The 144,179-nt window shown below is 41.1% G+C and overlaps 1 protein-coding gene across 1 annotated transcript; it reads left to right on the forward strand.

The window, feature by feature from the left end:
- The first annotated feature begins 47,581 nt into the window (after positions 1-47,581).
- LOC124619622 (mediator of RNA polymerase II transcription subunit 22) lies at positions 47,582-48,587 on the forward strand. The gene is made up of 3 exons (XM_047146130.1): positions 47,582-47,821; positions 47,907-48,007; positions 48,093-48,587. The coding sequence occupies exons 1-3, from the start codon at positions 47,719-47,721 to the stop codon at positions 48,309-48,311; spliced, it is 423 nt and encodes a 140-aa protein (XP_047002086.1). The 5' UTR covers positions 47,582-47,718; the 3' UTR covers positions 48,312-48,587.
- Positions 48,588-144,179: the final 95,592 nt, after the last annotated feature.

The raw sequence follows: 144,179 nt of genomic DNA on the forward strand, positions 1-144,179 counted from the left end.
AAAGAACTTGCGAGTAAATGCCCACCTCGGGACCGCTCTGTCGTGACGTGCCTATATGCAAACAATTCTCAAATTCGTAACGACAAGTTACAAGTTTCCCAGCGCAAAATTGGCAGTCGTGCCTGGAAGGTAGTTCGCGACATTCTGGTGCCAGCATTGCCAGCCAGAATATAAAAGGTGTCTGTCTTCTTTAGCTTGTCTTGTTGTCATATGTTGAACAAGGTGCTTTTATATATGTCACATGTATTTTTTTAATAATGCTGTACGCAGTTATTATTCTTTGCTCAGTCGGTTTTCTATTGTTTCTTGTTCAAGTGTATTGTAAGTGAGCAAGTTGCATTAAAATGTACTCCTTTAAACATGACATAATAGTTACTTATTTGTAAACCAAGAATTTATCAAGAGGTATGAACCCAGATACATGCAAGTAGAAAATTTGATACGTAACTAATCGTCAGCAATTATAAAGGAGTACACAAATAGGTCAGTGTGGCACTGCGTATCAGCAAATAGTCGGAAGTAGTGTCAGCTGGCAAATTACTTTCAGTGAATGAAAGTTGCGGAATTACTTTGTTGAAAGTTAGTCAAAGTATAGTCAGAAAAGTCACTTACGTCTTTAAGTTCACAGAAAGTAAGGTTGTCTGTTACCAACGGCTTCTATTAAGTCACAATTAGAACTTTCATCAGAGTATCATTACGGAAATGTTAAATACCTCTCTTGGCGGTTTAAACTAAACTTAACATTAAAGTCGAAAACGTATTCAGCAGCAACTGGACAGGGAGTTAAGCCGGCAGGAGGAGAAACATATTGACCTTCGAGGAAAGTTCACTGGAAAACATATTGGAACGACTGTAAAACTGAAACATGTAGAAAATTCAAGTCATCTTTTTGGCTTACTTACAAAGCCATATACTCGTAAAGTGTGTGAAGAATTAAGAAGAAAAATAATTAAGGAGGAGTGTTGACAGTCAATTATGTTTCTTTGTCTTGCTGCCATATGTACGAGGTGCATTCAAGTTCTAAGGCCTCCGATTTTTTTTCTCCGGACTGGAAAGAGATAGAAACATGCGTATTGTTTTAAAATGAGGCCGCGTTCATTGCCAATATGTCCCAGAGATGGCAGCACCGTACGGCAGATGGAATTTTACCGCCAGTGGCGAGAATGAGAACTATTTTAAATACTTAAAATGGCGACGTTTTCCTTACTTGAACAGGGTGCAATCATTTGTTTTCTGAATTTGCGTGGTGTGAAACCAATTGAAATTCATCGACAGTTGAAGGAGACATGTGGTGATGGAGTTATGGATGTGTCGAAAGTGCGTTCGTGGGTGCGACAGTTTAATGAAGGCAGAACATCATGTGACAACAAACCGAAAGAACCTCGGGCTCGCACAAGCCGGTCTGATGACATGATCGAGAAAGTGGAGAGAATTGTTTTGGGGGATCGCCAAATGACTGTTGAACAGATCGCCTCCAGAGTTGGCATTTCTGTGGGTTCTGTGCACACAATCCTGCATGACGACCTGAAAATGCGAAAAGTGTCATCCAGTGCCACGAATGCTGATGGATGACCACATGGCTGCCCGTGTGGCATGTTGCCAAGCAATGTTGACACGCTATGACAGCATGAATGGGACTTTCTTTTCGTCAGTTGTGACAATGGATGAGACGTGGATGCCATTTTTCGATCCAGATACAAAGCGCCAGTCAGCTCAATGGAAGCACACAGATTCACCGCCACCAAAAGAATTGCGGGTAACCGCCAGTGCTGAAAAAATGATGGTGTCCATGTTCTGGGACAGCGAGGGCGTAATCCTTACCCATTGCGTTCCAAAGGGCACTACGGTAACAGGTGCATCCTACGAAAATGTTTTCAAGAACAAATTCCTTCCTGCACTGCAACAAAAACGTCCGGGAAGGGCTGCGTGTGTGCTGTTTCACCAAGACAACGCACCCGCACATCGAGCTAAAGTTACGCAACAGTTTCTTCGCGATAACAACTTTGAAGTGATTCCTCATGCTCCCTACTCACCTGACCTGGATCCTAGTGACTTTTGGCTTTTTCCAACAATGAAAGACACTCTCCGTGGCCGCACATTCACCAGCTGTGGTGCTATTGCCTCAGCGATTTTCCAGTGGTCAAAACAGACTCCTAAAGAAGCCTTCGCCGCTGCCATGGAATCATGGCGTCAGCGTTGTGAAAAATGTGTACGTCTGCAGGGCGATTACGTCGAGAAGTAACGCCAATTTCATCGATTTCGGGTGAGTAGTTGATTAGAAAAAAAATCGGAGGCCTTAGAACTTGAATGCACCTCGTAGAGCGAGGTGCTTTTGTATATATTTCATGTATTTTTTTAATAATGCTGTATGTAGTAATTACTATTCGCTCAGTCAGTTGTCTGTTGTTTGTTGTTTGTGCATATTGTGAGTGAATAAGTTACATTAAAGAATACTCCTTTACGTAGTTACTTTTCTTTAAAACAGGAATTTATCAACAAACCAGCCGCTTTTTGTGATAAGATACAAAGGAGAGACCTCCACCCGCTAGCGACTGGGTATGGGCACTGGGGAGGTGTTTTGGCTTCTTCACTCTTGCCCGAGTAATTTAACTACAAAGCATAAATTTATTTACTAGTATGGTGCGACAACTTCTGGACGAGACAGCATACAGACCAGTAGAACGCGACCCCACAGACAAGGTGGATAAGAAGACCATGGCTCTTCTAAAGGAAACCGGGCCTCCAGAAAAGATCATTAAGCAGCTAAGTGCTAAAACACCAGTAGCACCCGCACTTTATGGCCTGCTAAGGTGCACAAGAAAGGGGTTGCTCTACTTCCAATAGTCAGCAACAATGGCGCAGCTACCTACCTCACTGCTCAGCAGCTTAAGAAGATGCTCTCGCCATATATGGGGAAGTGTGCCCATCACATTCGCAGAGTATTTCCTACAACGCCTCAGGCAGTTACAGATCACGGACATTATGGTCAGTTTCGACGCGGTCTCCCTGTTCACCCGCGTACCACTGAATGATTCACAAGAGCTGATTAAAGAAAAGTTCGACGATGCTCTCCTGGACATATTCGGGCACATATTGACATCGACGTACTTCCTACACGAGGGTCAAATCTATTAGCAAACGGAAGGGGTAGAAATGGGCAGCACTCTCTCGGCGGTGGTGGCCAATCTCTTTATGGAAAGATTTGAAGAGGAGGTCCTTACATCGGCCCTAGACCAACCAAAATGCTTTTTTAGGTATGTGGATGTAGCCTTTGTCATATGGCCCCACGGGAAGGAAAAGCTCGATGTTTTCTTGGACGACCTAAACTTACGCCACTCTTAACACTAAATTCATCATTGAACTGGAGATGGATGTACTACTCCCTTTCCTAGATATACTAGTTAAGAGGAAGGCAGATGGTACCTTCAGTCACAGTCCTAGATGTACTAGTTAACAGGAAGGCAAATGGTGCCTTCAGTCACAGTGTGTACCGAGAACACACTCTCACCGACTTGTACCTGCAAGCCAGCAGTTGCTACCACCCAGCGCAGAAAAATGGTGTACTCCGAACTCTGGTTCACTGGGCATGAACTCTGTCAGAGCCTACAATCTGTGTTCTACAAAAACGGATACTCTTCACGAGATGTTAAAAGGGCATTGTGCCCCGTTTCCCCGCCAGAGGTTCCTGAAATTGTACAAGATGAAATGCAGAAGGTTGCATATTTCCCATATGTCGGGCCGATACCTACCAAAATCGGCGTAATTCTCCTCAAACATAACATTAAGTGTTCCATCCACCAACCAAGATTAAGGCTCTGCTATGGAGTGTGAAGGATGACCTGCGTCTACAGAAACTGGGCGTTTACCACGTACCAAGTGAATGTGGTACGTCATACATCGGCCAGACGACCAGGACTGTTGACATCAGGTGCAAAGAGCACCAAAGGTACACAAGACTGAGACAGGCAACCAAGTTAGCTATCTCCGAGCATTTTTTAGAACCTCTATGGCATAATGATGCCAACATTTTAACACAAACATCGAGATATTGGGATTGCATCATCAAGAATCTATGGAGATTAAGGTCGTGGAGAACCCCATTAACTGAAATGCTTTTTTAAGTTTCCACCTGAGCTCGGCTTGGAACCCGGCATTAGATCTTCTGAAGACGCAACGGAAGCAACATCAAGACCCCAAGGGACACAAGTATGAACATGGAGTTAGAGATAACAGCCCAGTACAAATAACAAAGAACGTACGTGAAATGGTACCTCAGACGAGAGACGCAATACATGAGGACGTTCTTCCGAGCCGGCCGGAGTGGCCGAGCGGTTCTAGGCGCTACAGTCTGGAACCGCGCGACCGCACCGGTCGCAGGTTCGAATCCTGCCTCGGGCATGGATGTGTGTGATGTCCTTAGGTTAGTTAGGTTTAAGTAATTCTAAGTTCTAGGGGACTGATGACTTGAGTCCCATAGTGCTCAGAGCCATTTGAACCATTTTTTTTAACGTTCTTCCGAGTCTCGAGCGGTAGTTTGAACACCATCGGCCTGAAAATAACACTGCAGCCGCTCCTGGCGGACGAGAACTTCGGTCGGAACGCCTACCACGGCACACCACGATAACAGAACGTCCTACATCACAGGAGGACTTAAATAACGATAATGGAAGATAAAATTTCTAGCACGGCTTGGACTTCATTCATAACTCAATGCAGCAAGACTGACAACGGATAATAACCACAAAGTACGCGCAGAGCATTCGGAACAGACGCTACTAGAAGAAAACGCTACAGTCGCTGCTATTGGTCGGCCTATACCACGGACAGAGTGCCTGACGGGACGCGGACCGCAGACGGAGCGCCTAGCACAACACAGGCCTGAATACCGGACTCATTCCACACTGGAATCATTATCAACAGCGCCTGAAAAAGAATGCGAGTCACGCAGCAAAAATATGTGCAAGGAAGACGCAAACAACCGTCAGAAACCCGATTATTCCACATGACAACGCCTCACCAGAAAAGCCTGAAGAATTACAGTGTTGGAATTACTTAAAAGAAACCCATAATTGACTGTGATCTTTCTTCTTTCTGGTTAAAGATACTTCTCTGCTGCGTTTTTTTTTTTCAGTCCAGAGACTGGTTTGAAGCAGCTCTCCATGCTACTCTATCCTGTGCAAGCTTCCTCATCTCCAGATAACTACTGCGAGCTACATCCTTCTGAATCTGCTTAGCGTATTCATCTCTTGGTATCCTTCTACGATTTTACCCTCCACGCTGCCCTCCAGTACTAAATTGGTGATCCGCTGATACCTCAAAACATGTCCTACCAACCGCTCCCTTCTTCTAGTCAAGTTGTGCCACAAACTCCTCTTCTCCCCAGTTCTATTCAGTACCTCCTCACTAGTTACGTGACCTACCCATCTGCTCTTAAGCATTCTTCTGTAGCACTACATTTCAAAAGCGTCTATTCTCTTCTTGTCTAAACTATTTATCGTCCATGATTCACTTCCATACATGGCTACACTCAATACAAATACTTTCAAAAAAGACTTCCTGACACTTAAACCTATACTCGTTGTTAACAAGTTTCACTTCTTCAGAAACGCTTTCCTTGCCATTGCCAGTCTACATTTTATATCCTCTCTACTTCGACCGTTATCCGTTATTTTGCTCCCTAAATAGCAAAACTTATCTACTACTTTAAGCATCTCATTTGTAATCTAATTCCCTCAACGTCACCTGGTTTAATTCGACTACATTCGATTTGCTTTTGTTGATGTTCATCTTACACCCTCCTTTCAAGACACTGGCCATTCCGTTCAAATGTTCTTCCAGGTCCATTGCTGTCTCTGGCAGAAATGCTATGTCATCGGCAAACCTCAAAGTTTTTATTTCTTCTCCATGGATTTCTTCTCCATGGAATTCCTACTCCAAATTTTTCTTTTGTTTCCTTCACTGTTTGCTCAATATATAAATTCAATAACATTGGGGATAGGCTACAACACTCTCTCACTCCCTTCCCAACCACTGCTTCCCTCTCATGCCCCCTGACTCATAAATGCCGTCTATAGCCTTTCGCTCCCTGTATTTTGCCCCTGCCACCTACTGAATTTGAAAGAGAGCGTTCCAGGCAGCATTTTCAAAAGCTTTCTCTACGTCTATAAATGCTATAAACATAGGTTTGCCTTTCCTTAACCAATCTTCTATGAAAAGTCGAAAGGTCAGTACTGACTCGCTTGTGCCTACGTTTTTCCGGAATCCAAACTGATCTCCGAGGTCCGCTTCTACCGTTTTTCTGTTCTTCTGTAAGAAATTAGTGTTACTATCTTGCAACCATGACTTATTAAACAGATTGTTCGGTAATTTTCACACCTGTCAACACATGCTTTCTTTGGAACAGGAATTATCATATTCTTCTTGAAGTCTGAGGGTATTTCGGCTGGATCATACATCTTGCTCACCAGGTGGAAGAGTTTTGTCACGGTTGGCTTTCCCAAGGCTATCAGTAGTTCTAATGGAATGTTGTCTACTCCCGGGGCCTTGTTTCGACTTCGGTCCTCTGTCAAATTCTTAACGCAGTATCGTATCTCCCATTTCATCTTTATCTACGTCCTCTTCCATTTCCATAATATTGCCCTCAAGTACATCGCCCTTGAATAGGCCCTCTATATACTCCTTCCACATTTCTGCTTTCCCTTCTTTGCTTAGAACTGGTTTTCGATATGCGCTCTTGATATTCATACAAGTGGTTCTCTTTCCTCCAAAGGTCACTTTAATTTTCCTGTAGGCACTACCTATCTTACCCCTAGTCATATATGCCTCTACGTCCTTACATTTGTCATCTAGCCATCCCTGCTTAGCCATTTTGCACTACCTGTCGATCTCATTTTCGAGATGTTTGCATTCCTTTCTGCCTGCTTCATTTACTGCGTTTTTATATTGTTTCCTTTCATCAATTAAATTCAATATCTCTTCTGTTCCCCAAGGATTTCTACTAGCACTCGTCTTTGTACCTACTTGATCCTCCACTGCCTTCACTATTTCATCTCTCAAAGCTACCCATTCTTCTTCTACTGTATTTCTTTATCCCACTCTTGTCTATCTTTCCCTAATGCTCTCTTTGAAATTCTCTACAACCTCTGGTTCTTTCATTGTATCCAGATCCCATCTCCTTAAATTACTACCTTTTTGCAGTTTCTTCAGTTTTAATCTACATCTCATAACTAATAGAATATGGTCAAAGCCCACATCTGCCCTGGAAATGTCTTACAAATTAAAATCTGGTTCCATTATATAATCTATCTGAAGCCTTCCAGTGCCTCCAGTTCTCTTCCACGTAGACAACCTTCTTTCATAATTCTTAAAGCAAGTGATAGCTATGATTAAGTTATACTCTGTGCAAAATTCTACCATGCGGCTTCCTCTTTCATTCCTAATCCGAATTCCATATTCACCTATTACTTTTCCTTCTCTTCCTTTTCCTACTATGGAACTTCAGTCCTCCATGACTATTAAATTTTCGTCTCCCTTCATTATCTGAATAATTTCTTTTATCTCATCATACATTTCTTCAATCTGTTGTTGATCTGCGGAGCTAGTTGGCATATAAAGTTGTACTACGGTGGTAGGCGTGAGCTTCGTGTCTATCTTGGCTACAATAATGCGTTCACTATGCTGTTCATAATAGCTAACCCGCTCTTCTATTCTTTTATTCATTATTAAACCTACTCCTGCATTACCCCTATATAGTTTTAAATTTATAACCCTGCACTCACCTGACCAGAAGTCTCGTTCCTCCTGCCACCCAGCTTCGCTAATTCGCACTACATTTAACTTTAACCTATCCGTTTCCCTGTTTAAATTTTCTGGCCTGCCTAACAGATTAAAGGATCTGTCATTCCACGCTCCGATCCGAAGAACGCCAGTTGGTTTCACCTGATAACGACGTCCTGCTGAGTAGTTCCCCCACCTCTACCCCCCGACCACTCCCCCCTCCCGGAGATCCGAATGGGGGACTATTTTACGTCCGGAACACTTTACCCAAGAGGAAGCCTTCATCATTTAATCATACAGTAAAGCTGCATGCTTTCAGGAAAAATTATGACTGTAGTTCCCCCTTGCTTTCAGCCGTTCGCAGTATCAGCACAGAAATGCCGTTTTGGTTAGTGTTGCAAGGTCAGGTCAGTCAGTCATCCAGATGTTTCCCCTGCAATTACTGAATAAGCTGTTGCCCCTCTTCAGGAAACATACGCTTATCTGGCCTCTCAACAGATACCCCTCCATTGTGGTTGTACCTATCTGTATCGCTGAGACACGCAAGCGTCCCCACAAACAGCAAGGTCCATGGGTCAAGGCGTGGAGGACGGAGGGGGGAGGGGAGGGGGGGAGAGGGGGTGTCGCGTATTGCATGGAAAGGGGGTATGCAAGAACGAAACGCAATAGCCGTCACGCAATGGCACACGTGCACACACACACACACACACACACACACACACATATCTTCGGGATATAGTTACGGTCTCTACAGACTGTCAACACTTCCGAGAAACATCAGAACGATTCACATTAAGCCATCAGGTCACATCAGTTTGCGACTGTTCTGTTTCTATTCTTCCTACGGCTCTACTGCGTAGAGTCCACCCGTTTGTTGGGTGCCCTGACGTCATCGCTGGCGTGGCTGCAGTTGACCGGAATACGTCTTTCGTGCAGAACACGGGCATCTGTTGTCAATTTGTATGATTATATCGTGAATTAGACACAGGAAGGGGAAATAGCGGTTTATTGCTTTAGTTTTGGATACCAGCTTGTATCATATATCAGGATACTTCATGGGTAAAGCACATACCTCATAACTCAACTGTATCATTCCACAGACGGCAAAACGACGAGAGGAAGAAACGAATGATGCGTTTGCAGCACCAACTAACTGCCGTGTCACAGAGCGGCATCCATAGGCAACTATTGTTTGTACTTTGGTGCCTTACATAGGGCACAGCACTTGGCAGCACTGCTACAGAATATGAGTACCTAACCGCAGTTTTAGCATGAAACAATATTTTCACGGAAGATTTGATCCTGCAGGGAATATGCTCTATCTGTGCTACGCTACGGTCGTAGCTACGCTGACGAGCCAAAATATCACGACCACCTATGTAATAGCGTGTTGATCTACCTTTGGAACGCTTTACCGCAGCGATTCTGAGTGGCGTGGATTCGAAACGTGCTCAGTAGATTTCCGTCCGGAGGTGGCATCCGATGTCTACCGACAGGTCATCTAATCCCCGTAAATTATGGGACGGTCGTTTGAGGACACGAGTCGGACGCCCGCAACCTTGCTAGATATATTCCATCGGCCTCGGTATTTTTTTTTTTTTTTTTTTTTTTTTAAGCGGCCTTCCATGATTTTCTCTCCTGCGCCAACCTCTTCATTTCAGAGTAGAGCATGTACCCTACGTCCTCGATTACTAGTTCGGTGTATTCCAGTCTCTGTCTTCCTCTACAGTTTGTTTTCCCTCTGCAGCTCCTTCTGGTATTGTGGAAGTTATTCCTTGATATTATAACTCATGCCCTATCATGCTGCACCTTCTTCTTGTCAGTATATTTCGTACGTTCCTCGCTTCGCCGATTCTGCGGAGAACCTCCTTATTGCCTACCTCATTGGTGCACCTAATTTTCAACATTGTTCTGTAGCACCACGTCTGAAATGCTTCGATTCTCGTATATTCCGGTTTTCCCACTGTACGAGTCCGCAGCTCGTGGTGTACTGGTTAGCGTTGCTGCCTCTGGATCGCTGAATCCCGGGCTCGATTCCCGGCCTGGGACTGGGTGTTTATGCCGTCCTCATCATTTCACCCTCATTCGTAAAAGTGGCGTGACTGGACTGAGTAAAGACTGAGAGTTTGTATAGGTGCTGATAACCGCACAGTTGAGCACCCCACAAAGCAAAAAAAATGGTTCAAGTCGCTCTGAGCACTATGGGCCTTAACAGCTGAGGTCATCAGTCCCCTATAACTTAGAACTACTTAAACCTAACTAACCTAAGGACATCATACACATCCATGCCCGAGGCAGGATTAGAACCTGAGACCGTAGCGGTCGTGAGGTTCCAGACTGAAGCGCCTAGAACCGTTCGGCCACTCCGGCCGGCCACAAGCCAAACATCATCGTCATCATCCCAATGACCGTGTTCCACTACCACTCAATGTTATGCTCCATACGCACATTCTCAAAAATTTCTTCGTCAAATTAAAGGTCTGTGTTTGGTACTAGTAACTTTCTCTTGACCATAGACTTTAAACCAGGTGAATTTTGTGGCTGAGACATAAACGCGAGTTCACTATGATGTTCCTCAAACCACGGTAGCACAAATCTAGCCTTATGATCCGGACACTTATCTTGCTTCAAAAGGCCATCGCTGTTAGGAGAAACATCAAAGACATCAAGCACGAAAGTATGCAGGTAGTGCACAATCAGTGGTGGCTCGTGAGTTTACATTCTGAGTGTTCACAAATTTTTAGATTCAGATAAAACTGCTATATAACCAGTTATGCTTATCAATAAGATTATACAACTACAGCCATTGCAAATAATAATAACAATGATAACAATAATAATAATATGCCTAACATATCTGACAAAAGAAAGAATTGTTTTGGTGTAATTTTGTTGTTTTGTACGTAATTAAGAACAGTTTAGGGCAATAATGAAATAATATGTAGGCTTTTGCAGCTTTCCATTTCGCATTATTGTGTAAGTGAGAGTTTTCATGCTTTCCCATTTTTTGGGGCATATGTACAAGATCCCTAACAGATGTATTAGTTCACGAATTTACTTACGGGCTGAATCAGATATTCTTACGCTGCATCCAAGCAACGACTTGTGCTAACTGTACACTTCTTTGTTAAATGTTCATTTCGTGACTCTATCAGAGGATCTGTTCTCGGAGGCCCTAGTTCCTTAGCCACCTGTTAATTTACTTTTGTGCTCCCAGAACGAGATTCTCACTCTGCAGCAGAGTGTGCACTGATTTGAAATTTTCTGACAGATTAAAGCTGTGTGCAGGACGGAGACTCGAATTCGGGACCTTTGCCTTTCGCGGGCCAGTGCTCTACCGAACGAGTTACACAACCACGACACACGACCCGTCCTCACGCTTTACTTTTCTCTTAGCATTTAGAACAGATTCAACTTTGTTCATATTTACACTTCACGGGGAAGCCGATTCCCACACAGTGAACAACCAACTCCTAACACGAAGTGCCGTTTGTGGAAATGATTGAACTCAAGTAATAATGTCTACCAACATGGTCATTGAATAGAATAAAAATGAGGCACTGAGATCCATAAGGACCCAAAACGCCCCGCCATCGATCCCATATTTAAGTGAATATCAGAGAAACCAGTGATAACAACTTTTCGTGAATTTTCATGTATATAGTGTGGGCCTACAGCACAGATATACCTGACTCACCATACGATCAGCAGATTTCAGAAGCTACAATCTCACAATTGACAGTGACGTGGTTTAAGCCCAAATGATTCTCAGCGCCCCAAATGGTTTACTGTATGATAAAATTGATAACTTAATATATTATAACTCATTCAGAAACCCACAAAACAGGTTTACTGTCAGTATAAATTTAACATATACTGACGTCCGATCTAATTTTACTGCATAGAGTGAGTGAATTAGCATATCTGAGGAGTGTGCTATCATCTAGCAGGAATTACGCCTAGCGAACGAGGATAAAACTCTGCTGCACTATGCTACCATGTGGTGGTAGTGGCATAAACTTCTGGTTGAGTGGCAAGGGCTAGCTGCGTATATCGTGAACTTTACACTTGGTTGATCAAATTACGTCACACAGGTTGTGCGTGCGCAGAAGCTCCTTAAAACGTGCACAACTGAAGGTGTGTTCGCGGCCCTGATGCCAAGTTACAAGTACTCTGAAGGAGCAGTAGCGTGGTGTATTTAAGTGCCATATCTATCATATTGCAGCATCTATGTTACGTCTAACGGCCTTCAAAGAAAAATAACCAACAGATACGCAAGGGGTCGAAAATTAGGATGTTCACGTGCTCTTGTACTCTTACACAGTAGCCGCCACCGTGCAGAATAATGTTCACTTAGTCCAAGCTGTCACGGTGCGCCCTCGATTACTGCCACAGGCCCAATGGAAGCCAGATGAATGCGTTTCTCCCTCCCCTCCTACCCCCCCCCCCCCCCCCCTTCCTCCTCATAGCATAACAGTTCACCACCGGCCTGCGTCCGTGGTGCAGTGAACGTTTCGAGCAGCCGTTCGTCTCGATGGCGGTGTATTCAGACTCAAACATCGACCTGGTACAGCGAGAAACGTAGATCTTCCAACCAGGCGACACGTTCCCAATGATCCACCTTTATGATCCCTTGTCCAATGCAATCGTAACTATGATCTTGGCTCAACACGTGTGCACGTAGGGGTCGTCCTTTGCAGACTGCAGAGCCCCTCTTGTTCAACAGCGTGTGCTGAACGGTGTACTCCGAAACACTTGCGCCAGCAGTAGCACTGCACTCTGCCTCAGATCTGACACAGATCGCCACCTTGCCCGCTTAACGGAGAGGACAACCTGCGACCTCCACGTTCCGTGAAGAGGCGTGGAGGTCCAACACCTTGACACGTACTCAAGGTTTCACCATCCTTTTACCACTAGATGCTCATGAGAGTAGTGCTTGAGCAGCCGATCAACTTCGCCGTTACGCAGGTGCTCGTCCCCAGGCGCTGGCTGTAACAGTCTGCCCTTTGTGAAAGTCGTTTGTATAAGTAGATTTCCCCATCTGTGGTTCGTGTAATCCCTAGAATGATCCGTCTCACTTATGTACACTGGCTGACAACTGCTAAGGAACAGAGCCATTGTTAGACAGGAATAATCGCAGGCAGTGATGGACGACATGAAACATAGAAATTAGGCAATAGATGTAGAGTTGTATATTGATAAGAAAAAATGGTACAGATTTCACCACATGCGGAAACAGGATAACAGACATAAATAAAGTTCCTTTTTTTACACATGTCAGACACGCAACAGAAAGGTCGGTATCGGACTCTCATAAGTGAATATGCCCTCGTCAGGCGCTAACGCACATATTTTACCTGTTATTGATGTTGGCTACCAAACTATTGAGGAGTCTTTGAGGGATATTGTCCCACTCCTCTCTCAACGTGGTTCGCACTTATTGTACGGTTCACTGATGGGGGTTCGTTGAGGAACACGTCTGCCACGAGCATCCAGGCATGCTCTATCTCTATAAGGTTTAGGTCCGAAGAGTACGCAGGCCATTCCACACGTTCGATACCGTCACTTTCCATTGTGTCCGATACCTCTGCGGTCCTCTGTGATCTGGAATGTCGTCCACAAACAGAAAGTCTGACCTACCGCACCCCTAAAAAAACAAACATGATCCAGATTAATCTCTGTGCAGTGTCGTTGTGCTGTAACGGTACCTCGCACAAAGCTATGTAGCGCTATTCTGCCATTGTGCATAAAGCCTGCCAACTGGTCGCCTAGGCCACACTGGTGACGTTCGTGAATATTATGTGGCGTGTAACTTGTTTCCCTCTCTCTCCGCCCTAACTGGCGATCGGAATCACTTGCCACAGTGAAGCGGAATTCGTCGGAGATCATTACTCTGAACCACTTTCGCTGACCCCAACCAACATGATCACTACACCAATGAACTCTTTCTCGACGGTGAAGCGGTTGAAATGGGATGCATTTAACAGGGTTTCCGAGCATGCTAACCAGCCTAATTAAATCACCTTGAGATGTTTGTGGCAGAGACACATGTACCAGTAGCGGTTGCAAGATCTGCAGTGATTTGTCTAGGAGTTAGATGTCTGTTCCCTTCCGCCATTAGGGCTAGATATCGATCTTCTTGCGGTGTGGTTATCCGTCTAAGACCACCGATATGTTTTCGCAGAGCATTTCCACCCTCGGCGGCCTTTCTTAACCGCAAGATGACACTTTTGGACACACATGTTATTTTGGCCACAGCAGCGACACTTTGATCGGCTTCGAGCCATCCAACTGCTCGTCCAAGACGGTAAGCACTTCAGTGATGTCTTGCACACATATTGCCGTACCACACGGAATGTCGCACTAAGCGGTTCCACAACAACCTTCGCCAAGCACCGTACTGTATGAACTGACAAATGCATACAGAGCGTCCGTGAACAGGCTTCGCTGCAGTTAACACGTTCTGTCCTACACAGTCCCTTTTACTATCATTGGTCTGGTGTTCCGTAGCAATTGGCGGTTGTTCCGTAGCAATTGCCTCTTGTTCTTCAGCAAGTGTCAGTTGTTCCTTAGCGGTTGTCAAGCATATGCCTTCAGGAAACGCTACCAGACAACATTCAGTTTCGCAGTGGGCAGTGGTCATAAAGTTCTGGTTATCAGTGTACACGTATCTCAGTACGATTCACATTAGCAGCGTACCGTCTTTTCTGCATACTACACTTTCGATACCAAGTCCAGCAGTACCGAAAGTGAGGTATGCGGAAACCTTGTACATCCACTCTTAGCTCTAGCATGATAGAGGTCCAGCAGCAGCGATGCAAGATCAGAGCCGCTTGCCGGTTTCGAGGAAAAGTGTACTTGGTAGTTACAAGTGAAGTGCATCTGCTCAAGGATGCCAGCATGGGCTGTAATTATCGTATGGCAGAGAAACTCGGTAGATACGTTAATGTGTTAAAGTAGAACTGATTTATAGTGGAAAAAGGTTAGTTCCAGTCTGGCCACCAGGTGCAAATCTGGCGCTGGACACAGTTTTTATGGTGGTATCGCTTCTGTGTCATTTGACAATCTAAAACGGTTAACGACATAATCAACATTATGTCTTCTTAATTTTTTGGCCTTTTCTGCCCATGTCCGTTCCTAATCCATAGTATATGGAAACATTTCTATATGTCTTTATTGCATTCACAGCGCAAGATTTGCACCTAGTGGGCAAGGGCAATGTCGGAACTCAATTTTTTCCTGCATAAATTGGTTCTGCATTAACGCATTAGCATATGTATCAAGTGTTGCTACCATGCGGTAATTACAGCACACACTGGACCTCTTTGAGCAGTTGCAGTTTAATTACAATCATCCAGTATAAAGGGCCCCACACGCGGTCAGTAATATCGTCAAACTATCAATATAGTTACCGTCTGGGAGCGCGTATTAACATATTGTCAGTATTAGAAATACTGACGAGCAGTATTGGTGGCCCACAAACTATTCTCTCGGTATTGCCAATACATACTGAACGTGTGAGGTCAAGTATTGACAGTTTGACAACATTCTACACTCAGATGTTGCCAGAGGTTCAAGTACCAGTCAGGTGGTTTAATGTGCCCTGTTCATGATTTCAATTCGCTCTTATGCTTATCATTGTTCATATTCAATTTTTCAAATAGTCTTCTAACACAAAACAATTTTAATAGACCTATATGAGGGTAATCTTCATATTTACCACTTTCTGATGATCAAAGGAAGATTCTCTATGACATTGCTTTCATTATTTATTTGAAAATATAAACACATAAAAAAAATTGAGTCACCCCGGGTCCCATAACGCCTGAAGATAGACGTTGACTATCGATATTGTACCACAGACTCAGTCCCTTTGACTGTTCAGAGATGTCACTAAACCCTCCCAAAGATGTAAAAAACCATGCACGAGCAGCGCCTATCAGACGGAGGGGTCCGACAGCCGATCAGTTCCAGTCATTCCACCAGGAAGAAGGTACACGGCTCATGTCGCCCGTAGTTCAGACATGCCTAGATGGTCAATACCACGATTCGATCGCGTTCACATTGTTACTTTGTACCAGGAAGGGCTCTCAACAAGGGAAGTGCCCAGGCGTCTCGCAGTGAACCAAAGCAATGTTGTTCGGACACAAAGGAGATAAAGAGAAACATGAACTGTCGATGACATGCCTCGCTCAGGCCGCCCAAGGGCTACTACTGCAGTGGATGATCGCTACATACGCATTATGGCTCGGAGGAACCCTGACAGCAACTACACCATGTTGAATAACGCTTTTCGTGAAGCCACAGGACGTTGTATTACGACTCAAACTGTGCGCAATAGGTTGCATGATGTGCAACTTCACTCCCGACGTCCATGACGAGGTCCATCTTTGCAACTACGACACTTTGCAGCGCGGTACAGATGGGCCCAACAACATACCGAATGGACCGTTCAGGATTGGCATCTCGTTCTCTTCACCGGTGAGTGTCGCATATGCCTTCAACCAGACAATCGTTGGAGACGTGTTTGAAAGCAACCCGGTCAGGCTGAACGCCTTAGACACACTGTCCAGCGAGTGCAGCAAGGTGGAGGTTTCTTGCTGTTTTGGGGTGGCATTATGTGGGGCCGATGCACGCAGCTGGTGATCATGGAAGGCGCCACTAGAGTGGCCAGTATGTTCTCCAGAGATGAACCCTATCGAACATCCCTGGGATAGATTGAAAAGGGCTGTTTATGGACGACGTGATCCACCAACCACTCTGAGCTATCTACACCGAATCGCCGTAGTGGAGTGGGACAATCTGGACCAACAGTGCCTTCATGACCTTATGGACGTATACCACGATGAATACAGGCATGCATCAATGAAAGAAGACCTGCTACTGGATGTTAGAGGTACCGGTGTGTACGGAAATCTGGACCACCAACTGTGAAGGTCTCGCTATGTGGTGGTACTACATTCCATGTATGGTTTTCATGAGCAATGATGTTTATGTTGATGTCTATTCCAATTTTCTGTACAGGTTCCGGAACTCTCTGAACCGAGGTGATGCAAAAGTTTTTTTGATGTATGTGTGTATATGGGACAGTATTTTTGTCGAAAACCACCGTTGTGGAATTGCGCGCCAATGAGTGCTGCTGCTTCATGATAACGCCCCTCTCCATATCCCAAATGTCGTGAAGCAAAAGTTCGCCAATTAAAGTGTGAGACACTCTACCATCCGCCCTACAGTCTTGATCTCTCCGCATTTAATCATCATGCCTTCGGTCCCTTAAAAAAAATTACATAGCACTGTGGAAAAACGCTTCCACTTCCAAAAATACGCGGAATATCTGCAACGACTTGTAAGAGGTCCACGAAATGCACGTCAGCTTCGCCACATTATTACAAAACGTAAAATATTTTGCGTTAATTGCCTGAACATATCCCTGCCAGGCACATATAACTTCTTCCCAAATTTACATAGAATTTTACTAATTGTGTTTCTCGATATCACGGAACTAAACTTCAAGCGTTAGAATGACCTGCCTGTTATCAGAAATCTCAGAGTTACTCCTAATCTCTTGTCGGTTACGATTGCTTCTCTCATTATCATATTTTGTCTTTATTTTATCTAGTACCAATATTAATAACTTGTTGTATGATGTAGGGCTCGTAGGAAAATAATTAATGAAATCTTTCGCGTCCGCAGTTCTGATTTCAGTCAATAAATTAACATGTGACCAGTCGCTCCTTTTTTTTTCAGTCATTCTCGGACCCATTTCCTCTTTTTCGCTGTTTTGTTCCTTGCAAGCTATAGTTAATACAATTGCAGTACACGTTTTCTTTTGAGTGTTCGACATCTTAAGCTTGTAAAATTGCATTGTCGACTGCCAATTTTTGTCAATATTGCTAACGGTGTGTGGCTGCTTTAGTATACTGAAGATTTGACAATTCAATATTATCAATAATCACTGAACGTGTGCATGCCTCTTAAGCTGGGCAGAACTTGTTACATGGCACTCTTGTTTCGTTCTTTGCGCCCAGGTAAAGAGTACGGTGTGCACTTTTGCTATTGTCTCTACAGATGGAATGAATACTCGAATCAGTGCCTCGATTCAGGTTCAGGAGTAGAATACAGCTATGCTAAACATTTGGGCTGGACTTGTTAGTAAGGTATCACGCACGTAATGTATCAGAGCAGACTATCCAAAAAATTCTAACATTGCTTTAATAAGCGGCAGGAAATGCACTGGAGCCTCTTAGATTCCTGCACTAAACGCAAAAAATTTTAATAACTATACTTATTAGTGTTGTTAATAAAGAATTTACTTTACCAGACTGTTGATAAAGATTGTGGCCATTGTGCTGGCAAGGCAGTTGCCTTTGGCTACGCCAACATTTTGATGGTGAATTTTCTTGTTGAAGTAGAAGACATTGTATAAAAGCGACAAATCCGTCAGTAAATTCTGTTGGTTCTGCCTGGGTTAATTTCTGATACTTCATGAGATTGGCTTAAATGACATGCATTCCTTAATGGGAATGCTGATACACAGATCAGTGTTGCACCATCACGGATTTTAATATTTTTCAGGAACCCCAACAGCTGTGCACTGTTTATAATGTTAAGGGCACAAATTAAGATACTTAAATGCGTTGAGTCTGTGAGGCCGTTAGTTGATGGTGGACACGCACCAAATGCTAAATTAAATAGGTACGGACAAATGACATTTACACCAATGAGTGCAGTATTTGTACTACGGCACAGAAGTATTGCGGTTGTAAAATTTGCAGTTATTGAGTGTACTTGACTTAGTACGCGTGTCGGCCAGTAATAATGCGGTCCGTTATGGCTGAACAGTAATTCTCTGGTTTATGGCACCAGACACTGGACGTTATAGAGGTTATACCTGTCATTGTGGTCCATAACCCGATGTCCAACTGGTTTCCAGAGCCGTCAAACAGCCGTTGTGGCTATGTATATTGAAAAGAACGTCAATACGGGAGCTACACAAAAAACCGCACACAAATATTCCGGGTAGCGATATTTTGCCTTTTAAATATTTGCTTTTTCTAACGTTAGAGATAGATGTTAAACATGAAATCGGTGAACAATTTTCGGAATATTATTTTTATTGTAGATGGATCTATTTACAGAACAGCTTAGTTCTTTTTCTGGCAGGATGGAAGATTAAGGTTTAACACACGTCATTACGGTCATTAAAGAGGTACGTTTCTCTGGAAACTTAGCTATATTAGTGAGGTATATATGACTGACTATTTTAGATGAGTCAGGAGAATAGGCTTTTAATTTTTTGTCTTAAATGTTCTACCTCTGCGGGTATGCTCTGATAAACACTCAAGAAACACCGATTCTGAATGGTCAACTCTATCCTTGACATCATGCCTGAAGGACGTACGTTGAATTTCTCACGACTGGTGTAACAGGAATCCATGCTGGTTTCCATCAAGGAAGGCGTTTTGTTCCAGGAATACTATAATGTCATATTCTCACATATATTCAAAGCTTTTATTTTTTAGATGAATGAGTAATTTTTTTGTTGAGGCAGTGACTATTAAAATTCCTTGCTAGATATACTGTCCTGTACAATTTGGTTATTTTTTTAACTGTAAATGATTTTTTTTCATTGGTAGGTTTCCCAGTATTCCCTTTGACTACCCCCATTCCTCCTGAAATTTCATTGTCACAACATACAAATCATCGTCTTTAATCAATTTTATCGTTAGTGCTTTCAATAACAATTTCATATTTATTCATACAATTGCCATCTGCGTATTCATGTAACTGTTAAGCAGTTTTCAACTTACATGCCCACCGTCAGAGAATAACCATCTCCTTCAAAGGCGATAACAAGCTAATTAACAGTTTCGGTTTTTTTTCTTTATTGTTATTGTAATCACCTTATACAAGGCGGGCTGTCAGCAGCATATTACGCTGCTCTTCAGCCGTGAGTGGTACAATAATATGACATACAGTTGGCACAGATAATACAATAAAAACGGCGGGAAAAAAACAGTAGATACAAAAAACAAGAAACATGAAGCCCTTCGAGCTGGACGAGAAAAAACACTAACACTTGTTGACACGGCGCACATAACATGGATGACTGCGACGGCACATGTGAACAGTGGTGGCGTGACGGCGAAAGAACACTAAACACAAAACGAAGCCACACACACAAGACACTGATGGCGATGATCTCCGGCGCGTGAATGTCCACTGAGCGTGTACGAGTCTGGGGACCTGCCAAGAGAGGAGGAGGGGGGGTGGGAGAGGGAGAGGGGAGAACAGAGATATCACGGGCAGGGGAGAGAGGGGAAAGGGAGGAAGGGGCAGGGGAAGCCCGGGGGAAGAGGGGTGGAGGAAGTGGGATGGGGGGAAAAAGAGAGAGAAGGGAGGGAGGGTGCCTAAAGGAAAAGACACAGGAAGTGGGGGGGGGGAGGATCAAAGTTGATAGGAGGGGTAGATGGAGGGGAGGAGGACATAATCAGGGAGGGGGAGCTGGCGGAAGCCACCTTGGGAGAGGGTAAGGAGGGTGGAGAGATGGAGACCGCGTGGGACATGGGAGTATAGACACGGCAGCGGACGGGGGTGGGAGAGGATGGGCGAGACAAGCGAATGAGGAGGATCGAGTTTATGGGATGTGTACACGATCCATATCCTTTCAAGGAAACGGAGGAGGTGGGGAAATGGAATGAGATCGTACCATGTACGGCCAGAAAGGAGCTTGAGGAGACGGAGCCGGGAGCGTGCCTTGGCTTGGATTGTCCAGAGATGGGGGGTCCAGGAGAGGCGACGGTCGAGGGTGACGCCAAGGTACTTAAGGGTGGGGGTGAGGGCGATAGGACGCCCATAGATGGTGAGGTAGAAATCAAGGAGACGGAAGAAAGGGTTGGTTTTGCCTACAATGATCGCCTAGGTTTTGGAAGGATTGACCTTGAGCAACCACTGGTTGCACCAAGCGGTGAACCGGTCAAGATGGGATCGGAGAAGGTGTTGGGAGCGCTGCAGGGTGGGGGCGAGGGCAAGGAAGGCGGTGTCATCGGCAAACTGGAGAAGGTGGACGGGGGGTGACGGCGGCGGCATGTCCGCCGTATACAAAAGATACAGAAGGGGGGAGAGGACGGAGCCTTGGGGCACACCGGCAGAGGGGAAAAAAGGTGTAGGAATCCGTGATATGGATGATGACGTAGGAAGGACGGTGGGAGAGAAAGGAGCCGATCAGATGGATGTAGTTAATGGGAAGGGCAAAGGTTTGGAGCTTGAAGAGGAGACCAGAATGCCATATGCGGTCATAAGCACGTTTGAGGTCCAGGGAGAGGAAGATGGCAGAGCGATGGGAATTAAGCTGTTCGGAAAGGAGATGAGTGAGGTGAAGGAGAAGGTCGTCGGAAGAGAAGGACGGCCGAAAGCCACACTGGGTAACGGGAAGGAGGTGGTGCTGGCGGAGATGCTGGTGGATGCGTCGGGATTCCAGGACCTTGCTGAAGATCGAGGTAAGGCTGATGGGACGGCAGGAGGAGACGGCGGACGGCGGTTTACCAGGTTTAAGGAACATCAGGATATGGGAGGTTTTCCACAGGTCAGGGTAGTAACCGGTGGACAGGAATACATTGTAGAGCCTGGCCAGGGTGGAGAGGAAAGAGACAGGAGTTTCACGAAGGTGGTGGTAGGTGACACGATCGTGACCAGGAGCGGTGTTGCGTTTTGTGCGGAGTGTAGCAATGAGATCCTGTGTAGTGATAGGGGCATTGAGTTCTGTGTGTGCAATGTTGACAGTTTCGGAACAGAAAGGAAGGTATATTACGGTTTATGTCCATTCGATGACGAGATTCTTAGAGACAACAGGACAAGATCGGATTAGGAAAGAATGGGAAAAGAAATCGGCCATAACCTTTGCAGAGAAACCATTCCGGCATTGTTAATGTGGTGTCACCGCCAGACACCACACTTGCTAGGTGGTAGCCTTTAAATCGGCCGCGGTCCGTTAGTATACGTCGAACCCGCGTGTCGCCACTGTCAGTGATAGCAGACCGAGCGCCACCACACGGCAGGTCTAGAGAGACTTCCTAGCACTCGCCCCAGTTGTACAGCCGACTTTGCTAGTGACGCCGCACTGACAAATACGCTCTCAATTGCCGAGACGATAGTTAGCATAGCCTTCAGCTAAGTCAATTGCTACGACCTAGCAAGGCGCCATTTATCCTATGCTATGTATCTAATGAAGCATGTACAGTAACAAGACCAATGTTCACCAATTGTGGATTAAAGTTAAGTATTCCAGCAGCTACGTACTTTTCTTTATAGCATTCATTACGTATCCTGTTTCAGACCTCACGCCAGCCTGCGTGAGTTAAACGCGTGCCTTTCGGCTACCCGTCACTGTGGACTGGCTGTCTTGTCAGTCCACAACAGTTAGGGTTTCCAACGAAGGAGTCCCTGATTCCAAAATTAAATATTTCGAAAACTAAGATCGATAGACAAGCGCAACGAAAGATATCTTTGTTGTGAAAGCTGTAAGAATGTATACAGAAGTTAAATAGAAGTTTCAAAATCGTTCGAAAAGCTGCTAGGGGATGGCGCTGTACTCGCAATACATGGTGCCTACAAATAACGCGCCGCAGCTATGAGCGATCATTTCCACCGCTGAAATATGAAACGTTAGCTTATCAAAGGAAGATGTTGAAATCATATATTCCACTGAACAACGTGTTTTCCTGGTACTGCAGGACCACAGGTTAGTACACAGTCCTATGGCAATAAGCGCAGTTCTCAAACATGATTTAATGTTCCGAAAGAACCCGATGTGAAAAACATTCGCAAGCTCTTCGCCAAATTCTAACGTACAGGCAGCGTGGCTGATGATCTAGCAGGGAATGTTGGCTGGTTCAAATGGCTCTGAGCGCTATGGGACTTAACGTCTGAGGTCAGCAGTCCCATAGAACTTAGAACTACTTAAACCTAACCAACCTAAGGACATCAAACACATCCATGCCCGAGGCAGGATTCGAACCTGCGACCGTAGCGGTCGCGCGGTTCCAGACTGTAGCACCTAGAACCGCTCGGCCACTCTGGCCGGCGGAATGTTGGCCCCACGCAGACTTCAGGAATAGAGTCATTGAGTTTAATTAACGCAAATTTACGGACGCAGGGGTGGATTGGCCTGCATTTTCGCCAAGCCTGGTTCCTTGAGATTACTTTTTGTCGGGCACATTGAAAGACGCTGCCTACGGAATCATCTCACCACGCTGGAAGTGCTTGAACAATATATCTGTGTGGTATGTGAATCCATTTGCGTTGAGACACTACAGGAAGTTATGTCAAATTTCATTGTTCGTTTGCGCCCCTCTGTACTGTGAGTGGTGAACATTTCGCAAAGATTGTGTATGTGACTGCAAAGACTGCTTGCAGAGGACAAGCTTAATTGTGCACGGTTACACTGTAGTCTACAGTGCCACCTGTTAGTAGTTTTTCGCATTATTTTGAAACTTTTGTACAACGTCTGTATAAAATTCTTGCAGCTTTCAAAATAAACGTCCCTTTTGTTGCACCCGTCTGTCGATGTTAGTTTTCGAGATATTTAATTTTGAAATCAGGGCTTCCCCACTGGACATCCTGTGTCTAAAGCGGTTTAGGGGCAAGGCCTTAACCAGCACCAACTCAGAACAAGAGATTATAAACTACAGGCATACTCAATAGCTCCCAGAGTAAAATTTACCTTCGACAGCACAATGTCTAACAAGTTGCGACTACCCACTGAATACACTACTGGCCATTAAAACTGATACACCAAGAAGAAATGCAGATGATAAACGGGGGTATTCATTGGACAAATATATTATACTAGAATTGACATGTGATTACATTTTCACGCAATTAGGGTGCATAGATCCTGAGAAATCAGTACCCAGAAAAACCATCTCTGGCCGTAATAACAGCCTTGATACGCCTGGGCATTGAGACAAACAGAGCTTAGATGGCGTGTACAGGTACAGCTGCCCATGCAGCTTCAACACGATACCACAGTTCATCAAGAGTAGTGACAGGAGTAGTGTGACGAGATAGTTACTCGGCCACCATTGACCAGACGTTTTCAATTGGCGAGAGATCTGGAGAATGTGCTGGCCAGTGCAGCTGTCGAACATTTTCTATATCCAGAAAGGCCCGTACAGCACCGGCAATATGCGGTCGTGCATTATCCTGCTGAAATGTAGGGTTTCGCATGGATCGAATGAAGGGTAGAGCCACGAGTCGTAACACATCTGAAATGTAACGTCCACTGTTCAGAGTGCCGTCAGTGCGAACAAGAGGTGACCGAGATGTGTAACCAATGGCACCCCATACCATCACGCCGGGTGATACGCCAGTATGGCGATGACGAATGCACGCTTCTAATGTGCGTTCACCACGATGTCACCAAACACGGATACGACCTACATGATGCTGTAAACAGAAACAGGATTCATCCGAAAAAATAACGTTTTGCCATTCGTGCACCCAGGTTCGTCGTTGAGTACACCATCAAGGCGCTCCTGTCTGTGATGCAGCGTCAAGGGTAACCGCAGCCATGGTCTCCGAGCTGATAGCCTATGCTGCTGCGAACGTCGTCGAACTGTTCGTGCATATGGTTGTTTTGCAAACGTCCCCATCTGCTGACTTAGGGATCGAGACGTAGCTGCACGATCCGTTACAGCCATGCGGATAACATGCCTGTCATCTCGACTGCTAGTGATACGAGGCCGTTGGGATCCAGCACGGCGTTCCGTATTACCCTCCTGAACCCACCGATTCCATATTCTGCTAACAGTCATTGGATCTCGACCAACGCGAGCAGCTATGTCGCTATACGATAAACAGCAATCGTGATATGCTACAATCCGACCTTTATCAAAGTCGGAAACGTGATGGTACGCATTTCTCCTCCTTACACGAGGCATCACAACAACGTTTCACCAGGCAACGCCGGTCAACTGCTATTTGTGTATGAGAAATCGGTTGGAAACTTTCCTCATGTCAGCACGTTGTAGGTGTCGCCACCGGCGCCAACCTTGTGTGAATGCTCTGAAAAGCTAATCATTTGCATATCACAGTATCTTCTTCCTGTCGGTTAAATTTCGCGTCTGTAGCACTTCATCTTCATGACGTAGCAATTTTAATGGCCAGTAGTGTAACCGTAATGAGAGAGGTGGGAAGAAGAGACAAGGAGAGGTACACAGCTGAGACAAATAAGAATATTAATTAAAATCCTGTTACAACTAAATCGACATTAGTAAGTTACCTACTTATTGATTGGCGACTCCATGGAGTGTTCTGTGCACCACGACCAGATAATGAGTTTATGTGATCGCTCTAAGCTTGTTAATACCAGTGCCTAACAATTTTAATTGTATCTTACAGCACTGAGGATGGTAACTAAGTGACCTAAAATCGATTTTGCGGATAATAAAATAAACAAAAAATACGACCAATGCTGTTTCTCCTTCCATTTATATTCAAGTTACCTACTGTTGCAAGTTACAAGTGAATGCCGGCCGGGGTGGCCGAGCGGTTCCTGGCGCTACAGTCTGGAACCGCGCGACCGCTACGATCGCAGGTTCGAATCCTGCCTCGGGCATGGATGTGTGTTATGTCCTTAGGTTGTTTAGGTTTAAGTAGTTCTAAGTTCTAGGGGACTGATGACCTCAGAAGTTGAGTCCCATAGCGCTCAGAGCCATTTTAGAAGTGAATGTCAAAACAAGCAAATATATTGCTTAAAAATAGTTGTGTTTATGTGTCGTACTTACATCAAGAAGTTTTGATTATCCAAAAATACATTAATATTGTCACGTCATAAGCACAATAACGTCAAAACCAAAAAACCTGGGTCGTCAATGGACAGCACAGCACTGTAAGCGCGTTTATTGCCGGCACCAACGTACAGACAGAACTGTTTCCTGAACGGAGAGTTTATACCATGTCTGCGTAACTGCAACAACCTACATCCAGATGAACCTGCTTATTGTGCACAAGCTTTGGACTTCCAGTGCCATTTTTAAGTGTCGCGCTTCACTCCATTACCGAACTGAATATTCTGTAATAGGTCTGGATGTGTCCTATCATCGAATCCCTTCTTTTAGTCAAGTTCTACCATAAATTTATTTTCTCCTCAATTTTACCAATCGAACCCTCAGTATTTTTTAATGACACAAAAATAAGAAAGCTCTGTTCTCGTCAGTGTTATTTATCACCCATATATAAGCTTAAACTTCAGACAGATACACTTCAGAAAAGGTATTACTAGAGCTTAAATATATATTTGATATTAACATCCGTCTCCGTAGCTGAGTGGCACCATAGATGGCTGCCAAGGCGGGGATCCGGGTTCGATTTTCGGTACTGCCAAGGATTTCTCCTTGGCGGGAGGGCTGGTATGGAGTGATCTCAGCTTCGTGATGCTAACTGAGGAGCTACTGGATTGAGCAGTAGCGCTTCCAAGGTCTGGAAAGTCTGCAAAACTGCGGGGAGAGCGGTGTGCTGTCCACGGCCCCTCCACAACGCATCCACACGATGGTGCAGGGCCAAGGAAGACCTTCACAGCCTCCTGAGAAGCTCGTTGTGCGGGGTGTTCAGAAACAGTGAAATGTTTGTAAGGATATTGCACTGTAGGTCGTCCTGAGACATAATTCTTTAAAAAAAATTCGTCAGTTTGCGCTGTTCCCAATTTAATTAGCAGTGATGTTAGCCAATCACGTCGTCCCGCGCGCAGATTCCAGCAACCCGCTTCTCTACATCTCGAACCGCTATAAATGTAGGTCTTCTTTCTTCAGTTGACTTTCGAAGATGAGTCATAGCTTCAAATGGTTCAAATGGCTGTGAGCATTATGGGACCTAACTTCTGAGGTCATCAGTCCCCTAGAACTTAGAACTACTTAAACCTAACTAACCTAAGGACATCGGTCGCGTGGTTCCAGACTGTAGCGCCTAGAACCTCTCCGCCATCCAGGCCGGCTCATAGCTTCAACTACAAAGCAAATTGTTTTGTTTGCCGATGATACAAACATTGCAATAAATAGCAAATCAAGTGTAGTCTTAGAAAGATCAGCCAATAAAATATTTGTGGACATTAATCACTGGTTCCTAGCCAATTCTTTGTCACTAAACTTTGAAAAAACACACTACATGCAGTTCAGAACTTGTAAGGGGTGTCCCAAGAGTATATGTCTAACATATGATGACAAGAAGATAGAAGAAGTGGACAGTGTTAAATTCTTGGGATTACAGCTTGATAATAAATTCAATTGGGAGGAGCACACCACAGAACTGCTGAAGCGTCTTAACAAATCTCTGTTTGCAATGCGAATTTTGTCAGACGTAGGGGATATAAAAATGAAAAAGCTGGCATACTATGCTTACTTTCATTCCATAATGTCATATGGGATTATTTTTTGGGGTAATTCATCAAGCCAAGCTAAAGTTTTCCGGGCACAAAAACGTGCAGTAAGAATTATATGTGGTGTGAACTCAAGAACATCCTGCAGAAGCCTGTTTAGGGAACTAGGGATACTAACTACAGCTTCCCAGTATATTTATTCCTTAATGAAATTTGTCATTAAAAATATATCACTTTTTCAAACCAACAGCTCAATTCATGGAATCAATACTAGAAATAAGAATAATCTTCACAAGAATTTAAAGTCACTTAGTCTTGTACAAAAAGGTGTGCATTATTCAGGAACACACATTTTCAATAACTTGCCAGCAGCCATAAAAAGCTTAACAACCAATGAAATTCAGTTTAAGAGAAGCCTAAAGGATTTATTGGTGGCCAACTCCTTCTACTCCATTGATGAATTTCTTAGTAAAACCAACTGATTTGTATATAAGTACAACATAACTTCTGCACAATTTCAGCGCAGTAATGTGTTCACTGAAAATTTGTGTGTGTGTGTGTGTGTGTGTGTGTGTGGTTGTGTGTGTGTGTGTGTGTGTGTGTGTGTAAGTATAATCTAACTTCTGCACCATTTCAGTGCAGTAATGTGTTCATTGTAAATAAGTATTACAGTAGTTGTATTACATGTTTATTACCTTATAAATAAATAAAAAACGTTTTTTATTTTAAATTCAGTGCATTAGTATTTGTAAAATGACTCTTAGTGTTCATTAAAAATGACGATCATTCCACTTGGGACCTGTGGAATGGTACATTAGCTTATTTGTTTTAGTTGTAAATATTTGTCATGTATTGTTGTTTTTCTGACATGTTCCACATCCAGGAGGACCTCCTCACTACGGATCAATTGGAATGAAAGTAAATCTAATCTAATCTAATCTAATCTTAACTTATATGCTTGAATACGGTTATGTGGAAAATCCTAGACAGTGATGGAATCTACGAGAATGGGAAAGGTTTTAATATTATCATTGATTTCTTTGAGAAAATATATGCTTATAATATCACGAAAGGTATTTCAGGGCAGTCCGTATGTACCACTTGCTTCATCCTTTGCGTCTTGTTTGGTTTCTAATTATCAAAGAACGAAAAAGTGTTTCTATCTCATTGGAGCTAGCTGTTTCCTTATTCAAACAATTTTCAGTTAAAAATTTGTTTTTCTCTTTTTCTGGAAGAATATTCCAGGGACAAATATCAAATGCTCACGCGACCTTTGCAGTATACACGGAATACAGAGAAGGTAATAAAATACATACGGGACTGATGATGAGGTCCCATACTCCGAGGAGCGTAGGGGACGATGTGGAAGACCCGCACCGCTGTACTAGGCAAGGTCCTAGTGGAGGTGGTTTGCCATTGTCTACCTCCGACCGTAATGGGGATGAATGATGATGATGAAGACGACACAACAACATCCAGTCATCTCGAGGCAGGAAAAATCAGTGACCCCGCCGGGAATCGAACACGGGACCCCGTGCGCGGGAAGCGAGAACGCTACCCCCCTGTTTTTTTGCGTTTTGTTCGTTTTTGCTCGTTGTGTTTTGTCATAGCGGACGTCGTGTGTGATCCATTGAAGTTCGTTGTGGGTTCGATTTCCGGCGGGGTCAGGGATTTTCTCTGCCTCGTGATGACTGGGTGTTGTGTGATGTGCTTAGGTTAATTAGGTTTAAGTAGTTCTAAGTTCTAGGGGACTGATGACCATAGATGTTAAGTCCCATAGTGCTCAGAGCCATTTGAACCATTTTTTTGAAGTTCTTTGTTGATCCCCTCAGTCAGTTTTTTTTTATTATGGAGAGCAGCCAGCTCTCCGACCGAACACGGTCGTTTTTGATTGTTGTATCTGCTCGGGGCGGACGTCGCAAGACATCGTTTTCAGTTTTCTTTTTTGTTTTTTTTTTTGCATTTTGTTCATTGTTGATCGTTGTGTTCGGTCGTTGCGGACGTCGCAAGACACCCTATTCAAGTTCGGTGGTTGATCCTTCCACTCAGTTTTTTATTACAGAGGCCAATTGGTTCTCTGGCCGAACACGCTGAGCTACCGTGCCGGCTACACTGAGCTACAATGCCGGCGTCCTAGACCACGAGCTGCGGACTATCAAATATTTTCCGTCTGAAAACGTTACTACAGCCGATGCGTGTATAAAACCATCGACGTATCGGTAAGGGTTTGGTGAGGCATTTGTGTCTTTCCGACGTGAGTGCAATAAATGCAGAAACTTGAACTATGGCGACGTTATTACCAAACGCGACCAAACAGGACCAAAGTTCTGCTATGCTTTCCTTGGCTGCCAAAAGGCAAAACCAACAGACATCCATCGGAGAATGTGTATGGGACAGCGTGTCTGTCAGAAACCACCGTTGTGGAATGGGACACAGGATCCCATGCCGCTTCATGACAACGCACATCTCCGTATCGCATATCTCGTAATGCAATAGTTCCCCCAATTCAGATGGGAGTCGCCGGCCGCTGTGGCCAAGCGATTCTAGGCGCTTCAGTCCGGAACCGGGCTGCTGCTATTGTCGCAGGTTGCAATCGTGCCTCGGACATGGATGTGTGTGATGTCCTCAGGTTAGTTAGGTTTAAGTAGTTCTAAGTCTAGGAGACTGATGACCTCAGATGTTAAGTCCCACAGTGCTTAGAGCCATTTGAACCATAAGATGGGAGTCGCTCGACTACCCACCCTACAGTCCTGACCTCTGCCCATGCGATTATAACGCCTTTGGTCTCTAAAACTGCCTTGAAGGACCGACAACTGAGGATGTGCAGCAGACGGTTAAGAGCTCCTTTAGGCAGCATGACGTGGTCTTTTACCAAATGGGAACCTTCAACCTGATGCGTCGGGGGGCTGATGCACATGGCGATACTACCAGATTGTGATGCCGATTCAGGACTGTAGGGCCTTCGAGCGGATACTTTTTGATCGCGGTTTATAGGTTAAGAAAATACAAAAGCAAAAAACTCCACTACTGTAATCTGAGTCAACACGACGAGAGAAGTGAACTTCCTGGTCTAGCAGAAGACGCCACTGTCAAAACACTAGGCTGTTAATAGACAAACAAGACATTGCTTTTAACACGAATAAAGATAGAAACTGGGGGTACATTTTAATTTACACATGAAAACTAAAAGTTTACGTTGGTTCCAGTTATAAGTTGACGGTTTATACAGGGTGGTCCATCGATCGTGACCGGGCCAAATATCTCATGAAATAAGCGTCAAACGAAAAAACTACAAATGCGAAACTTGTCTAGCTTGAAGGGGGAAACCAGATGGCGCTACGGTTGGGCCGCTAGATGGCGCTGCCATAGGTTAAAAGGATATCAACTGCGTTTTTTTTTAATAGGAACCCCATTTTTTATTACATATTCGTGTAGTACGTAAAGAAATATTAACGTTTTAGTTGGGCCACTTTTTTCGCTTTGTGATAGATGGCACTGTAATAGTCACAAACATATGGCTCACAGTTTTAGACGAACAGTTCGTAGCAGGTAGGTTATTTAAAATAAAATACAGAAGGTAGGTGCGTTTGAACATTTTATTTCGGTTGTTCCAATGTGATACATGTACGTTTGTGAACTTATTATTTCTGAGAACGCATGCTGTTACAGGGTGATTACCTGGCTCTAAATGTCTCTGAGCACTATGCGACTTAACAGCTGTGGTCATCAGTCCCCTAGAACTTAGAACTACTTAAACCTAACTAACCTAAGGACATCACACACTTCCATGCCCGAGGCAGGATTCGAACCTGCGACCGTAGCAGTCGCGCCGTGATTACCTGTAAATACCACATTAATGCAATAAATGCTCAAAATGATGTCCGTTAGCCTCAATGCATTTGGCAATAGGTGTAACGACATTCCTCTCAACAGCGAGTATTTCGCCTTCCGTAATGTTCTCACATGTATTGACAATGCGCTGACGCATGTTGTCAGGCGTTGTCGGTGGATCACGATAGCAAATATCCTTCAAATTTTCCCACAGAAAGAAATCCGGGAACGTCAGATCCGGTGAACGTGCGGGCCATAGTATGGTGCTTCGACAACCAATCCACCTGTCATGAATTATGCTATTCAATATCAACCGCACGCGAGCTATGTGCCGGACATCCATCATGTTCGAAGTACCTCGCCATTCTGTCATGCAGTGAAACATCTTGTAGTAACATCGGTAGAACATTACGTAGGAAATCAGCATACATTGCACCATTTAGATTGCCATCGATAAAATGGGGGCCAATTATCCTTCCTCCCATACTGCCGCGCCATACATTAACCCGCCAAGGTCGCTGATGTTCCACTTGTCGCAGCCATCGTGGATTTTCCGTTGCCCTATAGTGCATATTATGCCGGTTTACTTTACCGCTATTTTTAATGAAGCTAAATAGAACGCGTGCAAAAAATCTGTCATGGTCCCGTAATTTCTCTTGTGCGCAGTGGCAGAACTGTACACGACATTCAAAGTCGTCACCATGCAATTCCTGGTGCATAGAAATATGGTACGGGTGCGATCGATGCTGATGTAGCATTCTCAACATCGAAGTTTTTGAGATTCCCGATTCTCGCGCAATTTGTCTGCTACTTATGTGGGGATTAGCCGTGATAGCAGCTAAAACACGTAAGTGAGCATCATGATTTGTTGCAGGTCGTGGCTGACGTTTCACATGTAGCTGAACACTTCCTGTTCCCTTAAATAACGTAACTATCCGGCGAACGGTCCGGACACTTGGATGATGTCGTCCAGGATATCGAGCAGCATACAAAGCACACGCCCGTTTGGCGTTTTGATCACAGTAGCCATACATCAACACGATATCGACCTTTTCGGCAATTGGTAAACGGTCCATTTTAACACGGGTAATGTATCACAAAGCAAATACCGTCCGCACTGGTGGAGTGTTACGTAATACCATGTACTTATACGTTTGTGACTATTACAGCGCCGTCTATCACAAAGCGAGGAAAATGGTCCAATTGAAACATTCATATTTCTTTACGTACTACATGAATATGTAGTAAAAAATGGGGGTTCCCATTTAAAAAACGCGGTTGATATCCGTTTGACCTATGACAGCGCCATCTAGTGGGCCAACCATAGCGCCATCTGGTTTCCCCCTTCAAGCTAGACGAGTTTCGTTCTTTGTAGTTTTTTCGTTTGATGCTTATTTCGTGAGATATTTGGCCCGGTCACTATCAATGGACCACCCTATAAATTTGCCTGAGTGGTCTTCCTGGCTCGGTCACTCTCTCGTTATCTAATGTGTGAGGAACGTTCAGTAACTAGTGTATCACATTTTCTTCTGAAAAACATGTTGGTTTTATTCAGGATTAAAATACACCGTATTATTCCCCACTCTTTTGGCTACAAAACCCTATTTTTCAACATAGTCTTTCTTCAATGCGACGGCCATGCGCCATCTTCCTGGGAGAGCCTGTATACCCACGTTGTATAACTCTACTTGTCGACGTCGGATCCAACGTCTAGCTGCGTTAATAACCTCCCCATCATCGACGTACGGCTTCCCACAGTGTGCACCCATCACTGGGCCAAACAGATGTAAGTCGGAAGGTGCAAGATTCGGGCTGCAGGGTGGATGAGGCAGTGACAAACCCAGAGGGCACTCGCCTTTGTGTACCCCAATTGGTGGGCCAGCATGTCAGCACTCGCAACAGAGACATCCAGTTGAGCAGCGGGATCTTTGACAGAATACGTCAGTCACCTCGAATGAGAGTATCTGCAAGTTCCAACTTTGCAGGCCAGCACACTGGAGATCAGACAGGCTTAAGTAAGCATGTCACAATGATGACAGACGCATTGCCCAACGACTCACCATGCTTTTATTCACTGCCAGTTGTCTCTAGAAATTCTGCAGGCGCCTACGGATATCTGTGATGCTCTGGTTTTCCGCTAAAAGAAACTCAGTGACGGTTCTGTGCGTGGAACTCAGCCCCGTCACAGACGCCATTTTGATGGCTGCGTGCAGTGCTGCCAACTGCCGGAACTTCTTTGAAGCTACAGGCCCTGAAGAAGGAATATTCCACGATCTATCATCATTCACAGAACCTGTAAGTAAAATTTTAAATTATTACCACGTCATAGAAAAGCCAACAGCCAAAATTGTTTGTAACTTTACATACGTTGTCCCAAAATGTAAACCAAATAGTACAAACTAAAATATGCACATGTTCCAGGTCACTGAAGGTGCTCTGCAGTTCTAACTAGACGGTCTGAAAGCAAAAATCATCAATATATCGTAATCTAACATCCCACTTAACACTTTCGTAGTGTATTTCTTTGTTTCTTTTCGGAAAAACGTACTTCCAGAGCAGTGCAATATACAATACTAACACCTTATCCTCTAGCTCGCCATTTCACACATCATAGAGGGACGCTGACTCAGTTTTTCACATTAGCAAGTGGAGAGCTTCCATACACAATAATGGTCCTGCATCACATGACAGTGTGTGTGGTGTTATGAAACAATGTGTGCAAAGTGTGTGTAGTGTTATGAAGCAATCTGTGCGTTGTTTCTGTAGTGTCTGCAGTCACTGGGTATGAGAAATTAATGAACAATGTAACATTAGCCTTTCATATTATTAAATTATCTGTAAAACAATACTATATGCCAGGGATAGAAAGGATGAGGCAGTACTGTTTTAAACACAATCGCCTTGTATTCGGAAGGGGGAGGCTCCAAACGTCATCCAACCATCCTGATTTAGATTTTCTGTTGTTTCTCTAAACTACTTCAGGTATATGTCAAGATGGTTCCCGCTGTAAGGCAACGGAAATAGGGGGTGATTGTAGGTTCAGGGGCAGCAAAATCATCATTCCTGGAAGTCGCTGACGTCAGCATCAGCATTCCTGAAATCGCTGACATCCATATCCAGTGCTCGGGCACATGTACTTGTTATATTTTAGTGACATCATTTCTGGAATTCTGATATCATTGTATCCAAACAATTACATCAAGACCACGACATCAACGTTTCACTGTCCTGTGAAGGCCACCCCCACACTTCACCCCTCACGCTCCCGGCGCTCCCTGCTCCACCCCCCCCCCCCCTCCCCATGGCTCCCACATCACCGGGCATCCTGCACCTTCCACGGCCCTACCCCATTCCTGTCATGATCCCATGCCCCCCGTGTATGGTCTGCAGTTCTGTTTGAAATGCTGATTCAGATAACAGTACAGATATGAAGTGATCCACCATCAAATGGAACTTTCAAGCAGACCATCAAACACATAGCTTCCAGCAGTGTTCTACAGCTCTGCCCTGACTGATAACTTACTACGAAAAAAGAAAATGTGTATAATTACACCACTTCTTTACGCTGGTCAACAGCAATCACTCAGTAGTTACAGAGCCTGGTGCAAAATCCCATAAACTGGCAACAATTTAGACAACCTGGCAAAAAAGTTAAGATCTTGCAACTACAGACCTGCATTTTACGAACTAATAGCATATCAAAAAATTTTATTCAGTAGAAAAGACAAACTATAACCTTTGGCACAAAGTGGTGTATATAAAATTACTTGCACACAGTGTGTAAAATTGGATATCGCCAGTCAGGCAGAACTTGACAGTTAGGCTACGTGAACTTGAGAGAAACTGAACATTCGGAAAGAAAGATTCAACCTTCCCTGAACATCTTTTAGCAGAAAACCATTCACATGATGTATAACGTCAAACATCGCAAAAAGATGACCCTACTGGAAACATGAGAAATCAACTAACACATGACACAGAACGCCAACCTAGCATTAAATGAGCAGACTGAATTTTCCTTTTCCACTATGTTAAATTAAGTTTTCGTTACAACCACTAGATTCCAACTGCAAATTCATCTTATTTCTCATCTGATGTTATATGTACCTCCACTTAAAAATATTGTTGCCTCCTTTCTGTAGTTAATGTAATCATTGCTATATGACAAAAATGTAATGTTTTTCTTTGTAAATATTCTGTCATTCGATCTTCTGTACGAATAATAACTGTGTAAGTCGCACATCATGTTTATCTGTGTTTGCGACATTCAGTTGTCACCTGAAGATGGCGTAAAATGAGGAAAGCTGCTCTCTGACCCAATAAATATGATTTTGCAGAACATTAGGAAATATTTCTCTTTTTTGATGTTAAAGCCTAGATGTAGAAGACTGTGGCTGCCAGAGTTTCCGCACTACACAATAGATGGTAAAATTGTATTCTTCCAAGCATGCTACAAAGAGGTTAGTTGTTATGTTTCTGTGCTTCTTAGTTTTTTCCGCCATTCCGGCATTGTGAATTTCTTCTCACATCTTTCGACACCAGAGCATTTGTGAATCAGATTATTTTCTAAGTCTTGTTCAAAATTATACAAAGAGACACCAAGACGCAGATGTTCACTTTTGCTATACACTGGGGTGACAAAAATCATTTGACAGCGATATACATATCTACAAATGGAGGTAGTATGGCGTACAAAAAGTATAAAAGGGCAGTGCATTGGCAGAACTCGTTTGTATTCAGGTGATTCATGTGGAAAGGTTTCCACCATGGCTACACGAGGGAATTAACAGATTTTGAATGGTTAATGGTAGTTGGAGTTAGATGCATGGGACATTCCATTTCGGAATTTGTTAGGGAACACAAAATTCCGAGATCCATAGCGTCAAGAGTGCGCTGAGAATACCAAATTCCAGGCATTACCTCTCACCACGGACAAAGCAGTGGCCGATGGCCTTCACTTAACGACCAACGGCATTTGTGTAGAGTTGTCAGAGCTAACAGACAAGCAACACACCATGAAATAACCCCAGAAATCACTGTGGAATGTAAGAAGAATATACTTACACGTTAGGGTAGCGAGACGAAATTTGGCGCTAATGGGCTACAGCAGCAGGCTACCGACGCAAGTGCCTTTGTTACGAATAACAGCATGACGTTCCTGTGGAGCCTCTCTTGGGCTAGTGATCATATCGGGTGGATCCTAGACAACTGGAAAACTGTGGCCTGGTCAGATGAGTCCTGATTTTAACTGGTAAGAGCTGATGGTACGGTTCGAGTGTGGCGCAGACCCAGCGAAGCCACGGACAAAAGTTGTCAACAAGGCACTGTGCAAGTTGGTGGTAGCTCCGTAATAGTGTGGGCTGTTTTTACATGGAATGGACTGGGTCCTCTGGTCAAGCTTAACCGATCAGTGACTGAGAACGGTTATGTTAAGGTACCTGGAAACCATTTGTAGCCATTCACGGACTTCATGTTCCCAAACAAGGATGCGCCATGTCACCGGGCAACAACTGTTCACGACTGGTTTGAAGAACATTCTGCACAATTCGAGCAAATGATTCGCGCCACCCAGATCGTCCAACATGAAACCTATTGAAGATTTATGGGACATAATCGAGATGTCAATTCATGCACAAAAACTTGCACCGGCAACGCTTTCGCAGTTACGAACGGCTCAATATTTCTACGGGAGACTCTCAACGACTTATTGAGTCTACGTCACGTCGAGTTGCTGCACTATGCTGGGCAAAAGGAGGTCCGACACGATATTAGGAGGCTTCCCGTGACTTTTATCACCTCAAAGTAATTTTTATGGTTTTGATATAAGAGAAATAAGAAATGCGAAAATGTCTTACCTAGAGGAAAAAGAAAGTATGTTTTTAAATTGGTGCAACAAGTTTCGCTTTTCTATGTTTGGAATAGTAACAAAAATCTATTCGTGACAAGTTAGTTGGAAAACCAGAACTGCTAAACTGTATTGTATTTTATTTATTTAGATTTTTTTTTTAGTTTTGCTAAAATGAAGTACCTGTGTACCTTAACAAACCAAATCCTTTTTAGCGTTGCAGTGTTCTTCTGGAAAACTTTTTATCTGCCAAGATTGCAAAGAAGGATGTAACGATTACCACTTTTGACCACAAGCACGATGCCTGTAGTGTTAGTGGGCGTCCTGCCCATGTGTAGAATGGGGAAGCTGAGCATTCTATCTAAGTATGACCATTGGCAGACTGTGATGCCCTAGATGCTCGGCACGAGCATTTCGGAAACTGCACAACTTGTCTGATATTAGAGGAGTGGTGTGGTGAGCATCTCCAACATGCAATGAAACCAAATCACATCCAGACGGTGTGCTGTTGGGTGGCCACCCCTCATTACAGATGTTGGACATCCTAGGTTGGGCAGGCTGGTAAAACAGAAAAGGCAGCGAACTGTGGCAGAACTAACATCAGACGGCAGAGTACAAGTGTGTCCGAACACCTAGTGCACCGAACACTCACAATGATGGGCTTCCACAGCTGACGACCCATGTAGTCGCCTAAGTTAACTCCATGACATCAGCAACTATGACTGAAATGTGCACATGACCATCGGCACTGGACCTTGGCGCACGATACCTTCATCACGCCAATGGGAGGGCGGGAATCCGTCTTCTTTGAGGGGAACACCTCCTTGGGATCTGTACTGTGGGACAGAAGCAAGCTGGTGGTAGCTCCATTATTCTCTGGAGAAGATTCACATGAACATTCATGAGTCCAGTGGAGCTTGTGCAAGGCACCATGATGGCCAAGGAGTGCCATACACTGGTTGCAGACTACATACACCTTTTGAAACTTCCTGGCAGATTAAAACTGTGTGCCGGACCCAGACTCAAACTCGGGACCAAATGGCTCTGAGCACTATGGGACTCAACTGCTGTGGTCATAAGTCCCCTATAACTTAGAACTACTTAAACCTAACTAACCTAAGGACATCACACACATCCATGCCCGAGGCAGGATTCGAACCTGCGACCGTAGCGGTCGTGCGGTTCCAGACTGTAGCGCCTTTAACCGCTCGGCCACTCCGGCCGGCTTACTTGGGACCTTTGCCTTTCGTGGGCAAGTGCTCTACCATCTGAGCTACCCAAGCAACGACTCACACCCCGTCTTCACAGCTTTACTTTTGCCAGTACCTCGTCTCCTACCTTCCAAACTTTACAGAAGCTCTCCTGTGAACCTTGCAGAACTAGCACTCCTGAAAGAAATGATATTGCGGAGACATGGCTTAGTCACAGCCTGGGGGATGTTTCCAGAATGAGAATTTCCACTCTGTAGTGGAGTGTGCTCTGATATGGAAACTTCCTGGCAGATTAAAACTGTGTGCAAGTTCACAGGAGAGCTTCTGTAAAGTTTGGAAGGTAGGAGACAAGGTACTGGCAGATGTAACGCTGTGAGGAGGGGGCGTGAGTCGTGCTTGGTTACCTCAGATGGTAGAGCACTTGCCTGCGAAAGGCAAAGGTCCCGAGTTCGAGTCTCTGTCCGGCACACAGTTTTAATCTGCCAGGAAGTTTCATATCAGCGCACACTCCCCTGCAGAGTGAAAATATCATTCTGGATACATATACCTTTTCATGATAATCATGTTTCCCAATGTCAGTAGCATTTTTCAACAAGGTAGTGCATCATGTGACAGGCCAAGAGTGAAATGGACTGTAAAAACTGTAAAAATGGACAGTAAAAAATTAAACTCGTGGGTGATCTCACTCATTATTATAGAAATTAAATAAATTATTTCCTTTCCTTTATCCTTACCAAAAGAACTAAACATTGATCTTGTCAAAAGCCGAAAAGTGTTGTAGTACTCTGGGCACTCTGGGATGCACTCTGTGTTAGAGTTGACTTCAGTGATTATGTAATCACTTATCGCTCTCTATTCACAAATCTGACAAGCGCAGACGCGTGTTGTTAAAGAGAGTACAGCACGTGTACGGGTAACACCCAGTGAGTGGACTTAAAAAATTTCTGATTGGTAGCGTCAGCCAAGAACCGCTAAACGTACATCGCGAACTGGGGGGGCTCAAGGATGCAACAGTTTTCTCTATATAAGTAATGATTTTGTTAAGAAGGTTTCAGTCTTCGTGCAGCCGCTCGAGCAACAGCATTGGACCGCTCACACAAAAGAAGCCACGTTTTTATAGGAGGAGAAGGCGTACCCGCTCTACAGTGTATAAAGCTGATATGCTCGCCCCCCAACTCGCCAGATCTGAACCCGAACGAAACATCTGTGATGTGACTGAACGTGGTGTCAGAGTTCATGCACCTCTCCCTGGAATTTGAGGGAATTAGGTTACTCGCTGTGTGTAGATGTGGTGCCAGCTCCCTCCACCGAACTACCAAGGCCTCACTGCTTCCATGCCATGACACGTCATGGCTGTTATCTGTGCTAAGGGTGGAGGGTGGACATAGCAGCTATCATGTAAGTGATCATAATGAGATATATATATATATATATATATATATATATATATATATATATATATATATATCGCTTGAGCCTTGTCCGGCAGTTACGCAGGGTCAGCCATCGTTAATCGGATTTGGCATGTTGATGTTTAAGCGGCGGCCAGTTGCCCTTCCTGCCGCCACCCTGTACCCCCCTGGGACGGAATTAGTGTACTCCAACTGTCTGCGTCAAGTGTAATCCATGGAATAGTGCGAATGTGTTCAGATGTCTGCGAGTCGTGTAACTGAGGTGGAACATGGGGACCAGCCCGGTATTCACCTAGTGGGAAACCGCCTAAAAACCAGATCCAGGCCGGCCACCACACCGGCCCTCGTCGTTAATCCGCCGGGCGGATTCGATCCATGGCCAGCGCGCCTACCCGAGTCCACGACACAACGCGTTAGCGTTCTCGGCTACCCTGGTGAGATATATATATATATATATACAGGGTGTTTCAAAAATGACCGGTATATTTGAAACGGCAATAAAAACTAAACGAGCAGCGATAGAAATACACCGTTTGTTGCAATATGCTTGGGACAACAGTACATTTTCAGGCAGACAAACTTTCGAAATTACAGTAGTTACAATTTTCAACAACAGATGGCGCTGCGGTCTGGGAAACTCTATAGTACGATATTTTCCACATATCCACCATGCGTAGCAATAATATGGCGTAGTCTCTGAATGAAATTACCCGAAACCTTTGACAACGTGTCTGGCGGAATGGCTTCACATGCAGATGAGATGTACTGCTTCAGCTGTTCAATTGTTTCTGGATTCTGGCGGTACACCTGGTCTTTCAAGTGTCCCCACAGAAAGAAGTCACAGGGGTTCATGTCTGGCGAATAGGGAGGCCAATCCACGCCGCCTCCTGTATGTTTCGGATAGCCCAAAGCAATCACACGATCATCGAAATATTCATTCAGGAAATTAAAGACGTCGGCCGTGCGATGTGGCCGGGCACCATCTTGCATAAACCACGAGGTGTTTGCAGTGTCGTCTAAGACAGTTTGTACCGCCACAAATTCACGAAGAATGTCCAGATAGCGTGATGCAGTAATCGTTTCGGATCTGAAAAATGGGCCAATGATTCCTTTGGAAGAAATGGCGGCCCAGACCAGTACTTTTTGAGGATGCAGGGACGATGGGACTGCAACATGGGGCTTTTCGGTTCCCCATATGCGCCAGTTCTGTTTATTGACGAAGCCGTCCAGGTAAAAATAAGCTTCACCAGTAAACCAAATGCTGCCCACATGCATATCGCCGTCATCAATCCTGTGCACTATATCGTTAGCGAATGTCTCTCGTGCAGCAATGGTAGCGGCGCTGAGGGGTTGCCACGTTTGAATTTTGTATGGATAGAGGTGTAAACTCTGGCGCATGAGATGATACGTGGACGTTGGCGCCATTTGGACCGCAGCTGCAACACGGCGAACGGAAACCCGAGGCCGCTGTTGGATCACCTGCTGCACTAGCTGCGCGTTGCCCTCTGTGGTTGCCGTATGCGGTCGCCCTACCTTTCCAGCACGTTCATCTGTCACGTTCCCAGTCCGTTGAAATTTTTCAAACAGATCCTTTATTGTATTGCTTTTCGGTCCTTTGGTTACATTAAACCTCCGTTGAAAACTTCGTCTTGTTGCAACAACACTGTGTTCTAGGCGGTGGAATTCCAACACCAGAAAAATCCTCTGTTCTAAGGAATAAACCATGTTGTCTACAGCACACTTGCACGTTGTGAACAGCACACGCTTACAGCAGAAAGACGACGTACAGAATGGCGCACCCACAGACTGCGTTGTCTTCTATATCGTTCACATCACTTGCAGCGCCATCTGTTGTTGAAAATTGTAACTACTGTAATTTCGAAAGTTTGTCTGCCTGAAAATGTACTGTTGTCCCAAGCATATTGCAACAAACGGTGTATTTCTATCGCTGCTCGTTTAGTTTTTATTGGCGTTTCAAATATACCGGTCATTTTTTAAACACCCTGTATATATATATATATATATATATATATATATATATATATATATATAGCAATGGAAAATGCTAGTGATGTGTGGTTTTCACATAATGGCTTGGTAGTCAGGGGCTCATGTTGTCAGCCAATAAACAGATGGTAATAATACTTAGAAAGTGCATTTCTTGTGCAAACACATACTTTTAAACACTTCTAATATAATATGGAATGACTGCTGGACATGTGCTAGCATTTCAGCAGAGATGTCTGAGCAGGCCACAGTAATAGATCGTTGGATATAATTTGGTGTATTTTGTATGTCCTTGTAGACAGCTTTGGTCAGCTTTCCCCACAGAAGAAAGTCTACGGGCGTCAAATCTGGAAAATGGGCCAGCGTCCATTCCAACGATCTGGAAATAATTCGTAAAGACGTGTTTAGAAATTCGTGCACAATGGGCTGGAAACCATCACCTCTGACAGCACATTCGAGTTATTGTGTTCATATTCCCTCTTTCACATGGAGCTAACAACTTGTGCTGTGTCACTGGGCGATGTTACAGTCATCTACCACCAGCTGGCGCTTCACTCTTTTGGTGATGGAAGTTCAGCTTTTCGCCATGAAATGTGCTGTATGAGTATGGTTTAGATCATTACTCTCATATGACATCACTGTTTCTCATCGTCTATACATCACTGCTACATGGCTTCCACATATAGATTCATGTTTTTGTCGGCTCTGTGATGTTGGTTATGTTACTTTCAGTAAACAGCCACTGTCCTGAATCTTTCTTCTTTTTTTTCTCGCTTTCAGGGTCTGTGCACAGGTGTCCAATGTCAGGAGAACGAATGGATGTTCAGTTTCCATCCAGAATATATGTATGTGTGGGTTATAGATTACTGCCTGCTCATCACTAGCTGTCCAAGTATTCCCCTCTCTTTTCCTACTGAGCAGACTTGGCTGGAGCAACTGTCTAGTGCTTCTCAATCTCAGCATTTCTCTCATTCCCAGTGCTGTTACCCCATGGTACAAGTGCTGTCATGTTTCCTATCATTTTGAGTCAGGACCCTTAGGGCTTATGCAGCATGGCAAGCCCTGCGGCTGTGTCTTCTGATATAGGCAATGGCGCATGGTGAAGCAGCTCTTAGCGGCCGTGACGGAAATGTCACTGGTGCGACTCCAACGCGAATTAGGAAATTGAGTTAGGAGAAGCAGTATGTAGGTATTCTATAAGTTATCACACGCCTCTGAGTGAGAGCCTTTCGCTCCTGGTGTAGTGGAAAAGAAATGAAGTGGGAAGAACCAAACTTAGAGTTAGGAGAAGTAGTGACAACACAACTCTGAGTGAACAGTAGCGGAGGGAAATATGTCAAGTAGGCTAGCAGGTAGGGTTGGACCTGCACAAAAATCCTTTGTATCAGACATCACAGTGCCAGTATTCTGGAACTTGGATTCTGACATCATAAAGCCTGTCCCAGTATTCAGAGTTTTGGATTTCCTCCACCTGTATTTCATGTTGGCCATACTGCATCACCATATTGTATTCTGATGTCATAGCAAGACTGAGCTGATATTCCAATCCTAGAATATATGTCATCCTAAGACTGCAGCAAAATTTAATGTGAGCCAGGTTTTATACAGGTTGGCCATATTTTATCCAGGTCTGCCATGCTGTAACTGCATCTTGTATTCTGACATCACAGAGCGTGTCCCAGTATTACCTGTTCCAGTATTCCAAGTCAATCAGCATGACAGTGCACCACTTTGAATTGCCTGTCAGTTTACACTTAAGACAACAACAACCCTACTTTATACCAGCACAGTTGGACAACTTTTTTTGAATTTCCCATCACAATTTTGAATTTCCCACCAAAATTTAAATTCCTGCCATTTCATAAATAAGGCCCATGGTGTTTCTCAGAAAATATCGTTCTTGTGCAACGCAGCTAACTCTTTATTCCCATGAAGTAATGAGGGCTGTGAAAAGGGATCTCAGATCAATTCCATATTCCTAGATTTCCAGAAGGTTTTTGATACTGTTCCTCACAAGCGACTATTAATCCAATTGCTTGCATATGGAGATTGTTTCAGTTGTGTGACTGGATTCCTGATTTCCTCTCAGAGAGGTCACAGTTCATAGTGATAGACGGTAAATCATCGAGTAGAACAGAAGTGATATCTGGCGTTCCGCAAGGTGGTGTCATAGGCCCTCTGCTGTTTCTGATTTACATAAATGATCTAGGTGTTAATCTGAGCAGCCCCCTTAGATTGTTTGCAGATGACACTGTAAGTTACCATTTAGTAAAATCATCAGACAATCAATTCCAATTACAAAATGATCTAGAGAGAATTTCTGTGTGGTGCGAAAAGTGGAAATTGGCTCTAAACAAAGAAAAGTGTGAGGTCACCCACATGGGTACTAAAAGAAATCAAATAAATTTTGGGTATACGATACATCGCACAAATCTAAGGGCTATCAGTTCGACTAAATACCTAGGAATTAAAATTATGAGCAACTTAAATTGGAAAGACCACGTAGATATTATCGTGGGGAAGGCGAAACAAATACTGCCCTTTGATGGTAGAACACTTAGAAGATGCGACTAAAGAGACAACCTACTTTACACTTGTCCGTCCTCTGTTGGAATATTGCTGCGCGGTGTAGGATCATTACCGGGTAGGATTGACGGAGGACATCTAAAAAGTGCAAAGAAGGGAAGCCCGTTTCGTGTTATCGCGCAACAGGGGTGAGAATGTCACGCGAGTTGGGGTGGCAATCACTGAAACAAATTTTCCTTGCCATTGCCAGTCTACAATTTATATCCTCCCTACTTCGACCATCATCAGTTGTTTTGCTCTACAAATAGCAAAACTCATTTACTACTTTAAGTGTCTCATTTGCTAATTTAATTCGACTATATTCTATTATCCTCAGTTCGCTTTTGTTAATGTTCATGTTATACCCTCCTCTCAAGATTCTGTCCATTCCATTCAACTGCTCTTCCAAGTTCTTTACTGTCTTTGACAGAATTGCAATGCCACCAGCAAACCTCAAAGTTTTTATTTATTTTCCCTCTCCATCTCCAAGTTTCTCTTTTGTTTCCATTGCTGCTCACTCAATACACAATAACATCAGGGATAGGATTCAACCCTGTCTCACTCCCCCCTCAACCATGGCTTCCCTTTTGTGTCTCTCAACTCTTAAAACTGCCATCTGGCTTCTGTACAAATTGTAAATAGCCTTTCGCTCACTGTATTTTACCCCTAACACCTTTAGAATTTGAAAGACAGTATTCCAGTCAACATTGTCAAAACCTTTCTCTAAGTCTACAAATTCTATAAACGTAGGTTTGCCTTTCCTTAACCTATTTCCTATGAGAAATCATAGGGTCATTATTGCCTCATGTCATTTCTCTGGAATCCAAACTGATATTCCCCAAGGTCGGCTTCTACCAGTTTTTCCATTTGTCTGTAAAGAATTTGTGTTAGTATTTAGCACCCGTGACTTACTAAACTGTCAGTTCAGTAATTTTCACACCTGTCAACACCTGCTTTCTTTGGGATTGGGATTATTATATTCTTCTTGAAGTCTGAGCGTATTTCGCCTGGCATATAGATGTTGCTCACCACATGGAAGAGTTTTGTCATGGCTGGCTCTCCCAAGGCAATCAGTAGCCCTAATGGAGTGTTGTCTACTCCCAGGGCCTTGTTTTGACTTAAGTGTTTCAGTGCTCTGTAAATTTCTCATGCAGTATCATATCTCCATTCTCATCTTCCTCTATGTCCTCTTCCATTTCCATAATATTGCCCTCAAGTAAATCCCCCTTGTATAGACCATGTATATACTCCTTCCACCTTTGTGCTTTCTATCATTTGCTTAGGACTGGTTTTCCATCTGAGATCTTGATATTCATACCGATGTTTCTCTGTTCTCCAAACACCACTTTAATTTTCCTGTAGGCAGTATCTATCTTACCCCTTTTCTACATCCTACATTTGTCCTCTAGCCATTCCTGCTTAGCCATTTTGCACTTCCTATCGATCTCATTTTTTAGATGTTTGTATTCCGTTTCACATGCTACATTTATTGCGTTTTTATATTTTCTCTGTTCATAGATTAAATCCAATATTTCTTCTGTTACCCAAGGTTACCTACTAGCCCTCGCCTTTTTATCTACTTGATCCTCTGTTGCCTTCACTATTTCATCTCTCAAAGATACCAGATCTTCTTCTACTGTATTCCTTTCCCTTGTTCTTGTCAATCGTTTCCCAATGCTCCTTCTGAAGCCCTCTACAAACTCTGGTTTTTTCAGTTTATCCAGATCCCATCTCCTTAAATTCCTGACGTTTTGCAGTGTCTTCAGTTTTAATCTGCATTTCATAACCAATAAATCGTGCTCAGAGTCCACAACTGCTCCTGGAAATGTCCTACAGTTTAAAATCTGGTTCCTGAATCTATGTCTAACCATTATATAGTTAATCTAAATCCTTCCAGTGTCTCCACGTCTCTTCCAAGTATACAACCTTCTCTCATATTTCTTAAACCAAGTGTTAGCTATGATTAAATTATGCTGTGTGCAAAATTCTACCAGGCAGCTTCCTCTTTCATTCCTTTCCCTTACTACTTTTCCTTCTCTTCCTTTTTCTCTATCGAATTCCAGACCCCTATGACTATTAAAGTTTCGTCTCCCTTAACTATTTGAATAATTTCTTTTATCTCATCAAACATTTCCTCAACCTCCTCCTCATCTACAGAGCTAATTGGCATATAGACTCGTACTGCTATGGCGGGTGTGGGCTTCATGTTTATTTTGGCTACAATAAAGCATTCTCTGTGCTGTTCATAGTAACTTATGCACATTCCTATTTTTTTGCTCATTATTAAACCTACTCCTGCATTACTCCTACTTGATTTTGTATTTATATCCCTGTATTCACCTGTCCAGAAGTCCTGTTACTCCTGCCACTGAACTTCACCAATTCCCACAATATCTAACTCTAACCTATCCACTTCCCTTTTTCAGTTTTCTAACCTACCTGCCTGATTAAGGGATCTGACATTCCACGTTCTGATCTATAGAACGCCTGTTTTGTTTCTCCTGATGACGACGTCCTCCTGCATAGTCCCTGCCCGGAGATCCGAATGGGAGACTATTCTACCTCCAGAATATTTTACCAATAGAATGTCATCATAATTTAACCATACAGTAGAGCTGCATGCCCTCAGCAAAAATTATGGCTGTAGTTTTCCCTTGCTTTCAGTCGTTCGCAGTACCAGCACAGCAAGGAGAGATCAGTTAATCATCCAGATTGTGGCCCCTGCAACTACTGAAAAGGCTGCTGCCCCTCTTCAGGAACCACACGTCTAAAACAACTCGCGCACCTCACCGATTGAGGTAAGAAAGTAGTTAATAGAGGAAACAGGAGCAGTTGGCCCTAAAAATTAACTGTGGTGTCTGTCCTAGGGCATTCTGCAAAGTCCTCTTTAAAACACTTAGATTCACTAACGCTTATTTCCACAGTGCAGTCACTTTTCTCCCCTCCACCCCCACAATTCACTGTGTGATCCCTGAAATATGAATAATGTGAGTAGACATTAAACATCAGGCATTATCTTTAGTGGCTAAAAGAGAAATTTTTTGAAAGTAACTGACATTTTGGACTCTTCATGGACAAATATTGTTATATTTTTATCATTTAATCAGCAAATCATTAATCATTTCACCATGAACATCTCATTCAAGAGACAACTTTTGTTCAATCGATAATTACAACCACTGAACACGTTGTTCATAAGCTAATCATTTTTGGCTAAAATACATATAAAAACTTTCTGAAAATTGTCGACTGTTACCGTCGATTATGCAGAGTTCAAAATTTCTGTTCAATGAAGGCGGTTCAAAAAATGAGAAAAACTATGCTAATCAAACAGCCACATTGGCGGCGATCTCCTGTCTACTTGCTACGGTTTGTCTCCGCACATTTGATTTGGGCATACATATTTCAGCAATTTTCCTCCAATCTGGTGATTTCGTAAAGTTCATACGTCTGTAGACTCTGCAAGATTTCAGACTCCGTTGGCCACGCTGCATCAGGCGCACACTACATGCCATTTTAAGTTGGTCACACTGCGCCATACAAAACAAAACAGCATGAGTGCTAATGTTTTGCTTGGTGTTGGTGGAAACTGGAAAGGAGGAACAGCTGATGAATTCGTGTGTGTTCAAATTGTGCTGTAGTGTTGCGACAGTGTATTTGCTTCGGTCTTAGTGTAAAAGTAAAGTGGTATCGGGTAAGATGGCACATGCAAGGTCCTTGCCACAAAGCAAGGAAGCGTTGCTAAAATCGTACACGACAAGGCTGAGGGATGATGTTAAGTCTATGCTGGAAAATTTTGATGGTAATTTAATGTCATAGTTTTCTTCGCATTGTTGATGGTACTGTACGGAAATGAACTGATGATTATTTTGCTTTGATACTTGCAGAAATAATCAGATTGTCGAAGGCGGAGAGTGATACGCAGCTGTCGAAGATGACACAGAGCGAACAAGACACATTTGAAATGCATGTTCGAGCTGCTAATATTGTGAGTTTACATTTATTACGTCCGATGGCTCGAGATATCAGCACATACGCTGTAATTATATTACATTTTGTTGGTTTCATTTTAGGTTCGCGCAGGTGAATCTTTGATGAAATTGGTGTCTGATATCAAACAGTATTTAATATTAAACGATTTTCCCTCGGTTAATGAGGCCATTACACAAAACTCGAAGCTATTCCGAACGAAGCAAGCAGAATGTGATCAGAAACTAATGAGTCTTAGAGATGACATGGCTGCGGATTTGTATGATCTGGAAGAGGAATATTACTCGTCAATTTATAAGTGACTAGACACCATCTTGTGAGTGTGGTAATTGTACTGGAGCGCTTTAGATGTTCCAGAAACATTATTTTTCCACCCATTTAACATTGAAGTACCTGTGAATTATCTGTGATGGGATGAGGTAATACTTGTATATGGACGCATGAAGTGTTTGGTGTTAATTGTGACTGATCATACAATCAGTGCTTCTAATAAAGAGTGTTTGTAAGGGCTCCAGTATTGCCACAAGTTTTGTGGCAACTTTTTGTTCAACTGCAAACCATAAAATGGGTATGACCTAGCTAAGTGTTCTTTATTATTCGTATTTGATCAACAAATTTACTGTTGAGTGTGGAAAAGTGTTACGTTGTGTAATGTATTGCTCTAAAATTTGATTAAGAGATCACCCTCGTTGAGCAAACATTTTGCATTGTGCATAACCTACTGCCGCAGTCACCAGTTTTCTGACTGCTATCTTGGAGACATGTAGTTTTTATACAGGGTGGTCCCGAATTCATGGTACAAACTTTAATGGTAGGTACAGGACATTGTAACAAGGATTTATTGTATAGGAATGTATAGTCGCAGGTGACGCGGTGAGGCGTAAACAGGGGAAAGAGAAATGGAGTGATCGGTTGGTGTCACTGCCGGTAGAGGGCAGTAGATGAACATGATGTATCGCAGTAGGGACAAGCGCCATTCACAATTGTGCTGCCGTAGACGATGGGTGACTTTACGTATGCAGAAAAAGCAGACATGCATTACATGTACGGCCGTGCAAATGGTAACGCCAGAGCTGCGTTACGAATGTATCGCGCGGAGTATCCTAATCGACGAATGCCGGATCATAGAATTTTTCAACGGTTACATCGTCAACTTTGTGAAACAGGTACGTTCGACGTCAACAGACATGACGCTGGTCGATTAAGAGCTGTACGCACTCCAAGACTGGACGAACGCATCTTGAACATAGTGGCTGATAGACCCGAGTCAAGCACAAGAACTGTTGCGCGTGACGTACATGTGAGTCATCAGACTGTATGCAGAGTGTTAAATGAAAATCGCTTACACCCCTTCCATTTTCAAAAAGTACAAGCATTGAATCCGGCAGATTATCCTCTTCGCGTGAACTTCTGCCAGTGGTTGTTGCAGCAATGTGCGTTGCAGCCGGATTTCGTAGGTCATGTGCTATTTACAGATGAAGCGACATTTTCACGCGAGGGTGTCTTTAATGCGCACAATTCCCATGTGTGGGCAACAGATAATCCACATGCAACGCGTCCACATGCGTATCAACAACGTTTCGGTATTAATGTGTGGGCTGGTATTGTGAACGACTTTTTGATTGGGCCATACTTACTACCCACGCGACTCTGTGGCGAAAGCTATCTTATTTTTCTGCAAGAAGTGTTACCAGAACTGCTGCAAGATGTTCCGCTCGCCATTCGTAACCGCATGTGGTTTCAGCACGATGGAGCGCCAGCACACTTCAGCACTGCTGTACGGAATTACCTGAATGCCACGTTTGGTGCTAGATGGATTGGGCGTGGTGGACCAGTCCCTTGGCCACCCCGATCTCCTGATTTCTCTTGCCTCGATTACTTTTTATGGGGACATCTTAAGAGTCTTGTTTATGAGACTCCAGTTGACTCAGATGAGGATCTCGTTGCTCGCATATCTGTAGCTGCTGCAGGTGTGCGTGAAATACCAGGCATCTTTGAACGTGTACGCCAATCGCTGCACCGACGCTGTCAAGCATGTATCGCTCATGGTGGACGCAATTTTGAACACTTACTGTAAACATGACACTTGTCAACAACGATTTCAATAAAATCTTTCGTTTTCCTTTCGGCCGTTATTTCCCCTGTTTACGCCTCACCGCGTCACCTGGGACTATACATTCCTATACAATATATCCTTGTTACAATGTCCTGCACCTACCATTAAAGTTTGTACCATGAATTCGGGACCACCCTGTATAAATATTAACCAAAAAGACCAACTTATGAATGATGTGTTCAGTGGTTGTAATTATCCAGTGAACAAAATTTGTCTATTGAATGGGATGTTCTTGGAGTAATGGTAATGCAGCTTGTATTTGCATTGCCTGCATGATTAATAGTTTACTGTATAAATGGTAGAAATATCAATATTTTTCCTTAAAGAATCCAACATGTAAGCTACTCTTCTTTTCTTCACACTGTGTTCCATATTGTGTTACTATGTAGCGTACCATTCACAAACTTTCTCTTGTAGCAAAAAGGTTCCACCACTTAAAAAAATTCTTGATGTGAATGAAGTGTCTAACATCTACACACATTATTCATATTTCTTGGGTCTCACAGAGAATGGAGGGGGGGGGGGGGGGGGGGGGAGCGACAAGAGGAGGAGGAAAGAATGATTACATCAAAAACAGATCTCTGTAAGTTGAATCCCCCCCCCCCCCCCCCCCAAAAAAAAATTAACTTCACAAATCATGAGTAAATGGAAATAAGTGTAATAAACTAGTTGCATTATTTTTAATATGGTTGTACAAGTAATTGGCCATATTTCAAATATGGGTGAAGAGAGAGTTTAGTAATGTCAGGGTGTGGATTTTCCAGTGAAGGTTGCAGCATCTATGCAGTCTCAGAATAACAGCATTAACTTCTTGTGCTTCTTTATTTGAATGGAATATTTTAATAGCTCGTGGGGTTTTGACAGATGCACTAAATTGGAGGTGACTGAACCTATCAGTACTAGATCTGGGCTTAATCCTGTAACATGATGATGATGATGTGGTGTATGACATAAAACATATCCAAATAGAAAGAGAACAGAACACTGATAATATTCATTTTGGGTCTTATTAGTGTTAGAAATGTGGGTTGCAGTGAAACTGATCTGTAGGATAGCGAAAAGTCTAGGTTACCTTGGGAGGAGACAGGTTCCTTCAAAGTTGCCAATGATGTGTGTCTACTGGACCATGTCAAAATTTCATTAGTCTCCAACCATCTGTTGATGTAGCTGCCTTTTCAGTAAGAGCACACTTGTGTCATTTGAAAAAGAATAAAATTTCTGTATATCAAGGCAATGGGGGGGGGGGGGGGGGGAGAGAAACTTGTGGAACACTGCTTCAAATTTTGAATACCTAATTTTGAGTGATCAATGTATGAAGATTGGAAAGTGAAAAAGTTAAAAGTGCCTATTCTCACATTTGTCAGGAGAATGTTCTACTCCCACCCCAACCCTCTCCATGTATGTTGCTCACCGCAAAAAGTGAGAATGTGAGAGGAAGTAGCAAATGAATACCTTATTAAGAATGTTGTAAATGCCATACCAGGAAACTGGTTCTAAGTGCCAACCAAAAAGTTCTTACAAGTTGATTGTAGCGAAGGAGAAAACAACAACCAGCCACTGGTAATAATGCGATTTATTTACACAAATAGTACCATTACCGGTTTCATGCACAGTTTCATCTTCAGACACATGTTCACATTTATATTATACACAGCCATCTGAACGTGAACCTGTCAGCTCGAAACCAGTAAGAGTGCTATTTGTGTAAATAAACAGCAATATTAGGAGTCTTGGGTTGCAGTTTTCTTCTTTTCAAGAGCCAATATGTATTTTGTACAAAGCCACGATACCAAAAACGTCAGTTTTCCACAAGAAATAAGAAGAAAATTTGTGCTCCAAGTTAAATTAATACTGAGACACAAAGTTTTATTTGCTGTAATACAAGTACAAAAATACATCATTAGGTTTTTAATTAGTAGAACTGTAGTCTACAAAAAAAAAAAAAAAAATAAATAAATAAATAAATCTCATATATATTTAAAATTTTGGATCTAGAGGGAATGACAGCTTGGCAAAATGGCCATACACCATCTGATAAGGAATATTTGAAAAACTTTCTATATAGTTTGGTACTGGGATCAAATCCTAGAAGCACATAACAGGGTACTGAGGACATTGTAGCATTAAAAATGTGCTTTTTTACTGTTCATAATATTTGTACTTTTGTATAAGGATATTGTCCACAAAATCAAAAGCCTTCGCTAAGTTACAAAATATTCCCAATGGTAATAATTTCTGATTTATTCCTTTCTGAAATCGGAGCTTATTGATTTCCATACAAAATGTTTACGGATTATGTTGAACATTATTTTGAAAAAATAGGGATTAGGAGCATTTAATCTACTTCCATAGATTAATTATTAATGTCTTACTTCAATATTATATTTTCTTTGTTATTATTATTATTCTTTATCCTTATTTTCTTTGGGCCTTTGTCCCGCTTCAACGCTGGGTTGGCAGTGTTAAGTCACAGAGGGTGGCCAGATGCCCTTCCTGTCGCCACCTTAAGCCCCCCGGGACAGAATTAGTGGACCCCAGCTGTCTGCGTCTAATGTAAGCCATGAAAGAGTACGAACGTTTCCAAATGTCTGTGAGTTGTGTAGCTGAGGCGGAACGTGGGGACCAGTCCGGTATTCACCTAGCAGGATGTGGAAAACCACCTAGAAACCACATCTAGGCTGGCCGGGATACCAGCCCTCGTCGTTAATCTGCCAGGCGGATTCGATCCGGGGCCAGTGTGCATACCCAAGTCCAGGAAGCAGTGCTTGAGTGCTCTCGGCTACCCTGGCGGTTTTTATTATTATTATTATTAATGCCAAGTATGGTGTTTACATCTCTTGAGTCTGTATTTCACAATTACTTATTGGATTCCTCCTCTTTTTTCTGTGTGTTATCTAATGTTAACTGTTAGTGTACTGTATTTTCGGGAGCAGGGATTGGCAATTAGCCCAGCATTTGCTTAAAAAAGTGTGGAAAACTACTTTAAAGCAACATTGGCTTTGTAACAGGCTAACTGTCATCATTCTGTCGCATGGCTTCAATCTGTGTCTGGCTCACCTAACTGTTTCACGAGCTACTGTGCTGCTCTTTAAGCTGTACAAGCAGATAACCCTTGTAGTTGTGTAATTAAAAAAAAAAAAAAGAGAGAGAGAGAGACAAGCACTCTGGTATTAAATGATAGCAGTTGAGCATTATGATCTGAGAGACCATTAACTAAAGAATTTACACTACGACCTGCACTGTTGATGTGTTCTCAATAGCAATGCTGCTGATTGCCATAACTTGTTGGAAATTTTATAATGAGAGTTAGACAATATGAAGTAGCAAGGGACCCGAGTTTAGCTCTGACTTAGGTATGCTCTAAATTTGTTGCAATTATCCAGTGAGTATTACCTCATTCGGTTTGGAAGTTAAAAAAGTTAATAACACATCTAGTTCTTTCAAGAATAAATCAAAATCACCAGATGTACATTTACCTTTCATGTCAATGGTCTTTCACAGTAGTAATAGCATTTGCCATCCGATCATCAAAGTTCAGCGTTGTTAGTCTTGGCTAACACATGGATGGGCCACCGTTCAGGTCTGCTGAGTGCTGTGCAGACCACATGCCGCTCCATATCCACATTCACTGATGCCTATTGGCTGAGGATGAAACAGCAGTTGGTCGGTAGTGTTAAGTGTTCCAAGGTCTGTTCAGATGAGGTTTAGTTTAGTTTTTATGTTACCTTTTCATGAATTTCTACTTCATATTTTCATTCATTCTTAATGTAAATGACAATTTCATTATCTATTCTTTATCTGCAGTTACTAGATGAAAGGTTTTGTCCAGTCATATTCTGCATTTCTGTTTCATTGGGTATTAAATCATATGTTGATTGATTTCTTTGTTGAACCTTTATTATTTTGGTGCTATTAGTTTTCCCTTCTTTTCAGTTTTCAGGCTCAAAGTTTGTTATATTTGCGTCTTTTTAACACTGATGGCCTGAACACTTGAGTTCGCCCAAAAGATGCTGCCCTCACACAATTGACTATGTGGATCCTCCCATGATCCTCAAAGATTCTTTTACCAGCTCAGCGAATGTCCCTTTCATGTTGAGTTGTAGGCTATAACTCATAAACTCCACCATGCCACCATCAGAAACAAAATACATATTTGGCCCATAAGTGACAGAAGTAATTAATGTAACTCAACACTGACCCACTTCACAGAATTGTTAAGCTGAGACTTACGATAATGCCTGCAAACAAGAACAAACTTAACTTCTGTGGGGTTCATTGTTGAAGCAATCTTTACCAGATTACTGTTTCCTGTTGGGTGCTTTGGAGATGTCTTTGTGGGAGGGAAATTACTTTATAATAAAAAATTTTAAAAAGGAATATAAGTCTGAGGTGAATCATAGTAGTGCTTTCATCAGTTTCCAACTTTTCAGAGCATCAAAACTGTACATATAGTAATGTGAAGAAATTTCCATATAAAATTGGCAAGTAATGAATAAGTAATCCACAACAGTTGCACATTTTGGAGTATCAGTAAACAAAAGTTGAAAGAAATTCTAGTAGGAATCTGTTGAGAATATCTAAAACCAAAAAACTGAAAATGATTTAAAATTATGTGAAAAGCAAAGGCAGGGTGCAGATGCACAAGAAACGAGTCAGATCTACTGAAAGGAAAATTATGAAAACACTCCATTAAAACAAAAGACAAAGGAAAACCTGTCAGAACTCTGCATACATGTAAGCAAACATTGGGTTTTACAAATAAGTAATTATAATTTACTTATATACAGATGATACAATATCAGTGTTCAAAAAAATTGAAAAAAAAGGTAACAGAAAAAATCATCGCACTTTCAGAGCAATACTTACGATATTGGTAAGCAGGAACTTCAGTGAAATTTATTGCTGGCATTACAACAGACTTACACATTGATTATCAAAGATAATTTTTAGACTGACCATAGAACATGCTGTTTTGGGTGTACATGAAAATCCATGTAGTATTGACATTAAAAAACACCCCTGCCAACTCCACACACCATCTTCAGAATGTGTTGTGGTCTTCAGTCCAATGACTGGTTTGATGCAGTTCTCCATGACGCTCTAATCTACGCAAGTCTCTTCATCACTGAATAACTACTGCAACCTATATTCATTAGAACCTGCTTACTGCATTCATCTGTTTGTCTTACCCTACAATTTTTGCCCCCCCCCCCCCCCCCCCCCCACCAATATCAAATTTATGATTTCTTGGTGTCTCAGAATACGACATATCAACTAATCCCTTCATTTACTGAAGTTGTGCTACAAATTATTTTATCTCAAATTATATGCAGTACTTCCTCATTAGCTATGACTGTATAATCTTCAGCATTCTTCTGTAGAACTATGTTTCAAAAGCTTATAGCCTCTTCTTGTACAAACTGTCTATTGACCACATTTTACTTCCATACAAGGCGATACTCCATATACCTTCAGAAAGGACTCTGTAAAACATAAATTTATATTCAATGTTTACGTTTCTGTTCTTTGGAAATGCCTTTCTTGCCATTGGCAGTCTACATTTTATGTCCTCACTACTTTGGCCAACATCAGTTATTTTCCTGCCAAACTAGTAAAACTCATCGACTACGTTTAGTGTTTCATCATCATCATCATCATCATCATCATCATCATCATCATTTACGACCGATTATGCCTTTCAGCGTTCAGTCTGGAGCATAGCCCCCCTTATAAAATTCCTCCATGATCCCCTATTCAATGCTAACATTGGTGCCTCTTCTGATGTTAAACCTATTACTTCAAAATCATTCTTAACCGAATCCAGGTACCTTCTCTTTGGTCTGCCCCGACTCCTCCTACCCTCTACTGCTGAACCCATGAGTCTCTTGGGTAACCTTGCTTCTCCCATGCGTGTAACATGACCCCACCATCTAAGCCTGTTCGCCCTGACTGCTACATCTATAGAGTTCATTCCCAGTTTTTCTTTGATTTCCTCATTGTGGACACCCTCCTGCCATTGTTCTCATCTACTAGTACCTGCAATCATCCTAGCTACTTTCATATCCGTAACCTCAACCTTGTTGATAAGGTAACCTGAATCCACCCAGCTTTCGCTCCCATACAACAAAGTTGGTCGAAAGATTGAACGGTGCACAGATAACTTAGTCTTGGTACTGACTTCCTTCTTGCAGAAGAGAGTAGATCGTAGCTGAGCGCTCACTGCTTTAGCCTTGCTACACCTCGCTTCCAGTTCTTTCACTATGTTGCCATCCTGTGAGAATATGCATCCTAAGTACTTGAAACCGTCCACCTGTTCTAACTTTGTTCCTCCTATTTGGCACTCAATCCGTTTATATTTCTTTCCCACTGACATTAATTTCGTTTTGGAGATGCTAATCTTCATACCATAGTCCTTACATTTCTGATCTAGCTCTGAAATATTACTCTGCAAACTTTCAATCGAATCTGCCATCACAACTAAGTCACCCGCATATGCAAGACTGCTTATTTTGTGTTCACATATCTTAATCTCACCCAGCCAGTCTATTGTTTTCAACATATGATCCATAAATAATATGAACAACAGTGGAGACAGGTTGCAGCCTTGTCTTATCCCTGAAACTACTCTGAACCATGAACTCAGTTTACCGTCAACTCTAACTGCTGCCTGACTATCCATGTAAAGACCTTTAATTGCTTGCAAAAGTTTGCCTCCTATTCCATAATCTCGTAGAACAGACAATAACTTCCTCTTAGGAACCCGGTCATATGCCTTTTCTAGATCTATAAAGCATAGATACAATTCCCTGTTCCACTCGTAACACTTCTCCATTATTTGTCGTAAGCTAAAGATCTGGTCCTGACAACCTCTAAGAGGCCTAAACCCACACTGATTTTCATCCAATTGCTCCTCAACTAATACTCGCACTTTCCTTTCAACAATACCTGAGAAGATTTTACCCACAACGCTGATTAAAGAGATACCTCTGTAGTTGTTACAATCTTTTCTGTTTCCGTGTTTAAAGATTGGTGTGATTACTGCTTTTGTCCAGTCTGATGGAACCTGTCCCGACTCCCAGGCCATTTCAATTATCCTGTGTAGCCATTTAAGACCTGACATTCCACTGTACTTGATGAGTTCCGACTTAATTTCATCCACCCCAGCTGCTTTATTGCACTGCAATCTATTGACCATTTTCTCCACTTCCTCAAACGTGATCCTATTTCCATCATCATTCCTATCCCATTCTACCTCGAAATCTGAAACATTACTGATCGTATTTTCACCTACATTGAGCAACTCTTCAAAATATTCCCTCCATCTGCCCAAGGCATCCACAGAATTCACCAGCAGTTTTCCTGACCTGTCCAAAATACTTGTCATTTCCTTCTTACCTCCCTTTCGAAGACTGCTAATTACACTCCAGAATGGTTTTCCAGCAGCTTGACCCAATGTCTCCAATCTGTTTCCAAAGTCTTCCCAAGATTTCTTCTTGGATGCTGCAATTATCTGTTTGGCTTTTTTCTTTCTTCAACATAACTTTCTCTGTCTACCTGAGTTCTAGTATGTAGCCATTTTTTATACGCCTTCTTTTTCCTTTAACAGGCTGCCTTGACTGTGTCATTCCACCAAGCTGTTTGCTTCCTCCTACTTTTACACACTACTGTTCCAAGACATTCTTTAGCCACTTCTAGTACTGTGTCCCTGTACCTTGCCCATTCCTTTTCCAATGACTGTAATTGACTACATTCAACTAACTGGTACCTTTCTGAGATCGCTGTTATGTACTTGTGCCTGATTTCCTTATCCTGAAGTTTCTCCACTCTTATCCTCCTACATATGGACCTGACCTCCTGCACTTTCGGCCTCGCAGTCCCAATTTCACTGCAGATTAAATAATGATCAGTGTCATCAAAGAATCCCCTGAATACACGTGTGTCCCTCACAGCCTTCCTGAATTCCTGATCTGTTATTATATAGTCAATGACAGATCTGGTTCCCCTGCTTTCCCAAGTATACCGGTGAATGTTCTTATGTTTAAAAAAGGAGTTTGTGATTACTAAGCCCATACTGGCACAGAAATCCAAGAGTTGCTGCCCGTTCCTGTTGGCCTCCATATCCTCTCCAAATTTACCCATAACCTTTTCATACCCTTCTGTTCGATTTCCAATCCTGGCGTTAAAATCACCCATGAGCAGAACACTGTCCTTGTCCTTTACTCTAACAACTACATCACTGAGTGCCTCATAAAAACTGTCCATCTTATCTTGATCAGTCCCTTCACAATGCGAATATACTGACACAATCCTAATTTTCTTGCTAGACACTGTCAAATCTATCCACATCAGTTGTTCGTTTACATACCTTATTGCAACTACACTGGGTTCCATTTCTTTCCTGATGTAAAGCCCTACACCCCATTGTGCTATTCCTGCTTTGACTCCTGACAAGTAGACCTTGTATTCTCCCACTTCTTCTTCTTCTTTCTCACCCCTTACCCGAATGTCACTAAGAGCTAAAACGTCCAGCCCCATCTTACTTGCAGCCTCTGCCAGCTCTACCTTCCTCCAAGAGTAGCCCCCATTGATATTAATAGCTCCCCATCTCATTACCATTTGTTTGCCAAGTCGTATCTTAGGAGTCCCTGGTTTGTCAGTTAGAGGTGGGACTCCGTCACCTCCAAAGGTCCGAGGCATTTTGCTCTGATTGTTGCCAGCATCATATTTAAAATACCAGGGAAGCAGGTTGCTAGCCTTACTTGCCCCGAGTCCCATTCGGTTTTACCCCTAACGGCTGAGGGACTAACCGGTGGATTTGGTAGTCTTTGCCGTATGAGCACAAAGGTGACCACGACTCAGAATATGTCCGAGATGCCCAGCCTTATTCCAAAGTAACTGGTATCCCGACTGTCGGGACCACTTACTTGGCCACTCATATGTTGCCCGTGGTTCATAGGACATGACTACAGGAACCCACACCATGAACCACCAGTGTTTCATCTTCTAATCTAATTCCCTCGGGATCATCTGACTTAATTTGTTGATGTTCATCTTATTTCCTCCATTCGCGACACTTCCATTCACTGCTCTTCCAAGCCCTTTGCCATCTTTGACAGAATTACAGTGTCTTTGGCAAACCTAATTACTTTTTCAAATTTTTCTTTGGTTTCTTTTATTACTTGCTCAACATACAGATTGAAATAAGCATACCCAGTGTACAGAAGCAACTTAAAGACTTGAAAAATAATAAATCACCAGGTCCATTGAATCCCAGGTTAATTTTACAAAGAGTATTCTATGCATTTGTCGTGAATCTCTCGCCCAGCATAAAGTCCCAAATGACTGGAAAAAAGTGCAGGTGACTCCAGTATATAAGAGAGGTAAAAGAAAGGACCCGCACAATTACATATCAATATTCCTTACTTTTGTTTGGTGCAGAATCCTTGAACACATTCTCAGTTTGAATATAATAAACTTTCTTGAGGTTAAGTAGCTTATGTCATTGAATCAGCATGGTTTTAGAAAGCATTGTTCATGCATGCAAAACTCAGCTTGCCTAGTCCTCACTTCATATACTGGGGATTATGGATGAAGAGCAACAGGCTAGATTCCATATTCCTAGATTTCCAGAAAGTATTTGATAGGGTGCCCCACTACAGGCTGTTAACAAACGTACAAGCATATGGAACAAGTTCACAGATATGTGAGTGGCTCAAAGACTTCTTAAATAACAGAACCCAGTATATCATCCTCGACAGCGAGTGTTGATTAGAGACAAGGGTATTGTCAGGAGTGCGCCAGAGAAGTGTGATATAACCGCTGTCGTTCTCATAAAATGATATGGCAGACAGGGTGAGCAGCAGTCCGCATTTGTTTGCTGATGATGCAGTGGTGTACAGTGAGGTGTTGAAGTTGAGTGGCTGTAGGGAGATAAGACGACTTAGACAAAATTTCCAGTTGATGTGATGAATGCCAGCTAGTTCTAAATGTGGAAAAATGTTTGTTAGTGCAGATGAGTAGGAAGAACAAACCTGTAATGTTTGGATACAGTATTACTAGTGTCCAGCTTGACACAGTCAAGTTGTTTGAATATCTGGGCATAACATTTAAAAGTGATATGAGGGAAATGAGCATGTGAAAACTGTGGTAGTGAAGGCAAATGGTCGACTTTGGTTTATTGAGTGAATTTTAGGAAAGAGTGGCTCACCTGTAAAGGAGACTGCGTATAGGACACTGGTGTGACCTATTCTTTAGTACCAGTTGAGTGTTTGGGATTCATACCAGGTCGGATTTAAGGAAGATATCAAACCAATTCAGAGGAGGGCTACTAGATTTGTTACTGGTAGGTTCGAACAAAACTAAAGTATTACAGGGGTGCTTCGGAAACTCAAATGGGATTCACTGTAGAGGAGGCAGCATTCTTTTTGAGAAACACTATCGAGAAAATTTAGAGAACTGGCATTTGAAGCAGACTGCCGAACGATTCTGCTCCCACCAACATATGTAGCACATAAGAACCATGAGATAAGATACGGGAAATTAGGGCTCATACAGTGACGTACAGGTAGTTCTTTTTCCCTTGCTCTGTTTGTGAGAGGAACAGGAGGGGAAATGACAAGTACTACAGGGTACCCTCTGCCACTCATCTGATGGTAGCTTATGGAGTACCTCTGTAGTTGTAGATACAGATGGAATAACAATGGGGATAGACTACAATCCTGAACCACTGCTTCCCTTTCAAGACCTTTGACTCTTATAATTGGTATCTGGTTTTTTGCACAGGCTGTATTTTATCCCTGCTACCTTCTGAATTTAAAAGAGTGTATTCAACATTGTCAAAAGCTTTCTCCAAGTATACGAATGCAGGTAGGGGGGTGGGGGTACATGCTGCTCGCCACATCCATGGCATTGATAAGCAACATGTGCCCCCCCCCATCCATTCCTGCAAAATGGCAAGCACCTCATGGACTTCAGTATTCATTTGCTGGGTACAGGCTTAGCAAGTCATGATTTCCTGAGCTGTGGATAGTAAGTGCCACCAGTCCTCTGTAACAGTAAGCTATGGGCATGCTTCAGTGACCACTGTGCAGCATGTAGGATGAATTTTCTGTGTCACAGGGATGGGGGATCTTGGCTTAGCTACCCAAATTGCAAAAATGGTCAAAACCTCTATAAAAAGAAAATCTCAAGGTGTGCACCCACTGGTGAGACATTTGGCAGTTGAGGCAGAACAGTTATTAACATCCAACCTCTGAGAAGACTGCTGCACCTCAATTGTATAAGGCTAAGCCAGGCAAGTGGGACTGGACCAATATTTTCCTAGTTGCTCATGGGACTGAGATGGACTTTTCAAACTTTATATTTTCAGCTCCACCAGAATGGACGTACAGCTGGTCGGTATCAACAGCCAGTGTAACAAGAGGGCTTCTGACTCAGAAATTATTCAGAGTACTGCAGTTTATTCTAACAGAACACATACTGCTGGCCAGAATGTGTTTTTAGTAGTGAAAAGTGTTATCTACCCCCATCCTTCCTACTTCCATCTGTTGTCCACACTAAAGTCTTTTATGAAGATTTGAGAGGAGTGAAGATTACAATGAATATATTAATGTATCATACAGTATTTTGATTTTTCACATTAGCAAAGCCGAAATTACATTGTTCACACAAAAATTACGTCCAATCACATCAGAGGCATGCTTATGACTCCCTCACTCTGTGGAAAGAACAGTATTCCAAAAGGTTTACAATTTTTATTAACAAATGAATTTCTACTAGCTTTAATTTCGATTATTATTTCATTAATGAATCCACAAATAAACATACTAAATGGTACAGGATTGCAAAATTAACAATAGAAATTTTAAGTGTGCAAATATTTCATAATTTCAAATGTTTTTAAAAAAATAATTTTTAACTATACATTCACAATTAGTACTTATCGATTATAACATCGAAACTAAAATATTTTATGAAGTAATTCCTTTTCATAAATTTCAGCCTGAAATATAATGTACTGTGTATAAAATTATATGAAAGTTCTCAGAAAAGCAACTGAGATGATACTGACCTGTCCAAAATTTGAAAAATAATACTGGTGTCGACAACTACTGTTGAGGAAAAGTAATGCTAGAGGAGGATGTCCCGTTATAATAGGAAATGGGGCACTTTGAGGAAGTTTCACGTTTCTACATTCAAAAGGGTTTAGACGGCATTGCTGGCACTTCAAAACCTGTTAAGTGGCTGTGGAATGAGACACAGCTGGTTGGAGCTTTTAGTGTCCCACAAGTCATGAATCTCCGGAAAGCTAAATGACTCAAGGAATATGCAGCCAAAACTGAGTTACATATTACTATGAACTACAGCAGATCTGGTAGATATTCCCAAAGAGAGATTAAAGCTGAGCAAGCCTAAGAACATTGGCATTCAAAATATAATGAAATGGGTGGATGGCAGTCTGGTAGTAAATCAGACTCCTTTGTCCTTACTTTTAATAACACTAAACTTACAGAGCACGTCAAGACAGGTTTCCTTCATTTAAATGTTTGGGATTATGTTCTAAGCTGATGTATTGTTTTCAATGCCAATGCTTTGGACATGCTACTCTAGGAAGTAAGGGAGAAGTCACTTTCGCTCTGGGGATCACCCTGTCTGAAATATGGACTCCAGTGTCTTCCTTGAAGAAGGGAAGATACAGGAGCCGAAAACATCAAAGCATACCCTGTATGCTGAGGCCAAGATAACCTATAAAGCCGTGCAGCCTCCTGTATTCACTACTTCTTTACCTACAGCTCTTAAAAAGGCTATTCCGAAAGCTGATGCAACTACACAAAACAGAGGTTGCGTGTGTCAGCACTAATACCTGTGTTTGTCAGTGCACTTGTAACGGTGCTAATCTTCCAGAGCCCTTAGCTTCTCCCAGAACACCAGGACTTAGGAAAAAGCCACACTTGCTGACATTGGCGTCTTCCAGCACCTCAAATGAAAGGCTCCAGAAACTGTACTGCTGCGGTGACTACTATGACACCTTCTTTGACAAAGAAAGCAAATGGAAAGCATCAGTCACAAAAGAAGACAAGTCCTAAACCACCAGACCATATAGACAATATTCTGACTGACAATGCTCACAATTTGTCTTCAGAGCGAAAGGAATATAAAAGTCTCCCTGGGACCACCATCACACCCCAAGACTGAGACTCCACACATTGCAAACTACACACTGATAACTGGCTCCCATACTACAGTGGGAGTATCAAAGGGTTCATGATGTATGTTGAGAAGCTGAAACTTATAACTCCTAGCACACAAATGTATGTGCTAGTGTTTACAAGAAACACGTGTTAAAGCCACTGATGACTGTGATCTGGGGCTATACCTTCTTTTGCAAAGCTGACCTGACTGCGAAAAGGACCAAGGCAGAGGTCACTGTGTTTGACAGTAACACACACCATTCCACTGCTCTATTCCTAGTTACTGACCTGCAAGCAGTTGCCACTAAGTTCATGTGGGTCAATGGATTACAATCTGCTCTCTGTATTTGCCGCTAAAGGTAGCACTAGATTCTGATGCTCTCAGAGCACTTTTAGAACTCCTCTGCCCATTTCTCATTCTGGGAAATTTCACTGTCCATAATGTATTATGGGGCTTTCACTTTACTTGTCCCCCCAAGGGTCACATTTTATAGTGTCCTTCACATCCTCCACACAGGTAATTCTTCTCATTTCAACACTGATACTGGGTCATTCTCAGTCATTGACCTCTCTTTCTGCTCCCTGGCTCATACAGATTCAGCTGAGAGGGGAGTTGCTGATGGGCTTCATTCCAGTGACCGCCCCCCTCTCAGGCTTCACCTACTGGATGGAGCACTGTCTGAACGGGTGCCACCAAGATGGATGATCAGCAGAGATAACTGGATGCTGCTCAACCAGCTGGCTGTGTTTGAAGGTAGGCAGTATCCAGGAATGGCTGGATCACATCTCACAAGTGATCCTCCAAGCCACTAACTTATCCATCCTGAAGTCCCCAGGTCATCTTAGGAGGCAGCCTGTACTTTGGCAGAACGATGCATGCTGCTCAGCAATCTGGATTGGGTGTCCGGCTCTGCGATGTTTTAAATGGCACCCAGTGGTAGAAAATGGCGCAGTTTTCTGATTGGCAATAACCAAGGCTTGACGCATACTCAAGGAGAGCAAGCATGGATGATGGCAAAATTTCCTGGACTCTCTAAACTATTCCACTTGTTCTATGACAGTATGGCAAGCTAACAGAAGGATTTCTAGTAAATGTAGTGGGTTACCTATAGCAGAGGTACTGAAAATAGTATCTGCAAACAGCACCCACAGACGGTGCCCAGATGATGTCAGAGCATTTTGTGATGACTATGCCGCTGCGGCGAGTGTTCCGTCATGATGCCATCATGGATAGGGTTATTTTGGACATAAGGTTCAAGAATTCAGAGTCCTACAACTGCTCCTTCTCCATGTGGGAGATAGATTCACCACTGTCTGAGGCTCATGACACTGAACCAAGTCATGACCAAATCCAATACATCCCGCTGCAGAACTTGAAAATGGTGTCCAAGGAAATCATCTTACAATGTTTTAATTTGATATGCCAGACGGGCTAATTTTTCAATTCGTGGAGGGAGACAATTTTGATACCTCTCCAAAAGCCTGAAAAGGACAAAATTTGTCCTAGTAGTTATTCAAATGTCACCTTAACAAGGTATGTAGGGAAGTCTTTGGAGTGAATGGTTAACCGGATCTGTTGTGGATGTTAGAGAACAGGCATCTTCTTAGCCACTGCCATTGTGGATGCAGGAGATATCGATCCATAGCAGGCAACCACAACCTGCCATAGGTGGCTATCCAGCAGGCTTTCTTAATGTAAACAGCATTGTACAGTTATTTTCTTTGACATCACTAAGACACATGACACTACCTGGAGACACATTATTCTAGGGCATCTCCACCAATGGGGATTCCGTGGCCATCTTCCCATCTTCATTCAGTCCTTATCCAACAAGGAAACCCTTGAATGAAACATCACAAAAGGCCAGTGATGTTTATGGCATCCAATGCCCCACATATTGTCTATCATGCAACCACAATACTGGCCGCTAATGACAGCAGGTGATGGGACTGGAGGTATCCAACGGTGAGCACAGCATGAGGCTTCAGAGCATAGTTGAACTGCTTAGTAGGCAAATATTCCCAACGGTGCTACAGTGCTAACGGTGTTGATACAAAGCAGAGTGATGGCAGCCATAAACAAAGCAAACATTAGATTATATATGCAACAACAGTTGCCAAAGTTCACATTTTGCCAGAAATGAACCCAAGGAATTTCAAAGACTGGGAAAGAAGTGGCAGCCAAAATATTAGTGTTTCTGCAAGATGAGTCAGTGGAATGTGTAGTGTTGCATACGCTCGACCGTGTGGACACTGTACATGAGGAGTACAATGACGACGATACATGCTTAACAAGTGAAAGTGATATTGCAACAGGTGTCAAGCCATGTAGTTCTTCATCCTAGCCAGACAGGGAGCCACAAATCCCGTTTCCAGTGAAACGTAGTAAAGGACAATCGTCCAATGAGCAGATGCTAAAGATAATTACGTACATGGAAGATTATCCGCAACATAGTTGCTTTTTTACTATGTACAAACTGCGAATAAATCCACAGCAGTATGACGGTGTAGTGCATAAGAAAAACTGTGGATATTCAAGGGAGGACAAGGCACATATCTTACAAAAGCATGTGTTTGTGCATTTCAAGGGTACTTGAAACAATTTACAGGATCTGACTAACTATGTTATGCACATCAAATTGCGCATGAGATGCATTACATTTATTTCAAGGGAAGCAGTTGATGGCTGCATAACTTTAAACAGTTCCACAGAACTGGTAGACATAAGATAACAAAATTTCAAACAAAACATCAACTTGATGATGCACAGGAAACTATGTGATCAGTCCGAAAATTTGTAGTTGAGAGTAGCAAACTTATCCCATTGTTCAGTAAGGAATTTGTTGACTTTGTTTTCAACTTTGACCTTCTGGGATTTGAAGAAGAAACGCATATGAAAGAAACTCTAGATATAAGAGATACCAAGAGTTGTATCAAGATCGGCTAACATGAATGCCTTAACGCATACATATACAATTACACTGACTGTTAATCTGGATGGTAGATTGCCCGGAAAGTTATTTATTGTGCTGCGAGAAGTTTGAGGTGCTCTGCCCCCTTCAATTCTTTCTTATGTGTGTGGTTTTGCAAGGGCAGTAAGGAATTTTTACATCACAGCAAACAAGTATGAGAAAATGGGTGTAAGAGAACTGCAGCTATTGTATGACTACTGCTTTTGGCCAATAACTAGTCAAAATAAATCTGTTTTGCATGATTCCTGTTCTGCGTATAAAAATCGTACTCCTTTAGAGCAAACTATCCATCCTGAAAAGAGTGTGACATTGCAATTCATACCAGCTGGAACCAGCTGACAAATTCAGCTTCCAGAGGTTTGTTTTTTCCATGTCAATAAAACATATTATCACACTGTCTGCAGCTACATCTTAAAGGACAGCAAGTTTCATGATATGCTCCATGAACATTTGGTTGTGTGCCATCACATTTGATCAGTTTTCATCACCCTGTTACACCAATATGATTCTATATGCAGTCTTTAAAAGTGGATACCCAGTTGAACATCCTGCACGGTTTGTAATTCCCAAGAAGTTCGTCTTCGATCTCAATGGTGTGAACATCTGTGGTCACTGTGTGTGCCATTTTTCATTCAGTTTTCATGGAGCAAGTTGGTGGTTTGTTTTGAACATTTCTTGAATGTTGACGATGTCCATTTTGTGAAGTGTAATGAATACATCCCATAGAAGGTTGATCTCTGCACAGTCTGGACACTCATTTTCCTAGGCCTCATTTTTGATTCCAGACTGTTGTAGTTACAACACACCTAAAAGACTTGAATGCAAAGGCCCAGAAGGCACTGGATATATAAAGTGGCTTAGCCACAGGATCAATGATGCTATCCACCATGAGGGGATCAGGTTGGCCATAGGTGCTCAAAAGACCAGCCCCATACCAATGTCTGTGTTGGGGAACTGCCACTTACCTGTATCACCAGGTGACAACTCCTCATGGCACATCAAGTAAATAAGCTCCTTGCTGCTCCAGATTCACCAACATATCGTACTGTTGCTTCTCCAGCTATGTAATGCCTTTCTCCAGATACCCAAGAGCGAGGCCATTTGGAATCTGTGTGAAGTATGAGCTGGAGGCCTTTGGTGTGGGGCAACTATGAGCCCAAATCCAGTGTTTTAACCAACTGCCACCCTGATTGCTGCAGAGGCCCAGAGTAATTATAGATTTAGTGCAGTACAGGAGAGGTTGCACTTTTTTAAATGAGTTCGACAACTACATTGTAGCTGTATTTACATATTGGTCAAAAAAAGAGGGATTTCGTTGGATGCTCTGTTGTTTTGCCTGGTTGTGTCATCAAGAATCAGTTGCCTCAAGACTTCCCTGTCTTTGATACTAAAATTATACACAATCTTGAACACATTGGAGCAGAAGCGATGTGCTGTACCTGCTAAATTCTTCATCTGCTCTGACACTCGAGTGCCCGTCACTCTTTAAAACACTTGCACCCAGCATATACAGGAATCCAGGATATCCAGGAGGCTGTCTCCACTCACAAAGGCTGGGGAAGATGGTGTGTTTCTGATGGGTGGCAAATCAGAAGGGTATATAGTGCATGCTATCATCTCATTGTTGAGGTACAGAGTCATGCTTTGATGGTAAGGTGAGTGACTGGAGGTGACAGAGAACAACCTGTGTCTGGTGAAGTCCAGAACTCAGCTATGGTATCCTTCCAGCCACACAGACAGGATGGGGCACAACCCCCTCACGCATGTCTTCTTTCTCTTATGAGAAGACCCTGCAATTTGTGGTTCTTGTGGCATGCAGATCATGGTGCCTCACAATGTAGTAGACTGTATTTTGTGTACAGATTAGAACATAGCAGCTCATTCGTCAAATGATTTGCCCTCTATTTTAAATGACAATGGCATGAATGTGGTACAACTTACTAAGTTTTGTGCAATGTCAAAGTTGTTCCCTAAAATTTTAGGGTAACAATTTTAATGTGTTTCAGGGTGGCTAGCTAATCTGTGTTTCTTATAATGGATGAGCCAGCCATATACTCCTCTGTTCTATTTTAGTTTTCTGTTTTGTTTGCATTTTAATTGACAGGTTTGGAATGTCTCCCAATGTTAATGCAATATTGCAAGGTGTGAGCTAGTCAGCAGCTGCTTTCTTTGGGAATGCAATTATTACATTCTTGTTGCCCACCAAGTCAAATAGTTTTGTCATGGCTGGCTTTCTCAGGGATATCATTAATTCTGAGGGAGTACTGTCTACTCCAGGGACCTTGTTTCGCTTAGGTCTTTCAATGCTATGTCAAATTCTTCCCGTAGTGTTGTGTCTCCTGTCTAATCTTCGTCCACTTCCTCTTCCCTTTCTATAATATTGCCTGCGAGTTCGTTACCCTTTGGTATCTATTTTTCCCCTATTTATACATGTGCTTCTATAGCTTTGAATTTTTCCTCCAACCATTATTGCTTAGCCATTTTGCATTAATCTCCCTTTTTTTGGATGCCTTTATTCCATTTTGCCTGCTTCATTTTTATATTTTCTCCTTTTTTATATTTTCTCCTGTTGTGATATTTATGCCACATTTCAAGATTCATACTGCTGTGACTTAGCAAGCACTTAAGATTGGTAGACCTACACGTCCTACAAAGTGGCAGATTTTCATAAAGCATGAGACAGGTGGTGTAACTAAAGTCAGTGTTGTAGTGGAGCATACAGCGAGAGCTTTGGTTCACCTACTAATCTCTGCAGCATACATGTAGGCCTAACTTTGATCATATATAGTTATTGTCAAAATATTTGCCTAATTTCCAACTATGCTGATGATATTCACACAGACAGCTTTCTAATTATGATTTCAATAGCTCTAAATTCATACTCAAAGATTAATTAAATATTTCATTTAATCTTATAAATCATTGGCTGATTGAATTAGCCAGCTGCAAGAGCACCCTGAACAGGCAGGCACGAAACAGTTAGGCTACCTCATCAGTCAGTCTAACATTTGTATCTGTGCTGGCAACATGTTGTTGCTATGGGTGACTATTCTGTATTATCAAAAGTGAACTAAAGTTTTAACCGGCATTGGGAAATGATTTTGTTCAATCTTCTACAGTGTATCAATATTGTGTGGTGATATTTCCATGAACTTTCATGGTGTCCGATAAATGACAATTAGATCTGTAATCTTTGATGAATACATTGCTTTCAGGCTGGCTCTCAAATGACTTATTATAACAACAATTCATTTTCCTGATTTTGAGATTAAGGTGGTGATTCTATACTTTGAGGCTTTCATTGTAAAGGCATTGAGATATTCCAACTTACCATTCCATTATTCACTGTTCGTTGTTCACATGTTAGGATCTTTGGCCATCAGAGAAAAAAACCAATAGGTACATTAAAACAACTTTAGAACACACAAGGAAAGCAAACCTCGCTTTCCGTCCAGCCAGGAAAGTAGGAAACTTGCTAGATCTTTTCATTGCAAACTGGCTGACAGAGCCCTCGACTTGCAATTTGCAAAGAACAACTAATGCTGCTAACATGTCCAACACTTGCTCACATGTTAAGACCTGCAGCTGGTGGAGAAGAAAACCGATGGGGACATCAAGACAACTTCAGAAGATACGAGGTAAGCAAACCTCCCTTTCTGTGCAGGGAAGAAGGAAACTTACTAGATCTTTTCACTGCCAACATAGCCCAACACGTGTAGCCATTTGCAAAGAGCAACCCCCAGTGTAATTAATTTTTTCCTTAACTATTCAAATATTTTTTTTTATTTCCTCATACATTCTTTCAAATTCATCATATGTGCCTGGCTGGTTGGCATACAAACGTGCACTGCTGTGGTTGGCGTGTCGGTCTTGGGTATATATTACATTTACTATGCTTTTCATAGTAGCTTACCACATTCCTATTTTCATATTTATTATTAGACCTGCTCCTGCATTACCCATTTGATTTCGTATGTGTAATCCTGTACTCAAGTGAACAAAAGTCCAGTTCTTCCTGCCACCAAACTTCACTAATTCCTTCAATATCCAACTTCGACCTATCCTTTTCCCTTTCTAGTTTTTCTATTCTACCTGTCTAATTAAAGGAGCTAACATTCTATACCATGGTCCCTAGAATGCCACACCTGTTTTTTCTGATGAAAACATCCTATTGAGTAGTTCCCGCCCGGAGATCCAAATGAGGTTCTAGTTTGCCCCTGGAATATTTTATCAAAGAGGATGTCATCATCATTTAACAATACTGTACCATTGCATGCACTCAAGGAAAATAATGGGCTTAGTTTCCCCTTGCTTTTGGTCGTTCAAATATCAGTAGTCAGTCAGTCATCCATCCAGACTGTTGCCCCTGCGACTACTGAAAAGGCTGTTTGCCCCTCTTCAGGGCTGTACTTCCATGGTGCTTGCACTTACAATATGGTTATCTGTATCGCTGAGGCACGCAAACCACCCCACCCCACCTCAGCTTGGTCCATGGTTGATAGGGGTGCTTCAAGACAGATAACTTGTCAATAGGGGCTTTAGAGTATTTTGCACAACATGGTTCATTAAAGATTTTCACATATACTGTCTTCTGGTTAGTATTTACTGAAAAACCAAGGGAATAATCTTTGATCTCTGTGATAAACTGAAAGTGCTGTAGAAAATGAAAGAAATCGTGTAAAGCTAGTGGTAAAAGGAGATCAGCAACACTGACGAACAATTAAATATGACTGTATGATCTCCGATTCTCACTACTAAAGGCTAATAATTGCTATTCTTTCCTTCTTTTGTCCAGTGAACAAAGATTGATTCTAGCTCTCTTAAGATTACCGCTGGCTCAACTGGACATGATTGTGATACAGGTCTGTTAACAGTAATTATATGAATTATTTACTTAAGTGCTTTCAGAATACAGCAGCATATTTGTTAATTAAATAAAAACTTCTTTTATTTGTAATATAGTGCTGTCACCTGAGATATTTAAAATTGTTTTATGTAGCTTCAGTCCTTTATTGTTGGCAGCCATTCCTATCATCCTCAATAATTCTTGTCAATTATGGCTCTTCAAACCAACTTACTATGAAAAAATTCTTTCAGTCTTTATCCAAGGTTAAGAGGTAAATGTTTAGTAACAAAATTTCTTAGTTTTTTCGTAAAAACAGTGGTCATCCTGGATATGTGCTGGTGAGTGTGTTAGGCTTACCATATTCACCAACACAGCAGTCATGGAATATTAATTAAAAATACAGGCTGATTGCAAAGTGAATATTAGCAACAGTGTAATACACCTTTACATACAAACGAATCCATTTCAGAGTGAAATCCCTCTAAACTTTATTAATTGCTACTCTACCAAAATTTATTACTCTGAGTATGCACCAGTAATTTATGCATACCTTTTGTGCTTTTGCCCACAAATAGTTGAAAATATTGACATAGCATCGGAGAATTTTTTGCATCATATGTATGTTTGAGTATTAATGTGGTTTTCTGGAAATAATATCAGTTTTTAATGCAAGAATTAATGATCAATGAAACCACAATGCAATACATTACGCGAACATGATACGACACGTCACACTAGCACTCCAGAATGTGAGGGTTGATAAAAGAATTTATCTATAAATGTATGTAAAGGTATGTGATGTATTTTATGCTGATGAAGATATGTTTACACTTTTATGTACAGTATTAAATAATCTTTATTGAGATGCAAGAAACAAGAAAGAAAGCTTTGACAAGTACAAATAACAATGTGGATTTGTTTGTCGCAAAAATTACACAGAGTTGCCACAAGTTATCCCAAGTGAGATTCTCCTTATTTCCAGACAAGTTTTAGCATTTTTCCTGGACAAAATTTGAGATCTCAAGGGTAAGTGAAGACACATGAGCAAAAATCTTAAGTTCTAACATCAACATCTTTTGTAATGAACTGCTTTTAGATGGAGAAAGCAAGCCAAATGGTATAAGTGTTTCATTAAAATCATTGTTGTTTTATTTCCACAAAATGAATCACATCTGGTGACAAAAATATGCACTTCCTTGGAGTTGCAAGACAGATTTAAAATACCTTCACTGATTTCAGGTATAACCTCAGAAAAAAAGTTGGCTTCTTGAAAGAAGTGTATAAAGCAGAGAAGAGCTGTGTAAACCAACACTATAGGTAACAGCCAATAAAAAGTTGGTTCTACTATGTTCGTTATTGTTGGTTATTATCCAATGTTTTATGTATATTATTTTACAGGTATTGTGTGATTTTTCTTTTGGGAAATATGAGTACATAGCATACAAACCACCAGTGACTGTTACCATTTTCATTTTCTTATTGTCAATAATTTCTAATACGAGGTATGTCCACAAAGTAAGTTCCGTTTGGTAAAACAAACGTGTACAGATACAGAGAAAATATTTATTGTACAAAAATCTAAAACTGTTAAACTACTTTTCTACATAACTTTCGAAATTTTGTAGGCACTTTTCGTAGCGTGGCACAAGTTTTTGTATACCTTCTTCATAGAAGATTGCTGCCTGTGTATTCAACCATGTGGTAACAAAATCTTTTCAGCTTGTCATCATCGGTGGCCACCAAAGACAGATTTTAGGTGTAAGAACAGATGAAAGTCAATAGGAGTGAGGTCCAGGCTGTACAGAGGATGATCAAATGTGTCCCAGGGAAATTCCTGTAAGAGTTGTTTGGTCACATTTGCTGTGTGAGGTCGGGCATTATCATGGAAAAAAACACCACCTTTTGACAGTAATCCTCGGCGCTTGTTCTGTATTGTGCAGCGCAATTTCTTGATGGTCTCACAGTAACGATGTGGTGTGCCTCCATTCCATTGATTGCCGTTTTGTTTCAGGGGTTTCATACAATACCCAAGTTTCATCCCCGTTGACTATCCGAGAAAGAAGACAATCGCCTTCTTCATTTTAGCATGTCAAAAACTGAATTGCACTGCCCATCCGTTGTTTTTTGTGTTATTCAGTAAAAATTTTGGGTACCCAAAGTGAGCAAAGTTTTTGAAATTTCAGTTTTTCAGTAACAATTTCACGAATTAGTGATTGTGAGATCTGCAGAACTTCCATAACAAGGGCATTAAGTGTAAACTTGCTGTTGTGCTAAATCTGCTCTTCAATTGTGTGAACCAGTTCATCAGTAACTACAGACGGGCGTCCACTTCATACTTCATCGTGCACTTGATCTCTTCCTTCATTGAACAGTCTGACCCATCTTCTAACAATTGAATCACCCGTAGCATTTTTGTCCGTAAACCTTGCAGATTTGCTGAGGAATTTCCTTTGGTTTAACTTTCTTTGCATTTAGAAAACGAGTCACAGATCTGATTTCACCTGTGGTGGAATTTTCAATTACGGCTGACATTATAAAGAAGCATTACAAAGCACACGTTGACAGCAGCGATCTGAAAATGACCTACATGTCTTCATCTTGAGTCAGTGTAACTGCTGCGCATGTGCGGAACTGTGATCATAGCGCTGCAGTGGATAGAAATAGAAACGGAACTTACTTTGTGGATGATCATCGTATATAAACTACTTTCGAAGTGCCAAAATGTACTAAAATGAATAAAATGTCTATAAAATGTCTATAAAATGCCGCACTGTACAATGTAATTGTAGTGAGACAGTAACAATTCCTGAAATCCATCACCCGTGGCCTCTGGTATGCCGAGGAGCACCTTGGTCCTAGGTCCAGGTCCATGGATAAACCGCGAAAATCTGCCGCATTATGCTACACACAAACAGACCCGGCCTGTGGGCACATCAGTCAGACTACATCTGATGGGCAGGACCTGCACTGGTTTTCAGATCGGCAGGCCTGATCTGTTAAAGAGATCCACAGAAATGGCCTGCGATTTTGGCCCATTGCGGGAATCCACTCATGTGGCCAGCTATTCACACATCACAGACAGCATGTCGATTAAATGAGGCCGCGGTGATCAGTCCATGCATTAGATAACTTGTACAAATACTCTTAGAATCAATACTAATGAGGATAGGTAGCAACTCACCATAAAGATAACCGCTGAGCCACAGACAGGCACTGAGAAAAGAAAATCACACTCTCACAACTAAATTTTCAGCCATAGCCTTTGTCAGAAAACGTGAATGCACACACGTTCACACAATCACTCAGACTCAACTCATGCACACATGACCACCATCTCCAGCCACTCTGTCAACAATGTCTGAGAATCATATTCAAACAAACCACTCCTCGTGACTCCCTGCCTCTCATCGGCAGCTGCTAGGCTAGCGGCAAGAAGTGGTGGCAGCATTGATTGCAAGCTGAGGGAGTGGTAGGAAGGGAAGGGGAGGGGAGTAGGAAAACGGTGCACGTTCTCAGCTGCAACCAACCAGTGATGACGCATGACATCTCAGTAAACAAACCATTTCATCTACTGAGACAAAAACAAGATTTTTCTAGTGCCTTTTTATTTAAAAAAAATTTCCCTGATATGTTTGCAATTCCCTGATTTCCAGAACTTGTGGCAACCCTGTTACTTGACATAGTGTACTGCAGGCTGACACAGATAAGCGTGTGTGTGCTTTTTCATGTCATTTACCAACAGTACTATGACACATGCACTATTAAAAGTTTTAAATTGTCAGAACATAAATAAACAAAGTGTGACTAGTGTATCAAGTAGCAACTGCGAAAGTAATAAGCTGCTATACTGTTCCGACAAATGCCAGCAAGTGGTTTTGTTGATAATTTCTGTGTATGTATTTGTGTTTAATATTATGTTGTGTATTTATTGTGTGATAACATGTGAAGCATTATCCAAATTTGAAAATACAGTTAGGCCAAAGCACAGAGATAATGATGTTGAGGACTCATGATGCTGACCAACAGGAAGGTGTTCATGAAACTGAGATTGTAACAGATGACACACTGTTAACAGGTTCTACAGAGGAAGCAAATAAGTACGAAATAGATCAAACTGCTATTGCTACTAAACAAGAATCAGGAGGCAGAAGCAATACACATATTATGTTCAACAGCAATAATTGTTGCTAGTATGTCTGTGATGGGGGCACGGAAGCTGACCTTTCAACACAGCCAAAACTACAAGAAGACATGGTTTCACTCTTATATCTGAAGTTAAAAATAAGCGAAAGAGAGCATGAATAAAAGCAAGCTAGGCTGGAATGAGAACATGAAGCTAAGCAGGCTTTAATTAACAAGAATACGAGGAGAAGCAAGCCCAGCTTTAAGAAGCTAGAACTTGTGGAAGAAGAAAGAATAAGAAATATGAATTTATGGAAGAGGAAAGGGGAAAAAAGAGACAGAAATTAACAGAGAAGGAGTTAGCTGGGCAATTAAATGTAGCTCTAACTACTCATGAGGAAAATGAATATGGTATTAGGTGCCAGAGATAAAACCATCACTGATGCTCTAAATGGAGAGTTGGATAAGGTGCAAACTGAGGTAACTTTGTGCAGAAAAGCTGCAAGGGCTTATCGCAGTAGGTTGAAAAACTAAGTACTGATGTAGGTAACGTACAGCTTGCACAAAGTAAGCCAAAGAATTTGGTTAAGGAAGTCACATCCATTGTGAAAGAAATACCTTCAGGTGTGAAGGAGACTATTGAAAAATAAATCAAGCAGGAAATAGACTATGCTAATGGGAAAGTTACCTTGGTCAGGGAGAAACCTGCCAAGGTTTGCGTGAGGAGTTAGTCAATGTTTGAAGTATGTTACAATCTACTTTCTGAGCATGGCAAAATAATAGGCAATATAAGGTAGTAGGACCCTAACAGTGAGTTTATAATGATAACAATGCTGAACAAGGGAATGTATCCAATGCTGCATCACAGTATGGAAATACATCTTTATCACAATCGGTTTATGAACCCATGCATCGAAATGACAAGAGGTCATGAAATCATTAGTATCAGGAACTACATAGGAATGTGAACAAGGGGTGACTACATTGACAAATCTTATGCAAGAAGAAAGCCTTGTAAAACATAGACATTTACAAACATTTAATGAAGATGGTAAGAAAAATATTCACTCAGTAGTTTTCATAAGGAATTTTAGAACTGTGCTACCGCGGTCGTGGTCAGGACGTCAGAACATGCAGTTTGCAATATCGCATATAACTCGAGATGCGCTATCATGGATACTATCCACATCAGAAATGTGTAATACACTCATGGAATTTGAAAGAGCTTTTTGGGATGTTTTTGGTCACATTATGTACAAGAACATCTAAGAAAATTAGTATGCAGTCCAGAACTGTACAATCCCAACATGGAAATCTCAGATGGTATATCGAGAAATACATTAGCCCTATGAGGTACTGGGACAAGCCTGTCTTGCATACAAATGTACTGCAAGTACTTGAGGCATGTTTGCCAATAAATATTATAGATAAATTGATGAATGTACCTGACACGAGTGTAGAAAGTTTCTTACCTGTGATAGACTCACCAGATTTAATACAGGAAGATGCTAAGAAGTCGTGTGATGATAATGGTTCAAAAGAGTCTAATATTAAAAATAATTGGAATCATGCTAATGACTAGAATGCTGGTATCCAATGAATGGTACCTTTTAAGTCACAGAATGCAGGTAACCATAGTTTGAATCATGATAAGATGGCCACAGTTCAGGGGCAATGGTAATACTTACCACAATAATCAAAATGGTTGTAGCAATGGCTTTGCCAGGAAAAGAAGGTATGACAATGGCTATAACAATAATAAACATAATAAAAACATGAGCCATGGCAGAACCAAAGACCAAGTGGATGGATTCCTAATGCAGGACCACCACCACCACAACAACAACAAATAAATCGAGTATCAGCTATTCTGGTACCTTGGAAATTATCAGCAGCAGCAATTGCTGCAGTAGAATGCGCAACAGGACCAAAACCCAACACATAGCATGTGTATTATAGATGTGACAGATGCCGAGAAAAATGCACAACAGCTTGTGTCAAACTTTACGTAACTTCTGTAGGCCTTCATCAGACAGCCACAGCACTAAATGAAGGCACTGGCCAACAAGAAGACCTATGCATGTTATGGTGCAATGACAGAAAGGATTTGCAGGAGGAGCTGTCTGAAGAAAACTGTAATTGTGCTAGGGAGAAAATTGAGGTAGTACAAGCTGCCATTGATGGTTCAATAAATGGTACAGGCATCCAGATAATAATAGAGAGTGATGCATCCACGTCAGTTATGGGCACATGTTTCTTTAAACAGGGAAACCAGGTAAAACATTTACCTCATTTACTGCAAAGTGGTAGGTGTAATCCGTACAAAAAGCTAACTCATTAAGTACCAGGTGCAGGTTGAGTTATATTTGGAAAAGGAGCTATCAACTGTATTTTTCTGTTAACCATTTCATGGTTAAAATTCATTTTTTTACAGATTTTTAAAATATTAAGGTGATAATGGCTTCTTTTCAATCCCATTATTATACTTTCATTGCCAAAATATTTTTTTAGTTCTAGGAAGTGGAACACACATGTTGCACTAACCAGTGCGGGATACCTTTTCTGTTGACAGTGATTTTGTAATTTTGTTCTTTAGTCATAAACAGGCTTTTGCAGGGAATAAAATAACTACAAATTGTACATGCATGTAATCCTTTATTTGTTTAGTGCCAGTGTAAAAAATATTCATTATATTTCAATTTTCATGAAAGGTGATTAAAAGTTACAGAATCTTACATGCCATGAAACTTGTAAAAACATGGTATGGCACATACTGGTACACCACAAGCAGTATAAACAACTTTTGTTCTCTTCTCTTTAGAGTTTGCACTGCAGAATCTGCATCGCTCCCTAGTGTCACTGTCTTTCGGTACAGGGTTCCTATGTTCATGAGCTGGACATAATCTGGCACATTGGAAACTCCTCTCTTTACTGGAAAGAAAGTGGGCACTGAACCCTTCTTTTTCCTGGATGAATATCCATTGATCAGTTGTCTTACTAATCTGAGGCGAAAGGTTAACTGATCTGTCTTCTGCCATTGTGTTTGATACAGTACATAAGAGTTGGTAATAGCTAGATCAACAAAAAAACAAAATCGTCGATGCCACCATTTTATAGATCATCTGCCTATCATATATCTTTTATGTAGCTGATCAAATCGGTCAACTCTGCCAATTGTGTTGTTATGATGATGTACTATTTCAGGTCAGGATACAGTTACCTTAGAGCCATCTTTTAGCTTCCTTTCAATAAATTTGACATATTTTGGATTGTTTTATGTAGAAAGAAGGCAAACTGTTTTGTTGTCCTGCCATTTCACTGCAGCTATACCACACTTCACAGCAAACTGAAACTCTCCACTTTTATGCACTTTTTTTGTTTGCTAATATTTGTGGTAGCCCTTTCATGTTTCCTCTTACAATTCCACAACTATAGCAGCCATGGTCTCAGTCCTTTCTTCAACGTGTAAGTTGTAAGGAAATTATCGAAAACAATGATTCTGCCTGTGTAAAAAAATTGTTGGCACAGTTCCAGAACTACTCGCTCACACATCTGGTAATTCTTGAAGTCTTGTATTGGGGTGCTGGATTTCCCAGTGTACACTTCAAAATTTGAAGTAAAACCACTTTTAGAGTCTGCACGACACCAAATTTTGTAGCCCCTTTTTGTTGACTTCATGGGCATATACTGTTTGAGAGATGTGCATCCCTTGAATGGCACCATCAATTTGTCTACTGTTAATGTAGAAGATGGCTCATACACTGCCAAAGGGTTTTTGTTTAGTGCTGCAATAATGGGTCTAATTTTATAAAGTTTGTCATAGTTTGGATCTGTTTTAGGAGAAAGAATAACATTATTGTCATTGCAGTGTAGGTTCTGTGCGGTTTTCTTGTATCTTGACAGTGTCATGACATTTGAAACTGAACTCCCTTAAACACTGGATCTGAACTCCAATAACTGTCAGCTACTCGTAGTTGATGGATACCCATTATTATGAGCATGCCTATGAATGCCTTCACTTCATGAACAATTATTTCTTTCCATTTGACACTGTTCTTTTGAGCAGCATGTAAATTTATTTGCAAACGTGTGTTCCATAATGTTTTTGCAAAAAAGTTTCTCAAAATAAACACATTCACTGTCTGTTATGCTGAAATCTACTTTCAATTGTGGCTCCTTACACAGAATCACAGTGTTTTAAAAAGATGTAATATCATCACCTCAGTCACTGCCAGAATCACTTATGTCTTGATCTCCTACCTCTTCAGTGTTTATAACAGATGCATTATCTTCAGCTGATAGATGGCAGCGCTGTGCAGAGCTGGGTAACATATATCCCAACACTCAAATTGGCGCTCAGTTATTGGGGCATATACTGGGTCTACAACTTTATTTTCACCATTTTTTCTCGAAATTTGGGGCTTTATTTTGGAAAACTGACAAAAAAATTATGATTCATAGTGTTTCCCAACGCTGGTCACTACATTCTCCCATCTTTCGGATAGCATATGAATCCCATGGCAGAAGAACTGAGTGTCTTTTGTGGGGATCCATGAATCGATTCAATTTTGCACTTGTGCATATGATTGGAAGTGCTGGTCAGCCAGACTGTATGCCACTGATCGAAAAAGGTGGTAGTCGGGGAGAGCAATGTATGGAGAATACAGTGGGAGTGATAGGACTTCTCATTTCAACGTTTCCATGTATATTTTGACAGGTTTTATGACATGGGGTCGAGCACTAGCCTGCTGCTTAATTATCTTTATGTGTCTATCGCTGTATTGTGTATCAGTGCTGGGCTCGAACACATCATTTGCTTTCGATAATGATGTCCTGTGACTGTCTTTGTCTGTTTCAGTAGCTACGAAAATGTTCTGTCTTCCACCACCATTCCAGTCTTCGACATCAAAATCACCGTTCTTAAGGCATTGAAAACGTTCTCTACATGTTTTTCCACTAATAGTTCCCTCATCATTGGTCTTACTCAGCATTTTAAGAGCCACAGCTCCAGATTTCTTCATGTTAAAGCAGAAAATTAAAACTTCCCGCAATTGGTGAGAAATGTGTGCATAAGTTGACATACTTAATCGAGAACAACCTTATGACGCAATCATAAATCGACTAATATTTTTATGGCATTATGTTTACAGATGCCTAAGCTTATTGTATTACACCTATGACCAACCAGCTGAACCCCACTTGCCGCTATTGCTATCTATTGCAAAATGGCAGAAGCAAAGTTTTACACCTACTGTGACACATCAACCACAAAAGGGTTAATGAATCACTTATTGGTTCCTGTGATCCTGGGCTGGGAGTTTATGCAAGACAGGAACGAACAAATAGACATCTCATGTGGGTTGTTTCAACTGATGAACCATGGAGAAGAATTAGCATTGGAATTAAAATAAGAGTGTAGACATCCATAGTAAGTATTGCCATTAAAATAAAGATTTCCCTCTTCCACGATGATCAGTGCAAAATAGTCATTCTAGCTATGTGGTCAACCAAAATAAAGAGATGAAAACCATTAACAGTCTTATAAAAGACAAGGTATCAGAATCTGATGACTTGAGTACTACATAATGTAAAGAATTTGCTGAGCTGTTGTATAAATATGATGGAGTATTCTCAGAGAAACCTGGATTTGTCAGACAATACATTTTTGACATGCAAGTCTATGATCACCAGACCTTCTGCCGCACTGTACTGTATATGCTGTACAGTGGACACACAAAGATGCTGTCATGAGAGAGATTCACAAAATGTTAGAATGGAGAGTAATAGGCATCTTACTTGCTCTGCAGTAGCCCTCCGTAGCAGTAGCTAAAGCAGATGGTAGCATATGTTTGGCGCTCGATTCACGAGACATCAATAAGAACCTGACCTGAGAACTTGGATGAACAGATCCAAAAGTTTTTCGGTGCACAGTACTTAAGCTTAATTGATCCGTGTTTGCAGATAATATTGTCTGAGCCCTCACATAAATACACTGCATTTATTTTTGTTGGGAGGAGTTACCAGTGTAAAGTTTTATCATTTGTTTCGAATGTAAGCACAGGCATATTCATTGCACTGCTTGACATAGTGCTACAGCTGTAATCACTACATCGAATCACAGCTATAAAGTTCCTGGGCCGTGTAATTTCTGTACAGGTGATTGTACTCGCACCACACTTCCTGTACCCAAGAACAAGAAAACAATTAAAAGTGTTCATCCAACCCTCTTCCTTCTTTAAGCATATTGTGCCAGCACAATTACTTAACAGTTATGCACTTTTGAGTCTACTAAAGAAAAATGCTTACTGGTGCTGGAATGATTCCCGTAAAGAGGCATTTGATAAGATCAAACAAGCTCTAGTGTAATTACATATATTACAGCACTCTGATATGACTAAAGATTTCTGTCTGGCAAAAGACAAATCCACTTGTGGACTGGATGCATGGCTTTTCCAGAACGTAGAAGTGCCAGGAAAAGTGGAAATGTGTATTACTGGGTTCACAAGTAGAATCTTATCAGGCTGTGAAAGAGCGTATACAGTCACTGAGCTGGAAGCTTTAGCTGTTGGGTGGGCATTCAAAAAGTTCCACTATTTTGCATATGGCAAGTATATAAACGTCTTTTGTGATGACCAGGTGTTAAGTTTCTTACTGTTGTGCAAGTTATATGCAAGCCTATCAAGAAGGATGGTGGCTTTGCAGAAGTATAGTTTTGAAATTCACCACATCAGAGGGCAGCATAATGTTGCGGATGCAGTGTCTCGCCTGCTACAACGTCTGCCAGAATTCGCAAACATGGTCAAAAAATCAGCTGAATTTAGAATGTTGCTTACAAAAGATGCGCAGGCAACGATTTTTAAATATGTGCACAGACATTTACAAGCGGCAAGATGCAGAGCCCTTGTGGAGCAATGTTGGACAAATCATAAAGACAGACCCCACAAGTATATTTCATCAACATCATCACGTACAGCACAAGGTACTGTTTCATAGGCAGGACATAACTCAGAACAACTGACATGCCTGCATGCCAGAATGAGCTGTGCTCTTCTTCCTCTGGCGCATCGCCAGAGGGGGTCACAGTCCTTAGCGTGCGATCGCTGGCAGCTTTCGGAGAGAGAGGACGTACTAGTGTCCAGGAGTTGGTAACAGGTGGCCCGTGTGGATGGCCGCGTTTCACGAGCAGGGTTGTATCGTATGAACCCATTTCAGAGCGAAATCCCTCAAAAGTCTATTAATTCATGGTCTGCTGAAATTTATTATTTTGATGTGTGTAGAAGTAATTTATGCAAGCCTTTGCACTTTGCCCACAAATAGTTAAAAATATTGACATAGCATTAGAGTGTCGTTGGCATCATAATTGTGTTTGAGTATTAATGTGGTTTTCAGGAAATAATATCAGTTTTTAATGCAAAGATTAATGTTATATCAATGAAAATAATCATTTTTTTTGAAAATATAATGTAATTGGATACATAAATAATCTACTCACCAAGCAGCGGCAGAACACATGTATGAAAGGTATTATGTATGAAAGCTTTCAGAGCCAGTGGCTCCTTCTTCTGATAGAAGAGTTGAAGGGAAAGGAAGAGGACTGAAGGAAAAGAACTGGTGTGGTTTAGGAAAAGGAGTAGAGTTTGGAAAAGTCACCCAGAACCTCGAGGCATGGAGACTTACAGAATGGGATGAGAAAGAAAGAAAAATCCGTTGCATCCCCCACCAATCACTCTCTCTCCCTCTCATTCCGTCTGATAAGTCTCCCCTGCCTCAGGGTTCTGGGTGACTTTTCCAAACTCTGCCCCTTTTCCTAAACGCCATCAGTCCTTTTCCTTCACCCTTCTTCCTTCCTCTTCAACCCTTCTTCCAGAAGAAGGAGCCAATGGCTCCAAAAGCTTGCATATACAGGGTGAGTCAGGAGGAAAGGTACAGCCTTTTAGAGGTGATGATACAAGTGATTCTGAACAAAAAACTTCATATGGACATATGCCCTATTGCGAATGGTTTCCGAGATAGAATGTATGTAATGAAACTTTGTTACTTATTTTCTGTGTTATTCAAACACTGTTATTGTGCACAACGTATGATGGAAGTGTAGAGGAAGCCGAGACGAACAGTTTGATGCAGGACACTTGTGTTCCATCAGGTCGGGAAACTACATCAAATTGGACTACAAAGAGTACCTAAGCTACAGCGCATGCACGTCGCTTTGTGTCAGATTTTCAATATCCTCGCACTGTCTTTGTGCAAACTGTAAGTCCTAGAGAAACATGAATAGGTCCTTTTTTTGTAGGAAACTGAATGTAGTTTAAATTTGTACAGCGACATGTTTTCGCTGGAGGGTGCAGCTTTCGAGTTATTCCAGAAATCGTACAAAAGTGATATTACATGTGTTCTATCTCAGAAACCATTTGGAACATTGCATTTGCCCATAAGAAATCTTCTACTCACAATCACTAATGCTATCACCCCTCAGTGCATGTACCTTTCCTCCTGACTCACCCTGTATACTTTTGTATGTATATGTTCTCCTGCTGCTGCTTGGGGGGTATATTTTTTATCTATCCAGTTGCATTATAAGAATTTTCATTTGCACTTGAAGCATATTTAAAGATCATCTTTGAAACCACGACAACACAATACACTATGCAAATATGATACAGTGTGTCACACACTTTGCTGCACAGGAAGTGCAATATAGAGGAGACAGTCTCAATGTACAAGAGAAAAGTTTTAAATGTGCAGTTGGAAAATATTTTGTGGTGTGAATCTCAGTTAAATGGAGTAATTACTAGCCATTGTGTGTATGGTGTAACTGATCCATAGCAGTACTGGGTGATAATGGACATGATTCATTCAGCAAAAGTCAATCACACTTAAATCATTCAGCAGTCTGAGATCCCTCTGAAGATATCAATCCCTTATCCACATAATACTTGCAGGGCTCCAGCCAACACAAGGAGCGACATGGACTAATAAACTGTGATCTTGGTGCCCCACAATTGCGTCCGCTGTTAACTTCCAGCACATAGTGATAGACATTTCTCCTTCTTAAATGAGGCACAACACGATTTCTCAACAACAATCAACATTAAAATGCAATTTCTGAATGAGAAAGCTACTGCATAATCTTTCTTTATATAAAGGAATTGGGTGGTCTAGCTTTACTTAGTTTGTGAAGTTGCACTGAAATGCTAATCATTTGTATACCAAACAGGTATCAGACTTTGTCAATACAAGAGTTTTTGCATGCTGCCACCTTCTAGTTGCAATTTTAATGGCCAGCAGTGTATGGAGACTAGAGAAATGGTTGCAACGGACCAATATAACAAAACATATTTACCAACAGTATTTGATTCTGTAACTTTACACAATAATAATGCTTGCACATACTAAAAAACAAAAAATGTTGCTTCTCACCAGATTATTAAAAATAACATAACTTTACTAGATTGTTTATAACAATAGTAAAGTTATTGTTATTCAGATATTTTTATTTTTGTAAACAGCTGTTAAATAACACGTCATCTTAATATGAATATTTACTGCATAACACAGTTTTGTACAATAAAAACTGATAAGGGCATCATGAATTATGAACATCAGCCAAACTTTATCTGCAGTATTTCTTACACTAAATGACTTCCAAAGGCTCTTTAGGTCATTAATATCTGAGATGGAGGAACACTTGTATCTTCAATGCTGGGTGTAACAGACAGAGGAGGCATTGGCGTACTTGCTGCTGTTGGCTGAGGCGCAGGATGAGTAAACACCTCCAAAGTGCCCCTGAAACAGATTCAAATCAAAATCAGCCCATTCAGTTTGCCAAGGTACACTACTAAGCACAGTGTTTTGGAGCTACTATCAGCCGTGTAGCATTTTTCATCTTTGACAAGTTCAACTGTGACTTCTTGTCGCTGTGTAAGTGAATTGTACTAGTAGAATCTTTTCCCATATCTGTCTCTAATACTCATACAAGATGAAATCAATGTAGGGCTGCCATATTTCAGAAATAATCTGTAATTTTGTTTTGGGTCAATGTTACCCTTAACTGAGGTAACTTTGTCCCAAATATACAAAAATCAGTACACAGCAGGGTTCCTAAACTTTTCCTCTGACAGAACACTTTGAGAATCCTGGTACTTTGATGAAACACCTAGTTTATTTTGAAGATTAATACAATGTTAAAAAGGAGAAAAACTTACTTCAATTTTAAATCAAAACTAATAACACACAAATCATACCATTTTTTTTTTTTAAAAAAAAGAAGTTTTAGTATAACCATAATGTCGAGAGGGGTGGGTGGGGGGGGGGGGGGGGGTGGTGAGGGGGAAAAATAGCCATGATATTGACAGTTTTTCACAGAGCTCTTATTCATTTTCTGTGGGAACACCAGTGTTCCATGGGACACAGTTTGGGAAATCCTGGTATACAGTAAGCTAAAAATTGCAATTGCCGAATGTTCAACCAACTGAAAAGGCCCTGGTTTTAAAAACTTCTCTAATAAAGATGAAATACAACACTTATTTCCCACAACTGAACTATGCAATTAAAAATTAAAGAAACAGAAAATGGACCCAAAATTTACCTGAATGCGGTTGCATTTACTCTTTAGTCAACCATTTCAAAATAAAATGTAATTATCATGTTAAAATATAACTGACTACGCAAAGTCGTCAAAGCCTTGGACAAAAAAAATTGGTTCTGATTGGATGTTACTCTACGTAGACTATTCTTGTGTACCACATTTTTACACACACACACACACACACACACAGTCAGCAATTCAATTATCAATATTAGTGTTGGTAATCCATCCAGTATACTTTCTTCATACTGCATGCACCAGATACATCAGGTTTAAAATTTCTGATTTAATATTTTACTGTTTGTGTCATTTTTGCATATTTTTTCATTGATTATGTCAAGGCTTGTATATATCATAGTATATTATTTATTTTTGGAACATTTGCAAATGTTGCAAAAACTCATACTATTCACAAAATTTTTATTTATAAAGAATAGAATCATACACATCAGATTTCAGTGCACATCTGGCAAATAAATATATGTTTTCAAGAATTTTGGGGAGTTTCAAATGTGGGGCATTACATATTTTCTACTAAACTGGCGTTTGTAATTTACAGTAATTGTAGTACGTAACTAAAATAACATATTGCATTTAGTTTTCTCGTTTAATGGACATGTATACTGCCTGTATTTATCATAAATTAACATTATTTCTGGGTGACTATAACCTCAGAAACACTTCATGGAATCAGTACACTTTATCCCAAAGTTTTCTGTTGTCATAATAGATATCACTTTTTGGCTGTTAGTCACCTCAGTTCGTAAGGGCAACTGACAATACTTACAGCATATTGGACTAAAAAATTAAAAGAGACTCAGCAGACTTTGTTTAAAGTTGTTTATTTATTTACTCTTCTGTACACACTAGCTGTGATACAGCTTCATACTGCTTTTCTTGGGCATGGGATGAGTTAATCTATGTTCATAAGCAGCTGATAATCATCCTGACTACTTTCTAGTGTTGGGAGTGTTTGTGTTTAATACAGTTTCAGCAATATTCATGTACCAGGGATACCCAAACTACTATCCTCTCACGTGGATGTCACCTCTTCTACAGCAAGTACAGGATCTATTACTACTAGACCACTTGACTCCAAGTAGCACGTCAGTGGTAGGTCTAGGCTCCCTGTGCAGGGGAGACAGAGGCCAAGGAGCACAAAATATTATACCTTTCTCCAAACCAAAAAGTTCAAGGTGCTATCTCCCACTGAAAATGAAACTGAACCAGTGAGACTTATTTCACCTGTCGGTAAATGTGCTGTGTGCGGCATTGAGGGTAAGCAAACAGCAAACGTCGCCAGTTTGAACACACGATGATTAATGGCACCCTTTAGGTAAATGGCAGCAAGGGATTAGATGGGACACCCAATGCACTTAGTGTGCCTGCTTCAATATGTGAAACAGGTGGTTCCAGCAGCTGCTGAGGGTACAAAGTGACACCAAATGCAGACTGTGCTGCCTGTTGGCACAAATGATATCTTCCCTCTGGGCTCCAAGGTTATACTTAGATCATTTCAGTGACTAGCAAAGGAGGTTGAGAAGACCAGTCTTGCCCCAGAATTTCAACACAACTCACAGTCTTCAGAATGATCAAGAACTGATTGTGGATCTCTGCTTTAGAATCAAATGGAAGGTACGAATCATGGACTTTTAAATAAAGCTGTGATGAGGTAGGCTGCGACTTCCTATACTCATCTCATAGGGCTGAGGTCTGTACAGTCCCCTTAATTGGTCAGGTTAAGCACTACATCTCAAAGACTGGCTACCCAGGTAGTTGGCTGCTTGTCAAGTTTAAGCAAGATGTTTCAAGATCCAAAGAAATGCCCTCCAGCCTCCCTCTGGTTAATGGTCAAAGCATTCACAACAAAGTCCCAGAATTTGAAGAATTCCTAAAACACAGTGGAACTCACTCAATCCTAGTCACAGCAAGCTGGTTAAAACTTGAAAGTGATAGCAGTAAGACGTTTGGGAAAAATTTAAGCATATCAAAAGGATAGGCTAATAATAAATGGAAGTGGTGTATTTGCTGCAGTAAACAACAAACTCAGATCTGCAGAGATAGATACGAACCTGAATGCATGATTGTTTGGGCAAGACTAAGTATCAGGGGTCGGTCTAAACTTGCTATTAGATTCTTCTATCGACAACCAGATTTCCCCACTCCCCATCCCACACTCCCAATGTAATCAAAAACTTTAGAGAAAATCTTAGTTCATTAGTATATACACTGAGGTCATAAAAGTCATGGGATACCTCCTAATATAGTGTTGGACCTCCTTTCGCTCAGCGTAGTGTAGCAACTCAATGTGGCATGGACTCAACAAGTCGTTGGAAGTCCTCTGCGTACATACTGAGCCATGCTGGATCCATAGCCGTCCATGTTGCAAAAGTGTTGCCAGTGCAGGATTTTGTTCATGTACTAACCTCTCAGTAATATTCCATAAATGTTCGATGGGATTCATGTGGAGCAATCTCAGTAGCCAAATCATTCACTCGAACTGTTCAGAATGTTCTTCAACCCAGTCGCGAACGATTGTGGCTTGGTGTCATGGCACACTGTCATCTATACAAACATCCGCCGCCAGTAGCTGAATGGTAAGCATGACAGATTGTCAATCCTCTGGGCCTGGGTTCGATTCCCAGCTGGGTCAGGGAATTTTCTCCCACCAGGGACTGGGTGTTGTGCTGTCCTCATCATCATCGTCCTGTCATCCTCATCGACTGCAGGTCACCGAAGTGGCATCAAATTGAAAGACTGGCACCCAGCAAACGGTCTGCCCGACAGGGGGACCTAGCCATGCAATTAAATAAATAAATCTATACAAATTGTTTGGGACCATGAAGTCTATAAATGGCTGAAAATGGTCTCCAAATAACTGAACATAATTGTTTTCAGTCTATGATCGGTTCAGTTGGATCAGAGGACTCAGTCCATTCCATGTAAACACAGCCCATATCGTTATGGAGCCACCACCAGCTTGCACAGCACCTTGCTGACAAATTGGTCCACGGCTTCATGCAGTCTGCGCCACACTCGAACCCTACCATCAGCTCTTACCAATTGAAATTGGTACTCATCTGACCAGGCCACAGTTTTCCAGTTGTCTAGGTTCCACCCGATATGGTCAAAAGCCCAAGAGGGACACTGCATGCGATGTTGTGTTGTTAGCAAAGGCACACGCATCAGTCGTCTGCTGCCATAGCCTATTAATGGCAAATTTTGAAACACTGTCCTAACGGATATATTTGTTGTACGTCTCACATTGATTTCTGTGGTTATTTCAAGCTGCATTGATTGTCTGTTAGCACTGACAACTCTATGAAAATGCCACTGCTCACAGTAATTAAGTGGAAGCCTTTGGCAACTGCATTGGTGAGAGGAAATGCCTGAAATTTGGTATTCTCGGCACACTCTTGACACTGTGGATCTCATCATATCGAATTACCTAACGATTTCCGAAATGCAATGTTCTGTGCATCTAGCTCAAACTACCATTCCACATTCAAAGTCTGTTAATCCCTGTCATGCGGCCATAATCATGTCCGAAAACTTTCCACATGAATACAAATGGAAGCTCCGCCAGTGAGTTGTCCTTTTAAACCTTGTGAACACAATACTACCACCATCTGTGTATGTGCATATCGCTATCCCATGACTTCTATCCCCTCAGTGTAAGTACCCATCATACTGTAATCAATGAAGGATAGTTCAATCATCCAACAATCAATTGGGATAATTACTGTTTTGTTACTATTGGGAGTGATGGACATCCAGTGAATCGTTACCAAATACCTTCTCTAAAAGCTACCTAGATCAGATAGTTCGAAAACCCACTCATGATAGAACTATATTGGATCAATTGGCAATAAATAGATGTGAACTCTTTGAGCAAGTCCAGCCTGAAACTGGTATCAATGAACATAAGGCAGTTGTAGTTATTATTCGTACTTTGGTAATCACTACAACAAGAAGAAAGTTCTATACATTCAGCAAATGAGACAAAGGGGCAGTAGTGTCATACCTCAATGAAGAACCTGAAAAATTTAACTCTGTACAGGAGTACATAAAAGAAGCATACCTCAGGTTCAAAAGGATGGTTAACCATGTACTGGATACATGTTTAGCTAGTAGAGCAGTCCATGATGGGAGGAGCTTTCCATGGTATAGTCAGTATAAAGATAGTGGTAAAGAAAGATACTACTGCATAACAGGTGTAAAACAAAGCTGATGGTTATACACAGATAGAAACTGAATGAAATACATGCGGTTGTCAAGAGCACAATGTATGAAGAGATCAACAACTGTCATAGCACAATAATATTGAAAGATCTCTCACGAAACTCAAAGAACCTCTAGTCATATGTAACGTCAGTTAGTGGCAGCAAAGTTATCTTCCAGACACTCGTGCACGAGTATTGCCCAAATTTAATTCCCGTACCTCTGCAACGAAGAGTGAAATAGATTTTAGTGCCAGCAGCATTGAGAATCAGCTGAAATCATTCAAATTTAACAAAGCTTCACGTCCCTAGAGAATCCCTACCCGATTCGATACCAGATTTATGGCTACGTTAGCCCCTCTTTTGACCATAATTTACTAGATCCCCTGAATAAAAAAACCATGCCCAGTGGGTGGTCCAAAGCATAGGCCACACCTGTCAACAAGCAGGCCAGAAAAGTGATCCACAACACTATCACCCAATATCCATTCGTTGTATAATCCTAGAGCTAACATGTAATATGGTACCTCAGACAGAATGACCTCCTCCGCGCCAATCAGGGTGGATTCCAAAAACATGTGCATCAACACCTATATTCCACAAACCACTTTATAGTGTGTAACAATGGGTACTTCCACTACCACTATCTTTTTCTCCTTTCCTGTTTCATTCACAAATGTGTGTGCCATAAATAAAGAGTCAGTTAAGCTCTATATAACATTTGATTTTTCTTATTTTTTGACATGATCATTTTAAGAGACATTTGTGGGAGGAAAACATATGCTGCCAGGCTCTTTTTGGAATGGAATCTCTTTAAATTTCAATAGTAAACCTCTCTGAGATGCATAACACTTCTCTTGTAGCATCTGTTACTGGAATTTGTTGAGCATCTCCACAATGCTCCCCTCGTGTAAACAATCCTGCGGTAAAACACACCTCTCTTCATTGAATCTTTTCTATCTCATCTATTAATCCTACTTGGTAAGGCTCCAGACCGATGGACAATACTCAAGAATTAGCTGAAGAAATGTCTTGTAAGCCACTTATTCTGTGGCTGTCATGTTTCCATAAGATCCTCCCACTGAATCTCAATCGGACATCTACTTTTCCTACCATTTTTTTAATGTGGTCATTCAACTTTAGACCACTCTAGATGGTTACTACTAGGTATTTTACAGAAGTTACTGTTTCCAACAATCTTTGCCAATAATATACTCAAACAGTAGTTCATCTCTTTGCCTATTTAGGTGCAATATGTTACATTAATTTACATTAGAGTCAATCACCAGTCCCAGCACCAACAGTCAATCTTTTGCAGCTCTTCTTGCATTTTGTTGCAGTCTTCTGTCACTGCAACTTTCCTATAGACTACTGCAACATTAGCAAATAGCCTCACGTAGCCTAAATTGTATCCGCTAGATCATTAATATAAACCGGACATAGCGGTGGCCTCTAACACACCCTTGAGATGTTCCTGAAATTACCCGTACATTTGTAGATTTTGTTCTAGTAACAATGTGTTCAGTTCTGTCAGCATGGAACTCCTGTGCCCAATCACAAATCCGGCCTGGTATGCAGTAAGCTCAAATTTCGTTCACTATATTGAAAGTCTTTTGGAAATCGAAGAATGCAGTATCAACCTGAACACCTTTATCAACAGTGCTCTGGATCTCATGGATGAATAGAGTGAGCTGAGTTTCACAAGATCTTGGTTTACAGAATCCACACCGATTTTTACAGAGAAGGTTTTCATTCTCCAAGAATGTTATTTGTATGCATAAAACATGTCACATAATTCTACAACGCATTGTCCTCGGCAACATCCATATTATGACAGAGAGAGAGAGAGAGAGAGAGAGAGAGAGAGAGAGTGAGTTCTTTGCCCCCCCCCCCCCCCCCCGCCCCCCACATACACACACATCTCCTTAAACCACTAGACAAATTTCAGACAAAATTGGTACACATATCCCTTACTATCAGGCAACAATTGCTCTGGGGGTTAAGAACCACCTACCTACCTATCATAGTTCATGTGATATGATATTATAAACAATGAGATTTGTGAAAATTTGTCACATCATACCTAATGTTTAAATTTATTATTTTTGTGCTACTACCTTTACTTGCAATAAATTTTGCAGACAGTATCCACATATGCTGCTAAATGCACCTACAAAATTATATTAGGGTGCCCTACATAGATCCGGAGATATGAAGTCATGAAAATTGAGATGCATGGAGTTGGGTTATTTTGGGGAAGGAGACCAGACAGCGAGGTCATCGGTCTCATCTGATTAGGGAAGGACGGGGAAGGAAGTCGGCTGTGCCCTTTCAAAGGAACTATCCCGGCATTTGCCTGGAGTGATTTCCCTAAATCACAGAAAACCTAAAGGATGGCCGGACGCAGGATTGAACCGTCGTCCTCCCGAAAGCGAGTCCAGTGTCTAAAGATGCATGGAAAACTGCTGCACTGTGCATCACATTTAAATTTATTAGTTCTTTGCTACTAACTTTATAACTTTACTCTCAATACATTGAATGTACATACAAAATTACATCAATGTGTAACACATAGATCAGGAGATATGACATCAAGGACACTGGGAGGGGGGGGGGGGGGGGGGGGGGGCGCCACACAAAGTTTTAATGCATTCATTCTTTACTATTAAGTCTCCCCTACAGTCAGCTTACAGAAATCCCTGACACCTGGCAACACTTTTTACAGCTTTCAACTGCAGAGCAAAAATTACTGTAGGTGAAGACAGTAACTGTCAATAGAGCTACGATGAGGTGTTGCCACAGATATGTTTATAAAATCACACTGTAGACATGCAATGCAGTAGCACCCAGAACACAGAAACTGTCCAGGATCACCTTGCACTCAGTGTACTGCAGGAGCACATATAAGGTTTCGTTTCTAATAAAATATAACTGAGCAATGCTGGATTTATCATCCAATAGACCCATAATTATGTGTATCTATAGGGTGGCCTTTTTTTGGAATGGAAATAACCTGGGCTTTTTTCCAATCACTAGGTACACTTCATTGTTCCAGTGATCTACGATAAACTACTTCTAGGGGGTGAGCAACTTCTTTTGCATAATCTATGTAGAACTTCATAGGTATTTCGTTTGGTCCAGCTACTTTCTAGCAGTTCTGCCTGATTTCACTTATCTAAACATCTGCCAATTCAAAATACACTCCTGGAAATTGAAATAAGAACACCGTGAATTCATTGTCCCAGGAAGGGGAAACTTTATTGACACATTCCTGGGGTCAGATACATCACATGATCACACTGACAGAACCACAGGCACATAGACACAGGCAACAGAGCATGCACAATGTCGGCACTAGTACAGTGTATATCCACCTTTCGCAGCAATGCAGGCTGCTATTCTCCCATGGAGACGATCGTAGAGATGCTGGATGTAGTCCTGTGGAACGGCTTGCCATGCCATTTCCACCTGGCGCCTCAGTTGGACCAGCGTTCGTGCTGGACGTGCAGACCGCGTGAGACGACGCTTCATCCAGTCCCAAACATGCTCAATGGGGGACAGATCTGGAGATCTTGCTGGCCAGGGTAGTTGACTTACACCTTCTAGAGCACGTTGGGTGGCACGGGATACATGCGGACGTGCATTGTCCTGTTGGAACAGCAAGTTCCCTTGCCGGTCTAGGAATGGTAGAACGATGGGTTCGATGACGGTTTGGATGTACCGTGCACTATTCAGTGTCCCGTCGACGATCACGAGTGGTGTACGGCCAGTGTAGGAGATCGCTCCCCACACCATGATGCCGGGTGTTGGCCCTGTGTGCCTCGGTCGTATGCAGTCCTGATTGTGGCGCTCACCTGCACGGCGCCAAACACGCATACGACCATCATTGGCACTATGGCAGAAGCGACTCTCATCGCTGAAGACGACACGTCTCTATTCGTCCCTCCATTCACGCCTGTCGCGACACCACTGGAGGCGGGCTGCACGATGTTGGGGCGTGAGCGGAAGACGGCCTAACGGTGTGCAGGACCGTAGCCCAGCTTCATGGAGACGGTTGCGAATGGTCCTCACCGATACCCCTGGAGCAACAGTGTCCCTAATTTGCTGGGAAGTGGTGGTGCGGTCCCCTACGGCACTGCGTAGGATCCTACGGTCTTGGCGTGCATCCGTGCGTCGCTGCGGTCCGGTCCCAGGTCGACGGGCACGTGCACCTTCCGCCGACCACTGGCGACAACATCGATGTACTGTGGAGACCTCACGCCCCACATGTTGAGCAATTCGGCGGTACGTCCACCCGGCCTCCCGCATGCCCACTATACGCCCTCGCTCAAAGTCCGTCAACTGCACATACGGTTCACGTCCACGCTGTCGCGGCATGCTACCAGTGTTAAAGACTGCGATGGAGCTCCGTATGCCACGGCAAACTGGCTGACACTGACGGCGGCGGTGCACAAATGCTGCGCAGCTAGCGCCATTCGACGGCCAACACCGCGGTTCCTGGTGTGTCCGCTGTGCCGTGCGTGTGATCATTGCTTGTACAGCCCTCTCGCAGTGTCCGGAGCAAGTATGGTGGGTCTGACACACCGGTGTCAATGTGTTCTTTTTTCCATTTCCAGGAGTGTATGTGAAATGATTTAAAGGAGGAAACATATTACGGTCTTTCGCACTGAAACAATTTTGGAACACTGGATACAGTATTTCGATCTTCCCTCTGTCCTCTCCTGTTTCAATGCCAGAATGAATTGATGATTTTGATCCACTTACTAACTTTCTGTAACACTAAAACTTCTTGGGATTTTTAGTCAGCTGTTTGGCTAAATTTTACTTTGAAATTTATTGAATGGTTCTTCTATCACACACCTCACACTTATTTTTGCTTCATTCGACTTCTGTTAGTCTACTGTACTTTGACTTTGCTTAAATCAAAGATGAAGCTCTTGGGGCTGATGCAATAACTTTGTAACATGACTACTGAGTGAGTCTCATCCCTTGCCAACAACCTTGCTCTGCACGTGCTTGACTAAAGCATACTGTACAGTTTTTTGATTTTGTCCATTTGTGCTCCACATCTTCCATAAAGCTGAATATTTGATGCTTACTACTTAGATACCCTGCAATTCGTATCTTGTCACTCTTGCTAAGCAAAAATAATTTCCTACCATTTCTAACATTTCTTATATACCCATAGTCACCGATTCCCTTTTTGACATTAACTTACTCATAAAAGAAAAGTATGCTAGTTCCTAGGAGGTGAAAAAATCACTCATAGCATTCGTTGTGTAACTATCTGCCTGAATAAATTTTCAGACAAACCATTCAGGACACTCACACATATATCCCTTTTCGTGGCGTCCATTTTCAATGTGTAACACTTTCATTCGAATGATGACAATATGGCACTGATCATGTGAAACTCAATTCGCACTTTTCTCGTATGACATCCTGAAAGCCACAAACCAAGTATTTCTCAATTTCTGAAAAGCATTTCATTTAGTACCAAAGCTATGCTTATCATCAGCGGTACACTCATGTGGAGCAACAAGCAAAATTTGTAACTGGATTGATTTATTGGTGGGGAGTATGCAGCACATCATCTGGTATAGAGAGTCATCAACAGATACAGAAGTAACTTCAGGCAAGCCCCAGGGAAATGTGTTGGTCCCTTACTGTTCATGTTGTATATCAATGAACTGGCAGACAATATTAACAGTAACCTCAGGCTTTTTGCAGATGATGCAGTCATGTATAACATAGCACTGTGCAAAAAAAGCTGCACAGATATTTAGTCAGATTATGGTAAGATTTCATAGTGGTATACAGATTAGCAACACGCTTTAAAGGTTCAGAAACGGAAAATTGTGCATTTCACAAAATGAAAAAATATGTAGTATCTTATGACTACAATATCAATGAGTTACAGTGGAAGTTGGTCAATTTATGCAATACTTGGGTGTTATAATGGTGAAATGAAACGCTCACATAGGCTCAATCCTAGGTAAAGCAAGTGGCAGACTTCGATTCATTTGTAGAACACCAGGAAATGCGAACAGTCCACAAAAGAGATTGCTTACACAACATTCGTGCAACCCATCTTAGAATACTACAGTGTGTGGTACCCATACCAGATATGACTAATAGGAGACATTTAATATATACAAACAAGGGCAGCACGAATTGTCACAGGTTTGTTTGATCCGTGGGAGAATGTCATGAAGATGCAGAAAGAACTCAACTGGCAAAGCTTGATGGATAGACACAAAGAATCCTGTGAAATCCTACTTCGTACATTTCAAGAATTAAATTTACGTGATGAATCTAGGAATATACTGCAACATCCTACATATTGCTTCCATAGGGATTGCGAAGACAAAGTTAGACTAATTACAAAGCACAGAAGTGTTTAAGCAATAATTTTTCTTGTACTTCGTATGTTAAGCCCCAAAAACTGGTCTGATGAGAAATATCCTTTTACATGCACTTCACAGTGCTTTTCAGAGTATGGATGTACCCAGCTCTTCAAAACTTAACGACGAGCTAGACCGAGTAACATAACATATTAACCACTCAATGGAAATGAGTGAAAGTGTGGAAGCATATAGCCAGAAGTCATGCATGGAAAGCTGGACGTCATATGGCATGAGGTATCCGTGAATACTGTATAGCATAAAATGGGGCTGTCTCTGCAACACAAGGCAGGTGAAGAAATGGGAAAATACATGGTGTGTCAATCAAGGAGCAATACAATGGAGGCAACAGGACAGAGACTGGAGCAACAAGGAGTGGGTAGCGTGCTCTTCTTGGATGAGAGCTGATTCGGTCTGAATAGCGATTCTGGATGCATATGGCAAGAAGTGGAACGCATAATGCACCCAACAGCATCGTCAAACACAACTGTTTTGGTGTTCCAGGTGTTATGGTGTGGGGAGGCATAATGTTGCATAGACATACTGACATCAAAGTCTCTGAAACCAGTACACTCACCAGTCAGTGTTGTTATGAGACTGTACTCCATCCTCATTTGCATCATTTCAGAGGTGCATTCAGCCCTAACTTCATTTTTTATGTATGACAATGTATGGCTACATCGAAGAGCACAGATGGAGGAGCTCTTGGAATAAGATGATATTTGGTGAATTGACTGGTCTGCTCATAATTCGGACTTAAATCCCATCAAGCATGTGTTGGGTGCAGTGTGGAGATGAATTGCAGCATGTACACATGTACCAACGACCGTCCAGCAGTTTATCAACCATGCTGGTGGACAAATGGAATGCCCTACCGCAAGAACTCCTTAGAAAACTTCTGGCCTGTATGGGAGCACACTGCAATGCATGCATGCATAGCCATCCATGTTTTATCACACACCCTGTTAAGAACCATGTCCTGCTTTTTGTAATGTCCAGGGGACCATCACAAATTGCAGCAACTTAGGCGTAACTATTGTCTTTGAATAAAAATGTCATTTCTGTTAATCTCATTGCACATTCCTTTCAGTCGCCTTCTGTACTATACTATAGCATTTCTTGCTATGCAATGTCCATTCACCGAGCTTTGTTACTTGGCAGTGACACATTATGTGAAAGTTACTTTCATCCTTCAGTTTTGCACACTAGTGTAGTTTTTTTCCCATCAGTTCTTCGACTGGTTTGAAGCAGCCTATCACAACTTCCTCCTCTGCAACAATCTTTTCATCTCAAAATGGCACATGTACTGAACATTCTCAATTATTTGTTGGGTTGGATGTATTCCAATCTCTTTCTTCCCCTGCAGTTTCTACCCTGTACAGTTCTCTCTCGTACCATGGAAGTTATTCCTTGGCATCTTAACAGATGCTCTATCATCTATCCATTCTTCTTGTCTGTGTTTTCAATGTTCTTTTATTTACAAATTCTTTGGAGAATGTCCTCATTCCTTAATTTTCATTCCACCTAAATTTCTACATCCTTATATAGCACCACATCTCCAATGCTTCAGTTCTCTTCTTTTCTGATTTTCCCACAGTCCTTGATTCACTAGCATACAATACTGTGCTCCAAATGTACATCCTCAGCAATTTCTTCCTCAAATTAAGGCTGATATTTGATAATAGTAGATTTCTTTTTGCCGGAAATCCCCTCTTTGCTTTAGCTAGTTTGCTTTTTTGTCCTCCTTCCCTAATTTGTAATATTTTATTTTGCTTCCAAGGTAGCAGATTCCTTAACTTTGTGGACAGTAATCTCGATGTTAAGTTAATCATTAACCGCATTACTGTTACTCCTCATTACTTTCATCTTTATTCGGTTTACTCTTAATCCATATTCTCCACTCACTAGACTGTTCATTCAAGTCAACAGATCATGTAATTCTTCTTCACTTTCAATAAGGATAATAATATCATCAGTGAATCTTATCAAAGATGTCACTTCATCTTACATTTTAATTCTACTCTTAAACCTTTACTGTATTTCATCCTTGCTTCCTCGATCCATAGATTGAACAAACCGCATCCTTCTTACACCAGTTTTAATCTAAACACTTCAGTCTTGGTCTTCCATTCTTATAGTTTCCTCCTATTTTTCTCAGAATTCCCTTGACTTGCATCAGTTTACCTTGCCGAAAATTATTATTATTACTGCCCTCAGAGGTAGTTTCTGTTTTCTTGCATAAATTTTTGTGTGTATCATAGTTTCAGTGGTGTAGATTTTCATTGCCTGCAGCACTACAGATGAGTAGTTCGAATGTTCAGACCCACCAGTCGATAGCCTCTGTTCACTGTCTGCCTGTATGCTGTGCAACAATGTTCTGAAAAGGAACGTTGGTGCTCACCATATAGCAGAGACGCTGAGCCACAGATCAGCACAACAAAAAGACTGTCACAAATAAAGCTTTCGGCCAGTATGGTCTCTGCACACACACACACACACACACACACACACACACACACACACACACACACACACACACACACAAAAAAAAAAAAAAAAAAAAAAAAAAAAAAAAAAAAAAAAAAAAAAAAAAAAAAAAACAAAGATGAGGTGACTTACCGAACGAAAGCGCTGGCAGGTCGATAGACACACAAACAAACACAAACATACACACAAAATTCAAGCTTTCGCAACAAACTGTTGCCTCATCAGGAAAGAGGGAAGGAGAGGGAAAGACGGAAGGAAGTGGGTTTTAAGGGTGAGGGTAAGGAGTCATTCCAATCCCGGGAGCGGAAAGACTTACCTTAGGGGGGAAAAAGGACAGGTATAGACTCGCACACACACACATATCCATCCACACATATACAGACACAGGCAGACATATTTAAAGACAAAGAGTTTGGGCAGAGATGTCAGTCGAGGCAGAAGTGTAGAGGCAAAGATGTTGTTGAATGACAGGTGAGGTATGAGTGGCGACAACTTGAAATTAGCGGAGATTGAGGCCTGGTGGATAACGGGAAGAGAGGATATATTGAAGAGCAAGTTCCCATCTCCGGAGTTCGGATAGGTTGGTGTTAGTGGGAAGTATCCAGATAACCCGGATGGTGTAACACTGCGCCAAGGTGTGCTGACCGTGCACCAAGGCATGTTTAGCCACAGGGTGATCCTCATTACCAACAAACACTGTCTGCCTGTGTCCATTCATGCGAATGGACAGTTTGTTGCTGGTCATTCCCACATAGAATGCATTACAGTGTAGGCAGGTCAGTTGGTAGATCACATGGGTGCTTTCACACGTGGCTCTGCCTTTGATCGTGTACACCTTCCGGGTTACAGGACTGGAGTAGGTGGTGGTGGGAGGGTGCATGGGACAGGTTTTATACCAGGGGCGGTTACAAGGGTAGGAGCCGAAGGGGGGGGAAGGTGGTTTGGGGATTTCATAGGGATGAACTAAGAGGTTACAAAGGTTAGGTGGACGGCGGAAAGGCGAATGAAACTTTGTACGTCTACTGATTTTTATAAGTAGAAAGAGTCTTAAGGAATTCCTGTACCTAGTAGCATACTTCGGAGAAGTGAAAGAGAGTTAGCAGCAGCAGGCCAACCAGCAAGGAAGATCGGCTGAGCATCTCAAGTAAGTCATCTCGGAAAAGAAGTGGGAGTTGTATATCATCTACATTACACTTAAATCGTCATCCAAAGCGTCAGAGTAGAAAAGGGTAATATGATATTAGTAAACCGCAGGAGCGTCCAAGGATAGTATCACTAATTGAAGGTTATAATGTTCGCTCAGATAGTATTAGGAACAGAATGTTGATTGAAACCATAAGTGAATACCCATGAAATCCTAAGTTCAGATTCAACTATTTATTTTAAGTATAGGTTAGATCCCAATGGTGGTGGTGTATTTATTGAAGCAAAGAATTTGATAATATCTAGTGGAGTCATTTCTGATTCAGAATGTGAATTAATCTGGGTGAAGTTAATAATCAAAGGTCAGCCTCAATAGCTGAGTGGTCAGCACGGCAGTCAGTCATGCCTTGGGGCCCAGGTTCGACTCCTGGCTGGGTCGGAGATTTTCTCCGCTCAGGGACTGGGTGTTGTGTTGTCCTCATTATCATTCCATCATCATCAGTGGAAGGCAACAGGAAACCACCACTGGAATCACTTCCCTAGACGCTCATACGGTGGACCTCTCTGACAAGGCTTCAATTCAGATTTGAATAACTGAAATGGTTCTTTGTTCTGCAGGTTACGTTTTGATATCTGATGCTTTTGTGCTTTCCTGTCAAAGTTCTTTATTGTACAAATGCCCTCATTGCATCATTCCTTTTCACCATCAAACAGAAGACATATATAACAATATAATCTGTTATTAACTGCATTCACAGTCAGCCTAGCATACTTTTCCTACCAGGCTGTCTGAAAAGTGCGTTTTTGTTTGGCTTCGCTTAAAACTACACTGAGTATAGGAGTAGGTCGTTTGTCCTTCAATTCCCACTTTTTTCGTTCGTTAATGTAGAAAAAGGAGTTTTTAATAAAAATTCTATAAGGTGTTCAGTTGCTGGCTCACTCATGTTGGCGACACAACGAATATATGCATTAAAATCAAACAAGAATGACTATGAACACGAACCGTGCGACTGTTCTCTTCCGTGTTAAAAGCCAGTATAGAAGTGGCAGAGACTAGTCTCGATACCTGCTAGCAAGTGCAGCACACCGGCCTTCGTGGAAGAGGGGAAGTGGAGGGGGCGCAGGCGCACACAGCCAGGTAAGGGAAGAGAGGCAGAGACTGAGAGCAGTCGAGTCTCAAGCAGGCAGACACACCAATACTCAGGGTGTGGGCTACAAAAATGATGTCTTCGCACATTTAGTGCTCTTAGTACAAAGTTGTCTATATTTTTGTTTTGAATTACTATTGCATCTTTTTTAAGCACGAATACAGGGGAGACTAAGTCTCAAAGTCTCCCCTCATGCTACGCCACTGGTAAGTAGCTTCAGTGACGTATGTGGATACTGTTTGCAAAATGTGTTGCAAATAAGGTTAGTAGTAAAGCAGTAATAAATTAAAACATCATGGCTGATGATGACATTTTACTGTATGAACAGCAAAAATGTATTTGGCGAAAATCTTTTTGTCTTTCATTATTCTATGGGGGATGTCAGTGAGAAACAATTTATTAAATGTTTGAAATTATGTGTAAAGTTCGTTGGAAGTCACTAAATGCTCTTATTCACAAACACTGGATGAATATAGTCTGGGTAATTTGTGTACTTTGAACTATGCAGCTTCAAGATACAGCCACTGCTTCAAGACACAGAAAAAGGTTCTAAAATTAATACTTCATTTATTGTGTTAATGTTTTAATGTAAGATTATACCTCCAAATAAGTAGATTATAACATTTATAAATTTTAAATTCGATTAAAAATAATATGAAATATTGAAAATAAAATTTTTGTTTCCGCTTGGAAGACTTTAGACAGGCAATCTGCAACTGGGGCCATGCACCATTTAAGCCATTTAGTAATATAGTTTGAACAGCTGGGCTTGCTGCATTCTTAACAATAACTTAACTAGATAAAACATAATCTCTAATTCGCAGCTTTGAGTATCTATTGAGGCAACGGCTAATTTAAGTTGAACAGGAGGAGACATGATTGAGTGCAACATTTTGTTGCAATGTACTACAATGTATGGCTTTTTGCAAAGTGATTGAACTTATCACCCAACAGCATAACACTATACAGCAGTGCCCTGGTTATTCCAAATTAAGATCCAATGTTCCTTCAGAAAAGCATGCAACGGCTGCTTCACTACCTGAGCCATCTGCATCCTCCCCTCCACCATCATCTTTTCTGACCTGTGCAGTTGGGAGTTTTTCTTAAAACACTTTCTCCACTCCTATAATTATCCTGGGCTCAACCTACACTAACATACTGTCCCTTCATCCTCCACCCAACAGTTTCCACCCACTCTGTCCTATCATCTCCGCCCCATTCTCATCTCCCAGCCTCTTTGTTTGTCACCTTCTGCCAATGCATCCACCCATCTTTTCCTGCTCCTCTCCTTTTTACCCACCTCCCTGCCCCACAATCTCCTGACACTGTGCCTGTTAGCATTGTAGCCCCTGCACACTCTGCCTTACAGTGTTCCTCTGTCCTCCCAACTGTACACTGCTATCCCTTCCCTTCCCCACCCCCTCCCGATTGCTGCTGCAATCCCATGTGATAGCTGCATTCTGGCCTGAGCTACCAGAGTTGGTCGTCATGTCTGTGAGGTGTGCTTGCTTGTGTGTATGAATGGTGTGTTTTTCTTTCTTGCTGATGAAGGCTGTGGCCAAAAGCTTTGTGCCTGTCAGCAACTTAATGTGTCTTCTTTACAATAAGTAGCAATGTGTCTTTTCCTACATCATAGAGGTGAATTCTATCAATAGCTTTTTGGTGATGTGGTTTTCAAAATCAATGCAATAACAACTACATTTTTTTTACTATAGCTTGTTTATGGGTATCAACACAAATCCACTGTGTACACACACACACACACACACACACACACACACACACAGTATGTGCGGATGGATATGTGTGTGTATGTGAGTGTATACCTGTCCTTTTTCCCCCCTAAGGTAAGTCTTTCCGCTCCCGGGATTGGAATGACTCCTTACCCTCTCCCTTAAAACCCACATCCTTTCGTCTTTCCCTCTCCTTCCCTCTTTCCTGATGAAGCAACCATTGGTTGCGAAAGCTTGAATTTTGTGTGTATGTTTGTGTGTCTATCAACCTACCAGCGCTTTCGTTTGGTAAGTCACATCATCTTTGTTTTTAGATATATTTTTCCCATGTGGAATGTTTCCCTCTATTATATATATATATTAGAGGGAATACGGTAAAAAGGAGAAGGTGAATACAAAGTGAAACTACTTGCAAAAACAGAAAGAGAAAATAAGATGACAGAAAAGATTTCGAAATGCAACAGTGCCAATAACAAACGTAATTGTTGGGTTCAAATTAATGATATGAATATAATAGAGGGAATATATATATATGCTTACCTTCTTTTGCTCTTTTTACTCTTGGTCTTCATTTTCTGAGTCTCTGATGATGTTGGACTGCAAAACAAAAGATATTTTAACCTATTTCATTAAGTCAGAACTATCTAATTAAATAAGTGATGCAACTGACAGCTTCACTTTCAAAAAATTTAAAAGAATATAAGTACTAAATGACACGATAACAAAATGACTGGCCGTTGTTTACATTCAGAAGGTGAAATTCCGCATATTGCAAACAGAAACATTTAAACAAAATGCTGTATCTACCTTTATATATACTTACCATAAAGAAGACACGTCTAGTTACACAATTAAAAGACACTCACATGTAGCTTTCGGCCACAGCCTTCATCGGTAAAGGTTGGATGGGTTGTTTGCAGGAGGAGACCAGACAGTGAGGTCATTGGTCTCATCGGATTAGGGGAGGATGGGGAAATATCGGCCGTGCCCTTTCATAGGAGCCATCCCAACATTTGCCTGGAGCGATGTAGGAAAAATCATGGAAAACCTAAATCAGGATGGCTGGACGCGGGATTTAACCGTCATCCTCTCGAATGCGAGTCCAGTGTGCTAACTTATCAGTAAAGACACACACACACAAAAAGCAAGCAACCTAACACACACATGACCGCCAACTCCAGTATCTAGGGCCGGAATACAACATCACGTGGAATGAAAACAACAATCTGGAGGGGGTGGGAAAGGGGAAGGTATAGTAGCCACAAAGGAGTGTCCCCTTCATCACACAGTACCACCCCCGACTGGAGCAACTGAACCACATCCTTCGCTAGAGCTTTGATTACCTGTCACCATGCCCTGAAATGAGAGACATCCTACCCAAGATACTTCCCACCCCTCCTAAAATGGTGTTCCATCACCCAACCAGTCTCCACAACATTCTGGTCCATTCCTACGCCACTCTCAATCCCAACCCCTTGCCAAAGAGATCATTCCCTGTGGAAGATCCAGGTGCAAAACCTACCCAATCCACCCAACCAGCCCTTCCTACTAGTCCTGTCATAGTTTTAGGCTGCCCCATCAGGGGCCGGTCCACATGTGAAGCAGCCATGTGATTTACCAGCTGTGCTGCAATCATTGCACAGTATGACTACCAACCAGCTGTTCACCAGAATGAACGGCCACCGCCAAACTGTGGCCACAAACAAAGTAGACCGAACTGTGGCCAAGAACAAAGTAGACCGAACTGTGGTCAAGAACAAAGTAGACCACCCTGCGGCACAACATGCAGCTCAACATAACAAACAGGATTTCCATGGCTGCTTCACTACCCAAGCCATATGGATCCTTACCTCCACCACCAGCTTTTCTGATCTGCGCGGTGGGTGTTATCCTTACAACACATTCTCCACTCCCAAAATTATCCTGCCCTCAACCTACGGTAACACACTGTCCCCAAACCTTCCACCCAACAGTTTCAACCCCCTATGTCCTATCATCTCCTCTCCATTCTCATCTCCCACGCTGTTTATTAGCAGTCCTCTGCCAACACATCCACTGGTATTTGCCTGCTCCTCTCATTTATTGTTCCTTTTTTCCCCACCTCCCTGCCCCACAACCTCTTAATACTGCACCTGTTGGAGGTTAGTCCTTGCACACACCAACAGACAGCGTTCGTCTCTCTCTCTCCGCACCAGTACACTACTATCCCTTCCCTTCCCTACTCCCTCCAGATTGCTGCTTGCATCCCACGTGATGTTGTATTTCGGCCCAATATGCTGGAGTTGGTGGTCATGGGTGTTTGAGGTATGCTTGCTTGCTTGTGTGTGTGTGTGTGTGTGTGTGTGTGTGTGTGTGTGTGTGTGTCTCTTTACTGACAACGGCTGTGGCTAAAAGCTACATGTGAGTGTCTTTTAATCGTGCCTGTCTGCAACTTGACGTGTATTCTTTGCAGTAAGTAGCAATCTATCTTTTCCTACATTGTTGATATTCCTGCCTGGAGTTTCCACTGTTTGATGTAAATGCATTAATTTGGATAGAGTAGCATGGAGTGCTGCATCAAACCAGTCTTTGGACTGAAAACCACAACACAAGCAACATCCATTTGCAACCACATAATGCAGTCAGGCCTTAGTCTCCCTCTACAATTTCACCCTTCCTCCTCTTCCCTCCATTACCAAATGATGATTCCCTGATGCCTCAGGTTGTCTCTTATTAAGCAGTCCATTCTTTTGTTCAGACTGTCACATAATTTTTGTTTCTACCCATTTTGATCTGAAGTATACCTCTAAACTTCAATATTGTTCTGTTGCACCACATTCCAAAAAATTCTCTTCTCTGGAATGAGATTTTCACTCTGCAGCAGACTGTGTGCTGATATGAAACTTTCTGGCAGATTAAAACTGTGTGCCGGAACGAGACTCGAACTCGGAACCTTTGCCTTTCGCGGGCAAGTGGTAGAGCGCTTGCCCGCAAAAGGCAAAGTTTCCAAGTTCGAGTCTTGTTCCAGCACACAGTTTATGGCTCAACTTTGCCAGACGAAAGGCTTGGTTGATCCTGAGGATCTCTAGAAATCATCTATTTAGAAGTGGAGAAAATGTGAAATGTGTGTGTGCGTGTGTGGAGGGGGGGCACAAACACTGTATAGAAAGACCCAAGGCTTGACAACAATATGCAGGTTCAGATGGATGTAGGGTATAGTATTTACAGAGGTGAAGATGCTTGCACATGATAAACTAGCATAGAGAGCTACATTGAACCCATCTTCAGACTAAAGGCTACAGATATAACACACAACGGTTTGACATTTATTTACGAACCAGATTTTAAACTGCAGAACACTTCCAGGGCAAACATGGTCTCTGGCCATACTTTATATTTGCGAAAAATGATATAACTGCTGAAAAATAGGAAATTATGGAGATTGGACCAGAATAAATTGAACATACTGTTGGCTGTTGAGAGTCTGAAAGGAAGCATGAGGCAACGATTGACACACACACAGGGAAAACCAATAAATTAAAGACAATGAATAAAAAGACAAGGCACAGAAGAGATGTTTAGATACTGAACTTCACTAAAGAAAGGAAAAAAAATGTAAGTAGCAACCAATGAAGCAAGCAAAAGGGAAGGCAGGTATCTAAAAAATGAATTTGACAGGGTGTGTAAAACTGTAAATCAAGAATGGCTAAGAGGAGAAATGGAAAGTTGTAACAGTATGCATGACTATGGGAAAGATGGATGCTGTATAGAGGAAAGTGAGAGAAACCTGGAATGAAGAGATGCAGACTTATATTGTCAAGAGCTTAGTTGGTCTTTACTAAGCAAACAAGGGAAGGCTGAAAACGGGATGGTGAGAGGGATCTACAATATGGCATGAACAATTTGGCAGAGGATTCAAAGACCTAAGTCAAAGAAAGCACCTGCAGTAAATTGTATTACCTAGACATATTTAAATCTTTGAGAAAACCAACCAATAGAAACCTATTCCACTGGGTATGCAAGATATATGAAACTGGTGACATACTGTCAGACTTTGCAGCAGAACTGACAAGTGATGCACGATTACCACTTTATAGACATTGTGATACATCTTGTGAATTTATCATAGGATCCAATAAGGAACAACTGACCATTTCATTATTTTATAGAGCTTGAGTAACATAATTAATTTATTTATGTGAATTTATATACAAAATATGCATTTAAATAAGAATTTTATATGAATAATATTAATTCTAACAATATTATGAGAAGGACAGCTGCTACTCACCATATTATGGAGATGCTGAGTCGCAGATAGCTACAATAAAAAGCCTGTTAGAAAGTGAGCTTTCGGCCATGGGGCCTTTGTCCAAAATAAACACACACACACACACACACACACACACACACACACACACACACACACCACTCACGCAAACGTGTTTTCATGCACGCATGTATGTGTGTTGTCTATTTTTGACAAATGCTTTGTTGGCCGAAAGTTCACTTTCCAGCAATCTTTTTATTGTACCTATCTGCGACTCAGCATCTCTGCTATATGGTGAATAGCAACCATACTTTTCATAATATTGTTACATTCCATCCTGGATTTTCCACTGTTTAATATTAACACTGTTATTTTTCAGAAAAAATTAATTACTTTCATATATTTAATTTATTTAAACATTTTGCTATCCAATGTAGTTTCATCTGAAGCCACTGACAGTAAGATTGTTTGTTAAGAACTCTCAAAGTAATTTTGAAAAATGGCTTGCTAACAGTTAGTGAGAAGGCAGTTGTTTGTTGCGAAAATAGTTAAACATATTACATTGTTACTGTGTATATCAGGTGAAAATAATATGCATGAAATAGTGAAGTAAAAGTACTGTGAAATCAATTTAAACACCTGCAACTTCTTATTAACAGTTGTACAGATGATAAAATGACTGCCCAACAATCTTTTGCTCCGTATAAGAATGAGTCAAACTCCAAGACACTGCCAAAACCAACAAGAATTGATAATGGATGTCATTATATAAGATAAACAACGTAATTACTTAGAATATTCATGTCCAAATTCAAAGTGAAGTTCTAACCATCACCTCTTTGATATAGCATTTAAGAAGTTGCAAAGTACCAAGACAAACCAGTTCACTGTGGAAAAAGTTACGCTTGCAAACAATTTTCTCAACTCAACTTTATTGTTCAAAGAGAGGTGAAGGTTAGAATGTCAACAGGCATGTAATAACCCCCAATCCAAGGTAATCAGGTGTTGAGAGGTGTATCTGTTACCAAATCATTTTATTTAATATGGTGCAGTTGCAAAAATACTAATACGAATCATTTACATAAGAGTGGAAAGACTAATAGAGGTCAAGCAACAGGAAGAGCAGCTAGGGTTCCAGAAAGATGTGGGAACATGTGATCCTACAATTTATTTTAGAAGACAGGCTGAACAAAGGTAAATCCACATTTACAGCATATGTAGACTTCATGCCCTGTACATAATCAATTTGTCAAACCTAACTAGCTTGTCAAATTATTTGGCAGTGTGCAGCTTTGATGTGTTTATGAAACATAGATTGTGTTTTACGTGTCTGAGAGAAATTTTGGTTGACAGGGGATTTTTTTCCATAGTATCCTAGTGGAAACTGTGATCAAAAGAGCACTGCATTTACCAAAATGGAAGAGGAGTTATGTCTTTCCCAGACAAATATTATGCAGGAAGAAGTTAAAAAGAAAATTAATAATCTATTCATAACATTTATTTATTTATTTATTGAGTCCTTTGATCATATGTAGTACAGTGTACAGGATGATATTGGACTTATTACTAAGTTCAAAATGATACATATTTAAATAATCATTTTTCAACATGCTACCAATTTCAATAATTGTAGTTCTTACAATGATACAATGTTACAAATTACAGTAGCTTTAGTTCTTTTAGTTCTTAACAGTTATTCTGGTCTAAGTATTCCTTTACTGAGTAGAAACAGTGGTACTGTAGATATTCTCTGACAGATCTTTCAAAAGCACTAATATTTTGTAAGCATTTTATACTATTTGATAGTCTATTATAGAGTTTAATACCCAGATAGCATGTACCTTTCTGATACAAACTGGTACTGGCTGGGGGTACATGCAAGTTATATTTTATTTGAGTATTATAATCATGTATATCTTTGTTTTTTAAAGTATTATCATCATTTCCAATCACATACTTTTTTACGTACATTAGTGTGTCAACAATAAACATACACGGTAGAGGTAGTATATTCAGTGTTTTAAATATTGGTTTGCAGGACTGTCGAGCACCACTCCCTGTCATAATCCTAATGGCACTTTTTTGTATTCTGAAAGTCCCTTGAGCTGCTGGGGAATTTCCCCAGAATATGAATCCATACTTGAGATGGGCATTGAAGTACACATAATAGGCACACAATAGTGCCTGTTCATTTATGCATCGTTCGAGAACCCTAAGAAGATAACAGCCGGTGCCTAGCTTGGCATTAATTTGTTCTATGTGTTTGTCCCATTTTAAGTCTCTTTGCATCCAGATGCCAAGAAATTTTGTAGCCCCATCATTTGCAATAGGGTGTTGATTGATTATTACTTCTGGATATATCAATGTGGTGTTTTGGTGGTTATGGAAATTTAAGGCTACTGTTTTGTTGAAGTTTATTATCAACTGATTTTCTGCTGTCCAATTACTTAGATGTTTTGTAACTGTGTTTACATCTTCATGTATATCTTCATTTTTTGCTGCTTTTACCAGTATTGTTGTGTCGTCAGCAAACAGTATTACTTTGTGGGAATCAATATATATATCCAAATCATTTATATATAACAAGAAAAGTAGGGGTCCCATTACCGAGCCTTGCAGTACCCCGTAAGTGATTGGGCTTTCTGATGATACGTATTCTGTGATTATTCGTGCTTTATCAACTATATGTCTGATGGATACTTTTTGTTTACGGTCGCTGAGAAATGAACGAATCCAATCATTTGCCAACCCCCTAATTCCATAGTGCTCTAGCTTCTTCAATAGGGTTTTGTGGTTTACCATATCAAAGGCTTTGGTTAGGTCCAAAAATATACCTGTTGTTTGTTGTTTTTCAACATACATATGGGAGGCCAATAAAATAAAAAAAAAAAAAAAAAAACATCGAAACTCTCTGGTTCTTCCACACATGATGTATATTGAGTTGACAAAATTCATGATATAGTGATACACTCATAGACAAATGGCGTAAGTATAGCATAAACAAGGAATAAAAAGAGCAGTGCATTGACGGAGCTGTCATTTATACTCAGGCGATCCACATGAAAAGATTTCCGATGTGAATATGGCTGCACAACAGCCTATGAATGCAGAACAGTAATTGGAGCTAGATAAATGGGACATTTCATTTCAGCAACGATTAGGGAATTTAATATTCCAAAATCCACAGTGTCAAGAGTGTGCTGAGAATACCATATTTCAGGCTTTACCTCTCACCATGGACAACACACTGGCTAATGGCCTTCACTTAATGACCATGCAGCAGATGACCAACATGAGTGCCTTTGCTAATAGTGTGATGTCACCTGCAGCACCTCTCCTGAGCTTGTGACCATATCAATTGGACCCTAGACGACTTGAAAATTGAGTCCTTGTCAGATGAGTCATGATTTCAGATGGTAAGATCTGATGGTAGGTTCAAGTGTGGCACAGACCCTACGAAGCCATGGATGCAAGTTGTCAACAAACTACAGAGCAAGCTGGTGATGGCTCCATAATGGTGTGGGCTGTGTGTACATGGAATGAACTGAGTCCCCTGGTTCAGCTGAACTGATCGTTGACTGGAAATGGTTATGTTCAGCTACTTGGACCACTTGCAACCATTCATGGACTTCATGTTCCCAAACAACATCATGTCACCAGGCCACAATTGTTTGCAGTTGGTTTGAAGAACATTCTGGACAATTCGAGCAAATGCTTTCTCCACCCAGATTGCCCAACATGAATCCCACCAAACATTTATGGGACATAATCGAGAGGTCATTTCATGAACAAAATCATCCACTGGTAACACTTCTGCAATTATGGATGGCTACAGAGGCAGCATGGTTCAATATTTCTGCAGGGGTCTTCCTGCCCACGTGACGTCCTTATAATCCAGCCATATTTTCAGAAGGTCGACATTCTTATAATCCAACCATATTTTCAAAACATAGGACCTCACTGGATGTACTCAGTGTATGATCCAATTGTAGCTATCCCCACCTGCTACAAGCAGGGATGCTCTAGGGGAACATAACATTTGGAACTACAGAATAGCAGGATACTACTGAATGGAATTCTGTGAGACGTCACAGTACCAAGTTTTCAGCTTCCAGCAACACTAACAGGTCTGAATCTAACATATTCTCTGCTGTATTTACCTGATAATCCTTTAGAAATACTACCAGTCATCAGAAACCTAACCTACCTGAATAATACACTAGATACAATCACACTCTGTTCTTTCAATAAGTTTATAGCTGTACAGAATGGCACATTAGAGTGGAACAGATATTTCAATATATTCCACAACACTGCAGCAGGTACCAGCAACACATCATGGCAGTAGGTAGGAATTTAGTCCTTGGGATCCATCTCTGTCCCACTCATCATTAGTATATCCTATGTCCAACGATGGCTGATAGCTCTCTCCCCACCCATGCTTCCTGTCCATTACCTGTGAACCCAGCTGGTCAACGACAATGTTTTAACAAGAGTAGGTGTACCACTCACTATGCACTGAGTGACAGAGTGCACAGGGAAGAAGGACAGCAGATGTAGGAAGTGTAATTAGGGATGTGAGAAAACAAGCATCACAGGAGATAGGGGGAAATGAAGACACAGCAGTACCATGTTGATGTAGCAGTTCACAGGTTTAGCAGTAGCCTAAGATCCAGAGGATTAAATTCTCCTGGGGGTGGGGGGGAGGGGGTGGGGTGTAACTGTTGTGGAATCAACAGCAGACCAGACTTCACAACCCACTGGCTTCACAACCCACTGATGGGTGTGCAGGTGAGTTACCTGTGAAATACATGCCGTCATGTGCCAGAATGCGGATGGTGCAGCAGTACATCAGTCTGCCATAGTGGGGGACTGGGTTTCCACATGTCATGGCACAACACTGCCCTTCTGCAGCCACCTACATGACAGGAGGCAGGCTTACATCATCATAACATAGCTGGTCAAAGTGACCATAAATGCTTGTCATTGGCAGCAATTGTATTTGTACTCTGGCTGGTTCCTGGACTTCACACTGCAGCCTATGTTGTGACAGTCTCCATGCCAGCTGACAGTCAGATGTGACACAGAGCAATTTCATTGTCAAGCAGTCACCTGACAATCCCAAGCCTCGAGACGGTGCTACTGAGCAGAAGTCACCTCCACGTTGTCATCTTGTGACACTCCATTCAACTTCGAAATTTCTGAGTTCAGCAACAGGTGACATTGTGCCTGATGATCTGCTTGTAACTACCTGCATTGCAGCAAGGGCTTGCTATCTTCCAGGTGACCCCTTCTTTGCATCAACGATGTCACTTTTCTGGCCACTTGTCTTCCATTAAAGCAGCAACCCACTGTCTAACGTACATGACAGCTGCACAGAGCCAGGTGGCTGCCACCAGCAACTTGTGCTGAGGTAGCATATTGCTGCTCAGATGACCAGACACATCACCAGGATGCTGACATCAACCTCTTGTAAGAAAGTCATGTTGAAGAAAGAAAGCTTATACTGAATGAGTTCTCCTGACTCTGTGCTCACCATAGTACTGACAGAACGCAACTCATGGCACCAGTACATGCCATTCTGGTTCAGAAGTAACCTTCCTGGCTAAAACTGGTGTCCACATTGTTCACACTGTTACAACCTGAACCTTTAAATCTCCTTGTTATGTAGATACAAGATTTTTATATGAACAATTTGGAATTCATCCGTATTCTCATTGGGTGATTGCCATGTGTGTGGTGAGCTATTCTTTCTCTCTCTTATTTTAAATGGGTTGACATAGTTTTGTGGCTGATATTCTAAACATTTCTTTCAGTCTCTTTCCGTTGTGATGGGTTCATTTGTGTGCAGAGAAGTCACCAATCATTTACCTGAATCTTCTCTCTTCCCCTAACTGCATAATCATCCATTGCAATTTACAAGTGTCTTTATGGAGTTTTAGTATTAGGTTGGTGCATAACTTGGTAGTGTTTTTCTTTTGCATGTTGGTATTCTGGTTGCTATGGGTTTATTTATTGATTGTAATTTTTTATTTGTAGTTCACTGTTCCTATTTGTCATTTTGTCATTTGGGGGTAGTGAGTGGAGCTGTGGATGCTAAAAAATGGAGTGCCAATGGAGCAATTGCTGTCTGAATTCAGTAGAGGGGTGACAGCAGCAGACTCAGCTAGAAACATTTGCACTGTGTATGAGGATAATGCTACTGAGCAGAGCACGGCAAGAAAATGGTTTTCCAGCTTTGATCATTTTGATATTAGTGGTTCTCCACGTTCAGAAAGACTTTTAGGGTTTGACAAAGATCATTTAAACACATTAATCCACAATGATCTACATCATTGTACTCAAGAACTAGCATATGTAATGAACTGTAGTCATTCCAACATCAGCAACATTTGCATCCAATGGGGAAGGTTCAAAAATTGTGTGTATGGGTACCATATTCTCTAAGCCAAGATCACAAAAATCAATGGGTGCTCGTATGTTCATTTCTGTTTGCTCGTCATCAATTGGTTCATGAACAACGTTGGCCATTCCTATCTTGTGTTGTTACTGGTGATAAGAAATATTGTCTTTATGCATAAATAAGGAAAATAAAGGAATGGGTGAGCCCAAATGTAGCAGCAAATCCCCATAAAAAGACCTGTGTGCAACCACAAAAGATAATGTAATGCATCTGGTGGAACAGCAATGGTGTGATGTACTATGAATTGATTCCCCAAGGTGATATGTATTGCCAACAACTGAGACATCTTGCACACAAAATTCAAGAACAACAACAAGGAAGATTGTGTAAAGTGATGCTACACCTACCCGTGTTCTGCTAGACTGACAAAAAACACTATACAGGAGTTGGGTTGGGAAGTCATTTTGCACCCATCTTATTCACCTGATCTTGCACCCTCAGATTTTGAACTTTTCTGCTCTCTGTCAAACAACCTTCCACTAACTTCCTTTTCTGGATGAAAATATGGTCTTAACATGGCTTTATGAGTATTTTGCCTGAAAAATGTATGTTTTCTACAGTCACTGAATCAAAAAGTTACCCCCATATCTGCATACTGTTGTAAACACTGAAGGATTATATGTTACTTATGACTAAAGTCTCTGTTATGTATATCTGTTGTGTTTATTAAACTTCTCAAAAAACACTACAAACTTATGCACCAATCCAAATTTTCTGCCACCTCACATGACTTTTTTTTTACTTTTTCGGAGTTTGTTTTACTTTCTTGGTTTGACCAGTATCTGTGCAACAATCATATTGTACATTTTATTTGCACCCTTCAAGGAAATTTGTCATTAATGTGTTGTTTGCAGGCTATACTTCAGCCAAAAGTCTAAGATTATCTTGTGAAACTGAGAATGTAGTTGAGGTGTATTTTTAAGGATTCTTTCATTAGTTTTGCTTTCAAACTATTTGTAATTTCCAAGATTGCTAATTTTCTAACCTGACAATCTTGTTTCCTGCTTGACTAAAATTTTGGTTTTTTTCTTCTTTAAGTGTTTCTCCTAATTTGCAGAGCTATCCTGGATGTATATATGAATTAATGGTGATTGTGCCACACAAAGTTTAGATTTTGAGCTTGAGTTGGTCTGAGGACTCTGATTTCCTCTGATCTAGGACAAAACATCTCAGCCTAGTCTCCCCATAATCTGAGAAACAAGCTGCACCACTGATCGCTTCAGATTTGTTACCTCCTGGGGCAGTTTTCCGATTACTAACATGTTCCATAGTTGTACCTGGAATTACAGAGTTGAGTTTGTAAACAAAACCCAATGGTTAAGACCAGAGGGGTTAGTTCCAGAATTTTAAGTTCCAATTACACCTCAGGTAAACGTTGTCACCTGATTCACGACAGACAAGTGATTTTGTTAAATGCAATGCTTCTTTTGCCAGTATCTGCCCTATTGAAATACATTATCTCGCCTTCACTGTCGTATAGTTCTTCGTTGTGTGAGGTATTTTTACTTTAGAGAGATATTTGGTTTGCCTAGGAGCAGAGCACCGTTAGTTGGTGCATGGCTCTTGGGATTGGGAATCATTTAATTTGTTATTTTTGTCTGATGTTTAACACGAGATCAGTATGGTGTACGTATTAGGAAAGAGTGTACTCATGTGTATTTATTTAGTGAAAAAGAGCAAGTTTTAGTATAATAAATAGTGTTTTGATATAATAGCTGCACATGAAAAATTATTTCTTTTCTCTGACAATAGAAATATTGTATGATGTTGTACTTGACTTTCAGTATCTACTGCTCCCATGCACTGATAAGCCCTTAAAGCTGTCCCCCTTACGAGGGGACCTGGGAGCGTCCTATTTGTTACTCTTTCCACTCCCCCTCTTTATGAAATGTACAATGAGGCCCTGGATTTGGCACCAATAAAGGAAAGTTGTTATTATTTTTAATGTCAATTATTTTAATTGAGAGTGTTTTGTATTATTTTTTGGTATATGTTACTCCTAGTCTGATGAAAGGGAGGGGGGGTGGCTTATAGCCCTAATCTGGTCAGTCTAAATAAATAATAAAGTTCTAGGAGAAGAAATAAAAATTTTGAGGTGTTCCAGTGACACAGTAATTCTGTCAGTGACAGAACAGCAGTTGAATGGAATGAATAATGTGTTTAAAAAAGGTTAACATGGGCATCTTGCAGTTTTTCTAGAATTTCATTTCTGGGATGGGAACCTCCTCTCTCATCAAAACATTAAAAAAAGATCCACTGACCTTAATGGCAAACATACGAGGAGAAAGAGTATTCTTGACTTAGAAGGACAGTGTTTCATAAACAGGGCAGGAACTTTTTGCCTCACTTTCTGGTTTCTGAGACTGTAGTAGAATTTGCCCTGCATATATTGTGACTGAATCATACAAAGAAAGTTACTCAGTGTTACAAAGTTCCTGAGTGTGACAAAGTTGCTAAGTGTGTCAAACTTAATGTGAGCTGAGTGTGCAGGCTGTGTGTGGGCCAAGCCCCAGGCTGTGTCTGCTTTGCTTGTTCCTTCCCAGAATTACTCTGTAAAGCGTGACATTTCATTTAATATTGTGGTGAGGTGTTTTTCGATTAGCACAACTCTCCTCAGTTCAGCAGAAGTGTGGTGACAGTGCTCATTACACCTTGTTGTTTGTTTGTGGTCTGAAGGACGTTCACAGGTCCAGTGGCTCTTCGCACAGAAGATGCAGTCTCGTGACCTATTGTTACAAGCCTTTAAAAATTAATGGGAATTATAGAAGAGATGGATAAGAATTCTCAATAAATATTAGCAGTCACATAAGCATCAGATACTGCAAATTTGTTTTGAAACAATATTACAATTCCATGTAGAAAAAATTTAAAGATTTAGCTGACAATAAAAGACCAAAAACAAATAATTACATTGATTGGCACATGGGGTTTATTGTTAAGTACATCAAGAAGCACTTCGTGCTAAATTTGCAGGCAAGCAGCATGTGAAGAAACTGGTGGTATGAATATAAAATTTCTGAAATTGCATGCATTAGTCCACTGTCAGTTGCAACAGTTTTTGATGGAACTGAGTGAAGGGTATGGACACTTTATATATTACTGCAAAGTACATTGGTTAAGTCAAGCAGTGTGCCTGGAATGATTTCTCAATTTAAAACTCACTACTGTTGAATTTATGAAGGAAAAAGTAGTGCAGGAATGAGAATTAGAACATCTAGAATGGACTGCAGATCTTGGATTTTAAGCGGATTTGACTGCACACTGTCCACAGTAGGACGCTGCAAGGTGGAAACAGCTTCTTTTTGACTTGACAGGGATGTATTTCAAAAGAAAATCTTGTTTAGAAGAGACACACTCTGAGAAAGCAAGTCCAGTTCTTTAAGCACATTGTGGTTAAAGAAAACGTGATGTTTGAAGAATTCATTGTGGCCCTGAAAGAATTACAAGGATAGTTTCCTTAATGTTTTGGGGACAATGTCAATCTTACACCTGTTTTTGAGACCATTTTCCGTTTCAGTCGAGAGCACCTGTCTAAATGTGCAGACGTGACTGATTGACCTGAAGGCAATCCTTATTTGTTGGTAAATCCTTTTACGTTAAAACTGTCCGGAATGTCTAGTTGCTTTTCTCAAGTGGAATTTCTATACCTACATAATGAGGTTGCAAAAGTGCTACATGTTGATCGACGTACTTGTGTGGAAGACTTTTTCTCAATTATGTAACTAATTAAGTGACAGTTACATGGTGACCTCAGTATAAAAATCTGTAAAATTTTTTGTCTGCCTGTATGCCAATGGTTTTCACCAGATAAAAATTATCTTATGGCTTCAATACACCAAAAATAATTAAATAATACTAAAAACTTGTTTTGTTTGTGATATGTATTGTTACGAAATGTGAAATATAAAACCAAGTCATACACAGTATGACTGTACTGCCATTTAAATGCGGCACATTCACAGTTTTCCCCTGTTCCCCATCCTCCTGCTCAAGACTGTGTGTTGTGGCAGTGGAGGAAATGTGCACCAAGGCTGAGCACTATGGCATAGCTTGCAAGCCAAATTCTTGGCCACCCATGCTCTATAAAACATACCTCTAGTATCTGACTGTCCTTTTCCCAGTCTTGAAGACTCCCCTAGAAATCAGCAACAACAAGACTCTTCGTGCACCCCATTCAAGCTGCTTGGGCCACCTCTTTCTTCTGAAATGGTCCAGGATCGTTTTGTAAAACATAATATGAAGATATTGCAAGAGTCAGATCTGGGTCGTTGATCTTCCATCAGCATGTTATTTCTGACCAGAGCCTCCCTTACAATTTGCAGTATGTGACTGGACTCTCAAGAGAATTCTTTAGGCACTACGTTTTGTGCCTCCCATGACATTCAAGAATGTTAAAAGTTACAGCATGGATCTGCGAGAAAGATCAGAATCTCACAGGAATTTCTAGGAACAACATTACGTTCGGCCCTATTGCTTATAGGAAATACACTGTATTTTGTCCACACTACGACATGGACCCCCCCCCCCCCCCCCCCCCAATCACCAAATTTACAAAACAACCTGCATAGATGCTTAGATCCAATTTTCCTTCCCTTACAGTTCTTATCTGCTGCATGCTTGCCTCTGCTGTAAGACTACTTCCCTGCTTACCAGCATTTGCAACCACAATCTCTTAGTATGGTGTTAAGTGTCTGACTGCCATTTATATTTCTTAGTGCCCATTTACATGTACCTTTTAGCACATATCAAGAGTTCATGGAATTGTGCAGACTGCCTAAATTCATTTCACCCACCCTGCACTGAACATAAAACACTGTGTGTGTGAAAGTGCATCCTATGATACACGAATGTTGCTGACAGCAGCTGAAGCTATCTCTCACAGGTGCACTTACAAGGGGGAAAACATCTAAAACTGTGCACTTCACAGTTCCCATGGTGTGCTGACGAAGTGACTTCAAGAAGAACAGTCTTCGAATATGGCCATTTGGTGCCCAGAACATGTGACCGTTTTAACTGAACAATACGAACTGAAGCCATGACTTTTTGACATCAGAAGTAAAGGTTATCACAATAGGAACATACATGATAAAGCACTAACCCTAGGATGCATGGTGCCGAAAACACACGTGATTTAAGATTTTCCTCTTTTCATATGATCATTCTTTGGAGTTAAATTTATTTCTGTCAAATTTATTGTCATATTGAAAGATTCCTAAGATACAGTAACAGGATCTGGTGGACCTGATTAACATTTTATTAATTTTTTTTAAAAATCTCTAAGAGTGAATTTTTATTAGTTACATCCATTTACATACAACATATACAAATAATTTTATTAATTCACTTATAAGTTGCAGTTTACATTTTATAACATTTATTACAACAAATTTCTTCAGTTGAAACATACTCATTATTCACAATATCGTGTATATAGGCAATATTTTGACAAAAAGTTATTATTCATTGTTCACATAAAATTGCGTTTTTCTTAATTTTCAACATGTGACAAACAAGAAGCACAAAGAACGCCACTATGTTCCTTACAAATGTTGGTTTTACACTTAATGCATGTCATAGCACTTTTCCCGTGTTTATTATATGGACAATTATTGCATCTTTTTCTTTTTCCTGAAACAGGTAGTTGGTTCGGCAATATGACATCTTTTTGAACACCACATCTTTGCATGGCATCAACGATTTTCTTTGTAAGATTAGGGATCTGAATACGAAGTTCCATTAGTGGTCTTACCATTTCCTCTGCTAAATCTCTTAGGAACAAATGCCTTTTATCACTTCTTCCACTATGGTATGTCAGATGTTGGGCAGAAAATAAAATTTCACTGTTCATTGCTGTGACGTCCATCATATTCATCCATAATGCAAATGGCCATCTTCTTGTTTGTCTCTTGCTAGTGTAATAATGAATTTTCTGGTCCATTTGATCTATTCCACCCTTCATAGAGTTATAGAACTTTATTATATCTGGTTTCTTTTTTGCATGAGTTTCATCAATGTTTCTGTCGTGATGCATTGTGCTAATGAGAACCACAGACTTTTTCTTTTTGGGAATATAACTCACCATTGTAATGTCACCTCTAAATGCAAACAAAGAAGAATGAATCACTCTTGAGGCAGATGGTTTCATCTCATTAGGAATTTCTGGTTTATTTTGTTTGATTGTTCCCACCACTGTAATTTGCTTCTGAAGCATCTCTTCTGCCAGCTACACACTAGTAAAGAAGTTGTCAACAATAATATTTTTTGATGATCCTTCAATGCTTTTAGCAAGATCTTTCACCACATTCAATCCAAGATTTTTCTGAGTAGGTTCATTGGGCTTCCTTCCCATGTAAACAATTCTGTCTAAAGCATATGCAGATGTAGCAGCACATAACCAAAATATTTTTATTGCATACTTGGCTGGTTTAGAGGGCATATACTGGGTGAAGCTGCACCTTCCATGGAATGGGACTAGCTGTTCGTCAACTGTGAGCGAATCATTGGGAATCATTCTATTTCTACACTTGTCAAGAAATAGTTCCCATACATAGTGAATGGCTGCAAGTTTGTCATCTGCAGATCGAGCTTCACGGGTACGCCTGTCATCAAATCTAATCATTCTCCTTATACCCTTGAATCTACACTCCTGGAAATTGAAATAAGAACACCGTGAATTCATTGTCCCAGGAAGGGGAAACTTTATTGACACATTCCTGGGGTCAGATACATCACATGATCACACTGACAGAACCACAGGCACATAGACACAGGCAACAGAGCATGCACAATGTCGGCACTAGTACAGTGTATATCCACCTTTCGCAGCAATGCAGGCTGCTATTCTCCCATGGAGACGATCGTAGAGATGCTGGATGTAGTCCTGTGGAACGGCTTGCCATGCCATTTCCACCTGGCGCCTCAGTTGGACCAGCGTTCGTGCTGGACGTGCAGACCGCGTGAGTCGACGCTTCATCCAGTCCCAAACATGCTCAATGGGGGTCAGATCCGGAGATCTTGCTGGCCAGGGTAGTTGACTTACACCTTCTAGAGCACGTTGGGTGGCACGGGATACATGCGGACGTGCATTGTCCTGTTGGAACAGCAAGTTCCCTTGCCGGTCTAGGAATGGTAGAACGATGGGTTCGATGATGGTTTGGATGTACCGTGCACTATTTAGTGTCCCCTCGACGATCACCGGTGGTGTACGGCCAGTGTAGGAGATTGCTCCCCACACCATGATGCCGGGTGTTGGCCCTGTGTGCCTCGGTCGTATGCAGTCCTGATTGTGGCGCTCACCTGCACGGCGCCAAACACGCATACGACCATCATTGGCACCAAGGCAGAAGCGACTCTCATCGCTGAAGACGACACGTCTCCATTCGTCCCTCCATTCACGCCTGTCGCGACACCACTGGAGGCGGGCTGCACGATGTTGGGGCGTGAGCGGAAGACGGCCTAACGGTGTGCGGGACCGTAGCCCAGCTTCATGGAGACAGTTGCGAATGGTCCTCGCCGATACCCCAGGAGCAACAGTGTCCCTAATTTGCTGGGAAGTGGCGGTGCGGTCCCCTACGGCACTGCGTAGGATCCTACAGTCTTGGCGTGCATCCGTGCGTCGCTGCGGTCTGGTCCCAGGTCGACGGGCACGTGCACCTTCCGCCGACCACTGGCGACAACATCGATGTACTGTGGAGACCTCACGCCCCACGTGTTGAGCAATTCGGCGGTACGTCCACCCGGCCTCCAGCATGCCCACTATACGCCCTCGCTCAAAGTCCGTCAACTGCACATACGGTTCACGTCCACGCTGTCGCGGCATGCTACCAGTGTTAAAGACTGCGATGGAGCTCCGTATGCCACGGCAAACTGGCTGACACTGACGGCAGCGGTGCACAAATGCTGCGCAGCTAGCGCCATTCGACGGCCAACACCGCGGTTCCTGGTGTGTCCGCTGTGCCGTGCGTGTGATCATTGCTTGTACAGCCCACTCGCAGTGTCCGGAGCAAGTATGGTGGGTCTGACACACCGGTGTCAATGTGTTCTTTTTTCCATTTCCAGGAGTGTATTTACTGACATGGTGGCCTTATATGTAGGATTTGCCTTTTCATCCAAGAATAATTCTCTAATAGGGACATCCCAACTCTTCTCAACACCAGAAAGCAGTAAAAGACCAAGAAAACCCTCCATTTCAACAAGCGAAACTTTTTTCCACATTTTACCACGTAAAGCAGCCACTCTTCTGCTTTCAATATTCGTGCAGTTGATGATTTCCTCTAGTATATCCTTGGAGATGAAATAGTCCCAGGCATCCTTAGGTTTACAGGTTTCCAAACCACGGGCTGGACCAGGTGCCTTCTTTACAATATTATGGACAGGCGTACGAAAAGTTGCAGGAGTATCTAATTTCCAGATCATTCCATTCCAACTACCTTATGTGTGGTCTTCTATACTTTTTTGTGGTGGTTCCTCATTTTCAGACTCTGATGAAGTAATATTATCGGAACAACTGTCATCTGCCTCAATATTCACATCTGCAGGTTCAGTGGCTGATTCTTCACTACTTGCATCTTCAAAAATATTTCCTTCCTCACAAGAATCATCTTCTTCAAACCACTGAGCCACAACACTTTCAAAATTATCTGCATTTGCACGTACTGACTCTCTTGCTTTGCGTGTCGAAGCCATAGCAAAAGGCGTGTCTCTCGAACAGCAGCTTGTGCAGCACTAAACGAGTCATACTCGTAACAATATGGGACTTGTAGCAACAAACAAACTACAGTAACAACGAGGCTGACAAGAGCAGCACAGGATAACAATACTATGCAATAATAAAACAATTGATAGCAAAAAGATCAATAATACACCGACATCGCCTATATGTGAAAGTAGTGTGTATTACTTTTTAGTTATACTATTACTACTACAGCTACTGCTGCTGTTGGCACTCCTGCAGCTGGAAACACCACTACAGTTATTGTTGAATTAATAACTGCTCCCAAAAAAATGTTGAAGACAATATAGGCTAAAGAACATTTATAAATGTGTGAGGGCTTCTGAAGCCCTGCTTATGCATCATGGTGTATGGGTAAACATATTGAATTATACAAAAAACTTAAAAAGATATCTCGTTCATACTTGATAGGAGGAATTTCACAGTGTTAGTGAAAGAGTACTGGAAAGCAGTTTGAAATCAAACAAAAAATTACAGACTTTTTTTTTTCTTTTAAATGAAGACATACAAGGGCCTCGGAGGCCCTGTATATGCATCCTAGAGTTAAACAAAATATTCTATGTGTTAAAAGAGTGAAGGTCACAGACAACACAGGAGTAAATTAGAATGAAAATAAAAATGCTGCATTCGCAGTACTGTCAAAACAGACATGTCACTGTGACCTCAAAGAGATTTGGTGCTGGCAGTGAGGGTGTTTCCCTAAGCACAGAATATTTTGACAGAGACTTATTCACCAGTGAACTGCAGTCTTAAGAGTTGCTGATAACGCTTCCAAAGAAGCAACTGCTTTTCTCATCATAGTGTCCTACCATGATAATTTCTGTTGCATATGTTCCAGTATGGACAGATAATTATTGTTGCTCATCCTCAATTAATGCTGAAAAGTGCATACATCCTCTTAAAGATGCAGTTTTTGACTAAATGTCAAGCTTCTCTTCTCCTCTCATTTGTTCATCCATTTTTTTTGTCCATAATGATTGTTTCCTTCTTTTGTGTTGCTGACTGCCTTGGTATATAAAGCAGCAGCTGCAGAAGAATCAGGAATTTATGATTCCCTTTTTACTCTTGATGCCATGACGGCTTGCTCTCTGTGCATAATGTGGTCTATTGCTATGCACTCTATGGCGTTTCTAAACACAAGCGGCTTTTCCCATTTACTTCAGCATTTGTTTGTTAAGCACTTTAAGGAATGTGTAAAGGGACACTTCATTAATAAGAAGTAATGCATATTGCAGTTCTTTGATACCCAGCTCTCATCTCTGAGCTATATATATGTCTGCTTGTGTCTGTGTATGTGTGGATCGATATGTGTGTGTGCTTCCCCCTAAGGTAAGTCTTTCCACTCCCGGGATTGGAATGACTCCTCACCCTCTCCCTTAAAACCCACATCCTTTCGTCTTTCCCTCTCCTTCCCTCTTTCCTGATAAAGCAACCGTTTGTTGCGAAAGCTTGAATTTTGTGTGTATGTTTGTATGTCTATCGACCTGCCAGCACTTTCGTTTGGTAAGTCACATCATCTTTGTTTTTACATATATTTTTCCCACGTGGAATGTTTCCCTCTATTATATACATATCATTCATTTGAACCCAACAATTACGTTTGTTATTGTCACTGTTGCATTTCGAAAACTTTCCTGTCATCTTATTTTCTCTTTCTGTTTTTGCAAGTAGTTTCACTTTGTATTCACCTTCTCCTCTTAACCGAATCTACCATACAATTTTATCCCGCCTATATATACTCAATAATACGTAACCCACTTCCAAACCATAACCAAAAAAATTTTTTTTCCGCTTTCAATACTACCGCTGCTATAAAATTCACTGTTTCCAGTTCACAAACAGTTCCTTTCAGCTATTAAACAGCCATTTCGGCTAGTTTCAATAACTTTCGCTTTTTTTCCATTTCCGTTTTTCCCACATCATTGATCTTTTTTAGCTGCTTCCCACAGGTTTTAATGTCATTATTTCTTCGTCAGACAATTGTTAGCCTCATTTTCACAATCTGCCACTACAAAACCACTCCTTTTAATACATTTACACGCAGTTTTTACGAAATTTTCCCAAATTGCTCCACCCTTTAACGTGTTTTGGCGGCAACACAACCACCTCACCTTTGTGCACATCGTTGTCTACCAACCCAAGTTCACCACACGATCAACATAGCCCAGCTATAACCAACACTTTTTCGCCTTTTTTCACACCAGATCTCCAGTTGCTTTCTAGTTCACCTTCTCCCCATATATTTTTATTTTCATTTTCATTTCAGCCTCGTGTTACACTTTAAAGAGATCTTTGCCTTTACAAATGTCTGCTTGTGTCTGTGTATGTGTGGATGGATATGTGTGTACATAATGGGTCACTACAGTGACCAAAACTGAGGAAAATGCAGAATTGAGGAAAATATTAAAACCCCCAAAATATGAGAAAAACTACATGTAATTGGCATATACAATTAAAAATCGCAGTCCTCTCCAATAATTTGTATAAAACCTGTCTCAGTGAAGGAAATTAAATGTACAATACAATGTTTATACAACAATTTGTGGTAATGAATTTCATCAAAAAACTGAAATTGGTGTCTGGGTACAAGGTAATTGAGCTGTTTTCCGAAGTGCTACAGCTACAAATTATACATTAAAAACAAACATTTTTGAGAGATCATCCTTTGTGCTCACCCATTAAAAGCAAAAATTGATGAACATGTTGAATTAAACCAAAAACATCACAGCAGCTAAGTGGTTAAACCATAAGCATAAATGCAAACATACGCTTGATGACACTTTGTCACCATTGCAGTTACTGTTTAATGCTTTTCTCATGAGCCACACTTCATATGCTCACCACACTTCATATGCTCACCACCATTAATGTGTTATTTTAGGTTTGATGAGAGAAACAGAGTAGTGAAAAAATTAGTTTACTTATTTTAAATCACCTCAGTGAATTTTTTTACAATGTGTAAAATGTAAATTTAAAAGAAATCTCAGGTGCTAGCGTTTTGCTTCGTGCCCTCTACCACTGCTGCCAATCTTTACAATATATAGTGTGTGGTGTGTGTAATGCAAAGTACCGGGTGATCAAAAAGTCAGTATAAATTTGAAAACTGAATAAATCACGGAATAATGTCGATAGAGATGTACAAATTGACACACATGCTTGGAATGACATGTGGTTTTATTTGAACCCAAAAAATACAAAAGTTCAAAAAATGTCCGACAGATGGCGCTTCATCTGATCAGAATAGCAATAATTAGCATAACAAAGTAAGACAAAGCAAAGATGATGTTCTTTACAGGAAATGCTCAATATGTCCACCCATCATTCCTCAACAATAGCTGTAGTCGAGGAATAATGTTGTAAACAGCACTGTCAAGCATGTCCGGTGTTATGGTGAGGCATTGGCGTTGGACGTTGTCTTTCAGCAACCCATACCGCGACTTTCTCATCATGCAATGGAGTTTCCACGACAGTTCTAGGATTTTCAGTAGACCAAATTCTGCAGTTGTGCGGTTGACAGACCCTCGGAGTGTGAAGTGAGCTTCGTCGGTTCACAACACGTTACTCAACCAATCGTCATCTTCCTCCATCTTTGAAACGCCCACACCGCAAATGCCCTCTGCTTCACTAAATCACCAGGTAACAGTTCATGATGCCGATGAATTTTGTACGGATAGCATCGGAGGGTACGCCTCAGTGCCAACCAAACAGTAGTGTATGGAATGCCGGTGCGACTGTACGAGTACTGACTTCCCCGTGCAAAGACGAATCCGCTACCGTCTCCATTTCTTCCTGAACTGTCTCAGCAGCATTACGCCTTGTGCTCGGTCGACCACTACGGGGTCTATCGTCTAAACAACCCGTGGCTTCAAACTTCGAAATCATTCTCGCCACAGCTGCATTTGTCAACGCACCTTTACCCGTTCGAATCCCCTTCCTATGGCGATAGGATCGTAACGCTGAACTAGCACATTCCCCATTCTGATAATACAGCTTCACTAAAAGCGCCTTTTCATGTAATGTCAACATGCTGTGACTGCTGGCGCATCTGATTCTCTCTCTCATTACAGCTCCTTTTATACACGATTGTCATGCGCAGTCACTGGCATTTTGCTCTCCAGCGCCATCTGCCAGACATTTTGTGAACTCCCCCCCCCTCCCCCCTCTAATAAAACCCCATGTCATTCCAAGCATGTGTGTCAATTTTTACCTCTCTATCTACATTATTACACGGTTTATTAAGTTTTCAAATTTATACTGACTTTTTGACCACCTGGTATATACAAGGGTAGTGTATCTAGTTATTGCAACTGTACCATGTCAGATCTGAACACAAAAGTCTTTAAAATGTGCTATTGCAAAACACTTGTTCTATTTTAGTGTGACATCTCTGACATAGCACATCATCTGCATGAAAAGTATATTTTCAGCACTTCACAAAATGCTTTTACCCTATCTGCACTCCCATCGTTCAAGGGCCCCTCCCCTCTCCACACATCCAGTGAACTCATTGTGTTAGTGTGGTGTGGTAGCTACGGTGGCTGTTGGGTGACTTAACAAGTCACCAGACAATAAGACTTCACTAGCCAAAAATGGGCAACAGTTCCTCAATTATGACCGAGCATATTCTTTGAGACTCAGTATTTGAATTTAAAAGGTTGAGGATTGATATTGTTGTTGAATACAGTACATCAGAAATACATACAAAAAAATAAGACTGAGTTATAACTGGAACAAGCAAAGGTGGCGGCTGGACCCCTTTGACACATATTGACTCCATCCAGAACACTTCACATTGACGATCTTGTTTTTCCATTACCGCTGCAACCTAGCAGTAGTTGTATCGTAACTGCACAGTGAAGCAAAATGTTGCAAGTTGTGTTGGCAACCCTGATCATGGATTATGTAAGCTTTTCCTCTCACACATCTCCCCTTTTCACAACAGCCTAAAATATTCCCTTAATTCTGCCACAACCTGTGGTGTGAACCATCTTTTTTTTTTTTTTTTTTTTTTTTTGAGCCACTTATAACTTGTTCAGTCACATCAAATGTCAATTGAAAGAAAACAGGATGAAGTCAAGCGAGACATCAAGTAAGAACTTAAAATTAAGGTCACTTTTCCTAGAAAGAAATGTGAAATCAGGGAATTTTTAGCATTGGTCTTATGGGGTGTTCACAGGGGCTACAAATTTAGGGTGTACAATCGCAAAAAATGTAAAATTGGAGAATGTAAAATCGAAGTTCCACTGCAGTTATATTGAAATATTTACTAGTTCTTCTGAAGTGCTCTGTGTACAGAAATTAACTATGGTTCAATACTTAAAATTATGAAGAAATAATTTCCTGTTAGTATTCTAATAATTTCATGAAATCAAATTTATTGCAAAGATAATTAAAAAAGCATTACTTACGCAACTTTCTTCCGATCTTTAGTTTCTCTTTTCTTCTTATCTGGAAACAAGCAAAGAAATAATAATAATAATAATTCTATTTCCTTTTAGTAGCAGAATTTTTAAAAAGAAAAAGAGGAAACTGCAAAATCAAAATCTAATACTGCAAATTCTCTTCCAAACAAAGCCAAAATTAATTCATTTCTATTTATTGCAATATTATGGTTAAATTTTCTACACTTAAAGTGTGTGTGTGTGTGTGTGTGTGCGTGTGTGTGTGTGTGTGTAGGGAGGGAGGAGTGGGAGGGCAAATGTTTACGCATGATATTTACAAATAAATGAAGCATCACACAATCATCATCATCATCATCATCATCATCATCATCATCATTATTGCAATTTACACAAAACAAGGGTATAAGTACAAAGCTGTAGAAGTAAGCAAATTTTGTATCGATCAGCAATTTGAAGTTGTGCATGTGAACTGCAGCTAGGTAATGTAGTGTTGATATTAGCAACAGTGTACTAGTCCCCATTAGGAGATTGGGAGCTATCCATAAAAAAGCTTCACTCCCTATTATGCTGTCTGTCAGACAAAAGGAAGAAGTTATTAATCTGTGGTGATTTCAGTGTAAACTTTCTTAGCAATTCTGATAGGAAAAGTGAACTAGAAGTGTTATTAATGACAAGTAACTTAGAATCAGTGATCAACTTCCCTACATGTATAACTCAAGACACTAGCACTCTAATAAATAATGTATTTGTACAGCAAGAGGATGTAAAACTAACACATGCTTTCCCTGTGATAAGTGGATTATCAGACCATGATGCGCAATTGATTGACTTAAAAACACAGCAGGGTGTGCAGTTCAGAAACCATTATGTAAAAGTGTAAGGCTGGTCAACCTGGTGTCTATAGAACACTTCAGAGAAAGTTTAAGAAATGTTAATTGGGGAGATGTATATTGTTATATCCTAGCCAGTAATGCCACCCGAGCCCACTGCCAAAAGGTTGGCAGCATCAAAGTCCGGACGCCGTCCGCATAAGCAGCGCCAGTGAGACAGGAAATCGCCGCAAGTCTGCGCGCGCCACCGCTGGCTTCTGGGTTCTTAAGCGCTGGAGTCGCGAGCGCTAGGACAGTTCTGCATTCGCCGCTCAGTTGTATACTCGCCACCGAATTGTGTACTTGCTAGTCAGTTGTGTGTTCATCGCAGCAGAATTGTTGTTTGTCGTCAGCCGACGCTGACCTAGCCGCTCCGACTCAAACTAGACAGATTTCTGTAGACACCGAGTTCACTACTGTGTTTCTGTATCTTCATTAATAAAGATAAGTACCGACTTTTATTTAATCAGAGTGTTTGGGTTTTCATCTTTCTGTTCACTGTTCCAGCGGACCGGTCGGCCCGCTATTAAAAGTGTGGCGGTGACTTCGTAAGCCGTTTCTACAGCGAATTGCTTGTCGCTACGAACGCCGCCACAAAATATATAATGAGCCAAATGCTAATAACAAATGCAACATATTCCCTGAGAAATTTATATTCCTTTTTGAACATTGTTGCCCCCAAAAAATTACTAAATGTAACACCAAACAGTTTTCAAAGAAACTCTGGATTACTGCAGGTATTAAAGTGTCTTCAGAAAGAAAAAGAAAATTGTGTGAGACAGCAAGAATAAGTAAAGACTCTATAAATTTATTGTAACATACTGAGAAAAGTTGTCAGAAAATCAAAAAATGTGTATATTAGAGATGAAATTAAAAGCTCGGGCAATAAAATCAAATCAACATGGAATGGTGTTAGAAGAGAGACAGGAAAAGTAACCACTGGGGTATGTAGTATTACAAGTAAAGTGAATGAGACCACCTTAACCAACAGTATACAAGTAGATAATGTATTTAACAACCACGGAGAAATCCTTGTCAGATTAATTTTCATCTAACCACCTCTTGTGAAATACGAAAAATCATTAAATATTTGAAAAATAAATGTTCTGGTAGAGTAGATGACATCTGCATACCTGCCAATTTCCAAAAACAGAAATCCAGAAGATCCCAAATCTCAAAAATTTAACGTGTGGATGCGTCGCAAGGTGTTCAAACATACTGAGAAAAGACTACACAGAAGGAGATTACAAATAATATTAACACATATAATGTAGGCTACATTTTAAGATCACTATTTTCGAACTCTGAAGTTAGGTATTTACACAAGTTACTTACTGATGGGTGTGTCTATTTGTTGTCACTTAACATTGGGAACAGTTCACACACTACACAAAAATGAGCTCTTCTGCACTTGATTTTGCAAGCCACGATATGAAAGGCACTGTCAAAACTACTAAACTCGATATTTATTAACACCTATTTATAAAATTCTCTCAAGATCATAGAACACTAGCCATATTCCAACACAGGTTACAGAGGGCAGATGAAGATGAGTAGCTTTCTTTGCTTTCTTCACGAATTCTGAAGGAAAACATATTCATGTAACATGGACCACCACTTCTTGTTTTCAAAACAGAAATAGATCCCTGAGTTTCATTCAATGCAGAGGACCTAAACTTTTCTAACAATTTATGAATTTCAGGGGAAGCACTCTGAAGTGAAGAAATGAGATTCTCAAAAACAGACATGATAGCACACAGGAAAGCACAGTATGATTTGTTTAAGCCTGAAGACAGAAACATAAACAGTTTTTCTTCACGGGTTTGTTCTTCAGCACAGTAGTGTCAGACTTTGTGGCTGATGCAAATCTCTTGAGGGCATCCGATTCTGATGACTTGATAGCCTTCCTCTTTCCATGGTCTTCAGAACCACCAAGCTCAGCTTTTGGGACTGTAAACAATGTTAAGCTACTTGATGTGGACTGAGCACTAACACACATCTCATCTTTAAAGAACCCAACCAATGGATCCCACTGCTCCAACAGTCTCTGCAGACAATTTCCTAAAAGTAGTCATCTTGTGAACCTCTTGAAATTTTTTAAGGTGTTCCTACCTCTTGCAACCCTTTTCTAAACAACAAAAAATGTTGACTAAATGTTCATCAATCTTAATAGGCAAATTGCTTGCACCTTTCTCAGCAGCCAAGTGAATCGAATGACATGAGCAACCCAGCACAAAGACATATGGCTGTGCTTCCCTTAAAACAGCAGCAACATCAGTTTTTTTTTTTTTTTTTTTTTTTTTTTTTTTTTTTTTTTTTTTTTTTTTTTTTTTTTTTTTTTCCCAATCATGGCTGGAGCATTGTCTGAACAGAATGTTATACAATTTTCAGTTGGTATTTTGTAATACTCCAACTGTGAAATTAACAAATTCCCAGTATTATGTACCATTGAACCAAACACCAAAGCTGGGATAGATAGCACCGAAGCCAAAGTAACTATCTTTTCATGTTTCTCCTCAAAATAGGTGATGACTAAGGGACAAAGATTAGCATTACTGTCAATTCTCCCATCTCTAGCCAAAGTAAATGTTCCACTTTGCATGAAACTAAAGAGTTAATTTCTTGAATCTGTAGCCATTTCTATCAAAATATGTTAAGTCTTTGTACAGCCACAACCGTATATTTTTGCAATTTCCGAACCAGAGAACATTTTCTTAAAAAGGGCACCAGCTTGATCAGCAGCAGCTAACAGAATATTATGAAACTTCCTGCCAAATTAAAACTGTGTGCCACACCGAGTCTCAAATTCTGGACCTTTGCCTTTCACGGACAAGTGCTCTACCATCTGTGCCACCCAAGCACGACTCACGACCCGTCCTCCAGCTTCAATTCTGCCATTACCTTGTTTCCTACCTTCCAAACTTCACAGAAGCTCTTCTGCGAATCTTGCAGAACTAGCACTCCTGGAAGAAAGGACACTGCTGAGACAGGGCTTAGCCACAGCCATGGGGATGTTTCCAGAATGAGATTTTCACTCTGCTGCAGAGTGTGCGCTGATATGAAACTTCATGGCAGATTAAAACTGTGTGCCCAAATGAATCTTGGTCTGGCCAAGGAAGTTTCATAGGGTAGAGCACTTGCCCGCGAAAGGCAAAGGTCCTGAGTTCAAGTCTCGGTCCAACACATAGATTTAATCTGCCAGGAAGTTTCATATCAGTGCACACTCTGCTGCAGATTGAAAATCTCAAATGGAATATTATGTTCAGTTAAAAATGAAGTGAACAAACATTCTACTCTTATTACATCAAGGTCAGCTCCAGGAGAGGTAAAAAATGAATCAGGTTTCCTACTGCCACCCTTCATTTTCGTATTGGAGACATGTTTAATGGATTTAACATAATTTTATTAATTCAGTTCTTCCTCTGTAAGCATTGTTTATATTACACAAACTCATGGAAAAGCATGCTAATGTTTCATCTTCCCGCAATCACATAATACATGGAAATTCAGTAGAATATGCATTCCTGAAAGACTGATGATATTGTTTCTTAGTAGAACTCATCATGAAAACACTTAATCACACAAAAAAATCGTCACACAGTTGCACGAATTTCAGAATATACAGCAAACACTGAATAAAAGGAAGGATAAACAAAAAGCTTTCCTGCTAACATGCATTTTGAAGCACAAAGAGTATGCAGCAATAATCTGTTAGATGTGATTATCGACAGAACGTTCTATTGACTTTCGCAGGTGATTTTTCAAACACACAGACTTAATGACAAAAGTGCAGCAATATTCTGCAAGAAGGGAGTATTGATAAAATTACCGGTTGCCTTTCAGTCAAATTTCAAACACTCACATTTCAGAATAGCAGTTATTATCAAAAGTCAGAACTGAAATGCAATATGAATGCAGAGGATGGGAACAAGCCTGGGAGTTGAAAACCCAGGAAACAATTATGTTCATCCGGAAAACCGGAAGACTACCCCAAAATCTAAAAATCTTCTGGGGAAACCGGAACACTTGGCAAGTATGCATCTCGAACAAGATATTAAAACAATGTGGAGCAGTTACAGCTGATGTTCTGAGTCACAGCTGTAATGCATCACTAACTCAAGGTATTTTCCCACACAGGTTAAAATATGCCATTGTCAAGCCTCTTTACAAAAAAGGGGACACCACAGATGTCAATAATTACCGGCCAGTATCCTTGATTACAGCATTTTCAAAGATCGCCAAGAAAGTAATGTACTTGAGAATGGTTACCATCTCAACAGTAATGGGTTGTTTAGTAAATCACAGTTTGGATTTCAAAAATGTTGTTCTACTGAAACACTAATATACAATTCCACTGCCCACAATGTGGAGCAGTTACAGCTGATGTTCTGAGTCACATCTATAATGCATAACTAACGCAAGGTATTTTCCCAGACAGGTTAAAATATGCCAGTCTTTAAATAGTAAAATGTCACCAATAGGAATTTTCAGTGACTTATCCAAAGCATTTGATTGTGTGAACCATGACATTACATTACAGAAACTACAATTTTATGTTATAAATGGAACAGCATATGAGTGGTTTAAGTCATCTCTACAGAACAGGAACCAAAAGATTTCTTTATTTGGTTTAAATGATTTAAGGAACTTTCCCACTTCATCTAACTGGGTTGAAATTACATTAGGTCCCGTTCTGTTCTTGATATATGCAAATGAACTCCTTTCTGACCTGAAACAAGAAGTTAAACTGTTTGCTGAGGATACAAGCATCATTATTAATCTAGTAAAAGAAAGTCCAATAGAGATGATACAAATAATGTCTTTGGAAAATTTATTGATTGATTATCTGTGAACATGCTTGCTCTGAACTTTGGGGAAAAAAAAGAAAGAAAAAAAAAAAAAAACCCACACACAACATTACATCCAATTTCCTACTGCAAGGAGTACAGTTTCTTAAATACATATAACCTATCAACAGAAGTCAGAAGCCAGGGTAGAGCATACTAAGTTTTTGGGTGTATATATAGATGAGAATCTTAATTGGAAAATTTGTATTTTGGATCTCCTAAAGCAACTAGGTTCAGCAACTTTTGCAATCAGAATAATCTCTAATTTTGAGGATACAGAAATTAGCAAGCTAACATACTTTGGTTAATTTCACTCACTGACGTCATAAGGAATAATATTTTGGGGTAGCTCAACACTTACAAGGGGAGGCCGCCAATTGTGAAATTCAGATTCGATTCATACTGCGTATAATAAAAGCTCATGGCCACAGGTGTAATGTGACAAAGCACCAAGATGCACTTCTCAGCCGTTGTCGAGAAAATCGACAGTTAAAAGAAACCGTTGCGGTGAAATACTCTCTACGATTAATAGTTTTCTACAGCATCGTGGCGCAGCGGTAAGCGCTCGGCTTCGTAATCCGAAGGTCGCCGGATAAAATCTCGCGCCATGCAACTCTTTTTAATTATTAGTTTTTTTTAATTCAAATGTACACACACACACACACACACACACACACACACACACACACACACACACACACACACACACACACACAAACTATTAATGAATTGCTTATGCATGTTGGTGAAGGCGGATCGCTCTCCAATTGTACCGCCTCCATTTTTCCGTTTGTTTAACAGGGTGTACCAGAGCTCTCACGTCCGCACTGGTTTTCGACGATGTTATAAGTTGCGCTAGGGACCGCATCTACCTTCTTTCGAAGTTAGCAGGCAAATACGCTGTTATGCGGCGGCTCGTTTCGGCCCATTCAACATCTGTCCTTTAAGTGTAACGAGCGAGTAACGGAGTTTATATTTCATACCTGCCACAGCAAATTTGTGTTCGTGGGGTCTCTATTCTAATTCGAACGTTTGACTTACGCTATATGTATTCGTTTCGGAATATCGTTTCTACGTCTTCCGTTAACTATACGTGGTAAACATTACGAAGACAATTAATAACATTTTTGAAATACAACTTTGTTTGCGGAAAACATAATGATGTTCGAAGTCGCCAGTTTTTCCACGACAAACGACTTTCAACAGCTTATTATATGCATAATTGTTGCAACTGATTGCCGGGAATTATATATATATATATATATATATATATATATATATATTACGAACCCGATTGCTTACCGCTGCGCCACGATGCTGTAGAAAATTATTAATCGCAGAGAGTATTTCACCGCAATGGTTTCTTTTAACTGTCGATTTTCTCGACAACGGCTGAGAAGTGCATCTTGGTGCTTTGCCACATTACACCTCTGGCCATGAGCTTTTATTATGCGCAGTATGAATCGAATCTGAATTTCACAATTGGCGGCCTCCCCTCGTTAGGCAAAAAGTATTCACTGCTGAAAAGAAATGGTTAGAATAATGTGTGGGGTTCATAGGCACACATCTTGTAGGCATCTGTTTAAAAGGTTAGGAATTCTTACAACAGCCTCACAGTACATTTACACAGTAATGAAAAGTTTAAAAACAACAGTGACATTCACGATAATAATACTAGAAGAAAGAAAGACTTACACTTTCTTCTACTTAAACAGAAAGCGGTAAAATATGGTGCTGTAAAACTTTTCGATAAATTACCAGATGAAATAAAATGCCTGATAGACAGCAGTAATAGTTTCAAAAATAAATTGAAATCATATCTCCTTGACAACTCCTTCTATATCCTAGATGAATTCTTCAATAGGAATAAATAAATCTATAGGTATTAATATATTCATTTTGTGCCATTTAAGGGAATGAGGTAAGTAATAAGAAAATATTAAGCTATTATTAAAAAAAAAAAAAAAAAACACACATTGATTCATGCTTGCATTTCTTATGTACTTGACATGTTCCACATCATAACGGTTACCATGAGATCGATCAATGGAACACGTAACTAACTAACTATTATTATTACTCTTGACAACAATACATATTAGTAAAAATAATTACATACTCGCAACAGCTGCCAGTTGGAACAGCAACCAATAAATTTGGAAAAAAAGTATTTGTTTTAGTCTATAGTCGCACCTTTTCTTTATTTTTACCTAATGTAGTATATAGTTAAAATAATAATGTGAGAAACATTTGCATGAAATTTTTTGTCAGTTACATATGGTATTCCTACATTCAGAGTTTTGTTTTTCATCTTAAAAAAGATGAAAATAAAGGAAAAAAGAAAAAAAAATTAATTTACGAATCATATAATAAAAATAGTTCCCACAGTGACAAATCATTAAAAGTAAAAATGAAAATTTCTGGTACCATGTTTACTTTAACATTTTTTAATATAGTTTATATCACTATAAAGATCTGTTTGATCGTGTATCACTTAATCAAGTATGTGTCATCATAATAATGGCATTACACATTGAAAGCCTGAAATTATTTTTACTGGAAAAGTAGCCAATGTCCAGGGAGAATAACAGTGCAGTGTGACTAAGTATTACTCTCCAACTGCTCATTGATGATCTTTGACTGTATTTACAGTTTTCTGATTGTCCCAGCAGTATCCATGTGTACGCTGGGGCTCTCAGCAGCACTGCACCACACTTCCTCCATGCACTGTCACAGTTCAGCACTCAGCCATGGTTGTGATAATCCCTTCTCATGTGTACTGTGCAGTTGTGAGAAGTTGGATCAATAGGCTTTGGTATTAAGAGAAGGCCATAACACTAATTCATACAACTGTGTTGTGCTGTGAATGTGATCTTATTGTGGCAATTTAATCCAATACTTGTGTTCTAACCCTGTTAATGCTTGTGTCTATAACTGATGATACTACTTTACATTCATAGTTATCTTTTACATTTGCAACTTAAAACAGTAAGTCAATTGCATCCAAATCATTGTATTGTTATGGCCCCTATCACTTTAAAATCAGATTTTTATGTCAATCATTTGAAACATAGTAAACTGTGGGGTGTATTGGACTAAATACCATACACTTGCATATAATGTCATCTAGGTTATATCATGGACGAGGGTGAAAAGGGGGAGGCAGTAGGGTGACAGGGAGGTGTAAAGTTAAAGGCATGGGGAAAGGAGGAGCCAATAGAACTATGCAAGAAAAGTCTAAAATTAAAATCTGGGGAGGGGAGGGGGAAATTATAAGCTGGATCAGAACACTGTGGATCAGAAGTGTATCTAGTAGTCAAACTAATGAGGCAACCTTACATCCATGTTGTAAACAGTTTTAGAAATTGATGTGATTCTTCAGTTTCTGCTGGCGTATTTGTTGCTTGAACAGACCACGGGTATACTGTCGGTACATAGTGTCGAACGGGCACAATATTTCGGCGATCAGACATGTCGCCATCGCGTCAGGTGCGCTAACGAACTGAGCTCCTGAAGGCGGGCGGGTCATTTAAATCCCCTCCTCCCATGGGCTGCGCTCTCCGCCATCCGCGCGCCGGCAGTTGCGAAGACGCGGGCGTCGGAATCTGTCGTAGCGTCGAAGTGCTTGCTATGTCTGCCCTGGTCGCCAGTTCGTACTTCTTGCTGAGAGTCTTCTTGATTACATTCAGTGCTTGGTCCCAAGCCTTGCTGAGATTGTAGCCGCAATCTCGGTTGATAAGGTCTTCCCTGGTGCACCCGTGGACTGTTCAAGCAGTTTTAGGAATTGCTTTCCTCTAAGCTCTGTTTGATTAGTGAGTAACATATCTCCTCCTCTTTTCATGTGACTTTAACTTTCCACTTCTAATGTGGACATCAGTTAGCCCTTAGAGGCAATATGCAAAATTTCAAGATTATCCCCTATGTCTTGTATCATATGCTTATTTTTAATAAGACAGTTGCCGAACGTAGATTTTTCTTTAGTTGCCCTCTGCATTAAGTTCTTTAAAGCTGATACTAGATACACTACCGAGTGCTGTGGCACAGTGGTCAGCACATTGGACTTGAATTTGAGAGGACGGCAGTTGAAACCTGCGTCCAGCCATCCTGATTTAGGTTTTCCGTGATTTCCCTAAATTGCTTCAGGCAAGTGCTGGGATAGTTCCTTTGAAAGGGCATGGCTGACTTCCTTCCACACCTTTCCCTAATCTGATGAGACTGAAGATCGAGCTGTTTGGTCCCCTCCCCTACATCAACCAACCGACCAACTAGATACACTTCTGAACCACTATATTGTGATCTTGTTTATAATTTTCCATCCCCAGATTTTAATTTTGCTTGCATAGTCCTATTGGCTCCTCCTTCCCCTATGCCTTCGACTTTGTACCTCCCATTCACCCCCCCCCCCCCCCCCCCTTCACCCTCTTGCATGATAGAATCTTGACGAAATTACAAGCGAATGTATGATATTTAGTCCGGTATACCCCACTGTTTACCATGTTTTAAATGATTGATGAAGAAACTGATTTTAAGATGATAGGGCTGTAACAACATGATGTTTTACATGCACTGTCTTACTGTTTTAAGTTGCATATGTACAAGGTAACTATGGACATAAAGTTGTATCATCACTTACAGACACATAGCATTACCATGGTAGAACATAAATATTGGTTGAACTGCCACAACAGGATAACATGTACAGCAAAACATGGTTGTACACCAAGAGACCCAGCATACACATGGCCAGTGATGGGATAAACAGAAAACTGGAAATGGCCGAAGATTGTCAACTTAGCCACACCGCATTGCTATCTCCCTGGATGCTATATATCTTTATAATAAAAATAATTTTGGGTTTTCAATATGTAATGTGATTATTATGATGACACTTTTTGCTCATGTAGATCTTTATAGTGATATAAACTGCTGTATCCGCAAATGGAGGTATAATAAAAAACAAAAGGTGTGAGTAATCAACACAGTTTATTCCTCTACCAACAAAGGCAGAAATGAGAATTACACATGACTGCAAGGACTGGCTAGCAATGTCATTGGGATAGCGATTAGCAAAGTCTGTGGACAATACTGCTGACCGTAGTGTCGAGTCAAAGATACCCCAGCTATTTGAGGGCGATTGAGTGGTGGAGCATTGTGGTAACAACAATAAAGGAATCCAGGGAAAGACTGCATGCACTGCATGCACTGCATGCACTTATGAAGCACTGGCAGCTTAGGAATATGCCTGCTGTTGGTGAGACTGTAGTGTCAGGACACGGTGTGACTGGAATGATGATGGTGTGCAGCTATTTATGAGGGCCCACGGGGTGGGTCTTGCTGCATTACCACGGAGGCAGCTATGGGTAGGAGCCACGCCTGAGCTACCTGGCTGAGTGGCACTGCGCATGAGCCATAAACTCCCGGCCTTGGGCCGTGTGATGTATGACCTCTGGCTGTGTGGCAGCAGGTGTCCTGCTGTAGGCATTGATGATACCACATCAACTGTATTAGAAATGGTTAATGTCAACATGGATACCAAAAATTTGCAATTTTACTAATTAATTAAACAGTGGGAACAGTTTTATTCCCTGTTTTATTATGTGATTTCATAAATTCCTATTTCAACAACAAAAAATCTAGGATGGAATAATGACAACATCATGAAAAAGACTAGATTGCTACTCAGCACACAGTAGGGATGTTGAGTCACAGACAGGCACAACAAAATGGCTGCTAAGCAAATAAGCTTTCCACTTTAGCCTCAGCTGCCAGAGACAGTGGACATGTGTGTGTGAGTTGTGATTGCATGAATGTGTGTGTGTGTGTGTATGTTGTGTTCTGTAGAAGGCCTCTTAGCTGAAAACTTGCTTGCTTGGCAGTCTTTTTATTGTGCCTGTCCGCAACTCAACATGTCCACTATATGGTGAGTAGCAATCTATCTTTTTCATAACATTGTCATAAATTCATATTATTTATTCTTTAGGTATTTTTTTTACAGTGTGACTCTCTTTTAAGAAGAAAAACTCTGCCCATAGCGGGCTCTCTTAACAATGCTGGCCACAATTTGCATTTATTTAATGTTTAGCACTGACTTTTACTTTACTCTTAGGTTTTGACACACCTACTTGGGAAGAAAGTGTGACAACTTTGTGCCAGGGGTAAGGGGCTCCCTGTATATTATAAGGCTTCACCTACAATTTATACCATACATTTCCAACAGAGAGAAAATATTATGTAAATGTTTCTCATAATATTATTTTAACTATATACTGTAACATTTTTTTATCATAAGACAGGTTGAGGATGGCACTGTGTGCTAAAACCAGTAGCCAGTAGGCAAAATAAAGAAAAAGTGAAGCTATAAATTAAAATAAATACTTTTTCCTAGCAAAAATAAGTATGACGTTAAAAATAATAACTTCAAATTATATTTGTCAACTACATGCCTGGCATTTAATTCAAATTCCATAACCAAAATATCAGCACTAACTTTGTAACTGTTACATGCACTGCTGGAGTAATCTAGCAACAGAAATGAAAATTTTGTTGTGCATGGAATAGAAGATTGATACAAAATAGCATGCCATGATTTTTTTCATCATGAATAGAAATTTAGAGAACATTACCAGCGAAAAATTGAGTACAAAAAATTGGAATGACATACTTTCTCACAGGGGCAGTAGTAAAATATATGAAGTGACCTCACTCACTAAAATCGGGAATTATGTAATTCTAAAGCCTCAAAAAAGTGTGTGTGTGTTTGTGCATTTTAACAGTCTGCGGTATAAAGTCACTACACGTTAATAGTGGCGTAAATACCGTAGTCTACTCAGAAAATTTCACTATATTCATTTCTCACCAGATTTTAAGTTTCCTATTTCTACTTTTTTCTTTTTATCTGCAGCTGCCAGTGCAGTTTTGTATATCTTGTATGAGCTCCACTCATCAGTGGCGGTCCTGGTATCTGGGGCAGGAATTTTCTGCTCCAAGTGATTACATCTGTACACAAAAAAGGCAAAGGAAGATGTCACAGTGATTTAAGCAGATGTTTGAATCAAAGACAACTAGTTTCAAGCAAACTCAGTTTAGTTCTTGTAGAATACTTAAGAAGTACCACAGTATACCCCACAGAATATAAGTAAATAACAGTTTAGCTTACATGACTTTTGATAGTCCATCCGATATTTGCTTGCAAAATTCTGAAAGCAATTCCAAGAATGAAAGATGAGATATTACATCATTTTGTTCAGCAACAAAATTTATACCACTCAGATGAATAACCTGTATGGCGGCTTCAGACTTCTGTGGATGTTTTTTTAATGCCCCAACAATTTTATTACACAGTGCCTGGAACAAGATAAACAATTTTGTAGTATATGTGAAAAATTAATTTAAATCCTTTTCCGCAATATTAGGCAGAAATCTGTGGTATAATAGTAACACTGCATTTCCTATTGCCATTAGTTATAAAACACTTGTTCTCCATCTGCAGGCAGGTTTTGAGCTTCACAAGCCATGACACACAATTCTGAATACAGTTCCAGACAGTAATAGAATGACATGAAAATACATTTATATAAGAAAAAGATTATTTTCGACTGGTGTTAAGACAAATAACCTAGATTAAAAGTTACTCTGTCCAAAATAGCTGTGTACTAACTCTTGGAATTATTGGGACAGAAGTTGTTATTTTACACTTGATTTATAAAAACGTTTATTTGCTATTCATGAAGTCATCAAAAATACAGAATACATTTCCTATCATCTATGATTGGTTTTACCTGCAGCTGCTTTATGCTATATGGCAATTTGTTAAGTAAAGTTTTTTCAGTACCAGAAAGCTTTTTCCCTTCAGTGTTTTGCTTATTCAAGATCAGGGAATATTTAAAGTATCTGTTGTATGTTGTGTAAAAGTGGAAGTACTCTTTGCTCATGCCAACTGTCTTAGCATGGGGCTTGAGCAATGTACAGAAATGAGGTAGTATCTTATTTACAAATAAGTACATTTTGCAAGAAGTAATGGCACTTAGACTGTATATAGAGTTGGATGGTTATCTACACCTATATCCATACTCTGAAAACCACTGTGAAGTATGTAATAGAGGGTACCTTCCATCGTAACAGCTTTTAAGACTTGTTATGGTTCCATTCACCAATAGTGTTGCCACAGTGGTAACACTGGTTCCCATCATATCACCGAAATTAAGTGCTGTTGGACTTGGCTAGCACTCAGATGGGTCACTGTCCGGGTCTGCCAAGTGCTGTTGACAAGCTGGATGCACTCAGCCCTTGTGAGGCCACTGAGCGGGACAGTGGTGAGCTGACCACGTGCCCCTCCATATCCGTTACTGGTGATGCCTATGGGCTGAGGATACCTTGGCAGACAGTTTGTACCATTGGGCCCTCAAGGCATGTTCGGATGATGTTTGTTTTTATGGTTCCATTCATGTACTGAGTGCGGGAAGAATGAAATATAATTTTATCCTCGTGATCCCTATGGCATTGTAGTAAATTCCTATGTTTATCATTTAAAACTGGTTCTTAAAACTCTTTGTGTAAGCTTTCTTGTGATAGTTTGTGTCAATCTTCAATTGTCTGCCATTTCAGTTTCTGCAGCAGCTCTGTGGCACTAAGCCCAGAGGTCAAACAAATTTGTGGCCACTTGTGCTACCCTTCTCTGCATACATTTAGTATCATCTGTCAGTCCTATTTTTTACAAGTCCAAACACTTGAGCAATATTTTAGTATTGCCCAGACAAGTGTTTTTTAAGTAATTTCCATTGTAAACTGCTTTTACTTCCATAGCAATCCCCCAATAAACGGAAGTCAGCCACCTACAAGTTTATATAACTGTTACATCCGGGTATTTGTACGAGTTGACCAATGTGACTTCTCAATATTGTAGTCAAAAGATACTATGTTTTTAAATTTTGTGAAGTGCACAATTTTATGTTTCTGAATATATAAAGCAAGTTTGAAATGTTATTAAGAACTGACTGAATATGTGAGCAGCTTCTTTCAGATAGTGCTTCATTATAGATAACTGTGTCATCTGCAAAAAAGCCTGCAGTTAATAGTAATGTTGTCTGGCAGGTCATTAATATGCGACATTAAGGAACCCAACACAACTCCCTGGGGCACACCTGAAGTTACTTCTACATCTGATGATGACTTTCCATTCAAGATAACGCGATGCATCTGACCTACCAAGAAATCTTAATCCAGTTACAAATTTTGCTTAACACCACATACTTTTGATAATAAGTGTAGATGTAGCACAGAGCCAAATGCTTTTCAGAAATCAAGTAATACTGCATATACCTGACTGCCTTCATCAATTTAGTTCGCCATTTCTGCTTCTGATTTGCTATCCTCAATTTCAGTTTCTGTTTTGTCCACAAGTGTCTGGACAGTTTTTACTTATGAACACCATTTCTTTGGGTTTTGCGACAGATTGTTTAATAATATTCAGCTACAGTAGTTGCTGAAGGCTTCATGCATTGCTCTCTTGTCAGCCAGGCAAATTCCATTCCGCATCTCCTTATCAATAGTCTTATTGTTTGTTTTACACCTATTCCGCCACAGTCCAACGGACCCGCCCAGACAGCAATGTGTGTTAGAATATAGAATATCACTTCTGGGATTCGGGGACATGCGCTGGCCATGGAACAAATCCACCCAGCAAATTAATGACAAAGGCCAGCGTGTCAGGCAGCCTGGAAGTGATTTTTAGGCAGTTTCCCATGTACGACTAACTGAATTATCAGGCTCGTACCAACATCCCACCTCATATACACAATGTGCAACATTTTGAAAAGATTCACACGGTTTCACCTGCGGTAGTACTAGGTGAAGACAGTTAGGGAACAAAGGGGGAAAGGGGACAGGGCAGGGGGGAGGGGGGAGGGAGCAAATTTGACCACCTTCTACCATTAACAATACCTAATCCAATAACTTACAAGTCGGGTCTATGAAGGTACAGGATAAAGACGAGGCATGTTCTGCAGTAGAGTTAAATTATTAGAGTTCCTTATTGAGATGCAACACTACTACCTCTTTATCCCTTTAGCTGAACATATAAACCCTTCCATCTGTTTTAGATGACCTTTGTACTGTCACTAATACTAGTTTCAAGATGGACATCCTCTAAGAGCACAGATCTATTTGTTGCTATTATATCCAGTATAGTTCCATCATGAATGGGCATTCAAACAATCTGTTCTTGGTGGTTCCCAGATAAGTCATTTCGTAATGTTTTGTGGGATGTCTTGTCACACACACCTCTTGAAAAACAGTATTTTCCCCAACTGACTAAAGTATTCTCTGATAATGACAGTATGATGATGAAACATACAAACTGGTGAACTTAAGTTTTCTCCAAGGTTTTTGTTTACAACTAGAGATTTGTCTGGTGGTCAACAGAAGTATTCCATAACAAGTTTACACCCACTCTTGATACTGAGACTTGTGTAATCTCACATGTTGTTTCTATTTCTATCTCAGTGGACTTGAGTTTTGTGTCTTTTGCAACAAATACACCACCTCAATGTACCATTAGTCTTTCCTTTTGATACTCACTTCAATTTTCCCCAAAAATCTCACTACCATGAATTTCAGATTTTAACCAGCTTTCCATACCTTCTTAG

This window comes from Schistocerca americana, chromosome 6 (assembly GCF_021461395.2).
Source record: "Schistocerca americana isolate TAMUIC-IGC-003095 chromosome 6, iqSchAmer2.1, whole genome shotgun sequence".
In the NCBI taxonomy this organism is placed as follows: domain Eukaryota; kingdom Metazoa; phylum Arthropoda; class Insecta; order Orthoptera; family Acrididae; genus Schistocerca; species Schistocerca americana.

Excerpts from the sequence above, each read along its gene's own strand:
- LOC124619622 (XM_047146130.1), top strand. The coding sequence starts at position 47,719 with ATGGCACATGCAAGGTCCTTGCCACAAAGCAAGGAAGCGTTGCTAAAA. Across the intron at positions 47,822-47,906 it reads TATGCTGGAAAATTTTGATG|AAATAATCAGATTGTCGAAG; the intron begins GTAATTTAATGT and ends TGATACTTGCAG. Across the intron at positions 48,008-48,092 it reads ATGTTCGAGCTGCTAATATT|GTTCGCGCAGGTGAATCTTT; the intron begins GTGAGTTTACAT and ends GTTTCATTTTAG.